A 134,763-nucleotide genomic window follows, 5' to 3' on the forward strand; every position below is an offset into this window, starting at 1 on the left:
ACGTGAAACAGGTGTTTTATAAAAACATAAAATAGGTGTTTCACGATTTTTTTTTTATTTTTTTTTGTTCCATGGACTTGTTTCACGCTCATGAAACTGCAGGTACCTTTCACGCCGTGAAATGGATCTCACTGACTAAATTAAATTTTAAAAAAAATCGCGCGGGGATTTGTTTCACGACATGAACCAAAGGGTTTTACGAACGTAAAATGGGTGTTTCACAGTTTTTTTTTGGAGTCTAGAGAAAAATTAGAGTTTCCTTGTATGAAGAAAATATTTTTTAAATTTTAAATTAGGGAGATATGGAAATTTTTTCAAAAAGGTAAGTGGGAATAAAAAAGTCAATACTTTTATGACACTCTCTTACACCCTTCATAAATGACTCTCAAAATGGACAAGTTGACAAGTCATTGGTATCTTTTCATTCAATGCTCATTAGCCTTAATGAGTTATGGAAAAAGGTATTTAATAATTAATCAAAGATTAATCTTTCTACTAATTTTTTTTAACTAATTAAGAGCTCTAATTAATTACTAATTACTAATTAATTCACACCATTAAGTGCATCATTGGATAGGACATGAAATAGCTAAGTTTTGTGTATCAACTAATGTGTAAATTTCTCTAATTATAGATTAATTAAACTCTTAATTTTAGTCTCTTCTCTTTATGCAAAATTAAACAAAAGAGATGGAAAATCCTCTAATTGATGAAGAAACTGATGTAATTAGATGTTTTGATGCATCTAGAAGCTCTCAAAACACTAATTTTGATCTCTTACATGATCAATTTTGATCCCAAAAAATACATTTTCTAGTTTTTTTGCCTCTTGAACTGGATTAATCACCTTTAGTAACAAAAACCAGTCAATTAAGAAAGATTAGTCAATTTCAAGAGTTTTTAAAAGTTTTTGTGAAAGTTTTCAAATAATTAAGCTACCCCTAATACTTGCTAACACTCTAAAGCCTACAAATCAAACAAAAAACACACAAATCAAGCAAAAATCAATGATTCTAGCTCTATGTTTAACTTTAAAGAGAGCTAAAAATCACTAAAATTTTACATTCTATTGCATTTTTTGATGCAATGAAAGCAAACAAAGCCTAATACACTCTATGTACAAGCCCTAGGAACTTTAAAAACCAAATTAACAACAACAAAAACAATGATTTAAGCTAAAAATTAAGCAAAAAAACATTCTTTTACAAAAACAAGAAAGAGAGCTATTCTTCACCAAATGACACACAAATCACCATCAAAACCACATCTTCTTCATGGGAACCCACTAATCAAGACAATGGGCAATGGGTATGCATAGATTAGAGAGAAAAGTGAGAAAAGCCTAGGGATGGCTCCCCAGCAGTAGTAGCGCCAAAAATGTTATGGCTCACTCAAACCCCTGTCAAAACACATCCAAAAAGAAGATTACCTGGCGAACCACAACTGTCGTGAGGATCTTTCCATTGGCCGAGCTTGTAACCCTTGAGGTCTCCAAGTTCCATAACTCCTTGAGAAGCAGTTCCACCGTGCCTCCCACCACATGAGCGGTCACACCGCCATGTTACACTACGTGTACTCGTCCCTCCTCTCACCTCACTTCACTCACACTCTCTAGCATGGATTTATCAGAGAGAGATTAGCAAGAGGATTAGCAAGAGCAAGACTCTATTGCACAATGGGAGAGTTCTTTGTGTTACGAGAGATATTCACTTATATACATGGCCATAAGTGTTCACATTCACTTAAACTGTGGCCCGCGACCTGGCACTTTAGGCTCATAAGAGGCCTAATGCTATTACAATGTGACTACTCTCATAATATATCCATGAAGTATATCACTTGGTACTTCATCCTAACTTGCTACCACATGCTCTTGAAGTGAAAATTTTCATAAGTATTCCATCGGACCATTAACGGGCACCTATCCAAGTTGTAGATTTGGACACCATTGCTGCATATCTTGAATTTATGACCTTTTTGTGTGTCTATCTTGACTTCTTGATGTAAGATAATGACAATATCTCTTGTTAACCCTTGAAATGGGTTAATATAATTTCATTTGGCTCCCATTGGTATCTACATGATCCTATGTTATTCGGAGCCGGGCTATTCATCTTTGGGAGCATTCTATGCCATATGGTGGATGATTATGTGGCATGACACTCAAATGCACTTGTGAGACACCTTTGTCTTGGCCTACACGATGATTCTTTTGTGCCAAAACCATTCCACATTCTGACCATGAGTGATGGTTACATTCCTTGGACACCACAGATGTCAAATTTACGTTATGGTCACGAGGATGGACTTATAAGTTTTCCCTTCGACCCAAGAGCTACTACATTGACATGATGTACGCCATATCTATTCATTTGACCTAGGAGGATTGACCAATCGTGTCACCGACATTGGCTCTCTATATTTTCCATTCGATCGAGGTGGTTCGAGAGCCATTGCTTTGGAGTCTACATGGTTTAGATTCACATTCCAACTATTCTAGCGTTTTGTTACATTTGTAGCATATATTGGCTATTATAGAATGCACTACAAAAAGGGATCTCCGCTCATGGATAGATTTACTTTCAAGATTTGGTCCCTTATATAGATATGGTCCATGTCCCAATCATAGACCTAACTAGCTTTTCTTATGCACAGTCTTTGTAACCATAAGAGTTTGGATGTGTTGCACGAAGTTCATCAAACGAGTAGCAAAAATTCATGCCAAAAGACTTTATTTTTAGATCCTGCAAAGGTCGTATGGGCTTTGTGGTGGCTCCACTAGCAAGCTTTATAATTAGACTTGTGCTATATGATGTAGGTTGTCTCTATTTTTCCCACCAGTGCTTAGTGAGACGATGATAACACCAACACCTCCATCTAAGATTTTTGTCCCCACTTTTCCCACAATGCGTAGTGACAATGTTAACACCAACACCTCCATCTAAGATTGTTGTCACGTGAGGCCCATTGTATTTATTGGAAGTGCCATGTTCCCATCGTCACTCTCTTCTTCAGTAGGTTATCTAGGTCAATATCATTGTCTTCTTGATAGCAAGTTATAGAATCATTTCCTCCAAAAAGGATAATGATGAAACATTACAGGCAGTGTCCTCACCTAAGCCATCTTTAACTATCACGTGGTGTCCTCGCCCGAGTCATCATTAACTATCACATGGTCATCCCCCTATCCAATCTTCTTCATTCTATGTCCGGTTCCTAGGGGTGACTCACAATTATCCATATATTTTGTTGGGTGGACCCGAGCTTCTCCCTCAACCTTTTGTGGTCGAGAGGTAGAAGCTCTCCAGCTCCATAAGCAACAACAACTCTTCTCCTACTTTGCATCCTTGTAAGAGGGATCTCTTGTACAAACCCATCTCTTACAATCAACAAGTTAATACTTGTCAAGGATTTTTCCTTAGATGGGCCAAACGAGGATGCTCGCACAAGGGAAAATTGTGTAAGTGGTCGATGCCATAGCCCATGCAAAGAGAGAAATTAATTAGGTTTGACTTTGTGAAGCACTAGCCATGGAATTTTTCAATGAACACTCAACCACATGGTGAGGTCCCTTGAAGTGATAGTACTGCAATGGCTCCTTACTCATAAGGTGTTGATATCTCTTCCTCCACGGGGTTATACTACGGCTTCTATATGGGATACATGTTATCACCATCTGTGACATAATGGCTAAGGATTTGAGCTAGTGTGGGCTTTAAGCTTCTAGGGCTCTAGTACATAGTCTCTTGCATTTGCCCCTCCCAATCTCCCTCAAAAATTGTGGTTAGGGTCAATTGGTGCATGGGTGTTACCCGTGGGAACAGTGGGAGCGGTGGTTGAGGTGGTAGCACTTTTGGGAAGAAGGGCTTGTTTGGGACTCTGAAAATGCCTCTTTGGGACACTGCTTGCCCTTGGTAAGGCACATTAGTGATCAACGGCCTTGACAGTGGATTGGAAAAGCCAAAGGTTGCCCTACATTGGCAGGTAAGGTAAGTGGTTTGCCCTGCATTTGCATTTTTTTGTTTTGGGGGGGAGAGGGGTGAGGCAACTCCGTAATGTGCCATATCGTGATACCTAGCTCTCATACAATGATGAGTACACCAAAGACCTTGTCTTGATCTCAAGTTTGGAAATTATTCCGTGCTAGTATGGTTAAGACAATAGACATTGGGCACCAAACCAACTCACATCTAGAGTATAGATGTGCTTGGCTCGTGTTGTCTCTTCCCAACCCAACTCTCCATTGTTGGGCTATATACTACATCGAGCTCTTCTACTAGAAGTGCTGTCAATGGCTTCTTTCCCTTTGAGCTAGCCTTGGATGGAACTATGCCAAAAGAAGCTTCGGATCCTTTAGGGAGCGTTCAAGAGAGAATTCCCATGAAGTTATCATCAAAGTCTTTAGTGCTTCTATAGCACACTAAAAGAATATATGGTTTTGTGCATATAGAGCATTGTGCAATGTGGCATCTCGAAGTCCTTCCATGAACGTCCCAATCAATGTTCTATCGGAGAACTTGGCAGTGAGTGTATATATCACACTCAATTATTAATGTAATCGTGGTTTGATTCTTTCTCAAGCTACCTTATATTATATAGCAAATCCAATAAATTTCAGCGAGTCCCATGTTGGTGACAACCAATTATGAATTCCATCTTTAAGGCGTTGAATTCTACCTTGTCTTTGGGATTTTGTGATCAAAATCACTGCACAACCCCCATCGTTACCCCCCTATTTCCATCTCTATCATAAGCATGTCTCTAGAGTGAATCTTCCAATGGTGGCAAGATGACTGGCGCAACTTAAGGTGGGTAAGCATAGGGTTAAGGGTACGGATACGGAGCTGGGGGCATAGGTTGGAAGCATAGTTGTTACGAGGCACGCCTCTAACAATTCAAGGCGTTCGAGGCATACGAGGTGTTCGACTTCTTGATCGAGGCGTCCACCAAAAAAAAAATGAGTCTCTAGACGGGGGCTTTATGGGCCCAAGGAAGCCCCTCTCACACACTCTCTCTCTCTCTCATACATTCTCTCCCTCCTTTCTTTCTCTCTCTCTCTCTCTCTCTCTCTCTCTCTCACACACACAACTTTCACTATATATCATCATTTGGATACATCATCAAGGGTACAAAGTAAAATGAAATATATACACACACACATATATATATATATATCCAAATGATGAGAATATACTATTTTGGTCTCATAAGTCATTTTGGCCTTCTGCAGATGTTTAATACAGCTTTCTTTCTTTCACACACACTCTCTCTCTCTATCCCTCCCTCCCTCAAGGCTCATACATACACTCTAGTCTCTCTCTCTCTCTCTCTCTCTCTCAACTTTCACTATATATATATATATATATATATATATATATATATATATGCACCTGAGGATCAAGCTAAAACAACCTTGTCACTGAGCATGGTGTATATGCTTATGGAGTTATACCATTCCGTTTAACCAACGTACTAGACACGTTCCAAAGACTTATGAATACTGCTTTTAAGGATGACTTAAGAAAGTTTCTCGAAGATTTCTTGGATAATTTTGTGCATTCAGTCGTCTTGAAAAGAGCACCTAGCATGCCTAAAAAGGGTGTTTGAAAGGTTTCGATTTTATCGCATATCCTTAAACCCTTTTCAATGGATCTTATCAGTTAGACTTGGGTGGTCAGATGCATGCTAATAGAGTGAATGGCCTAAGATTGACACCATATCATATCAAGGTTATGTGACAGCAAAAAACAAAGAGTGAAACACTTTCAACACTTGAAAGTGTTTCACTACATGGTTGGGACAATATGTGAAAGGTACCCAAAGCTCAAAACAAATATAGAATGTGGAAATACATAATGAATAAATGATGATGTGTAGAGAGCCCAAGGTGGCAGAGACAGCGTGGCAGCGTGGAGTATAAGCGCAGGTGCCACCACTAAGGCTTAGGATCCGGGAGGAGAGGAAGGTAATGTTACAAATGAGCTTTGGGATGTTATTGGCAATATATATATATATATATATATAACAAGCACCTCTAACATCTCTAAAAAATAGTCTCTTTCGAGACGCGTACCATACCCTCCTCATACGAAACGCCTCTCTAACACCTCTAACAACCCTGGTTGGAAGTGGTGTATGACCAGTCATATTTTAGTATTGTGGGAGGTATCCATGAATGACGAGGTCCTAAATTGAAGCTCCATGATCGTAGTCATAATCCGGAGTGAAATCCTCCAAATCCTATCCTTGATGACCCTTAACCTTCTGCTCCCGACAAACCAAATACTCCAAAACCACGTGAGCTTAGGCTAGAGCCTGGTGGTCCTCCTTCAAAGCTGAAGGCTAAGCTAAAAGATCCAAACCCTCCATCTCCTAAAGCGGGGATAGTTCTTGTTTCTACAACAAACTTTATCTTACTAAAGTACAATAATCAATATGTCAATAGATTCATTGGGTGACTATTATTATATAAAAAGAACAATGGTCATAACACAAAAGAGTGAGGCTTATAAATTCTAGCAGAAATTTAATAATATTTTTGTTGATTTCAAGAGACTTCAACAAGCAATGATCCAATTTTTCATTTTTGTGAAGCAAAGTTGATTATGTGTTCCTTGACTTTCTATCTCAAGATGCTTCCCTTTAAAAATCAGATGGGTGCCAGATTTTCAAGCTTCATAAGATGGAGAGGATGAGCTTACGCTCATGTAAAGATGTGTCTACCTTCTTGGAGTGTAAACTTTCATGCATGAACCATTGCATTGAACTGCTACCACTTCGGTCCACATGCTCTTGACTCCATGGCTAGCTCACAACCAAGGGGCCGCAAGTTTGAACCCCGACACTTCTTGGGGGAAATGAGGCCGCAAGTTTTTCCTCCAAAAGTGAGGCAAATGCAGACGTTCTAAAGAGAGCAAGGAAAAATAGTTACCAGTTCTTCTCCAAAGGTGAGAGGCAAGTGCAGCCGTGCTAAAGAGAGCAATTACATATGATGGCAACTTAAAACTTCACCCATCAACCTCATGAATCGCTTCAATCGAAGAAAGAGCATCAACACACATAACAAGGTAAACTTGCAGTGTCTCTTACCTACAATCCTTGAGCTTTTGGTCAATTTGGTTGTGAAAAAATGTACAAGTTTATTTGTACCAAGGGAAGTACAATTAAAAGACGAAGCACATAGAAGCATTGAGAAATACAAAAGAAACCTTATTGATGCAAAGATAAGCACATCTAAACCACAAACCCCTTGATGTTTATCCTGTCTTAACTCCATATTTTCGGACATCATTGCCATTCAGAGAAAACTTCCACAGTTGCCAAGCCAAGCCAGCTTGAGATTGAAAGGAAACCAAGAGCTCTTTTGGATTCACGATAACACCAAAAAACTGTGAAAAAAAACTAGTAATTTCTTCTGCATACTATGTTGGGAGTCATGCAGCAGACTCTAACTCAGCAGTGCTTTCAGCTTGGCCACCAAATTGATCATCTGCTCTCAACTGAGCGGATACGTTCTCAATTGCAGCATTCAGTTGTGCGATCTTTTCATTCAAACTTCTTCGAGTTTTCTACACAAAATAATGCAGATGGCAACCTTAAGAAGCCTGTCAACGCATACCATCCACCAGACTACATAATATAAGAACAATACAAACCGCATGATTAAAAAATGGCACAAAACTTACCATGGTCTCATCAGATATACCCCTACCTGACAAATCTGCCCTTTTTACAACCCAGTCTATTACTAAGCTATCCAGAACTGGTAGGGAAGAAGATCAGGAGGGCCTGCAATCAAGCTTATTCATTCACATTTGTGAAACCCACGTATCGATCCTAGCTGTTACTTTTTGCTAGTCCATTTGCCATAGCTTACCCCAACTCAAACCATTATTACAGCCATCCATAGAACTATCGGACCCTCATTGTTGGCCATCTCATGGCCAAGGTATTTGCAACATCAATAGAAGAAAAGTAGAGTGATTGGAAAGGGCAACATCGGATTCAAGCAAGGGGCCAGGCAAGCTTTATGAAAAGCCTACACAACTTGACACTCAAAGAAATCATTAGAAAGCCAAACACAGAGCACATAAGCTTTACTGTTGTTTCATGGTATTGGAGCAACCTTCCCGTAAAAGATCCTCTCTTGAGTTAAGGCAAGAGTGGATGTTTGTGGGTGAGGTGTTTTGAGTTCTGTGCTTTGAAAGGTACATATATATGAGTTTTTTCTGGGCCTCATCTTCGAGTGGCAGTGGTGAGAGTGAAAGAAATATCTTCTTTGTGAGGTATTCTATGTGAGAGAGAGAGGAAGAAAGCGTTTAGTGTGAGGAGAGAGCTTTCTGCAATCTTTGTGAAAGCGTGAGGTTGTGTGTGTGTGTGAGAGAGAGAGAGAGAGAAAGAAAGAGAGAGAGAGAGAGAGAGAGAGAAGAGGGGAGGGGGGGGGGGGTGGGGGGCGGCAATATCAAGTTTTTTGTCTATGTGGAAACCCAACTTACCACAGCCAAAACACACTAGTGGGCACCCTTCAGAAGCAAGGACGGTGGCTTTTGGTGCAAACAAACTCGACTAAGCTTAAGTACCCTGTGTGAATAAGATTCTTGACCAGCCTCATATAACTTCTTTGAGTGACAAGCGGCAAATTGTGAGAAAATTGACTGTGTTTCATTTCATTCAATGCAAGCAAACAACCACAGCTGAGGACATAGCTCACTTATTCATTCGGTTTTGGTACCCCATTGGTGGTTGCCACGGACAATCACATCAGACAGAGATCCTAAGTTCACGTCCCATTTTTTGGAGAGCGTTATTTGACAACTTTGGGACTAAGTTACAGCTGTCTGGGCTGCATTTTTTCAGTGTGAGCCGTAATAAAAGCTGAGAAGAGAGGTCGGTTGGAGGCCATCATTCACTAACCCCAATTTAGCATTGTACAAGGACCTACACTAGGGGCCAGTAATACATCATCAGATTTTGAGTCAATGGAAGGATCCCTAGTCCCAAGAAGTGAGAATCCTAACCAGGACTCACTAGTCAAGCCATCTACCAGTCTTTTTGACCGCGTAGCTGGCAATCTTACAGTATCTGCATTCAAAAAGCCACCACCAGGCCGAGCAGCATGAACCTTCCTTAGCAGCAGAGATTTCTTGAATCTTCACCAACAAGGAGGCAGCAACGACCTCCGTGGGCAGCTAGGATACGTGGGTGCTGATGTGGAGTGAGCACCCAAACATTACGCTCAGACTAGTGCACCCGGCACGACGGCAACTTTTGTTGTTCTTTTTATTAATCTTTAAAAAAAGGTTAAATAACCTTTGAAAGGTTAAAAACCTGTGTAGATAAAGGTTTCAAAATCTTAGTGAATACAACTGTGACAAAGTGGGAGGACGAAAATACATGGTCAAACATCATGTGGCGAGGCCTTACTTTACAAGGATGATGGACGCGCCCTTGCTTTGAGTCTCACTCACATGCGCATCTCTACGACGGCTGTAGTGGCAACTCCAATATGGCCCTGGACTCCAGGGTCACACACTAGCTCGCGTGATAAGAGATCATCAGCAGCATAGCAACTTGGCACATCTGGCGAGCCCATCGACGGCTCGATTACCCCTCCAGCAGATATCATCCATTCCATTTGGGTTGATCTCATACACAGCCTCCAAGGCCATTCTGATCGCTTGACCGGTGACTCGGAGCACATGCAACAATGGCACGAGGGTTTCTTCCGTGCCTAGGGTTTCACTGCCAAGATTATCAACTTCCCTGACCAATAATGCCCAAGGCTTTTCTTGATGGAGCTACGTAGACATAGAGACATTCTTCTCACTGAGGTCTAATGATGTTTCACAGGCCACCTACATTGCAGTTGTCCTCAGCTACACAGTGTCCATGGAAGGAAAAGATCAAAACAAAGTTCATCCAAGGCACCCAAGATCCGAACATTGCGAGACCACCTTGCATCTGGTGTGGAGGCTCGCATTCCATCCTCGTTGCGTCAACACAAAAACCTACAGATGACCAACTTTTGCTTTATCCAGCAATTGCCATTTGTCCAACCATCCCTAATGGTCCAACAAAAGTATGTTGTCAGATGGATCACAATACCTACTTGGACCCACTCCAACACACTCCGGTGGAAGGAAGCATAACCAAAAACGAGTATGCACCAATGATGAGGTGAAGGATGAGGAGCATTGTTTGTTCAGATGCCCACCCTACTATGAGATCCAAGGGAGATGTCAGTCTTTTTGTAACTGATTCTGCCCCCTCTCACGGGTCATGCAATATGAGAAGTAAAGATGTTTAGGCATGTATTTCCTAGAGGATTTCCTTGGGTCACAACCACAGTGGTTTTACGTGCTTAAAGTCATTACTCGTGACCGACTCCACGTCATTACTGCCAACCAACTCCACATAATTGCTCCCCACCAACACCATAATTTTACATTGTACACTAGACTTGTGTGCTTACTTCCTCCCCTCTCTCTCCAAGTTATATTAGATAAAACCCCTTGGAGGAGTCTTGAGTACAATTCTTAGAGCTAGAGAGCGCTCTTATCTTTTTACATATCTCAACAATGAGAGAATAACCGAATTTATAGTTCTTGCCCAGAAGCACTTGAGAAAAGCTCTATAAAACTCACTTATAACCCAAAAGCATCTTTTTAATAATAAAAGCTCTTCTCTCTCTAGTATTTAAAAAGCTTTTAATCTTTTGCTTTCCTAAAGCTAGTCACATCATTCCAAGCTTGTAAGGTGGCCTTTGCTACTATCCTACAATGTGTCAGAGCCACATCACCATTGCCACATCATCAACGCCACGTCACTTTTTTTGTAACTTTTTTTGCATGTGCGTTGCGTTTTTGCATATCAGCAACCTATATGTTGATTCTTCGGTGACATTTCCCCAACTTATTAAACAGTTGTCCTTAATTGATAGGTCTTACTTTTCTCTGCTTTTTCTTGTTGTGATCCTAGCTCTTCTCTCTCTAGCTCTTGAGACAAGGTCCTTCATGCGAAATGTCCTCTTCTCTTGTGCTTGGCTTTGGGAAGCATCTTGCCCTCACGGTTTTCACCCTTCACATAAAGTGACCTTGGATTGTACCTCTCTCGTAGATACTCCCACCCCTTGCACCTCTACAGTAACCCTCAGGCAAGAATTTCCCAATATGATTCTCTTCCTGTCAAGATCAACACATACCCGCTATAAGTTAGAAGACACAAACACATGCACACATGCTCATACTTGAGTTTAACCAGGCATCCTCGACCCTTGGTGAAACCGGCCTCTGATAGAAAACCAGAGTGCGGTAGAAGCAATCACCCGTCCACTTGTAGTCTAGATGTGAAAAGAACACAGATTGGAGCTAGAGTGCCCAAATCTGAAAACACAACGACACCTGTTGGCCCCAAAGCTTGGCGCCCCTTGCGGTATTTCTTTATTCAATTAAAATAATATGAATGGCTGAGTACAACACAAAGACCAACCAAGAGTTTACACCTATAAGTCCAATCTGACGGCCCACAAATCCTTCTCAGCACAGAGGATCTATGCACACAGATCTGTGTCCTCAAGCAACACACTGTGCCTCCCTCTGATCAGCCAAGATCACAAAGCAAGCCAGCCATGGGCATACATCTGGCATAACTCAAGTGCATGATACATCTTCTCAGCTCAAACATACATGTGCTGTCCAAACTCTGTCTCAACCCTTGTCAATCTGCCATACCCCTCCTCTCACAAGGGGCCAGATAATACATATCTGCAACAGACATCAAGCAGTAGAAAGAGAGATAGATGAACAGAAAAAGAGCTTACCAAGTTCAGCTCGTGAAACAGCACTGGAGGAAGCAACAGCACCAATTTGTACTTGCAGGCACTTGTATTCACAACCCTGCTTCACACATGTGCTTGTACTTGCCTGTATCCTCCTCCTGATGTTCACTCTTATGCTGTCCTTGAAAATACAGATCTGAAAATCAGCACTGTACCCGTCTGTACCGCCTCGGGATACGTGCCAGGAGTTGTACTTGCACAAACAGTCGGCTGTCCACTCTTGTACCGGCCTGAATCAGAGTATACAATCTGTCCAGCACCTGTTTGCACCACCTGCAGCAGCCTGCAGCAACTGTACTTGCTGTACCTGGCTGTCCGTACACTGTACGGCAGCCGTACAATGCTGTACTGGCTGTGTACTTGCTGGTACAGCCTGTACAAGGCCTGTGCGCAGGGAATCCTTGCAGCAGCTTCTATGCGCAGCCAGCAACAGAGGAGAAAGAGAGAGAGTACTTGCACAGTTCTGGCCGTACAGTGCTGTACGGCTGATTCCACTCAGAAAAACAGCAACAGCCCTCCACAAATCTGCAGTCGACTTGCTCTTCAGCTTCTCCACGCTTGTGTACATGCGCTTGAGAAAAACTCCACTTTTGCTACACGACTCCCCAAAAAGGGAAGAGAGAGAGAGAGGAGAGAGAAACACTCCTCCCCCAAATTAATCCCTAGGGCCCCAAACTTTAGTAAGTTCCTAGGGCCACTAAGGCCTAGGGGCAAACTTTATTAAACATTAAAGTTTAATGTTTTTAGTTCCCCCCTTCACACCTAGGGATGTCCACACATCTTAAACTCTGTCCGGGCACCGCCCATGTGAATCATAAAATATTCTGACTCTGCAACCACCATGCCCACACTTGTCCTGCTCCATTTTCACAGGGCCATGACACTTGGCGCATTTTGTACAAGAGTCATGGGACTAGCCATCTCATGGAGGCACTATTTATTAGTGGAGGAAATCAGAACTGAGTACATGGATATGAATATTGTTAGTCTACCATAGTCAAACACTGACATGGGTAGTTGGACTATAGTAGGAAGTTAGGAACTGGTGTAAAAACCAAGAAATTGGTGTCAAAACCAAGGAACTGTTTGTGCATTCCTTTGTTCATTTGATTTATGCTTGTGAGCATATCTGTGTGTGTGGATTTAGTGTTGTTTAATCTCAGAGTTGATTCTTTTGGATACAACTTGGACAATAACCTTCAAATTCTAGAATACTCAATTCCTTGCAATGGAATATAAACCTTGAACATTCTCCTTCCTTGGATGTCAAAATACAATAGACAGTGACATTTCCCTCAACTTCTAATCAATTGTCCACAGCTGAAAAGCTTCCTGATATGCCTATAAAACCTATGGATACTCCGCAAAGAAGTTCTCATCCACCCACTTCGTATCCATAGCCGAATAATTCTTGAACTTGACAAAGTACTTTCAAGTAATCTAGCCATGCGATCTCCTTCTTTCCTTATATCCTCATTCACTCGTTCCAAAGGTTCGGGACCCTTACAAGCTCTTAGAAAACTCACATGAAAAGCATTGTGAATCCTCCAATGATCGGGTAATGCTAGTCTAAAAGCCACATCGTTAAATCTTTTCCAATATTTGGAAAGGTCCATAGTACCTATTGGACAACTTAGGATAAACCTTCTCTTGCCCTTCTACTTTCAAAGCCTTGCTTTCTCAAACTTCAACAATACCCAATCACCTTCCTTGTACTCCACCACCCTTCTATGCTTATCCGTAGCCTTTTTTACTTAGCCCTTGACCTCTCTATGGCTGTCCGTACCCGTGCAAAAGCCGTATCCAGATCTCTTACATATTCATCTACTACAAAGATCTCATCCTTAGTCCTTAGAAGTGGTGGTAGTACAACTTTTCCATAAACAATTTCGAACGGTGCCTCTCCTATGGAACTATGCACTGTAGGATTATAGGTAAACTCTACTAGTGGAAGATACTTCTCCCACTTCGTTTTTTGTTTTGCCACATAGCACTTTAACAAATCCAATATGGCTGAATTTGCTATTTCACTATGGCCATCCGTCTGTGGATAATACGAGGAAGAGAATCCAATTTCGTCCCCATATTATCAAACAATGCCCCCCAAAATAAACTGGTGGTCCTAGGATCTCGATCACCAACAATAGACTTGAGCATTCCATGATGTTTGAACACCTGTGCCAAAAAAAATCTTTACCATGTGGTCTGCCTTAATGGTCTTCCTCACTGGAATGAAATGAGCTTGCTTACTGAACCTATCCACATTGGTCCAAATAACATCATTCCCGAACTTTGACTTTGACAAGTCAAAAATGAAGTCCATCGCTATACTTTCCCATGGCCTCTCGGGCATGGGTAGAGGCATAAAAAGTCCTAGAGTCTTTTGATGATTATACTTGACCTTTTGACAAGTCAAGAACTCCGATACATACTTGTCAGTATCCTTTCTCATGCTAGGCCAATAGAAGTAACGTTCCAATGCCTGGTAGTAAAACAAATACCTCTATGCCCTACATAAGGTGGTGCATGTGACTCCTCAATCACTTTTTGCCTTAAGTCCTTAGTTACACATAACTGTGTATCCATCATCAAATATCTCTCTTTCAAGAAATAGTAATTAATTGTCTGACCGTTCTCTAGCTTCCACATAATCCCACCAAAGTCCTCATCATGCACATAGTGATCACTCATGGAATCCAACTCTCTATGATAGACAATGGTCACTGAATGTACCTATGGTCTTCTAGATAGAGCATCTCCAACCACGTTCTTCTTTCCAGGTGTCTGGATAATCTAGAAATGAAACATGGACAAAAAGTTTGCCCACCTCATATGCTTCTCGGAAAGCCTAGTTTGGGTCAAAAAATGTCTCAAATTTTGATGATCCATCTTCACCATGAAATCATTCCCAAGAAAATAATGTTTCCATGAAGTAAGGGCATGAATCACAGCTAGAAGTTCTTTCTCATAAACCTACAAGTGTTTCTCGGCATGCTACAACCTTCAGCTCTCAAAGGCAACCACATGCCCTTCATAGTCACCAAAAACGTTTTGGGGTTTTTGAGGTTTCTGGACAAAACGTTTCGCCTTTCGGCTAAGAAATGCGGAAGTTTCGTAGTTTTTTCTATATAAATACAATAAAATGGTTTAGAACTTGTAGTTTGTAGAATTATTTGTAGGCCTGCCTAGTGCTAGCTAGGCACTTAAAATATGGTAAAAGCTTAGGCAACTGTGGTTACAATTGGGCAATTGGGGAGTAGTGGAATTGTGACTCGTGAGAAATTGGGGATTTATGAGAAATTGGGCAATTGAGAATTTAGGGAATTGGGAATATTGGAAAATTTGTGAGAAATTGGGGGAGAGAGAAGGAGGAGGAGAAGGAGAAGAGGTGACTGTAGATCGCGTGCAAGAGAGAGAGAGAGAGAGAGAGAGAGAGAGAGAGAGAGAGAGAGAGAGAGAGAGAGAGAGAAATGAAATGATATGATATGATATATTAACGTCTTCAAAAGGCCAAAATGACCTATGAGACCAAAAAGGTTACAACAATTGGTGGATCTGATACAATGTCTGTGTAAGAAAAGCTAAAAACAACTAACTGAAACTGAAATAACTATGAGGAAAAGTACGGTACTAGGAGCTCCTAATGGATAACATGTGGGAGGAAAACTCCAGCAACAAAGGTAAGCATCATACACATCACTATCCAAAGAAGTCTCTCATCGGTTGATGGCGGATAGAGAGAGGATGTTTGGGCTGCAGGTCGCGCACGAAAGAGAGAGAGAGAGAGAGCCCAACATTTTTTTAAAAAACACTTAGACAAATTTTTAAAAAAAGACTGCTTTTTTTAGGAAAAAAAAAATCCCCGTTTTTGAAACGTGTTTCGGTCGTTTCGGAGTTTCGGAGTTTCTCAATCCAGAAACGCGTTTCTATGTGACTATGATGCCCTTCTTGTTGCAAAATTGCCTCTATACAATCCCCACTTGCATCACATTCCACCACAAAAGGTTTCACTAGGTCTGGAATGACCAACACCACTCAAGTAGTAGTAAGCTTCTCCTTCAAAAGGTTGAAGGCATGTTTCTCACACTCACCCCGTCTGAACACTACTTTCTTCTTGGTTAGATCATACAATGGAGCGGCAATGGTGGCAAAGTTTCTAATGAACCTCCTGTAATAGGAGCATAACCCCAAGAAACTGTGCACCTCATGAATTCTGGCCAATTCTTGATGGCCTCAACCTTTGCTGGGTCCATCCACACTCCTTCCTTAGCATAGTGGTTACATAGTGCGGTATGGTACCATATGCGCACGAGTACGTAGAGTACACATCATGATAAGTACTTTATGTTCACTTTTTTAAAATAATATATATATAATAAAAATATATATATTATAAACCATTCATAATTTAGCAATACTGGTACACAGCATTGTGCAAAAAACAACTGGAATTCAAACATCTATGCTCTGTGAATGTCAAATGAGCTGCGAGCATACAATATGAAGTCCTATTGAACAAACACCAATAGCCATATGGCTGGCACAAAATAATATGACATCATATATATTTGCTCATAGGCTAGCCGCTAGTAGCTACAAGCTGAATATGTGACTAGTCAGTGGTCACTATTGAAATAAATATTGATATGCTAACTACTAACTAGTAAGAGCGGCCAATCACCACAAGGCCATTGGCTAATAAATCAATTCTCATGTGTCACCACTCACTCATCATCATCGAAGCCTAAAGATGCGGATAATGAGTAGTCTCAATGTGTGAGGAGATTCCCATCAAAATCATATAACGGCTCTCCCGCTCCACCACATCACCTGGTACATTAGTACCTAGTATCTCCTCAACAATGGTAGAGAGTCCAGGTCTCTCCTCTGGAAGAGTCTACATCTAGTGCTCTGGATCGCCCCTACAAGTCACTCTAGAGGCTCTCCCTCTCAAATGTGCACACACCCCGGACCCCGGTGCCTTTAGAGGTGGAAGGATGACTCTACTAGTTCTCTGTGAAGATGGCTGTATATCTCCTCCTCATCACGTACTATGCCGCTCTCCTTGGCAAGCTACTGTTTGAACTTTGAGCCACTCGAGATCCTCAACATCAACCTACATACCATGTATTCGCTAGTAGTTATCCTTGACTAGTCACTTTAAACTTTTTTTAAAGTACGGGTACGGAAAGCATGGTATCGGTATAGTACGTATTGAAAGTACCGAACGGATGAGTACAAGTAGGAAATGCAACTATGTTCCTTAGACACTATATGTCCAAGGTATCGTATCTCTTCTAAGAAAAACTCACTCTTTTTTCCATTGATGAATAACTTGTGCTCTTGCAACTCCTAGAATACCTTAGCTAAATGCTTTTTGTGTTCCTCTTTGGTCTTGGAAAACACAATGATGTCATCAAAGAAAGTGCCTCCATACTTCTGATGTGGTCTAAAGATCCAATCCATCATGCGGTTGAAGGTGGTCGGAGCATTGTGAGTCCAAAAGACGTCACCAAATACTCATACAATCCAAAAGTGGTACGGAAGGCAGTCTTGTGAATATCTTGTGGCTGGATCCGAATCTAATGATAGCCACTCTTCAAGTCAATCAGACTAAAGAATGCCGCGCCTTCCAATCGATGCAATATATCATCAACCCTCAGTATAGGAAACCGATTCTTGATTGTAATCTTGTTCAAGGCTCTGTAATCCACGCACATGCGGAATGAGCCATCCTTCTTCTACACTAGAAGCACTGGAGAACAAAAGGGTGAAGAACTCGGCCCTATTTACCCCTTTGATAGCAAGTCCTATACTTGTGTCATAATCTCTTGTTGTTGTACATGATGCCACTGCACCACCATGAAATATTTGCTCCGCATGCAAGGCCGGTCAGGTTTGATACCCAATTGTTCCACAAGCTCTATGGAAATGAAATTATGCCCCTCTTTGCCATCTAAAGCATATCCCTTCCTTGCGGTAGACCTCAATTTTCTCATTGGTCAAGTTGTGCTTTCCTTTGTAGGAGTTTGGAATACCTCTCGGCTTCATAGGCTGAAACCTATTCTTGGAGTTCTCACGCTTCTCAAGTACCGAAGACTTTTGATCTCCAATATTTGTCTTTTTCTTCAGTTCAAGCTGAATGCATCAAATCTTTAATGGTATCATTCGGGCATACATTCACAAAATCTCGAACGTTGTCATGCAAACTCACCCGATACTTTCTTAACTTAGATTTCTCAAAAATCTCCTTAAAAGGAGTAATCTTGAGATATGCATCCCAAAATTTCTTGTAGTGATCAACTATCTCACTTGTTTCCATCTGCAATCTTTCCCATGCAAGGCGCACGTCATCCTCCCTACGCACCCCCCCTTCTCTCCTCCCTCCTCCTGCCCCCGCCTATGCCTCTCTCCTTCCCCCCCCCTTGGTCCCTCCCCCCACCCCCCCCCTCCTCCTCGCTTTCCTCCTCTGTAGCCTCATCGCTAACCTCGTCTTCCTCCGACCCTTCCGTCTTCATGTAGCAGCGTCTTCGGTCCTTGGGCTTTCTTCATTCAGCAAGTCTTGTACTCTTCCAGTCTTCACCCTCAGGAAGACTCCATGGCAACCGCTCAGTCATCCCTAACCGAGGCCGCCGTAACTTGCTTATCTTTCTTGGCACCAGTCTTGGAGACCACCTTCAGTGGTCCCCCCCCCCCCCCCCCCCCCCCCCCTTCAGGCCGTGCCCTCATGCCCCCTGGGCCGTGCGAGGCACGCTCTCAGGCAGCCGAGCACCACGACCCGACCGCGAACGACTCTGCTGCCGGAGAATGGCAGACCGTTGGCCCACGCCAGGGCCGACAGCTGACTACCAGAGCTGAGTGCCGGCACCACGTGTGCTAGGCTGGTAGAGTATAGGAGGATTCGGTTCTGTCACGGAACCGTTTCAAGCATTTATCACAGCACCCACCCATTGGCGATGAGCCCCCTCCAATCACTGCGAGGGTGCCTCCGGCCCCTTCAGTATGCCCACCGAGACTCCTCTTCCGGTTCTCAGTTTCCACTGAGGCCAACTGGTCCCACTGAATCCCAGTGAACCCCTCCCAGCACCCTCCCTCTCCGATGGATCACTCCCAGCCGCTCCCATCTCCCTCTTCTCCACCTCCCCACCCTCCTCAGCCTACCCCCCCCTTCCTCCTCCACCTCCTCATCCTCCATCCTCGTCTCCGACTCTTTCCAAGGCATCCCCCCCTACCCTACCCTCTTCCTCTGAGCCCGCTCTCCCCCCTCCCACTGCCTCTCCAGACCCCCCTACAGCGCCCGACCCAGAGGGTAGGCAGCCGACGAGCTCCATCCACCGCTTGATTCATCATTTCTCGTAGCCAATAGAGATGACCATCGCTACTTCCCTAGTGAGGGATCTCCCGCTAGAGTCCCTAGGTGCGCCCCCAAGATCTCAGGGCTGCCTGTGGATTACAGTTTCTTCTTATGTCTTCCGGTGGAAGGAACTGATATTTTTTATGAGACAGTGGCTCCCATTCTGATCTGTGTGGTGTTTCATCATTGCAAACCTTCTACGCCAAAGAGTGGCACGATGATCTTCTCCTTTCCCTTGAGTGCAGCCCCGGGGACGAAGGGGGATTTGGAGTCAGTGGCTGCCGTCATCCAGGGGCAGGCAGTAGAGCTCTCACACCATCTTCATGATCTACGCATCACCGACGTGCTCACCCACCTCTAAGCCCTGGCTAGGATAAAGCTGGGAGGCTCAGACCATAGAGATCGGGACGGGGAGGTGGTGACCTCCAGCCTGAAGGTGCTCCTTTTTCTATTCCTTCATATCTCAATTGCAGTACCCCTCCCCCCCATTGCGGATACCTCCATTGTGATCCATGGAGTTCAAAGTATGCCTACTCTCGCGCTCGGATAGACTGGCAAACACATGGAGGATAGGATTTGCACCCACATGGCGTGCCTTTGCCCCAGGACTGATTGTGATTATTCCCCATCAAAACCCCCGCCCAAGACTCTTCGAGTGGAGTTCCGAGAGTTCCGCCTCCCACAGAGATTGATATGCGGATAGCCTCATGGAAGATTCACGGTTTAGGGGGGGGCTCAGTGCTTTCAGAGGAGAGCTTCACAAAGCTACAGTTGGGGCACCCATCGACATTCTTTTCCTCCAGGAGGACCATCTTTTCGAGAGGCGTACCCGCTGCTGGAAAGATATTACCAGGCAGGAGCCGCACTTTTTGGTCTCCCTCTTTCGGCCCCTCGGGGACATAGCGAGGAGTTTGTATTTCTGTTAGCGAACAGCTCTTGCCGGTAGTGACAGGCTCAGGTGTCACTGTCTCTGGGCGAGCGCAGTGGGTTACCATTATGATTGGAGAGGACTGTGTGGTCTTCCTCAATGTTTATGCCCCGAACGCCGCAGCAGGTAGAGCCATCTACTAGAGCATAGTCCGTCAGGCCCTTCCTCAAGCTGACTTTTGTTGCATGGGTGGAGACTTTAACATAACCGAGTCAGCACAGGACAGACTCAGAGGAGGCACGGCTACAGTCTCACGCGCAAAGTACTCTGCATGGGAGGAGTTGATCCTAGCACTCACGGGACAGGACCCTTGGCATCTACCAGAGTTTGGGGACATCCCCGGGAGCCTATGCTTCTCGCGGTCTGATAGGAGGAGCACCAGCCCCAAACTCTCTCGGCTTGACAGATTCTATGTGGATGAGTGGGCTTGTGGCCGCATGGGCATGATTGGCATCTTGGCAGGCACCACTTTTTCTGATCACGGTCCGGTTATTCTGTCCTTAGAGGACACCTGGGGGCAAGACAAGAATGCAAGCACTAGGATTCCGGACAGCCTCATACAAGACCCTGAGATCTGCAGCAGGATAGAGCTGATATGGGCAAGACTAGATTTTATCTCAAGCTCTGCAGCGTGCACCTTGGATGTGGACCTTGATGAGATCAGCAGATTTTTGCAGGAGGTAGCACAGTGCAGATTGGAGGGATTTCGTGAGCACGAGAGAAGCCTGAGGAGGGGTCTTGCTTCTCTCCAGCGGCTTCAAGAGGGTTCCCCGGATAGCCCGTGGATTAAGAGCCAGCTTGCTGCTGCCCGTACGGAAATCAGATCCATCGAGGAGAGGAGGGTGGAGTACAGGTACCATGCCAAAGCTTCCTTTTGGACCCAGGCCAGCAATAGAGTCACGGGGGACTTCTTTGAGATAGCAGATCCCCACAGACGGAGAGATGGTAATCACAAGTTGCACGGCCAAGATGGAGCCATTGTTTCTGACCCCCCCTCCCCCCATGTGCTCCAGTAACTCTCAGCAGGACCCAAACTGCAATCCTGTGTGAGGACTTGAATGGCGAGGCGTTTCTGCCATTAAAATACATAAACTTTGTAAGTACTAAGTATAATAATCATTGATCAATGTATTATGTAAATAACAGACTTCTCTAAGGTCTTTTAGAGTTGTACTCACCAAGTGAGGGCTACTGATCCCATACTTCTCCCACCATGAGACTGGCTGAAGCTCTCTCTGGCATGCATGCAGTTTGTCTACGAAATGCGTGGCTGGCATTCCAATACACTAGCCGCTCATTCTCCAAGCATCTCATGAGCTCCACGTCTCGTCCTGTCCATTTTTTAATGTAATCTTGCCATCCATCTTCCAACTCTTCATTAACATACTACGCCTCACTACACCAGAGAGGGTTCAATATGTGGGCAACCGCGTGGATTGGTCTATGGAACCAATCCCACCGGTCGTTCCAAACCCGTCGAATGTCCTTAACCCTGAAAATTAGCCATGAATGATCAAAGCTCTTAGCTAAAGCCTACGATACAAGTTACAATAAGAAGGCAACTAGTTGGAAGTTCAATACCTCTCATCTGTCAAGCGAGCCTCTCCAATCCAGTTCATGAACTCGTACAAGAGAGAGTGTTGCCCTCCATGTCAGTGATGCGAAGAACACTATAGATTGGTTGAAGAGCGCTCAACAAAGCCTCTGCCTCCTTCCACCAACCTACTCTGCATGCAAAAACAACTGCCTTCGGGTGCTCATGGTCCTCCCAGCTCATCCACTCTCGGCGGCAGACCACTATGCACACAAGTCCCTGTCAGACTCTCACTACCCTCTCAACCACAATGACAAACCTGGTTTGTGAGGGCTTAAGAAGCTCAAGGTCACTATTGGCACGAAACATTGCCAAGACCCTGGGCCTCTTGGTAACAAGCTTCACCAAGCTACGCGCAGTGTCAAAGATGTCAACAACCACCTAATCTTGGCAAGATCTTCAATGAGCAAGTCTAGGCTATGGGATGCACATGGAGTCCGTACAATCTACAGGAACTCATCCTCTAGCATCCGTCCCATAGAGACACAATTGCTACCATTGTCAGTGACCAACTCCACTATGTTTTGTGGGCCTATCTCCATGATAGCCTCACGGAGGTGTGACCATATTAACCCCCCTATCACCACTGTCCCAAGCACAGATGCATCAATGGCACGCAAAAACATAGTGCCCTAGTGCCCTTGCAAGAGGACACTAAAATATTGTACACATTCCTCTTGCGTATATCTAACACTGCTTGTTGCTCTCTTCTGAGCTCTTTAGTGATCAAGGTCTACCGTCTCATAGGAGGGTCCCTCCCACTCACATCCAATACGGCTGATTTTCCTCATGCCCTTTTTCCATCGTGGTGTGCGCACTATGTGAAAAGACAGAGCGCATTGGATGAAAAGCCTAGTGCGTTCCCTAGTTGCATCTTTAATTGTCTGCTTTTGTATGCTTGCTTGAATGCTTGCTCTATTTAGAGAGGCGCGTTGCACCCAAAGGCATTCGTGTTACTATGGGAGTGGAACTATTAGCACCCCTGAATCCTGCTTGGCTCTGTGCATCTTCCTCTAAACCCAACCGTGTTCTCTTTGATGCATCACTTGTATCCTCACTAGCCCCAATATCCTCAGGCACAGGCCCACAATTGCATCTTGCCAATTGCTATCTTTTCCATTCTTGTAGCTCGGCTTTGATGTTTGCACTCTCTGCTCAAAAGAGGGGGCTCCAAGGATTCTCTCCCCCCCTCCGTACTTGGGAGGAGTTGTTGGACTCAGAGTTTGCAGATGACACAGTAGCATACCTATCCGGAGATGTGGGGAGATTCACTAAGGTAATCGAGATCTTTTGTCGCGCATAAGGAGCGCAGATCAACTAGCACAAGTCGTGTGGTTTCTAGGTAGATTCTGCACCCTCCCCGACTTGGCGCTCAGTTGAGGCTTTCCAGTGGATCCCAAGGGGCACTCCAGTCCACTATCTGGGATGCCAGGTGGGCATCAATATCTCTCCAAAGCAGCAACTCGCCCCTCTACTTCTAAGCATTCGAAAGAAGCTTGTATAGTCGCGCTCTACGAGACTCTCCTTAGCTGGTCGAGTAGTGGTGGTGAACCAAGTCTTGCTTGCCACCATGTGGTACATTACTTCTTGTTGGGCCTTCTCCTAAGCATGCATGCATTGGTTAGGTACATTACTTCTTGTTGGGCCTTCTCCTAAGCATGCATTGGTTAGGTACAGCGGTTGATCCAGAACTTCTTGTGGGCCAACAGTGATGGGAGGCTGAAACCAATCCAAACCAATGAAAACAAATCCCGAATCACCCGGGGCACCAACAGACCGCACAATACTAAAACAAAATTTAGGACCCATCGTGAAACGACACCAAAAGAACACAGCACTGAGCCGGAACGGCCGGGCCCCTTGTAGGAACTTCTTTACTCAAAGAATAAATTGTTACCACAAACCAAGGTGCGGGTGCAATCCTGCCCCGGGTTTTCCACCAAGCTTCCTCAACGAACACTTTCTCAGGGAGGGACAGAGAGGACTCTTGTAGGAAGAGACGGAGGCGAGGATTGAGGAAGAGGAGGAGGAGGGGGGGGGAGGGGGAGGGGGGGAGGGAGTGGGGGTGGGGGTGGGGAGGTGGAGAAGAGGGAGATTGGAGCGGCTAGGAGTGATCCATCAACGAGGGAGGGTGCTAGGAGAGGTTCGCTGAGGGTTCAGTGGGGCCAACTAACCTCACTGGAAATTGAGGACCAGAGGAGTCATCTCGGCAAGGTAGCGGCCGCCAAACTAAAGGGGCCGGAGGAACCCTCGTAGTGACTGGAGAGGGATCCGGTGGATGCTGCAATAAATGCTCGAAACGGTTCTCTGACAGAACCATATCTTCCTGTACTCTACCAGCCGGGAGCCCACAGCAGCGGCGCTTAGCTTTGGTAGTCGGTTAATGGCCCTAGCGTGGGCCAATGGTCCGCCACTCTCCGACCGGGCAGAGTCGTCCACAGTCAGGTCCTGCTGCTCGGCTGCCTAAGAACCTACCTCTCTCTCTACCCCCTGGTGAGGATTTGAACGAGGACCGTGGGGGGACCACCGGAGACAATCTCCTGGGCCGGCACCAAGGGCAAGCTCTGGCAAGGTGTCCCATCTACTTGCAAATGAAACGTTGGTCGCGAAGGCCTGAGTACTCCACTCGCTGAATGATGGGGTCTCCCCAAAGGCAAGGAATGGATATGACATGGGGCACTGTCTCTGTAACATGCAGCGGAAGTATTCGTATTGGAGGATCTTGTGACACAAATGCTCACACCGTCTTCTGTATCCTGAGTTTCGCGAGTTTAGCAATCCACTTTAATACTTCAAACTTTAGAGAGAGATGAGAGAGAGAGAGATGAGAACTGTACACCATATGGGGTCCCAAATTACCCACTGAAGGGCCCCCTGTCCCGTTACCGAGATAGTATTTGCTTTATTATCTTTAAAGAGACTAACGGTGTGACTGACGATAAGCCAAATGCAAGACCTCTGAAGACCAAGTGTTGGGCTGAACTGTACAGCTGTAGAAGCACCAAAGATGTCCAATCTCGAGCCTATGCACTCTTCCCAATGGAATGAGAAGGGGACGCAAAGATAAGGCTGACAGAGGGGCTGTTTGGGACTGTTCGAGACTGAATATGAATGCTGTAAATGCTTATGAATACTGCGTTTTACCTTCACCAAGTGGCTAGAGCAAAATGATGATATGATGAATGCTGAAAACTGTATGGATGCAAAAAACGCAAGGTTTACTGATGGCTGAATGCTGAGAACTGCTGCATTTGCTGATGGAGGGCTGAATGCACAAGCGTTGATGCTCCTCTAGCTGTAGGATGACACGCTTCTCCAAAACGCATAGGACTGAAGTGAATGCAAGGCTGAAGACTGATGCGCCTAAATGTTGATTGCTGAATATGATTGAATGAGTGAATGATTGTGCAAGAATTATATGGACACAAGGAGCCAATTGGCTGGCTACTGAGTTGGCCGACTGCTCATGTCCAACATAAATGATGTGAAAAATGCTGAAAATGATAGGAAAATACCATAAAAATCCTAGTAAATATCCTGATAAATAATGGATGATATCTGGGGTTCCTGCAATGGTCTAGATGCTATGCATGATTGATGTGTAATATGCAGGATGCTTTCTAATGCAAACCCTAAGGTTTCTACTAACTGTATATGCATGACTGCATCTCTTTTAGTGGGTTAAGGGACTTAGACTGACCGACTGACTTGCTATGGCTGAGAATGACCTACGTAGCTCGTGCCTCACTTATCCTGGACTGAGGATTACAATGGGTCACGGCGTACGACAAATATCATCCTAAATGGTACTAATATTCTTACAATGTTGCACTGATGATAATGAGCCAGTTTGTCACCATGCACTACAGTGCAGAGTGCATGTGATATTCCCTCCTGCTTAGCTTGGCGGCAGGTTCATGGCTTCCAAGTAGTCTGCCAACAACTGGGGGTACTCTTGAAAGAACTCTTCGTCTAGCCATACGGCTTCGTGGGTACCTCGATCTCGGAATTTCATATAGAACTGACGTATCCGTCGACCGGAACCATGCTTCCAACGATGAAGAAGGATATGCTCGGGCTCGATGACTTCTGCTTCGTCTACCACGTCTGGCTGCTGTTCATCTGAAACATCAAACACTTATGGTCCAACATATGGTTTTAGCCAAGAAACATGGAAAACATCATGCATTGTCCAACTGGTAGGCAACTTTAACTTCATGGAGACATCACTTAACTTCTTAACTATTGGAAAAGGTCCAAAACTACGGAATGAAAGCTTGGGACAATGTTTGCCCACTTGTTTCAATCTTTGTTTCATGATACGCAGATAGACCCTATCCCCTTTCTTGAAGTGGATATCTCGTCTAAACTTACTTGCCTATCTGTGAACTAAATAATGACCAGGCTCAAAATTGAGGACCAAACTGGGTTTAGTACCAAACTCTGCGGAATCGACATACTGATCTTCTATGTTATTTAAGTCTTTTCCAGAGATGTTGAGAATGGTAAGACTCCTAACTGGTCTGGATGCTGGTCTTTCTACTTAGAACGTCTGCTACTGGATTATGCTGACCAGGGATGTACTTGATCATTCCTCCAACCTAGTGGAAGAGATGACCCTATCTAGTGTGCTGATCACTCCACTGGGTACTTGGCATCGTCGGGAGCCACTTAAGTGCTTGATGGTCTGAGATGACTGTGAAAATGCGTCCATAAGGAACGGGTTTCAAATGTTTGAGAACTGACTGCTGTTCTAGCTTGCCTTTGAAAGTCTTGGAAAGATAAGAGGGAAACTTGCTAGGAGGTTCTGCTAACTGTGGGATACTAGGTTGTTGGGTTTTATGCTGTGTATGCACCCAGGGGAGTGCTAGTGATCATCAGTAGGTTACTGGGGCACTTTTTACTTCAGTTAGTGGAGGTTTTTTCCCCCAGTTTAGCTTAGTTTCACTTATAGTGGTTTATAAGTGGTTTGGTCCACCTGGCACAGTTTATGGCCGGACCATGTGAACACACTTTAGGTCACATCTTTTATATGTGGCTATTGTATTTTTATCATTATCAATATATGAGCAAACGTGTTCCTCTCTCTCACACACACGCTTCCTGTTGATGTGCCTTCCAAAACCCTAACCCTAACAACCATTTCCTACATTTTGGTATCAGAGCAACCTCGCCTGCCCTGTAAGTACACCTCGCCATCACTGCCCGTACATGCCCTCGCCATCAGCTGCAGCCACTCCAGCCCACGTATAGTCCTGCACAAACAGCCGTACAGTCCGTACATGCCTGTTGTCTGTCTATATAGGCGCCGGCTGTTCCGTACAGCTATTCCGGCCAGGCTGGTCCGTACAGCGGACAGCAGACGACCAGCACCTGCTGCGTATACCTGCAGCAATACAGTCGCCGCTTCTCATCTGTACACTGCTCCGGACAGCTGTTCCGTACAGCCTACAGCCGACCAGTACCTGCAAAATCGCATGGGTATAAAGTTTAAAGCTTTACATGTTTTGAAATTTGGGCGTTTTTCTCTGAAAATTTTTCTGGCAGATACAGGGAGGTTTTCTTGCAAAGAAACCTCTACAGGCTTTTGCAAGGCTTTGGGTGCAAAAAATTTGGGCATTTTTGGGCATTTTGGCACTATGTGAGCCACTTTTTGTTGTTCTACTCAGTGGTGCATTGTTTTGCACATTCAGAGGATTGAGAGTGCAAGCATATTTGGGTCAATTGTACTCAGTGGAGTACAGTTGCTTTCAAGAAGGTTGTTTTGGGGTTTTTGATACACAAGTACAACATTGTGCACGGGCATAATGGCAAATCAACAGCAAAGTGATGTGTTCACGTATTTGTCTAAGGAAGACAAGCTGGATGGCATGAATTACTCCTTGTGGAGTTTCATGCTGAGAAATCTGCTCGTGGCAAAAGGTCTTTGCGATTTTGTTAGTGGTGATGAACCACGTCCAGGTCCATTGGCTCCAGAGACTCCTCCTCAAGGGGGTGCTCGTGGAAGAGGACAACAAGCACAGGCACCGGTTCAGCCACAGCCTGTTCAAAGAACAAATGCCCAGAAGACATGGGATGCCAAAATGCACAAGCCTTATCACTTATTGCATTGTCAGTACAGAGGTCTATTATACCTCATATTCGTTTAGCTGGCTCTTCACGGAATGCATGGGTGACTTTGGAGCAGATGTATGCTGCTCGTAATGAGGCACGGATCTCATTTTTGAAAAGAGAGCTGGAAAACCAGAAGATGCATGAAGGAGATGATATGTCTAGCCACTTGAACAAGCTGCAGGATTTGAGAGAGCAACTCATCAATGTGGATGAGATTATTCCTCAGACACAGCTTGTATCCACCATCTTAAACTCTTTGCCAAGATCCTACTTGGCTTTTCATACCTCTTTAAACCTTAGCATGAGGAATGCTATTGAGCCCCTAAAGTATCAGGAACTTGTTGCTCTCTTGTTACAGGAAGAGCAAATCAGGAAGAACATGAACATGAACACAAGTGCTGAACAAGCATTTGCGACAGGTCAAAAAAGGGAAAGGCAAGTTCAGCCAAAGAGTTCAAATCAGAATTCAGGTGATGGTGGTTCATCTCAGGATACCAAGAAAGGTGATGGACAGCCCAAGAAGAAGGGCAAATGCCATTACTGTAAGAAGCCAGCACAGAGTGTAGGAAGAGGATTGCCAAAGAGAAGGAGAAGGAGTCTGGGATGTCTATAAAAGATACCTCTAAAGCTCCTCCGGAGACTGCTTCCTTTGTTGAAGACAGGGATTATTGTTTCTACACGTGCAGTTATGATGCCTCTTGGTCTTCACAGGCACTCAGTGTGACTGAGCATGCATGTACTTGGTATTTTGATAGTGATGCTTCAAAGCATATTACATCTCGCAGGGATTTGTTTTGTAATGTATGCCCTGCCCCTGTTGGCAAGTCCATTCAGCGTGCCAATAATGCTTCATATCCAGTTCGTGGCATTGGGGAGATTCAGCTCACAGCCATTGATGGCTCTATTCTTCGCCTTACAGATGCCTTATATGTACCAGGGATAAAGAAGAATCTGTTGTCCATTTCTTCTTTAGCACAATGTGGTATGCAAGTCAACTTTGATGATGACACATGCATGGTCAGAGACAAAGCTAATGCTTTGACCTTAATGCTTACTGGTACATTACGTCATGGACTCTATCAGTTGGATGCATTTCAGCCAGTGGATCAGTCCGCTTATCATGCATTCACTCTTACTCGAGCTATGGTTGATGCGGAGTTATGGCATGCTCGCATGGGCATGTAAATTTTGATAGTCTTATGCTTATGCAGCGACATAACATGTTGACAGACCTACCTCTTATGGAGAAGCCTCCAGATCACATATGTGAAGGATGTATTTTGGAAAAAATGCATCGGTTTTCCTTTCCACGTGATCAGGCTCTACGAGCAACTGCAAAGTTGCAGCTTATACACAGTGATCTTTGTGGTCCCATGCAGATGAAGTTTGCTACATTTATTGATGACTTCTCTCGTATATGCTGGGTCTATCCGTTGACACGGAAATCACAGGTATATGATGCATTTTTGGCCTTTGTAGCACTTGCTGAAACAGAGTCAGGATGCAAGGTTAAGACCCTCCGTTCTGACCGAGGGGGGGATATGTGTCACACATGTTGAATTCCTTTCTTGAGAGTAGAGGTATCAAGCATCAGTATACTACTCCTTATACTCCACAGCAAAATGGGGTTGCAGAAAGGAAGAATCGGTCACTCATGGAGATGGCCAGATGTATGTTAAAGGCAAAGAAGCTACCACATGTCTTTTGGGTGGAAGCTGTTATGTGTGCTTGTCATATTTTGAATCGATGTCCCACAAAGGCATTGGTTTCATTACTCCTTTTGAGGCTTGGCATGGCCGCAAGCCTTCGGTATCACACTTTCGTACTTTTGGGTGTCTTGCATATGCACACATACCCAAAGAGTTGAGGAGGAAGTTGGATGATAAAGCCACAAAATGTATTTTTGTTGGGTACAGCCGTGAGAGGAAGGGCTACCGGTTATATGACCCACTGTCCAAGAAGATATTCACTAGTCGGGATGTGATTTTTGATGAAAAATCAGAATTATCCATGGCTAGTTATGATGCAAATCAGGCTGAAAATGATGTGTTTGAAGGCCTACTACCTATGGAGTTTCATTCCACACTTGGTGATTCAACCCATGAGGGTGCAGGGCAGCCAGCTAATCATGAAGGTGGTGCAGAAATTCAGCAGGAGATTGAGCCAGAAGTTGAGCCACATATGGGACAACAGGCTCCACGTGTCAGACATATACCTAGATGGTATTTGAGGACATTACAGGACAGCCATCTAGATGCTCCTCTTGCTGGCCGTACTCGTAGGGAGACACGGACCAATGAGCATGCACACATCATGGATTTAAATATGGTTATGGCAGCTAGTTTACAAGATGATGATGAGCCTGATTCATTTGTGGATGCACGAGACAATGTGCATTGGAACAAAGCCATGCAGGATGAACTTGATTCTATTAAAAAGAATCAAACATGGGATTTGGTTGATCTGCCCAAAGGCAAGAAAGCCATTGGTACTAAGTGGGTCTATAAGTTGAAAAGACATGCAGATGGAAACATTGACAGGTACAAAGCCCGTCTAGTTGCAAAGGGCTATGCACAAAAGAAGGGCATTGATTATGAGGAGACATTTGCTCCTACATCCCGTATGTCGACACTTAGGAGTGTCATTGCATTGGCTGCACATCGTGGTTGGGTTGTTCATCAGTTGGACATCAAGACTGCTTTCCTACATGGGGACCTCGAGGAGGAAGTTTATGTACATCAGCCCATAGGTTTTGCAGAACATGGTCATGAAGGGAAAGTATGCAGGCTGAAAAAGGCCTTGTATGGTTTGAAACAAGCTCCACGAGCTTGGTATGCAAAGATAGATGCTGCTCACTCAAGGCTTTGTGAACAGTCCATCAGAAGCCACTTTGTATGTAAAGAAAGAAGAGAAAGATCTGCTGGTCATCAGTCTTTATGTAGATGATCTTTTGCTCATGGGATCAAATGATGACAAAATTGCAGCTTTTAAAGAGATACTGCAACAAACATTTGCCATGTCTGATTTGGGGCTCGTACACTACTATTTGGGTATACAGTTTGTGCAGGATAACAGAGGCATTGGGTTGTTGCAATCTCGGTATGTTGCAAACTTCTCGAGAAGTTCAAATTTCAGGATTGCAAGCCTATCAGCAATCCTATGGAGCCTGGGATGAAACTGTCACTACAAGATGACAGTATTTTATTTGATGCCACTATATATGCTCAGGCTGTTGGGTGCCTTATTTACTTGTGTACTACACGGCTAGATATTCAGTATGCCGTATCTCAGTTGAGCAGATTCATGCACAGCCCGCGATTGTCACATTGGCAAGCTGTGAAGCGTGTATTTCGGTATTTGCAGGGTACCTTGTATCTTGGATTGCTTTATCCTGAGGGGGGGTGACATGCAGCTATATGCTTACAGCGATTCAGATTGGGCTGGTGATTTTCATACCAGACATTCCACTAGTGGAAATTGTTTCTTTCTTGGCTCTTTATGTATTTCTTGGCTAAGCAAGAAACAGACCACAGTGACCACTTCGTCTTGTGAGGCAGAGTAAAGAGCAGCCTACACTACTACCGTTGAGTGTGTATGGCTGCGTCGTCTTATGATATGGATATTTCAGTGGAGGAGCCTACACCTATCTATACTGATAGTCAGAGTGCCATTGCCGTGGCCAGGAATCCTGTGTTTCATGCTCACACGAAACACATTGAGATTCACTATCACTTTGTTCGGGAGAGACTCCAGGCAGGTGATATCAGTCTGATTCACTGCCCTACAGATCAGAATGTGGCAGACATCTTCACCAAGGCACTACCACGTCCGAAATTCGAAGCATTCCGCACTGCTTTGAATTTGTTTCCTTTTGGTGGATGATGTTCAGTGATCACATATCACTCCAAGGGGGTTTGTTGGGTTTTATGCTGTGTATGCACCCAGGGGAGTGCTAGTGATCATCAGTAGGTTACTGGGGCACTTTTTACTTCAGTTAGTGGAGGTTTTTTCCCCAGTTTAGCTTAGTTTCACTTATAGTGGTTTATAAGTGGTTTGGTCCACCTGGCACAGTTTATGGCCGGACCATGTGAACACACTTTAGGTCACATCTTTTATATGTGGCTATTACTCCTTTTTATCATTATCAATATATGAGCAAACGTGTTCCTCTCTCTCACACACACGCTTCCTGTTGATGTGCCTTCCAATACCCTAACCCTAACAACCATTTCCTACACCTTAAAAATGTCTGAATGAGAAAGAAGATCTGCCAACCGAGGGACTGAAGAAGATAAGACAGCGGTTATCGATGAGATAGAAGCTTTCTGAGCATAAATCAATGCTCCTTATGCTCCCTTGCGGATAGCTCGTCAGGCCTGGACATGAGAAATCATAGGAATGCCAAGAATGCTCCTATCCCCCCAAGAAAACCTTTAGAGATAACAAAGGTGTCCTGCCCCCAATTGGAAATAGGTTCATACTGACGAAACCACTGGATTCCTAAGATCATGTCACATCCCAAAAGAGGAGAGAATGCAATCTCGCTAAAATGAGGCCTTTTGAACCTGAAAGAAAACTGTTGTGCCCGTTGAGATATGTGGGTGTGGAGACCAGGAGTAAACCCGTCTACCTCCAAATGAAAGGGCACTAAGGTACAGCTCATGTTGGTAGTAGCCAACTGGGGAGAGATGCCGTCCTCAGAACTGCCCATGTCAAAAACGATTATGAACTGTCGGCCCTTGGCAGAGCCATAAGCTCGGATCAGGCTTTTCTGTGTGGTTGTTGCCTCACCCTCCTGCTTAGCATCAAGTACCACGGATGGCATGGGATGCATAGAAGGTAAGATCTGAATCGCATTGGTGGTGGCAGGCGGGTCTGGAGGAGCGGGGGATACTACGGCAACTATGGTAGAAGGCTCTTTGGAGGCTTACTCCATTTGCCTTTTTGGACAATCCTTCTTACCATGGCCAATGGTATGACAGAAAAAACATCGGTTTTTTGACTGATATTGTCTTTGCTTCTCTAGAGGAAGATAGCCTCCAATGATGCCTGCTTTAGCCTTTTCCTCAAGGGTTTTCTTAGGCTTGGATTCCTTACCCCCTGAACTAGAGCTAGGACTGTTGTCTATCTTAGTGTCTTTAGAAGATGAATTACCCTTCCCCAGTTGGGATTTGATACTGTACTGTGATAAATGCTTGGGCGTGCCTCCGTTCATCTTCATTTCTTCATTTTGAGCGAGAGTCAAAGCCCGATCATATGTATCGGGTTCAAAGTTACAACTGTGAACCGAATGTTAGGATCTAATCCACGAATGAATTGCTCCATCTTAGCCTACGTAGATAGCCCTAACTGTTGTGCTAAAGTAATAACCTTGCCGGAAAACTGAAGCACTGGGGATCCGTTCTGTCTGAGTCCATAGAACTCATCTACCAGACCGGTCATGTACTGGGGCGGGAGGAATCTGGTCTTCAGGTCATGGACAAATGTATCCCAATTAAAAGTTGTGACACCTATGGTCTGGTTTGTATAAAGATTAGACCAATGCTGCCACCAAGTGACTGCCTCACCAGTGAGATGGGGAGCCGCTACGTGGACTCTATCCTGAGGATCTGTGATCCTAGCTAATGGAAAAGTCATAGCGAGAAGCTGACGGTCTGTTTCAAAGAAAAATAAGCAAGTTATCGCGGCCTCGGTCGGGGATGACGGAGCGGCTGCTATGGAGTCCTCTTGAGGGTGAAGGCCAGAAGAGGCCGAGACTTGCTGAATAATGATAAATGCCCAAAATCTGAAGATGCTGCCGGAAGAAGACGGAAGGGACGACAATAAAAAACCGGACAAAGATGAGGAAAGCAGAAAGCTTATAGAGGGGGAGAGGGAGGAGGAAAGGGGCGGGAGAGGGGGGGGGATTAGAGAGAGAGAAGAAGGGGGGGAGAGGCACGGGCCAAGGCACGCGCTGAAGGTGGAGGTGCATGGGGAGGCACGGGGGGGGGGGGGGGGGGGGGGGGGGGGGGGGGAGGGGGGGTTGCAGGCAGCCAGGGTGGAGTTAAGAAAAGCTGGCCCAAGCTTTTTAAAGCTTTCAGCTTCTTTTTTTAGCTGGCCCCTTAGCTTTTTTTAAAATCTGGCCTACACCATCTTCCTCCACCAGCCCTGTGCAAACCATCGCACCACCCCTCTCCCCATGGCACACAAACTTCTGCCCGTCCTCCTCCCCACATGCGCAGGTCTGCCCACCCTCCTAGCCGGTGTCTATGCGCCCTTATGCCGCCTTAGCTGACCTGGCCTGTACGTGCAAACAGCTCCACGCTTTTTTTCCTTGCAAGCACAGCCCTGCACAACCGTTTTCTTGGCATACTTTTTTCTAAATGGTGCACATATGCTTCTCCTTGCCGGCCTTCTACACCCCCATGGCTGGCTGCTATAGAGGCCTGTTTCTCCCATCTGCCAGCTGCCATACAGGCCGGCGTATGTCTGGCCTGGTCTTCTACACCCCCATGGCTGGCTGCTATAGAGGGCTGTTTCTCATCTCTGTCCAGCAGCGGTTATCGATGGATGCTATGTTATGTACCTGGTCTTCTACACCCCCATGGCTGCTATGTTATGTACCTGGACACTAATCTACGGATTAGGGATCCAATCCGTAGATTAGTGTCCAGGTACATAGCATAATTCCCGTCTTCAAGCATTTACTCTTAAATAAAATTAGGAAAGCGCTTATTCAAACTGTCAGTGGATGCCGGTTGTGGTTGAGGTGAGCTAGCCAGCTACCTCATGATTTGGTTTAGAACTAACCATGTTTTCAGCTGTGTTTAGGGCAGATTTTGGGAATGACTTTACATGCTACAGCCAGCAGCCACCAATCAACCACCAATCAACCCCCATATCTCAGCATCCGCACATCGATGGGTGAAGGCCCTTCTGAGGGTTATTGGGACTCAATCCTGCGTACCACTCTCAGTCTCTTTCTCCATTCCTTCTCTTGCCTATTTTCAGTTTGTGAATGATCTCTGTATATCAACTAAAAGGTTCCATTAAGCTTCCACATGTAACATTGGGATCAAAGCTTTGCGTTTGATTACCCTTGCAAAACAGATTTTTTTTCTCTCGTGTGGTGGTTTACTTTCACTTGAGGGCAACCTATAAGTAGCAATCCCACACACACACTGGATGGTTTACTTGCGTTCAGGAAGAACCCTAACGCTCCCTCTATGGACGAGAAAGAGGAGAATAGAGAGATTGAGTCTAGTGCATCCAAAGATGTGCCCTCCACATCAACTGCCACAACCACCACCACCCCCACAGCTGCTACTTCTACATCATCACTTTTTTGTGACGACACAGAAGGGGAACAAGCGGAAGGTAGCAGAGGCAGTGGCCAAGGCTTTGGCTGTGCCCAAGCAACCACACCGGTGGTTTCACGCGCACCACCTCCAGCAGCTTCTTTCACAGCCACTACCTAGTGCACAACTTCAACCCGCTGCACAACCCTAACCTATTTCCTCACTGCCCACCCATTTCGCTTCCACAGCCACCATCCCCAGACTCACCATCTATAGCAGCTCCCAGATCTTCCATTGGTGCTCTTCTTTGCAAGGAGCTAGAAGGTAAACAAGAGGGAGACGCTAGTCAAGAGTATGAGCGGAATGAGTTGCTCAAATGCTATGGGTATATCAATTATCAGCATGTTGTCATGCTATTCGACAGCACCAATGCAGAGGATGTGATCACCGAATAGGCCATTCGTCATGCCCGTTTCACACTCATGTTGGGCCATAGGACAGTAGAAGGTTTTTGGCACTGGCATGAGTACTAGAATTAAGTGCAAGGCCTGTGGCACCAAATTGGTCATCCAAAGCACAAAGTTTGTGCATGATTTTATGGTCACTCCTCTTGTAGGAGGAGACATAATTTTATGTATCCAATTGTTTCACAAATTTGAACCCATACCTCTCCATCTGTCGAGATTTCATCTCTCTATCCAATGCTTCAACATTTGCCATAATTCAAGACAGAGGTTACACACGAGCGAGAATCCAAGATCATCGACAAAGCAGAAGTCTTGATTCCCAAGCAGATTGTTCTGCACCCCTTTAAGCATGGCTCCAGCCATCATGCAAAACATGTACCTCACCAAATTCCAAAACCGAGGGATGAATGAAGCAGTTTGGCTGGAGAAAGAGTTAGGCATTGCTGACCGACTAGCTTGAGGCAGTGGGACTCCCGTCATCAAGCTAAACAAGAGGGGATATCATGTGTATCCCACACTTGAATGTTGTGGACATACTACACTAACACAAGTGCAAGGCCCTAAGGCCAGACACCACGCATTTTGTGAGCCCTTGTCCAGGGGCGAGTCGCTTCCTCCCCCATACATCAATGTTGTGCACGTCCCACACACCCATGTAACCCTTTTGTATGATTGTAATACATCGTGTCATCGCCAATGAGGTGAAAGCTCAAGTGGTGAAGGTGTTTGCCTAGGACCAAGAGGTCCGGGATTCAAAACCCCCTTGGTGCTTCCTCGGCAGAATCACTTACAGGCGGATAATTAAGCATCTATGGGCGGGTGCCTACGGGTGGCGAAAAATCAGTAACTATGGGAGGATCTTGGGCCTAAGACCAGTCCCCCCCCAAAAAAAAAAAAAAACATGTCAGCCCAGAAACTTATTAGGCCATTGGTAGGGTGCCTGTCTGAACAAGTTTGCCTTCATTGCTCCAGTCAGCCAGCCTATATAAGCATGTGTTTCAGTCCCTGGCAGGCATCTCTAATTCAGTTCATTACGTCATACAGAAATACAACCAAATACACAGTATGGGTCGGGGACCTTCTAAGGGTTCTTGGGACCCAATCCTCTGTAGTACTCTCTCTCTCTCTGTGGGACTCTAGTTGAGAGAGCTATCCAGTTGGTCAGATCCAGATGCCCGAGGGTTCGCGGATCCTCACATCGGAGACGGTGCCTACACCGGAGGATTCAGAGCATCATTGCGAGGCATCGGGCTCGTCCGACCAGGCATCTCACTATGGCAGATATCCAGGCCATCTGGCAGAGACCCATGCTAGAGCTCCTAGGATGATTACCACTCCAGCCATATACTGTTGTACTCACTGTCACTTTGTACTCCCCCATATTCATGTATTCATGTATCCATGTACTCATGTACCCCATTTTGACTAGTAGCATTAGCTTCCCACTCTCCCTAGTTGCTGCTTCTGGATGCTCCCTACTGATGTATTGTAGGGCTAGATACTTACCTTCAGTTCTTTCTTTTCTTTCCAGACAGTGTATCAGATGTCACATGGTTGTAACTTTGGTCTCATAGGTCACTTTGGCCTTTTGAAGACGTTAATATAACATTTCATTTCTCTCTCTCTCTCTCCCCCCCCCATTCCTTCTCTCTCGCATATTTTCAGTGAATGATCTCTGCATATCAAGTAACAGGTTCCATTAAGCTTCCGCATGCAACACGGGCTCTTGGATCGCCTGCCTCCATTTCACTACAGCCTGGATGCACACCTATTACCTCTTACCCGACAGGGCATGCACCGATCCATCCACACCGATCCCTTCAGACTAGAGACCCACGTCACGTGGCGTAGTTCAGTTTTCAGGTTTAGTTTACCATTCCTTTTTCTTATTTCATCCATGACAAATTTGTTGGAATTAGGGTTAGGGTTGCAACAATGCACACACATAAGATAGAGAAGCTTGAGAGCACACAAACTCACTAGATTAGAATCAACAAATGTGTGCCAGATACAAAAGATAAGTACACACTCCAAAATGAGGAGATAAGAGGGTGTACATACGCACGGGAAAAAAACCTCCTAGTGAGGAAAAAAGTGTCCTGGCAGTCCGAAGTGTGTAGTGTGTTCAAACAGATCACTACCATATAATGCTACAAATCCCCCCCCTAGAGTGATGATGTGAACATGTACAGAGTATGGCCGATCAATCCTGAAAAGGCAGTAAGCCCAAAGCTTTACAAAAAGCTTCGAACTTTTCACGAGGAAGAGCCTTCGTGAATAAATCTGCCATGTTGTCATATGTAGGCACATAGACCAAGCTAATCTCTACTACAGAGAGTCTTTCCCTGACATAGTGGTAATGCACCTCAATGTGCTTAGTGCAAGCATGAAACACTGGGTTTCTCGCAACTGCTAATGCACTCTGGCTATTAGTGAAAATCGCAGTGCTACACGACTGTCCAACATCCAAATCAACCATAAGACGTCGGAGCCCCACACACTCAACTGTAGCTGTAAAAGCTGCCCTGTACTCACCTTCACACCTGGAAGTGGCCACTATAGACTGCTTCTGCTAAGCCATGATATACATGAATCACCAAGGCGAAAGCAAAACCCACTAGTGGACACTCGTGTGTCATAACATGCAACCCAATCTGAATCACTGAAAGCATGCAGCTATGACTCACCCCCCTTTAGACAAAATAATCCAAAATATTGAGTGCCCTGTAAATAGCGAAAAACCCGCTTAACAGTCCGCCAATGCTTGGTACCTGGGCTATGCATAAATCTGCTCAGCTGTGAGACCGCATATTATATATCTGGCCTCGTGTTGCACACATAAAGAAGGGATCCAACAACCTGCTAATACAAACTAGCATCAAAAGAGTCTCCTGCATCTTGAAGACTAAGTCGAGTACCTATCTCCATAGGTGTAGCCACAGGTTTACAGTCTTCAAAATTAAACCTCTTCAGTAGCTTTTGTATATTTAGACTGCAGCAAAACAATGCCATCATTGTGCTACATAAACTGAATCCCCAAATAGTAATGCAAGGACCCCAAATCTGACATCTCAAACGATAACTACAAATCAGCCTTAAAGGCTGAAATCTGATCTATATCGGGTCTCGTGAGCAGCATGTCATCAACGTATAGAACGATTACCAAAAATGTGTCCTTACTCCTCTTCACATAAAGGGTACTCTCTGTTGGACTGTTGCAAAAATCATTTGCAACCAAGTATGCATGAATCTTCTAATACCATGCTCTAGAAGCCTGCTTAAGGCCGTAAAGAGCCTTTTTCAACCTGCATACTTTAGACTCTTCTCCTTCACAGCAAAACCAAGAGGCTGCAGTACATACACCACCTCATGTAAATCACCATTCAAGAATGCAGTCTTAATGTCCGACTGATATACATTCCACCCATGATGTGCTGCCAAAGCAATGAGACACCTAATGGTAGTCATACAAGATGTGGGTACAAAGGTTTCATCATAATCAATGCCCTTTTGCTGGGCATACCCAACAAGTCTGGCCTTGTAGCGATGAATGCTACCATACATCTGCTTTGCGTTTTAACTTGTAAACCCACTTAGTACCAATGGCCTTCTCGCCATGAGGTAGATCTATCAAATACCAAGTGTTATTCTTAAGTATAGAGTTATACTCATCCTGCATAGCATGCATCCAATGATTATCATCCTGTGCTTCCTCAAAAGAAACAGGTTTCTCCTCACATTACATAAAGTAGAAATGAGAACATGATCCACATGAGAATAATCTGCATGATGAGAACCTGCACAAGTTCTGCTAGGTAAAGGAGCTGCCAACTTGCTATCCCTCAATGTCTGCACAAGCCATTTTGGCATACGCATAGAGTCTTCTATGGCTACTCTCTTCTCATCCACTACATCCTCAATAATTGCCTCATCAAAAAGCTGATTTGCAGGCTGATTTTATACCTGCACAAAAGGTTGAATTTCAGCACTTGGTTGAGCATTCAATTGCTCCACACATGGCTGCCCTCCATTAAACAAACGTAGGAGTAAATCAAACATGTCCTGTGAGCATGCATTCTGCTATTTTTTGCATGAAAGCATGGACTGAACTGAGTTTTCAACAAAAACAACATCTCTACTTACCAAAATCTGCTTTAAGGCGAATGGTAGAGTCTATATCCCTTGCTTTCTGAACTGTATTCCACAAATATGCATTTAACTGCCTTATCATCAAGCTTACTGCGTTGTTGCTCAGGCACAAGAGCATAAGCAAGACAACCAAAAACACACAAATAAGCCACAGAAGGCTTCCTCCCATGCCAAGCTTCATAAGGAGTTTTAGACTGCAAGGCCTTGGTAGGGCATTTGTTCAGCACATAGTTTGCACCATAGTAGTTAGGAATCGCATTTCCTACAGGGATAGAAACTTGGAAACATTTTCGAAACGTTTCCTTTTAGGAAACGCGTTTTTTTTTTAGCAAATTTTTTGACATTTTTTTTGCCCCAAATCTAACGTCGAAGTCTGTGCGACTCTTTTGATAAAGTTTTTTATATAGTGTCATGTATGTTTTTTTTTGTGGCATGGAATGATGGATGATTGGATCATGGATCATGAACAGTGGACCATGGTCTATAAATCATGATCATTTGACATTGATGATGGATGATTATACGGTTTTTGTTATTTGTGATTCAAAGACTGTGGGCTTCAAATTGATGTTTCCATGTATTCTATGCATTTAGTGTTATTTTTACATATTTTATCCAATATAAATTTGAAATTTTATACATGCAAACACTTGTAGGTAGGAAACTTTGGGCTGATTTTACAAAACCCGTTTGAAACGTGTTTGAAACTTTTAGGAGACCCGTTTCAAACAACCCCCTAACTACTATGGTTTGCGCACATAGTTGCCTCTAACCAAAAACCATGAGGTAAATCTTGGGCTTTTACCATACATCGTGCCATCTCCATGAGAGACATGTTCTTCCTCTCAGCCACACTATTTTGTTGAGGTGTGTATGGCACTGTACATTGATGCCTTATGCCTTTTTCAGCCATTTCTGCATGAAATTCCTTGGACATATACTCCCTCCCTCGATCTGAACAAAGAGTGCCAACTTTACATTCACATGCATTTTCAGCCATGGATACAAAGTGCCTAAAGCACCTGCCATAATTCAGATGGCCAAATCGTGCATGCTATAATTCCGCATCACTCATAGCACGAGTCGTAGAGACTGCGCAAGCATCATGCTCCAACTTCTCAAGACTCAAATACATCCATCTTGTATAGGCCATGAAATAAGGTACCTAAGACAATGATAGAATAACCATCATTTCTATCTTGAACTGTACATCTGTCATCCACAAATTTCACCATCAATCCTGACAAGGCTAAGGCTGAAACTGACAGCAAGTTCTTCTTAATGCCTGGCACATATAAAACTTTAGAAATAGTAAATGCACCCCATTTGCAACAGTGAGCACAACTCTACCAACTCCTTTGACAAGATATGAGAAACCATTTGCACATGTGACGGTTCCTGCACTTGGGACAGATTCCAAAGATGAGAACAAATTTTTTTGTGAAGTAATGTGCTTACTAGCACCACTGTCAAAGTATCAAGCATCGATTCTGCCACTGACATGCATACATCATGAACAGAAGGATCATAACTGCAATTTACAGTCCATGCCCAATCATCTTGAGCAAAACTTACAGATTCCTTCTTCTCTGCACTTGGTGCAGATGCATCAGCCACCACAGCCATGCTCGATTCTTTCTTTTTTTCCTTCTCTAGCCTTTTCTTGCACTCATTTATGTAGTGCCCTGGTTTCCTACAATAGTGACACTTGCCCTTCTTTTTAGGCTTATCACCTTCTTTCTCTATATCCTTACCTGAGGATTCTAATTTTGACTTATAGCCACCATACGAAGAAGCTTTACCTTTGTCTTTCTGACTAGCAACAAAAGCTTGGTCACTAACTCGCACAACAGATCTATTTTGCCTAGACTGCTCTTCTTGCAAGAGTACTGAAACCACCTCATCAAATGTAAGGGCATTTGGATTTCCCTTCATCATGAGTCTAAGGGTAGAGGCAAAACTCTGATAAGAATCCGGCAATGCATTGAGAGCTGTGGGCACCAATGTACTATCAGGATACATCTCATCCACACTAGCGAGCTGCTCCTTAAAATCTTTGATCTTGGTCAAGAAGTTGTCCATTGAGTCTCCTCGTTCATGTGCTCAAACTCCAACTGTTTGCGCAGATATGCAACACGTGCTTCATTGTGCACCTGGTATAATGCAACAAGTGCATCCCATGCCTGTTTTGAAGTCTTACATGACCGAATATGAGGAATAATGCTTCACTTCACAGAAAGTGCAAGCAAAGCATGTGCCTATGTATCTCTTCCATCCCATCTCGTTTGAGCAGCAGTGGAAGATAGTAGTGGTGCATGTGAAGGAGCCATATCTGTATCAGATTCTACTTCAAATGTACCCACAGCACTTGGTTGCACGGGTAGTAGTGAAACATGACAAGTTTCACTACCACTGACTACATTCCAAAGGCCTTTAGCAACCAGTACATGCCTCATCATATAGGACCACAATGGGTAGTTAGTCCCATCAAGTTTGTCCTCAGTAGACAACATGTTTAAAACATCACTACTGCCAGCCATGACTGTCTACCAAATGCAAAATCTTTCAACAGACTATAAGTACTCAGTATTCACTAAATGCAACCCCGGATGGCTGCCAACTGACTAGATCACCTGCAAAGTGTATGAAAAATAACACAGAGTAGAGAATAGAGTGTTATCGGTGAAAGTATGATGATAGATGTTGTTGAAGACGCTATAGATGCTACTGCACACCAAATCTTTGCCGCTACACAACCCAAACACCCAAAATCGAGCAAAACCAATCCAAAATGACGCCTCTCCAGAACATCTGCAGAAACCTTGCGGTGCCCAAAACGCACCCGAATCATGCCGCGGATCCCGAAAATTTTTGTATACTTCGTATACAACACGCTACAGTATATATCTTCTTCTCCTAAGAGGGTATCTCAATCAGAGAAAAAAAAACAAGGTCCTGAGGAGGAAGGCAGACTGCTGGACCAAGTGTCAAGGAAGCTAGCTCTGATACCAATTGTTGGAAGTAGGGTTAGGGTTAAAACAATGCACACACAAGATAGAGAAGCTTGAGAGAACACAAACTCACTAGATTAGATCAACAAATGTGTGCCAGATACAAAAGATAAGTACACACCCCACAATGAGTAGATAAGAGGGTGTACATACGCACGAGGGAAAAAACCTCCTAGTGAGAGAAAAAGTGCCCCAACGGTCCTAAGTGTGTAGTGTGTTCACACACATCACTACCATATAATGCTACAGAGTTTTCAGACACTATGTACACATCATTTTGATCTCATAGACCTTTTGGGTCTTTTGAAATAGCCACAATGAATCTACAGGAGCTGGAGGCATACATCAAGACAATGGAGGACAACACCAAGAAGTTATTGGGCGAACAAAAGAAGGTGCTGGACATGGTCCTAAACCAACATGAAGAACAATTGGAAGGCCTCCGCAAGGAGATACAGGAAAAGAAGAACAAGATTGAAGAATTGGCAGCACAGGTGAACCACCAAGAAGAGGTGATTCAGATGTTGAAAGAGACCCAGCTGCAACAACAAGAAATGCCAGAGGCTGCCCCAATGATAGGGAAACTCCGGGCAAAAATGGAAGCCCTAAAGGCTACGGTCAAGGACCATACAGTGGAGGAAGGGGAACTGAATATTCAGAAGGGTATAAGGACTGACTTGGAGTAGTTGAAAGTTGCGAGTGATAAGCTACGGGAAGAACTGCAGACCACTAAGAAAGATTGGGTGGAGGTGGTGAAGAAGCACAAACCCCCACAAAGCATCATACATGAGACTCCCGAAGAGGAGAAACACAGGAAGGATAGGGCCCTCCATGTGCGAGTGCAGGGGCTACAGGCGGGGCTTCCCCCAAGGAGGATGCCATGACGCTTTTCCAAATGCTAGGAGTGGACGGGATCGCCTCCCCCTTTGCAAATACATGGAGGGCAGGCAAGGATATGACACGAGAGCGGCCCCTCGTCATTAGATTCCCTGATGCCACCAGCAAACAGGCCTTCTTAGACAGGCGGGCTGCCCTCAAGGGCACACAAGCGTGTCACTTTGGTCTCATAGGCCCATTGGGTCTTTAGTAGACGCTTAATATATCTTCTCTCTCTCTCTCTCTCTCTCTCTCTCTCTCTCTCTCTCTCTGTGCCTGCATTTCGCTTCTCTCTTCCCCACCGCCTTCTCTCTCTTCGCCCCCTTTCCCCACCCGTTCTCTTCGCTTCTCTCTCTCTGCCTACATTTCGCCCCCTTTCCCCACCCTTTCTCTTTGCTTCTCTCTCTCTGCCTGCATTTCGCCCCTTTCTCTTCGCTTCTCTCTTCCCCACCGCCTTCTCTCTCTTCGCCCCCTTTCCCCACCCTTTCTCTTCGCTTCTCTCTCTCTGCCTGCATTTCGCCCCTTTCTTTTCGCTTCTCTCTTCCCCACCGCCTTCTCTCTCTTCGCCCCCTTTCCCCACCCTTTCTCTTCGCTTCTCTCTCTCTGCCTGCATTTGGCCCCCTTTCCCTTCGCCACCCATCCTTGCTCAGGCCCCCAAGGCAGCAACATAACTCTCCCCTGCACCTGTATAGCTGAGCATCTTGTAGGTCGCATTCTCTGAGTCTCCCCCAAAGGGGAGAGGGTACCCTTGAGGGGGGACTCGTTCCACCAACAACCCTCTCCTTTATCAGCAGCAACACATGGAAAGTAAGAAGTCTTTTGCCTCAGTCACCGCTTCACGATTACCGCCCATTCCTCCACCCGTGAGCAAGCCGACACCATGGGAAGTCTACCTCATGCAAGAACTGAAGAAACTCCAGGGAGAATTAGCACCACTGAAACACGAGACTATCAAGAAAGATGAACAAATCAACGAACTGAAAGTGCAAGTGCAAGCCATGAAGACGAAGCAAGAGGAAGCACGAGAAGGACCCATACCTACAACACTACAAACAGAAACGACAAACCATGTTTCAAAGGTAAATTCAATTAACTCACAAGATTTTGTTGAAGAAGTCATATCAGCGGTCAAAGAGAAGGAACGAATGGAAAGTAACAAAAAGGTAATCAGAGTCGGTGGTCTTCCTCAAGGCTGGGATAGGGCAGACATAGCTCAAGAGCTTCGAGAAGACTACATATTAGATACAGATGTACTTACAGCACAACTGAGCAAAGTAGTCCCCTTCGTGGACTTAGGAGACCCTATCTCTATTATAGTAAAGGGTACACAGGCAAAAGTCTCCTATATGGACAACAATGAGAAAATAGCAGTGATGAAGCAAACAAGGTCTCTCCAAGGAACAAAGGTATGGATAGCTGATGAACTCACCCCGCTACAACTCAAGAACAAATCGACAGAGCTGAATAAAGTTAAAGAAGCAAGAAAGAATGGCAAATGGGCAATATACAGAGGAGGACAAGCAATCATTAAAGAATTCTGTACCCCACCCCCCTCAAGAGCAAATACATCCATGGATGAAATATAGCTATTTTTATTTTGAACCTCAATTTCGAACTAGATGCAATAGAACCCATTGTAACTTAAACTCTTAAGAGTCTTAAGAGTTCATTTTGAGTTTTTTTTTTTCCAGTTTTATGCCTCTTTGGCATCGATACCCAGAGTGGAATGTAAATGGATGTACCTGTCTGTCCCATAGGTCGGATTCGGCCTCCCGTGGACGTTAATATAACTTTCTTTCTTTCTTTCTCCCTCACACACACACATTGTCAGTTTTCTCTCTCAATGCAATAGCTATGGGGGCATACATAGCACAAGTCATGGAGACTCGGGACCATCTTTTGGACCTATACACACATGGCACCCTCTACTACCAGATGTAATGGACCATCAGGCCACTCACACTCGCGCACACACTTTACTACACACTACATATATAGTGAAATGTATTGTTATTTGTTTACTTTGTGGACCCAACACCGTATTCGGCTTTTACGGATGTATATATAATCATTATCATCATCTCACTCAAACACAGATGCTTGTATGAAAGGACAATGTGTGTCCTGCACATCAAAACAAAAGCCTGCCTCTTTGACAGGAAATGCCACGAGTAAGAAGCTCTTGTAAGACTAACCTCGAGTCCTTCATCATCATCCAAACCCTTAGGCAGCTTCTTTGAGGGTTCATCGAGTTCTCTGTCAACAGCAGAAAGAAGCTTGTTTACCTGTTTCACAAAGTTCAAAGCATTTGTACTTTCAATGGGCAAGTCATCTCTCTCTCTCTCTCTCTCTCTCTCTCTCTCTCTCTCTCTCTCGTAGACGTTCATATTACTTTCTTTCTCTGTCCTTTGGGAAGCCCCTTTGTGGTTGTTAGAAGTCACCTCCTGTCTTTACTGAGACACCAGGGCCTCTGTTGTGGTTGTGCCCGCCCTTGTAGGTGCTTTTCTCATTTTTCCTCACTCTCCGTATTTTTCCTCACTCCCCATATTTTTCCCATTTATCTGTGGCTTGGGGGGCAATCATGAGCTGGCAGGCGCATTCTTTCTTTGGTCAACTGTACCCGACTTCAGTACAGTGCTGGCCGACTGGTCTTGTAGCTGGTCGTGGAGAATCTGCACCTGTCGGCTGCCTCTGGAGCAGGCCGACTGCTGCCTAGGGTCCATATATAATGGACCCCCACTCCCCTTGCTATTTTCATCTTGTATCATATTCGGGATCTTGTGTATATATAGTAGAGTTACACGCCTCTCTCCATTGCTGTTTTTTCTGCACTTGCTCTTGTGTTTCCAGATTTTGTCATCATCTCCGCTGCGTATTCTGACATGGTATCAGGGCCCTAGGCTCTTGATAGTTCTTGGGATTTGTGTGAGCAAGAGGGGGACCGTTGCGTTGCTGATTGGTGGACTGTTCAGGACTGTTTGGGAAGAGGAGAGGCAAGAGAACGGCGGGCTGATTTGCTGGACAGCCACTTGCAGGTGTAAGTTCTTCTTTGTTCCCACCCACCTACCCTTTTTCAGATTACATCCCCGCAATGGCAGATTTGTTAGAGATTGCCGAGAGGCATGTGAAGATCCCTACACTCCCCACGTTCCCGGTGGACCGTCAGTTGGACGAGAACAACTACGGCATTTGGAAGGTTATGATGGAATGTGTTCTGGAGTCATACGACCTTGCTGATTTCATCGTTGTTGGGGTTCCACGGCCAGAAGTAGAGGAAAGGGAGTTACCGTCAACCCAAAAGGACCGGGAGGTATAGGCACAATTGTGGGATCGTGTCAACGCCAAGGTCCGCTCATTTATCTTCCTCAACTGCACACCGCAGGTAATCAATCATGTCAAGCATATGACGCTGGCCAGAGGTATATGGCAGCATTTGGCTTCTCTTTTCAAGAGGGTATCGCCCATGAAGAGGATTTCCTTGGAAGCACAGATGCGGGTTATGAGCCCTGCAAAGTCGTCGACGATGTGGGAGCATATTAACAAGCTGCAGCCCTTCAGCAGGAAGTCCTTCAGGCTGGGAAGGAGATATCATCAGAAGATATGGCCATCACTTTGCTGTCCCACTTGCCTTCTCAATATTCCGCTTTCTACTCTTCTTTGATTACTAGTGGCAAACCCTCCTCACAGCGGAGGTTCGGAGGCCTTAACTGGCCAACGGTCAAAAGGCCGGAATAACAACAAGGGCAAAGGGAAGGCTTCGTCGGAGAAGTCTTCTGAGAAGAAGCTTGACACGGATCGAGAGAAACTGAACGCCAAGCGGTCCTGCAATGATTGTAGCGAGAAAGGCCACTATTGGTGAAAGTGTCCTAAGCGGACTGGGAAGAGTGCTGATTCTTCAGCCTCAACTGCAAAGACTCCATCATTTGTGCACTTAGAGATGATGGACTCAAATGCTTCATCATCTTCGAGCGAGGAGGCAATTGGCTTCACCGCAAAGGATACCCGGGAGTGGATTCTTGACAATGGTGCTTCCAGGCACATGACTCCTTCCCGAGACTTCTTTTTGGATCTGAAACGGTAGTCACGTCGCATCTTCATTGGCGACAACTCCACCATTCCGATACACAGTGAGGGCCGGATAGAGATTATTCCCGACGGCAAGGGAGGTAAGCATTCCTCTCATGTTCTTTACGTCCCTGCTCTTGGTTTTCATCTTCTGTCAGTGCATGAAGTATGCAAGACTGGCTTTCAGGTGGAATTTGAGAAGCATTCAGTTGCTCTATGCGACCGTGAGATTGGCCAGGTTGTTTGGGAAGGCGGTGTGGAGAATGGTATCTACAAGCTCTCCGCACTCTCCTCATTGACAGGTTCTCAGGTCGGAGATCTGTGGCACTTTCGGTTTGGCCACTTAAATGTGGATGCACTGCGGCGAGCTTTCCGGGACCAGATGGTGGTTGGCTTGCCAGATGTTGGCAGTAGGCAAGGACGTTGCAGTTCTTGCATACGTGGTAAGCAGCACAGGTAATCCTTTCCAAAGCAAGCTTCCAGGCGGGCTTCAAAACCATTGGAGTTGATTCACACTGATTGTGTGGACCTCAGCAAACACCATCATTGGGAGGTTCTCTATATTTCATGCTGCTTGTTGATGACTGTTCCAAATTCACATGGGTCTAATTTCTTTCACAAAAGGACCAAGCTTTTTCACGGTTCAAGGATTGGCATGTGATGGTGGAGAAAGAGTCTGGACTGCAGGTAAAGACTCTTAGGACTGACAAAGGAGGTGAATTCTCTTCGAATGCTTTCGTCAGATTTCATGCAGATCATGGCATCAAGCGGGAACTGGCCAATACAGGATCGCCTTCCGAGAATGGAGTTGTCGAACGCAAAAACAAGACTGTGGTGGAGATGGCGAGGACGATGCTGGAGCATCGTGATCTTCCTCGTCCACTTTGGGGAGAGGCTGTCGCGACGGTTGTCCATACCCTCAACCGGTCTCCAACGACTTCAATACCTCACATGATTCCTTTTGAGGCATACTTTGGCTGGAAACCTGATGTCTCCCACTTCCGTGTGTTTGGGAGCGATGCGTATGTACATATTCCGAAGAAGCAGAGGGAGAAGCTTGACTCCAAGTCCCGTAAGCTTATTTTTGTGGGGTATAATTCTCTTTCCAAGAGATACAGATTGTATGATCCAGAGAGGAATGAGATTATTGTCAGCCGGGATGTGGTTTTTGATGAGCATGTTCCAGTATCCGCTGTCGAGGAGCCACCACTTCTTGGAGACCCAGAGGAGTCTGATGATGATTCCAGTCCATTGTTCCAGCTGAACAACCCAAGTCAGTACAAGAGGTTGAGCCCGCCCCGCTGGAGTAGAGCCCCCACAGCAGCAGGAGGCTCCGCGGTCTGTTCGAGTACCCAGGTGGTTGATAGACACCCTTCGGGAGTCAGGTGTCACGGAGCTTCCCTCCGAATGGACCATAGAGGACGGCCCTCGAAGATGGCACAGAGTCCGAGACAAAAGTCATTCAGCGAAGCTTCTTCAGGTAAACTATGCTTTGATGTCTCGTATTATGCGGGACAAGGAGCCCACTTCCTTCAAGGAAGCCCTTTCACAAGACACTTGGAGGAAAGCCATGCAGGTGGAACTTGATGCCATCGAGAAAAACAACACATGGGAGTTGGTACCGAGGCCGTCGAAACAGTCAGTCAATTGGTGTCAAATGGGTCTTTAAGACCAAATATGCATCAAATGGGTCGGAGGACAAACACAAAGCCAAGCTTGTGGCTAAGGATTATGCTCAGCCGGCGCCAGGCATCGACTATGAGGATACCTTTGCACCGACAGCAAGGATGACCACAATTCGGACCGTTCTTGCCCTTACTTCTTCTCAGAGGTGGCCTGTGTATCAAATGGATGTAAAATCTGCGTTCCTTAATGGTGACCTACAGGAGGAGGTGTCTGTCGCAGTATCGGAAGCTGGTTGGTTCATTGATCTGGTTGCTGAACACCAGATTGGCCTTGAGCTTCTCCGTGGGGCTGTTGAGCTCTTTTATGCAGACGCCATTGAAGTCTCATTGGGACGCAGGATTGCAGATCTTGTGGTATCTGCATAGTACGAAGGATCTAGGACTCTTCTACACAGGAGGGGATGGAGTCAGACTCCAAGGTTGGAGTGACTCAGATTGGGGAGGAGATCCAGATACAAGGAGATCTACTTCAAGTTACAATTTTACCCTCAGCTCAGGAGCAGTTTCTTGGAGCAGTAAGAGACAGCCAACTATTGCCCTATCTTCGATAGAGGCAGAGTACCGGGCTGCTTGTGGTGCTGCTTGCGAGGTTGTGTGGCTGCGGAGGCTGCTAGGCGAGATTGAGTTTCCACAAAAGGAGCCCACAGTCATCGAGTGTGATAACCAGAGTTGTATAGCTATTGCTCGGAACCCCGTCTTCCATGCCCGGACCAAGCACATAGAGATACAGTATCACTTTGTACGTGAGAAGATCTTGGCTGGTGACATCTTGCTACTCTATTGTTCGACGGAGGACAATGTGGTGGACCTCTTCACAAAGTCTCTACCTCAGGCTATGCTCAGGCGGCATTCCAGCTCACTGGGGTTGGTTTCACAACCAGGAGCTGAGAGGGGGTGTTAGAAGTCATCTCCTCTCTTTGCTAAGACACCAGGGCCTCTCTTGTGGGTGTGCCCGCCCTTGTAGGTGCTTTTCTCATTTTTCCTCACTCCCCGTATTTTTCCCATTTATCTGTGGCTTGGGGGGCAGTCGTGAGCTGGCAGGCGCATTCTTTCTTTGGTCGACTGTACCCGACTTCAGTACAGTGCTGGCCGACTTATGTTTGCTGGCCGACTGGTCTTGTAGCTGGTCGTGGAGAATCTGCACCTGTCAGCTGCCTCTGGAGCAGGCCGACTGCTGCCTTGGGTCCATATATAATGGACCCCCACTCCCCTTGCTATTTTCATCTTTGTATCATATTCGGGATCTTGTGTATATATAGTAGAGTTACACGCCTCTCTCCATTGCTGTTTTTTCTGCACTTTCTCTTGTGTTTCCAGATTTTGTCATCATCTCCGCTGCGTATTCTGACAGTGGTCTCCCTATATCGTTTAAGACTGCTCTCGTGACACGGGGCAAAGAAGCTTGTGATAGAGGTCTGGGAGGTAGAGGTGTGGGGGGCATGATGTCCATGTCTCTGTGATGCATGCGTCAAGCTGTCTGTGTCGGCAAAGGTCCATGAGGTATAGTTCAAGACATCTCTGATCAATGAAATCTCCTTCTGATCTCATAATATACGGGGCATCTGCAAAAGTGGTCTTCACAAGCCCTTCACTCCAAGTACTCTGTGAAATCTTCATAAGATGGACTTTGCATTTGAAGGGACTTTTTACGGTCTCGGCTTTTATACTCTTGCAATAAACAAAAGCATATATTCACCCAAAGAAAAAATCTACTCAATCACACAGGCCTTACTTGCGGTGCAAATAAGTAGCCAAGTGCACCAAAAACTACTCCTCCAAGTACAAAACCAGCAACAAAATCACCAGCACCACCTCTTTTCCCATCACTGAAAACCATAACTAAAGAGTGAGCTCGAAAGCATTTAGAGAACAACGAGCAAAATCCTCCAAAATATGAATTTATCAAAAAGTGTAAAATACTTTACTTATATTCTGCATGAACATCTATTCTCTGCTTTTGACTTGTGCCTTGTTTTTTGAGCAACTTGTTTTTATTTTTTGCCAGCGGCGGGTATGGATTTTTCACAATTGTCCACCTTGCTTGCTTATATGGCAAGGAATTGCGCGTGCAAGTGCCTGTAAGGGTAAAAAGTTAGTACTTGTAAGAAAGAAAGCACTTGTACACCTAGCTTAATGACCATTTGGATTAAGAGTGAACATGCCAATTTGTTCTTGTGAGAAGATAAAATGCCATAAAAGACAACTTAAGCAGAAGTAGAATTACTAGTTTTATCCCCTGTACTTCATAACATGGTTGGCCCACTTAGAATAAAGCTTAATTCTCATCCAGTCCTTTTTTTCCCATGAAAAACACTTCTGTGAAGTATACTAGAAACAATGCAAGAGCCAAGGCTCAAGGAATCAATACACCATGCATAGCATGAATAAACCACATAGGTAGCAGAAAAAACCAAGGTAAGCGAGAGCAAGACTCACAAGAGTAAGGGCAATCTTTCCGTTCATTGATGAAGTTCTTCCTCTTGACAATTGTAGATCTGGAGAAACCATGTGTCCTCCAACAAATGGCCATAAGTGTATCCACAATACAGTCCATATGCAAGAAAGGGTTTAAGAAGGTAGGATCTAAGTTCTGTCCATTGTATAGCTCTCCAGATGTACCAAGTTGTGATGCTGGCCATTGTCTCCCAACTAGTATCGATAGAAACATGGAATGGCCAGAGAACAGAAGCTAGAATTGCATCAGTACAGAAAAACTCAATAGACTGACCATGAATCTTGATGGCTAGAGAAGACTCACAGCTCTCATAGAAAACCAGTGGTCCCAGACTGAGTTAGCCATGCAACAGATCCCCAAGTGATAAAACCAATGGAGGGGAACAATCTACCAAGCAAGAAAGAAATGGCAGCCAAACAATCTTGGCCTGTCTGGAATACTGTAAACAATGATGAATGGACTGTGACAACAAGAGCAGTGTGGACATGGCTCACTCCAAATACATGTCTCTACTGGTTCAGTGCAATCCTTCCACGAAGAAAGCCAACAGAAAAACAAAATCTTTCTATTCATAAAAGATTTTCATAATCTCCTCCAGAAACACTTATGCATATCTCATGTCACCTAGAATCTACATATACTAAAAGGAAGAAATGCTAGTGACTATAAATGTCTTATAGTGCATCCTCCATATAACCAAAATCTCCAAGCTCCAAATAACATGTGCTCTAAATTTGGGTCATGCAACCAACAATTCCGAACCTGGGCAACAATCTTGATAGGCTCAATCTCTGCATCCTGGATAATATCCTCACCCTGGCACCTCCACATCCTACATCCAGACTAAACCGGAAAAAATCAAATTGTCCCCTCCTCTCTACCAATCACTTGAAGAGGAATACCTGTACCAAACAGGAACCTGAACCATTTGACTAGTTCAATGGGTCTAATATGTCTTGTAGACCACACCAAGGGAATAGATGTGTCAATCTGTACAATCCTTCTGCTAAGCGAGTGCATGACCCAACTCCTCTGGTCCTCACCAAGGCTTTTGAAAGCCTTCCACAATCCAGACTACAGTCCCACCTGCACCACTGGATATATCCTGAGGCTCCATCAGGTTTTCCAACATCATTTCTAATTGCCCCATTCTGCACAATGGGTTGTCTATCAAGCTTGGCTCCAATTAAACGAAACCTCTGCCTCAAGGAACCCCTCTAACTGCCACTAATATAATTGCAAACATAAGATGCAAGCCAGGCAAATTAATATCAGCAGAAGTGAAAATGCATCTACTATTGTGCCTCATTCTCCCCTAGGAAGAGTACAAGAAAAGGAATAAATCCTTCCATGGCTCAATTCCTAATAAACAACCTCTGACTTATGTTTGCAAAGCTTTGTACTAAAAGTCCAAATCAATAATTTTAAGACCCCCCTCATTAGTTGGAAGAATCAACATCTCCAAAAGCAACGCTAGCTCTAGTATTTGCACCAAAGAAAATTCTTGGCCAGTCTCCTGAGGTGTCCTATGCAATCCACAAGAATAACACCAACAAGACGTAACAAATTAGACAGTGGCCATTAACACATGGTGCGCTACCAGCACCCTGGAGGCGAAATCCAATCTCGCAGAGAAGCTTCCAACAATTGCTCTATGAAATTGGGGCAAACAACTGAGCAAAGGAAATATCAATAGCCATTGACAATCCAAGTACCTGAGAGGAAAGATAGTTGATACACCAAGCAACTACAAACCGAGCACCAAACAAGTTTCCTGAGAGAGATTTATTTTTATGCTTTCACTCAGCATACTTCACAACATCTCCTACAAATATTGGACATATTTGAAAGAAGGAAATGGTGTGCTATTTCACATTGGAAAAAGTCAAAGCATCGAGCAATCTTTGCAATCTCTCTATGAGAAATTATTCTCTTTAAAAATTTTGATTATTCTTTTAGCTCAAGTTTTTGCTAGTTGACTCGTGACATTCTACACAAATGAAATAATATAATGTTTTTCAAGAAATTTTCTAGTCTTTACTAGATTATGTTATGTTTTCTTAACTTCGATATGTAATGATAAACCATAAGTCCTTGATAATTAATATACTTAACTATAAGATTCACTTCTTACATCAAGAGAAAAACAAAAAAAAAAGCTAATGTTTTATCTTTTGAAAAGTTACTCATGATTCAAACAATTTAATATGTGATATATCTTGAATTAAAATATTTATAATTCACGATGTGTAGTACATTCAAAGTCCTAATAATAATATAGCTTCATCTATGTTTCAAAATCATGAAGATTACTAGTATTTACAAAATTATGTAATGTTTTCTTAACTTGAATATCCATAAGTCCTTAATAATTAATATAATTGATTCTATAAACTCAATTCTTAGACAAAGAGAAAAATAAAAAATAACTAATGTTTATCATTTTAAAAGCTACTTACTATTTCAATAAATCTGATTTTTATGTTTAATTAAATATTTACATTTTACAATGTGGTAGTAATTTCTTGATTTGTCTATTTGAGTACAAATTTTACCAAATTGCGACACCGTTTCCAAATATAATCACAAGAGGCCAAAAATTAAAGGTTCAACTTTTGCATGCAGTGTCGGAATTGGGTGAAATTTATTTTTTTTCCCACAAAAAAGATCCTTCTATTAGTTACCGAGAAAACAACCAAAATGGCCAAGTACAAACTCGTCCTCAAATGGGAAACGAGAGTCAAGATGTACACAAGGGGAGGATGCTCTTCTCCTCCGACTGGCCGCTCTAGGAGGAGGGGAAACAACCACACAAATGTTCTATAATGCCAAGTGGCTCGCCACCACTATCTGTAAGAAAGGGACCGTTCTGCCAGATCCTCAAGAAGGCATCCCAGCACTTCCACATGCGGTCTGAGCCACCCTGAAGCTGGCCTCACTAGCCACGGAGGGTATGAATAATATTGAGCCAAATGCTCCGTATAGTCTCCGCAAGCAGGGTAAGTTGCCCTCAATGGCTTCCCTGCATTGAGCTCTCCATATATGCCACATAGCTATACTGCTGCAAATCTCCCATCTCTGGCTAGAACCTGCATCCGACGACCGATAGGAGGAGTTAGAACTGGCACTGTAGCAATACCAAGGTGAGAGACTAGTCCCCCACCTTCCTCCTCATATGGCATGATGATTGCAGCCTCAGTGGCCGTGCCCCACGTAACAATACGGGCAGGGCCCGATCCATAGTGAAAATGCGTAGGATCCACTACCAAAACTATTGCGCCTTCGAGCGATTCCAAAGGCAATGACATTGAGCCTCCTAGGGATGGCCAAATCTCTGACATAATGCTGGTCTACCCCCAATGGCCAACCAAGTGCCAACTGTTGGAGAATGCACACGCGAAAGCATAAACTGAACAAGAGAGAGAGTAGAGAGAGCTTGTGGACAAGATCACCTTTTATAATAGCAAGAAGCTTTACAATGGCAATTAGCCAGCAAGATAGTGTTGAACTTGAGCAAGGGAATGAACTGTTAAAGTGAGATATGGGAGGCCTCCTTATATAGTGCATATGTGACCTGGCCGACTGCTCCTAGAACAAGCCAACTGGTCCACGACCTACTACACAAGAAGAATTACATAAAATATCCAAAAATAGGGTTTGCCCAAATACACTGAGATGCACCAAATTCTAACACCCCCTCTGCAACTCATACTGTGCAAGAGTCTGAAGAAGATAAGCTAATGAAGATGCAACCATGGACCCTCCAGCATCGCGACTCAGAGAGAGCACCCGCCAACCTGTTTCCTTGAAACAAAATGCCACCACGAACAGCAAGGAACTTTACTTGGCTACAAATTCCCACACAAGTGTGCAGTGAACTCCAAGAGTAGATGATGAGCTGTTGGACAAACCGCGCCCATAATCCCTAACAATGGATAGAAAACACATCACGTCCCAAAAGCCTCAAACAATGAACTTGGAACAGATCTAGTTCATATTATCTTCTATACCAAAGATAACCATGTCCTACCAGATGTCTGATTAGTGCATATGTGACTTGGCCGACTGCTCCTAGAAGAGGCCGACTAGTCCACGACCTACTACACAAGAAGAATTACATAAAATACCCAAAAATAGGGTTTGCCCAAATACAATGAGATGCACCAAATTCTAACACCAACTGCCAAGCTCCTATGTGCCAGCTACCACATGAAAAGAGTGATTTTCCACGACTGAAAACTATCCCACAACCGCTTCCAAAAATCTAAGAGAAATCATGGAAGAGTTGGTGACTCTGTCTAGTGAGAGTTTCATGAACTCGTGGAAGGGTTCGCGACCCTAGTGAGTGACTTCGGGTTGGTGACCCTGTGAATTCATGCAAGAGTTGGTGACTCTAGTGAGTTAATATCTTGACTCATGGAAGGGTTGGTGACCCTGGTGGGTGAAGCCTCGTAGAAGGGGAAACCCTGGCGAGCATGTATGGTTTCATGGAAGGGTCGTTGCCCTGGTGAACCATATGGCTTGGGCATGTGTATGGATCATAGGGGTGGTGCCCTTATGCAGTCCCCAAAGGCATGGCAAGATGTTTTGTGGCTATGTATTCAGCTTACTTTCTTTTTGCAGGCACTTAAAGCTACTTATGGATTTATGGATATTTGGGACATAGTTGGCTCTTCTGCCTATGTCTGGTTAATATCATAGTTGTTGACTCGGCTTATGTATTTATGGATATTTGGGACATAGCTGGCTCTTGTGCCCGTATCTAACTTAGATTGTGGATCTGGATTTATGGCTTTAATGCCGGAATTATGGAATATTTCGGAGTGGCAGTGCATTTGCTATAACCGAAGGATATCTCAGTGGTATCAGGTTTATTCAACTGCGGACAACTGCTTTATAAGACGGAGGGGATGTCACCATTTGGTCCCTTCATCGGTCTTCATCATTAGTGTTTCACACACTGGTGAAACCAAGGTGTGAATGGAAATTTTCCACAGAAGAAAGTTGGAGCATTTGCTGGCAAAGTTTGGCTTGAAAGATGGCTATGTAGCATGAGCACCATGGGATTTTTTTCAATAAAGTGACTTATAATGTTTATAAGTCGGGGTGTTCACACATCATTAATGACATGCTAGACTTATTATTATTTTGGGCGTGGATCCCTGGACAAAAAGAGGCGCCTAGCACAAACTTGGGCAACAAGCTAGGAAAAAAACATAAAGTGGATATTTTTGGGCCAAGTTCTATCGGAATATGTAGCGGATATGAGACAAACAACTGAGAACACAACGTAGCAAGACACCATGATGAAGATGAGCAAACGCAAGAGAACCACCAGCCTAAAAATGCAGGACTGTGTAAAGAAGAGCAAACGCAGAAGAGAGAGAGAGAGAGAGAGAGAGAGAGAGAGAAGCTTTATGAACTCTGCTCTATATACAAGATCTGGTACAATACCCAATGACTATGGAGTGTGGGAGGCAAGCCCTCTATATATATGGCCCTGGGCTACTGGTCGTCCAGCCCAAAACAGGCCAACAGCAGCCCCATCTGCTCACGACCACAAAATACCACAGTCAGCCAGAGAAACTCAGTCGGCCAGCACTGTACAGTACGTCGGGAGGCAGATGACCAGTCAGCCAGCAGAAAGGAGCAAGTCGGGTAGCACAGCAACCCCATGTCCACACAAAAATAGGGGAAAATGGAGAAACACCTAATGGGCGGGCACACCCACAACAGAGGCCCTAGTGTGTAATGTACAGATAGGAGATGACTCCTGTTATGGGAAAATGTGGGGGAAAAAAAGGGGTGCTACTTTTTATGGGTTCACATATCTGGACAAGTTAAAAAAATTCTCAAAGGGTGTCTCTTTGGGATACTCCAACACACACACTAGGGTAGATCTTGCCTAAAGCTTTTCTCTTTCCATCACCAAAACTTTTGCCAGTGGACAAGGGTTGACCGTATTTACACACTAGACAACACACACTCTTGAAACCTGCGGGACGGTGTTTCTCATTACTTTTCTTGTATCCTCATGGAGACCCCGCCTGGATGAACTTCCTCGATGATCCGAATCATCATGATGAGCACCAGGGGGGGGGGGGGGCCATCAGGACACAAGTATACCCGAGCTTGAGGAGACTGAGGTGATAGGAAGCGGGAGAAAAAAGCATACTTTGATACTGAGATGGCAAAACTTTGCGAGGTGATGGTTCTCTTGCAGCAGGTAGTTTTGAACCCGTATGCTTCCATCATACATAGTTAGGTGGCCTCTTCTTTCACACCAGAGCTTTATGCAGGTGGAAAGAGGTAGCATCCCCTAGAGTTTGCGAATTCTTGGATGAATTGATGGAATACCGACTTGGGATTCCACTTTCCCATATAATGGGAAGATACAGATGGTAGGAGGGTTCCCCAAGGGGAAGGCCCTGATGAGGGTTCCTCAAGGGGAAGACCCTGACCAGGTGGAGGGGATAAGCCGATTATGGGCTGAATTTCCGAGGCTCAGTTCCGAGCTGAATTTCTTAAGTCACAACATGAGTTCAATGTGGTGACCAGACTTGCTGATTTGAGTGTGGTACCTATTTCTTTCTATAGAGAAATTTAGAGAGTTGCAGTCTCCTGCGACGCACATGGACGCAACTACTGTATGTGGATTCTCTATCCGTGGGCTTTCCCAAGATCATATTTCCAGGTCAGAAGGAATCATGGCGACATACTCGAGGATGCCATCCAGTTTGCTAGGTAGGATATATGGAGAGACAATGGGGGGCCCAGAAATTGAAAAACATCTCTCAACAACATCAGACCACCTGTACCTCTGAGCAGGCTTCCCAGCGGAAATGTGAGTTCCAGATTGGGAAAGTATCTTTAATCCCTGGTCTAGGAGTTGCATGCATCACATGTAGAATAAGTTTGAGCAGTATGTGGCGCTGTACACATGTGACTGTTTTTTTTCAAAAACAAGCATGTCTGATCAATAAGAATCAAACCCAGAAATTCTAAATACCCATACAGAGTTGAATCCAGAGTATTCAGATGTCTTCAGTATCTAGCAGCAGGTAATCGATGTTTCGTACTTAGAATCCAGACAGTGCAGGCAAACAGTGCTTCATACATATCACCAACTTCTAGATGTAGCTTAGTGTATGTACAAGTGCCTGTATGTGCATGAATGCATATGTAAGTATATGTCCATGTGAAAGAAGCAGAGGAAATACAGTCTAATAACACCAACGTAATTGGAATGAGGTGTTTACTATGTTAAGAGGATAAATACATCATGATTGACCTAGCAAGGACTGTTTGATTCGACAGAGATGTGGGCACATTATGTGATCAAGATTGATTGTCATCATAATTCAGAAATGTTGACATGCATGTGTGATCATATATATATGAATGCATACATACATGTATACATAAACATATGCACATACGGATATAAATCTGTAAATTAAGAATTTTTCATTTTTGTATATTTGGTGCTCTGATTACAAATATCGTCAATTCTCGTTAAAATTTGCAAGATTAACCATTATTCTCTGCGTGAAAGCAGATAAATAGGAGAGGGGTAGTACCTGGCAGGGTGGAAGAGCAGAGCGAGGAAGCTTGGCAGGAGGCCGGTGATGATGCTGCCATTGTAATGGTGCTGGTCAGATGATGTGACTGAGTTAACACACTAAGAACATGCAATACAAAGTAATGGATACAAACAGGACAATAACTTGGCCGCTACTTACAAAGCATTTGTTAAATTTTGTTTCTTGTTTTGTGGACTTATTCACACCTTTCTTTATGCCATAGAGTGTGTCCGACTACACGAAATCGCGATGAGGACAAAAGGTCTAGGAGGTCTTGGATATTTTTTTTACTGGTGATCATGATGATCTACAGACAATTGAAATTTGTGGGTAGTGCCCATCACTTATAGACAGAGAGGATTGCACACTTATGACGTGATGTAGCTCCCCAGGCCCTCCATGTTATCCATCAAGTTTTCTCTGCATGCATTTATGTGTGCATGTACATGCACACATGTGTGTAACATAGCAAAGGTAGGCTTGTGTGGAAAACCCTTTATTTGTTTTCTTTTTCTCACTCAAGGACGAGTCCAATTGTTATCTTCGATCATAGTTCTTGCAGAAGGTCCTCTTCTCCTCTGTAGGGAGAAAACTCTGCCCCTCTCACATTTTATTTTGCCCCTTGGGTCTTGTATGAAGTTTTTAAATCTAGCTACTGCTAATCTCCGACCAATTAGGCATACATTTTTGCAATTACATACCAACATGCCAAGGAAATAGATTATCTTGAATGTAGGGGGACTCCATTCAATTATTGGCTTAGGTTCTGGCTAACTCTCCTCAAAAGTTGACCATGTTGAAAAATTACCGTGGTGTTATGGCACCACATCAAAGGAGTGAGCAAGGAGTTCAAAACCGATACCATGGCTTACACTAGTCAAATGGAACTAGCTACTACATGGACATTGTTTGCAAGCCTAACCTTGGATGAAGATGACAATGATGAAGGTTCGACAAAAAAATGAGGAGGGGCGCGAGCAGTCTCGTTCTCTCCAATCATGGTCGCACCATTGTAACTACTCAAAGACACTTAAGTCTTATATTATGAGGCAACAGTAGATGGCACCCTACATCCAATTTTTATTTCCATCCTTATTAAATGCCAAATGGCACCTCATCCAATAGTTGAAACTACACAACCACCAACATCAAGGGGAGCCACATGGAAGGGAACATATAACTCAAATAACCCTAGGAACTAGCCCGAGATAACAAGAAGTGAATCAAGCTCAAACCACCTTACATGCAAAGCCAAACCCTTCACAAGAGGTGTTGAGTGGGCTAACATTGCTAGAATTTCTGATGAGGGTCTTAGGACCATGACAATGTCCTTGAGGATAATGTCCGTTACTTTTTGGTTAGATGAAATTGCTCAGACCAAACTTTGCACTCATTAATGAACTCACTTTTTGATGTTGCTTAATGCCAAAAACAAATAGACCATAGCCAATGCTAGCCGTCCATGCGTGTGCGTGTGCGTCCACCCATGTGCACATGCTTGCACATGGGTGGACGCACACAATTGTTACCCCAATTCTTGGGTTAACAAGAGCTACCACCATTATCTTACATTAAGGATTCACGATAGATACACCAAAGGGTCATACATTCAAGATATAAAGCAATAATGTCCAAAGCTACAACTTGGACGGGTGCCGGTAATGGTGCGACAGAGTATTTATGGCAATTCCTACTTCAAGAGCGTGTGGTAGCAAGTTAGGATGAAGTCCTAAGTGATATACTTCATGGATATATTATGAGAGTAGGCATTGTAATAGCATTAGGCCTCTTATAAGCCTAAAGTGCCTGGTCGGCCGCAGTTTAAGTGAGTGTGAACACTTATGGTGGCGATGTATACAAGTGAATATCTCTCATAATACAACATACTCTCCCATTGTACAATTGAGTCTTGCTCTTGCTAATCCTCTTGCTAATCTCTCTCCTTAATGCATGCAAGTGACTGTGTGTGAGTGAAGTGAGGTGAGAGGAGGAATGAGTATCCATAGTGCAATGTGGCGGTGTGACAACGCTCGTGGGGGAGGCACGGTGGAATTGTTTCTCAAGGAGTCGTTAAGCTTGGAGACTTCAAGGGTTACAAGCTCGGCCATTGGAAAGATCCTCACACGACAGTTACGATTCACCAGGTAATCTCTTTTTGGATATGTTTCAAGGAGGGTTAGGGTGAGCCTTAACAACAATCACACATATACGTGTAAAATTGTGACATTTTATCTCCAATAGTTTAACACTCTCTTCTTGTGCTGTTAATTGACGCATCCTCACACTATTACTAGCCAAAAGTATAGGTCTATCCCTTAGTTTCATTTTGAAGGTTGGCAAGAAAGTGAGTTTAGCTTTGTGATAAGATTCACAAAGACCCTAGCTAAATCAAGGTTAAACTTCTTTTAGAATCAATATGGGGGAGTGCCACTTTGCTTCATTTTTTTGTGATTTCATTCTATTGTATGTGGATTCTACCATATGCTCAATGTGTAGTTGTATTGGGAAATCATGAACTACATCATATAAGTGCTTTTGTTTGTGTTTGTTTTGATTTGGTAGAGATTTTGTGCTATTGGGAAATCATGAACTACATCATATAAGTGCTTTTGTTTGTGTTTGTTTTGATTTGGTAGAGATTTTGTGCTATTTAGCTTGCATATTCTTTTCATCTTTGTGCCATTAGTAGTGATTTTAGCTTGCATATTCTTTTCATCTTTGTGCCATTAGCAGTGATTTTACTTTCCAAAATGGGAGTCTACTTTGATTGATTTTTAGAAAGCTTCCTTGTGAAGGTCCCATACCTCCTTTTTGAATAGTGTTAACATTCAAAGTGAAGGGCTGTGTAAGTTTAAAAAAAATCAAAACCCTAATGGTATTCTAGAGATATGCTTTTAGAATTCATGCATCTTCATTATGAGGTTTAGATTGAAAGTCTAATTAATTGGGATTTGACAAAACATGCATAGTAGTGGAGTTTTAATAAATAGATTTCCCACAACTTATGTATGGCTATGACATTGATGAAGCAATATAATATTCTTGCAAAAAGGGTCTACATGGAGGCTAATGATAGTAATAAATGAAAGAATCAGCTTTTTGATCAGAAAGCTTTGTGGTTGTTAATGCTACTATACTATGGCCTAATGTATTGGCCACAAATCTCACCATGGACTCTTGAGTCTTGGGAGGCCTGCCTTTAATTCAGGTGGTGATGGTGGCAAGCTGCAATGAGCAAGGGTATTGTTCATAGCAAACTCCATGGGGAAACCTTTGGCAACTCCATAGATTTTCATTAGTTCTTGTAAGTGATGAGGATTGAATTGCATAGAGGATGCTAGAGTGTAAGGAAGAAACCTAGCATTTCCTTCATCATAACTTCTATATCTGATGTGTTGGATAAGTGGACAATTTTCCCTTGTGCAAGAGAGATGGGAGTGAAGAAAATGTTAGAATAAAGTAGAGCTTGACTAGTGGTGATAACAGAACCTACAAAAGTTTTGCCCCTATAATTATAGGTCAAATACTAAATTACAAGCGCTAGCGCCTAATCCTGAGCCAATGATTCTAATAGTGGCTTTGTTTGAGAAATAAATTTGTGCATCTTCAACCCTTGAACTCCAAAATTGAAGGTTTCCTTGTTTCAAAATATGTCTATTAATATAAAAATCCACAAAAAGTTGGTTAAAAAATTATAACCATGGCTATAAAGGTCTTGGACTAGAACCCAAGCACTAGTAAAGAGTAATAATAAAAATTAAACTTTTAAAAAAACTACTATTAGCTAGCAGGCTCTAGCTCCTCCTGTAGTTACACCCTAGGGTTTAAACCTTGGCACTTGTAATAATTAATTAAAGAAAATGAAAAGTAAAATGAATATAAATATACACATTTAGATGATTTGGCATCTAGAATAATTTATTGAACTTTTCATGGAAATGAAAATGAATATTAATATAGAACTAGAAGATTATTATTACTATTATGCAATAAAAAGGGGGAAATATGAATATGAATATAAATTAGGTTCAAATATATACATACACAGATTAGCATTTGGCTTTAAAATGAGAAAAAGAGAGGTATATTCCATCACCACGTGGACCAATAAGACTAGGTCATTGCCAAGTCATTTTCTCGCGTTTTATCACAAGAGTGAGATTTTTCAGAATATTTTATCTTGGGAGTGACTTCAATTAATTATGTGTGATGCATGGTTCATGTGTGAAGCATAGTAGTGAATGATTTCCATTTGTTAGAATTAATTTTTGTGAGTGATTCCAAAGTAATTGTGATCTAACATTGTGGACTATGTTGAGTATAGATCATGAGTTCGGGACAACCAAGGTAGACATTGGACGAGATCAACTAGCCAAGCACATGTGTTCTTGGATTAAGAACACATGTGCTTGGCTAGTTGATCTCGTCCAATGTCTACCTTGGTTGTCCCGAACTCATGATCTATACTCAACATAGTCCACAATGTTAGCTCACAATTACTTTGGAATCACTCACAAAAATTAATTCTAACAAATGGAAATCATTCACTATCATGCGTCACACATGAACCATGCATCACACATAATTAATTGGATTCACTCCCATGATAAAATATTCTGAAAAATCTCACTCCCATGATAGTTGTTGTGGTAATTATTATATTTTTTTGTTTTCATGAATCTAGCTCAACAGCAGCCACGTGACACCTCGAGGGCTGCAGGTCGATTAAGTGTGCAATAAAAGCTTGAAATTCCATCGTACCTCAGCCAACTGGCAATTAGTTATGGTCTTAGCTGGAGTTTTGTGTGATTAGCACATGATTTATAAGCTCTAAACTTTTAATTGGTTCTAGGACAAGAGAATTAGGTCCTCTACCATTGACATTTGATTAAAGATTGCTTACTATTATCATCATTAGCACAAGTATCGAGCATTATTGACCTTTGCATTTAAGATAAATATTAGCTAGGCTAGTACTTGGAGAGAACACCTTCAACATTGCCAACCTTTGCTTTTGCCTTTTCCCAAAAAGTATGTGATCTCCCATGAGATGTATTGGTTGACTATAGCAATTGTTATGTCTCCCATTCTTGTGTATGATTCACATGGAGATGCAAATATATACTTTCCCACATGGTATATATGACAAGGGTCCTCTTTTCCAGCGCTTGCAAAGGCCTCTTAAATCCAAAGTAAAAGACCCACCCCCTTAGGGTGGCCCTCCCAGAACAATAATTCACCCTTCTTTTACACCACTACTTCACTTTACCTTCAAGGGTTTCTATTGAACAAAAGACCATCTTAATGTTGTCCCCACCTCTCAAGTACATTGAAAACCTCTTATGTTTGAATCTTGGTGCAATTTTCCATACTTCCAATGGGATTTAGATGTGAAGGAAATGAAGCTGGTGGAAAAATGTGTCAGGAAATAAAATCTTATGTTTGAATGGAACTCTATCATCAATGGCATGTGCTAAATGGATGTTGAAGCATGTGTAGACAATAACTGAGAGCAGCACTAACCTTATTTATGAAGTTCCTTTCATGGCGCAACTCATGTTCTTCATTATATTATTTAGTTTTAAGCTTAGATAATGTCAACCACTCATCCACATGATTCTACTTCTAGCTCATGTAGATTCTATTAAGGAAAAGTTGGCAATAAAAATGGTGTAATGCAATTATGTAACCATTATCAAACAATGATTAAAATGGACACTATTAAGTTCTTTGTAGTCTTTTAACTTTCTTGTGCAAGAAATAAAATTATTACTAGTCTTTTGGCATACAACAAAATCCTAGAATCAAAGGTCTCGCATCCTCTTAATTTTCTACTATGTTATTTCATAAACTTTCGATTACTTTTTACTTTGATAGTACATAGACGAGCTATTATACTTTTTTTTTTCTTAGGTGTGGTAACAAGTTTACTATGTGATAGGTAGGCCCGTCTTAGGATTGGTAGAGAAGTGTATTTTGAATATTAAAAATCTCTTGCTCTCAATCATTCCTTTTCTTAAAGAATTGAAGTGTTATCACAATGTTTTGATTTGTTTTTGCTTTTGTTTTCTTTCTTTTTTGAGAGAGAGAGAGAGAGAGAGAGAGAGAGAGAGAGAGAGAGAGAGAGAGAAAATAAAGAAACAAAGAAGTGTTAATGTTTTGACTTGTTATTCTATGTTTGAGAGAGAGAGAGAGAGAGAGAGAGAGAAAGAAACATCTACAAAAGACCCGAAGGGCCTATGACACCATGAACAGTGCAATGACACCATGGGTATATACCATGCCATGGAAAAATGAAAAAAGGACATGAAAATTGAAAACTGAAACATGACTTTAAAATCCTCCTAATGTCGTATGTGGCAGCAAAGAACTATGCTAGAGACGGGGCCCGACTCTCTCAATACTACCTTTCCCTCTTTCTCCTTACACCTATGTGTGTGTGTGTGTGTGTGTGTGTGTGTGTGTGTGTGTGGGAGGGGGTGCGCACACGCATGTTATTGTGTGTGTGATCTTCCTAAACTTACTAGCTGTTTTATCTAAAGGTGGTGTTTGTTTATATGCACATGCTTCATTGTTGAATGAGTTTCCTATGCCATACTTAGCCTCAATAAATAATAATATAGTCAATAAAATTTATCTATCTTAGTCCCCTATGTCATACTTAGCCTCAATAAATAATAATATAATCAATCAAATTTATCTATCTATCTACCTATATGTCTTATACTAAGTAGTACACTTTGAGTTAATTTTTTAAATGCAAATAACATGAAATTGCTTGTGCATCCATGAATAATCCCAAATATAATGTGTTTTTTTGTTTAAAAATATTTTTTTATAAAACCATTGCTCTATATATTTTGCATGAGAAATGAAATTCTTCATTGTTTTTGCTTTGTGCCAAGCCAAAAAGAGCTTGGTAAAATATGTCTAGACTAAGGTGATGAAACTAAAGCCTACTAGAGCTTAGTAAGTCCACACGTCTAAAGTGATAGATACTTACTTGAGGGGGAAGTATTGGAAGAAGAAAATAAGAATCCATCATCATTAGAGAGAGAAAAGGTTCACAGAATCAAACGTTATTTATAAAATAATCAAGGTTTTATCCTAGTTACATTCACCACAATGTAGATGCCAAGGGAAGCCCCACCTTTTCCCCTATATTCAAGGAGATGATTATACAGAGAATAGGTGACATTTGAACAATTCTCTAGCTACACTTGAATTTCTTCAACCCTAGTGGCTTGTACTTGAAGCCTATTTAAGGCCACCAATCTATGAATGAATACTCTTACTGCTTAGTGTGTTTACCATGCTTAACCACCATGTCTAATGTTAGGGCTCTACTTAAAATACCATAAATTACTTTACTTTATTTTAGTTTTCAAGTTTAGCAATTCCTTTTTGTAAGTCCTTTTGCAAAATACCTTAGTCGCGGACTTTCATTATATCTTGGGGACATTCCGATGAAGGAATGCGGTTATAACCACTTGTAACTGATGCGGGCTTTTAATCAACTGCATTATTGTGTTTTGGATATGATGATTAAGGAGTTCCGTCTGCGTTCTGTAATGGCACTCGGACTCATTTCTATCATCCACATGTGTATTTTGATTGATTAAGGAGTTTCGTCTGCGTTCTGTAATGGCACTCGGACTCATTTCTATCATCCACATGTGTATTTTGATTTCAGTCTTACTTCTATGAATCCGAATTAGGTTTAGTAAAAGTCTGATTTGAGTCAAGATTATACACTGGTGATCCTGCGGGTTTCTACTTTGAAAAGGGTAGATTAGGAACAAACCTAGCATTTTTTGGGGATAAGAGGATTTTTCTATATGGATGGGTTGCTATATGATTTCCGAAACTGGGTAACAGATGAGGAGGAAGTAAATGCTTATGCAGAAATATTCTTCAACCAGAATTTCTCTGACCTTCCTAGAGATATTATCTTCATCATCAGGAAGAAGGTCTGGATTCATGAGGTTCGGGATTTGATAGGCAGAAGGAGAATCATATCTAGGGATTTGATAGGTCGAAGGAGAATCATGTCTAGGAGTTTGCAGTATGTCCTGAATGCTCATTATGAGTATTTGTTTTTATCAAGGCATTCTTGAAGCTTGGTGTGATGCACGGAATGCATGAGTGAAGAAAGCAAAAGGGCTTCTAGGGTTTATTTCACAAGATCACGGTCCAGAGGTGGACAACAAGAAAATGATTCAGAGGACAATGATTCAAGTCACTTAGGAGGACAGTCCGCAAGAACACCAGAGGACTGGGCAAGGGGTGTTGCTCAATTGGTGGGTGTCGCTGCGGTACGACCATTGATTTCAAGAAAGCGGTTACAGTTTGATCCTCTTCTGGTAAAAGGAAAACCTAAACCTAAGGTAATTCCAATAGCACTCGGAATGGCACATCGAGGGGCAATCGTTGATCTCAAAGTCAAGTTCGAAAAGTTCAAGGGGCCGGAAAAGAAGGACCCCGATTGTCATGTTGCTGAATTTGAAGCAGCTTGGCAGGCTAGCGGATTGGCTGGAGTATATGGTGATGCTGACAAGATGCATCAGTTCGAGGCTACTTTTGGAGGAAAAGCTATTGAATGGTTTAGCCATTTTGCCCCAAATCACTTTGCAACATACAATGATTTGAAGGAGAGAAAGATGCAAGACAAAGGAACTCAGGAATTGGATAACTTAGTATCCCAAAAGATAAAAGAAATGGGCATTTCATCATCTGATAAACCTCACTGTCATATTTGTGAGAGGGATGGTCATCTAACATCAAACTGTTGGTATAATCCATGGTATAGAGGTCCAATTCTAGATCGGATTCAGAAGCAAAGACAGGAGACTCAAGCAGCAGTGGTGCAAGTTGCCCCAGAAGTCCAACAGAGAGGAAATCAAAATTGGTATCCTCCAACTCAGGATTACAGAAATCAATGGAGACCTCCAAATAGACAATGGAATAGAGGAAGAGGAAGAGTTCCTTGGCGGAATGAATGGAGGAATAATTGGAATGAGTATGATAATCAAAATCAGGCTCCACACCAACAGCCTAGACAGGAAGAGAATCCTGCTCCACAGGTTAACCTTGTGTTAACAGAAATTCAGCCTGTGGTGGTGAGTCCGCCATCAGATATCCCAGAGAGTGAAGGAAGGAAGTATTTACAAGAGAAATCAGTGTCAGCAATGCAAATGGCATGTGACTGTTCCAATTGTGCAGAGAAAGAAGATAATGTTGAGGTGATGGCAGTAACCAGATCTCAGATGCTGAAGTCTCCATTGGATTGGGAGGAACAAAAGGATGTCCGAGAGCAGTCATCGGAACAGTTGAAGAAGATGCAGAAGAAGAAACAAGTAGCTTGGGAAGATGAAAAGAAGAAGGATGAGGTTGGTTCAATTTCACTCTTTGAAGAATTAATGCATACTCCTTTAAATATCACTTTGGATCAATTGCTCAACATAGTGCCAATATTTAAAGACAAAGTGACTGCAAGGAAGAGGCCAGAAGCATTAGAGGTAGAAGTATGCAACATGTCACCTGGAGATGTGGATTGGAGAGTTCCTACCATAAATCTTAAGTTTCAGGGGAAGGACTTTACTAAGGTTTTATTAGATGGAGGCTCCGGAGTGAACATCTTACCTGAAGGGGAGTTTCTAAAATTGAAGCAGATGGAGTTGCAACCAGCTCCTTTCCAAGTGCGGATGGCGGATCAGAGGAGGGTCCAGCCTATCGAGATGTTACGACACCAAGAGGTACTGATTTCTGGTTTGTCATTCCTAGTAAATTTTGTGGTCTTAAAATTGGAAGACACACGAGGAGCTTACCCAATGTTATTGGGGAGACCTTGGTTCCGCACAGCAAAACTTAAGCAAGATTGGGAGAAGGATGAAATTGCTCTTAAGAAAGGCTCCAAAACAGTGAAGGTTAGCATGACTGATAAAGCAGTTTTAGCAAAGGAAATTAAACCTCTATATGCTCAAGCAATAAACTTGGCATCGGAAGTCACAGATGATGAGGAAGAGGATTATCTTAAAGCAAATCCGACAATAGTGCCTGTTTTTTAAGTGGATGTCATTGACATTATGGATAGGTACTGGTTCCCAGCAGGGAAATCTAATCTTCAGTGTGCTCAAGTGGAGTTGGAGGGCCCAAAAGGGTCCGACCTGAAGGAAATCTCAAGGGAGGAAACAACTTCTCAGATTTTGGATGTTCAGAGCAAGGACTCCGAAAAGGATGCTAGAGAAGCTATCAAGTAGACAGAGGCATTGTATGAACATACTCTGGGAAAGAGTTCTAGAGTAAAAGAAGATGAATTGCAAGATTTAGATCTGGGTACAGTGGACAATCCAAGGATTGTCAAGGTTAGAGTGCACCTGGATTCCGATTTTAAGGAGCAATTGAAGAAGTTGCTGCAGGAATTTATTGATGTGTTTGCTTGGGACTACACTGATATGAAAGGGATGGATCCACAGATTTATCAGCATCAGATTAATCTTAAAGAGGATGCTGTACCAGTGGTGCAACAGCGTTACCGCATGAATCCGAATTATGCCCGACAAGTGAAGGAGGAATTGGATAAGCTCCTAAAAGCAGGGTTTATTAAGCCAGTGGATCAGGCAGCATGGCTTTCCCCCATTGTAGTAGTTTCGAAAAAATCAGGAAAGCTGAGGGTTTGTGTGGATTATAGGAAGCTGAATGCAGCTACAATAACCGATCCATTTCCCCTGCCACTTGTAGACACATTGCTTGATGATGTTGCTGGCCATGAAATGTATAGTTTTCTGGACGGATTCTCAGGGTATAATCAGATTAGCATGGCAGAAGAAGACATGGAGAAAACTGCATTCATAACAGAGTGGGGAGCATTTGTGTATACAGTGATGAGTTTTGGGTTAAAGAATGGCCCCCCGTCTTTTTCAAAAGCAGCATTCAGAACATTTGAGCCATATCTTACAGATTTCATGAGGATTTTCATGGATGATTTCTCAGTGTTTGGGGAACAGTCATTGCATTTGGAGCATTTGAGGAAATGTTTGCAAAGATGCAGGCTGTTTAGAATGTCCCTGAATCCGTTCAAATGCGCAATAGCAGTCCGCAAAGGAAAGCTGTTAGGACATATTATTTCAGCAGAAGGAATGTTGGTCGATTCCGACAAGATCTGAGCAGTTCAAGAAGCTCAACCTCCAAAGAATCTGAAAGAGTTAATGAGGTTTTTGGGTTAGATTAAATGGCATGGTAGAGACTTGCGTTATCTGGCGGATATTTGTGCCCCATTGTCTCATCTCACCAAGAAAGACATTCCATATGTCTGGGGAGAGGCACAGAAGAATGCATTTGAAATTCTAAAGAAAATATTGGTGGTAGCACCAATTTGCAGTCACCAGATTGGCTTTTACCTTTTCATGTGTTTGTAGATGCGTCGGATGTTGCAATCGGAGCTGTTTTAATGCAGGAGAAGCAGAAAGGATGGTATTGGCCTATCTATCGGCAGAAAGGATGGTATCGGCCTATCTATTATGCAAGTAAACTGTTGTCACCAGCAGCTCAGAAGAATTACACAGTGACTGAGAGAGAAGCTTTGGGCATGGTCTATGCATTAAGAAAGTTCAGACACTATTTATTGAGCAACAAAGTGGTTTTCCATGTTGACCACCAAGCTTTGCTGTATTTGGTGAAGAAGCCCTAGTTGACAGGAAGGCTGGCACGTTGGATGCTCTTGTTGCAAGAATTTGATTTTACTATTATTCATACTCCAGGCAAGTTACATGCAATTGCAGACTATTTAAGTCGGATTGAGCATGGTGAAGCAGCAGTTGGAGTTTCAAATCAGTTACCAGATGCCATTCTCTATGCTGTTAGGACTTTTCAAGCTGAAAACTGGTATGATGAGATGCTGAATTTTTTGCTGGATGGAATGCTGCCAACACAGATGACAACGGATCAGAAAAAGAAGTTTGCTTTGAAGAGTAGACCTTTTCTAGTCATTGCAGGATGTTTGTACAGAAGAGGTGTTGATCAGATTATACGCAGGTGTGTGCCTGATGAAGAGCAGGAAGCTGTATTGAAGGAGGCTCACAGTGGCAATGCTGGTGGACATTTCTCAGGAGAGATTACAAGCCGAAAAATCCGCAAGCTGGTTTATGGTGGCCTCTTGTACTTAAAGATGCTCATAAGTTCTCCAGAGAGTGTCTACAGTGTCAAAAAGTGGGACAGCCAGGATCATCGGATAGAATGCAAGATCATCCAATAATGCCTTTGGAACCATTTCAGAAATGGGGGCTTGACTTTGTAGGACCAATTAAGCCAACAGCTAGCAGAACAGGTGCCAGGTATATACGAGTGGCTACTACTGATTATGCCACAAAATGGGTAGAGGCATTGGCTTTGAGAGATAACAGTGTAGCAAGGTTCCTATACAAGAACATAATGACTAGGTTTGGATGTCCTGTGGAGTTGGTCTCTGATCAGGGGACACATTTTTAAAATTCAGTAATTCAGGAGCTGACCAGGACTCACATGATGGTACACAAGAAATCATCCCCGTATCATCCGCAGGCAAATGTGCTAAAGAATCAAACTAAAACTAAAGATTGTAACATGAGGGCCGTAGAATGTAGGGAATTTTGAACTAGCAAGAAGAAGAAAATTTACGCTAGAGACTAATTAGATTCTGGATGAGAGTTTAACCCGCTAGTAGTGGGCTCCTTTAGAGCCTTACCATTATCTTAATTCAAAAAAATTAATAAGAGGTGAAAAAGATTTATGGGTAATCGAAGGTATTAAAAATACTCTATCTTGGCAAGTTTGAAAAGCGTAGTCTAGACCAGGGTTCGGGGAGGAAAAGACGATTCATTGGAGCAGCTCGCTCAACTTTTGAAAAATTAGCCTCACCTTGAGACGAGAAGAAAAAAATGTCTCCTCAAGATTTTGCTCAGGATTTTGAAGAAGATAGTAGCAGATCACTATAAGGATTGGGATGATAAATTAGATTAAGCTCTGTGGTCCTTTCGGACTGCCTTTAAAGTGTCCACTGGCATGACACCATTCCGATTGGTGTATGGGATAGAAGCGGTTGTTCCCATGGAGTTTGTGGTTTTGACACTGAGGATTTCTTCAGAATATAGATTGTCACCGGAGGAGTCATTAAAGCACAGGCAGGAGCAGCTGTTACAGTTGGATGAAGATAGGTTACTTAGTGCTCTTACAGTGGAGGTGATACAAAAGAGGAGACAAGCATGGATGGCAAGGCAGATCAAGTTTAACATTTTTCAGAAGGGTGATTCGGTTATGATGTATAACTCAAAGCTGGGATCACATCCTGGTAAGCTCAAACTTAGATATTTGGGTCCTTACAAAATTACAGAGGATTTAGGGCAAGGCACGTTCCAACTGACAGACTATTTTGGAACGGAGGTGTTGAAACTAGTTAATGGATTCAGGCTCAAGAAATTTTATGGAGCTATCCCAAGCCGGAAGGGCATTCAAGGATCCGAGGTGTCGGAGTGTTTTGTGCTAACGTGGCGGTCGAAATTTTAGATTTCAACATGATGGCTTTGATTTGTGTGAAACGTCTAAATCACATCAAAATGAGGATTGGGGGTTTTCGAGTTGCGGGAATGGAATATCCACTTGAATCTCTTGAGATGGTAGACGTGACAGAGTTTCAAATTAGCAAGTGTCCTACTTCTAAGCGGGCCATGCAGCATGCAGCCTTAGAAAAGCTGGACCGCTTGAACGAGCTTAGGAGAAGCTTAGCGCTGCTAGACATGCCCCAAACCCACAGTAATTCTGTCCCGACGGCAATGAAGAAAGGGAAAGGACATCTTAAGAAAAGGGGGGACGAGATAGTTCAGACAGGGCTAGTTGAGGGTCAAAACAGTCCTGTGGAGATTGAGGATGATGATGATGAGGAGGAGGCTTGTCTGGACCTGACTAATGGTGAGACAGAAGCTTGGCTGAGGCAGATAAAGCTGTGGGAATTTGCAAATCTTCCATGGTCGGAGTGGGAGAAGAATCCGCATGCAAAGGAGCAGTTCGACTACCTGAAATCTACAGGCGGGTTTGTCACACAACAGATGCAGGTAACACTAGACTATGTAGCAGCAGCATTTCATTTACCTTATACAAAGGATTCTAGTGTCCTTAAAGTGACCGACCAGATGATGAGGGTGGAGTTTGGTTCTCCCGAAGGTACAAAGGGGTATTTCATGGTTAGGAATGCATCTCCACAGAGGCAAGTGCAGTGTACATGGTTTTTATCCAAGGTGTGCCTGTTGGTGAAAAGTTTGTATATGAGTAAGAAATCCTATGTAGTGCTGCACAGTGCAGAAAAAGGATTGAGTATTGATTGGGGTTCTCTTCTCCATGAGAAATTGCAGTTCTATGTAGGGCTTTGGGATAAAAGGAGGCAAGTTTCGGTGGACCGTTTAGCCCCATACATGGCCGGGTTATTTACATATAGGGATTGGCTTCGTTCTGATCCTACTCATGCAGAGCCGAAGGCGTCGATGAAGGAGCCTGTTGATGGTGGAAACCTCAAGAGAAAGCTGCAATACATGACAGGGTCAAGTATGAAGGCAACTGTTGAAGCGGATCTGCTTGTTGCTGCCGGATATTCAAAGCAGGAGGTGTTAGAGGCAGTAGCTAAAAAGAAGCCTTCTTTAGTGGTGTTTGATGGAGATAAAGTAGGGGGTAGCAAGCCTAAATCAGCTATCGTCAGACATAAGTTAAAGATGCCAAAACGAAAGGGCACTGGCGGATTGGCACTACAGGCTTTAGGGAGTTCTGTACCGTCTACTCCTGTATCACCAACAGTTCAGATGATCATATCCACAGGGTTGGATGTAGCCATGAGGCCTGAAGAGGCCATCACAAAGTTATACTCAGTACTGCATTATATAAGACAGCAAGCTAAGCAGGGAGAGAGACAACAGGCTGCTATGGAGGCTTTGGAAAAGCAGGTAGTTGATAATGAAGCAGCAGGATTGGATGACATGCGCAAGGAAATAGAGGACTTGAAGGAGCAAAATGTTCAGCTCAGGAAGCAACATAAGGAGGAGTTGTTGGGTGTGCGGAATTCCACAGCATTGTTTAGACAGTGGACAGAGGTGTTTAAGCAAGAATGCAGGTCTGAGTGGACTCAGACAATGGACAAAGTGGCAGCAGTTCAAGCAGAGAACGAGTTTTTACAGTCTCGGATTGCTGCATTATCAGAGTTAGAAGGGGAAATCTTGGAAGAGAATCAGGTTCAAGGAGTGATAATAGCAACAGAAGATGTTGAAGTGATGAAGAAAGCAGTGAGGACAGAGCATGCATCAAAATTGTAGGAAGGTTTGCTGTTGAAAATGGAGGAATGGATTTCAAAGCCGTATCAGGAGGTCAGGGCTATGTTTACTTCTGAAGTGGATGAGGAATATGTCATGCGGATTAAAGAGCTCGAGGCAAAGAATATGAAGCTGTCTAATCAATTGTTACAGCAGACATTGCAGGAGGTTAAGGATGCAGTTCCAGTGGAATCTGGTGTGTTTGCAATGGATATGCACATAGGAGGACAAGAGGAATTGTCGCCTGTGGTTGCAGCAGGAGGTGATATGGCTAAGGGTCAGAATTTGATGGTTAGTACATCTGAGGAGGTGATATGGCTAAGGGTCAGAATTTGATGGTCAAAATTTGATGGTTAGTACATCTGAGGAGACGGAAAATCAGTTTGAATTGGTGAAGACATCAAGACCTTTGGCTGATGATGCAGAGATTTCGGGAAACAAATACAGCAACAGAGGATAAGGAGGACGGTGGTTTTTCTGCTTGATCGTATGTTCGGTACCTTGGATTTGGTTCCAGGCACTACCGTTTGCTATCCAAGTAGGAAGCTGCTATCCTAAATCAATAGAGAATTTTTGGTCAGATCAAGGGATTATGGGAAACGGGTCCGCCTGGTCAGGCTCAGGCCACCGGGTTGTGCCAGTGTTAGGGCTCTACTTAAAATACCATAAATTACTTTACTTTATTTTAGTTTTCAAGTTTAGCAATTCCTTTTTGTAAGTCCTTTTGCAAAATACCTTAGTCGGACTTTCATTATATCTTGGGAACATTCCGATGAAGGAATGCGGTTATAACCACTTGTAACTGATGCGGGCTTTTAATCAGCTGCACTATTGTGTTTTGGATATGATGATTAAGGAGTTCCGTCTGCGTTCTGTAATGGCACTCGGACTCATTTCTGTCATCCACGTGTATTCTGATTTCAGTCTTACTTCTATGAATCCGAATTAGGTTTAGTAAAAGTCTGATTTGAGTCAAGATTATACATCTAATCACCATTTCTATCCACCCTAAGCTCTCCTAAATCACAACCCAATAGAATTTTGCTCTTAGGAAGCACTTCTATGCCCAAAGAATTTTAATACTTCTATGTCTATGGAAGTCTTAACTTCTTTGCTCGTAGAGGTGAATTCAACACATACCAAGCATTTTAAGCCCATTTTGGGCCAATCAAAAACTGCCACATATATAAGATTACACGTAGAAGTCTTACTTTGTTAACTAGAGGTCACTAACTTATACGTCGCTGAAGAATCACTTCCATGGTAATCTTCCAAAAATCTAAAATTTGTACTTTTTTGATGTGGAAATTAATTTTGGAAAAACATCCACACGTGTCCATAAAAAAAGTCTTCACACTTCTACATCCATTATGTTTGTTCTACCAAACCAATGTACAAGCACTTCTATGTTCGTAGAAATTTTCACAGTTCTACACTTGTTGACTTCTAGGGACTTCTATGCCTACAGAGACTTCTAGGGACTTTTATGCCTATAGAAATCAATGATCTTTGGAAAGTTAAAAAATTGATCCAAACAACCAAATTTGACCTCAGATAGTGATCTTCCACCACTTCATGCACTTTTGATGAGAGGTTTCACTCTACAAGGAACATGCTATTAATGACATTTAGACATCACATAAATTGAGGTGTTTTTCACAGTTTAAAATTCCCCATAGGATGTTGGTGACGTTTTCAAGTCGCATCAATAATAGATCTAACAAACAAGCGTGTTCAAAAGCATTTGAGAACCCAAAAGAAAAAGTAATTAATTTCTTGTAGATACCATGTTTGCTATAGGCCAAACATTGTTAAGAAATAAAAAACCTATGTAATGAAACCTCAGCAAAATCTCTCTTGTTAGTTGCTTCTTTCAAGATTGACAGAAACTAAACAGAATTATCTCCATGTAAGAAAAACACTTTTAAAAAATAAACACACTTCAGAACAAGTCTTATATGAAAAAGGGACGCAACAATTGGAATCTTATATAAAGAAGAGATAGTTGAGTCTTTTGAAGTAAGACCGTTCTTCTACTATTTATATGCAAGTACTTAGCAATGTCCACTGCTTTAGATAGTGATGCCTTGGGACTTCATGCAAATTGAGGACTTAACAAGGCGAGTGTCCTTACATGAAGTCAATAAGAGGTTAGAATTATTATAATGAGAAGAGCCTTGCAAGGTAGGCATTAATTAGTGTCCCTTTTCCTCAGTCAAAGGCTCATAGTTAAAGGTGTGACTAAATGCATATGCAAGTCCCTTCCAAGGTTATCCATCCTTTGGAAAGTGATGCATTACAGAGCTTCCCACATCGTGTACACTCATGATAGCCTGCGAGACCTGGGATTATGCCCCAGAACAGATGGTATGATGACAAGTGCAGAGCCCTATACTCACGGCTCCGCATACAGAGAGCCTTGGGAGCCATCACAGAGCAGGAGTCGAGGAGAGAGATGAGGAGACTTACTCGCCGCAAAAGGCAGGCCTTCGCAGAGATACAGGAGCTAGAGATCTTTCATTTCTTCATGAGTAGAGATAGCCATGTCTCATGGCGGCACTTCAGAGAGCCCCGGACCCCGACACCTATTGCAGACCCACAGACATGGCACACATGCAGAGGGCCTATACCATGCCCCACAGCAGCCACCTATACCTCAGCCACAAGAGCCTCGACCTACCACAGCTAGCTTCTTTACCCACTCGATGGTACAGGAAGCTATCCGCCGCCTACAGCATGGACGGGCCGCCGACCATATGGGCCTGCACGGTGAGCATCTCATATATATAGTAGATTCTTTAGCTCCTTTTCTTGCACACCTGTTTAACAGGGCACTAGCAGAGGGTTTGCCTGCGGAGTGGACGATGCACACCATTGTGCCGATTCACAAAACAGGGGATATGCTAGATCCGGGCAACTACAGGACGATTATGGTTGGCCACGTGCTGGCCAAACTCTATGGTGCAGTGCTGGAGCAAGAGCTTAGCTTATATGCTGAGCGAGCAAGTTTACGCTCATCAGGGTAGGCAGGCTTCAGGAAAGCTCTCTCTACCACTGACCATGTATTCACTTTGAGATGTATGATTGATCATGCCAGAGTGAGGAAGAGAAAGCTCTATTGCTGCTTTGTGGATTTCCGCAAGGCATTTGACACAGTACCACGAGAGAGGCTCTTTCAGCGCCTGCAGTCTCTTGGCATACCAGCAGATATGACATGGGGCATCTATGCATTATATGAGCGGGTTTTTGGGCGAGTCAGATGTCCAGGAGGTATGTCCGAAACTATTGCTAGCACCATTGGTGTGAAGCAAGGATGCCCACTTTCCCCCACGCTATTTGGGTTATACATTGATGAGGTGGCTGACTTCATTACACGGGGAGGCGGAGATGGAGTTGATTTAGCAGGTACCTCAGTACATATTATGCTCTATGCTGATGATATTGTATTAGTGTCTGAGTCTCCAGGTGGTCTACAGCAGCATCTACATGCACTCGATGATTTCTGCACACAGAGGGGTCTTACTGTGAACCTTGGGAAAACCAAGGTTATGGTCTTTCATACATCGAGACAGGGCAGGAGTCAGCTGACATTCACTCGCAGGATGCCAGGTGGAGGTGGTGACATCATACGTGTACCTAGGGGTTACCTTCTCTGCAGCAGCCACACGCTTCACTATGGGTTCAGCAGCCAGAGCTAGATTGACACGGGGATATACAGCATTGGCTATGCTAGAGAGACAGTGCCACCAGGCGCATTTTCAGGAGCCCCGGACGAAGGGGTGGCTATTTGACACGTTAGTCACACCGGCATTGATGTATGGAGCAGCGGTATGGGTGCCAGGCCTTGCTACCCATTGGTGGACACAGATAGAGAGACCACAGGCCCTCATGATGGCACGCATGATACGCAGCAAACCGTCAGTACCTCATGACATTATCCGAGCAGAGTTTGCTGCACCTCCTATGATGGTAGAGGCCATATTTCAGACTATATGCCTGCTAGACAGATTCAGAGAGATGCCACCACAGGACAGATTGTCATACAGACTTTTGAGGCATCTAGACAGCTCGCTGAGGCAGGAGACAGAGGATCATGGTATGCACAGGTCACACATTGGTTCTCACAGCATGGCCTAGACATGGATCATCTACCACCATTCTAGTATGACAGGGATGCACCACATATTCGTCTCTCTCATAGTGAGAGGAACAGAGTATTGAGACAGGATCTATGGCAGCTCTATACACGAGAGACATGGATATCGCCTACACAGCCTCTTCCACCGAAGATGCTATACTACAGAGATCACTTCATGAGTATCACTGATGATGGATTTATAGAGAGGCCTAGATACATGGAGGGCATTTTACCACACGGCTCCCGAGTGGCTATTGGTCAGCTCAGAGTTTCATCACACCGATTGGAGACTGAGACTGGCAGAGCAGCACGGATCCCCCGAGAGGAGAGGGTATGCAGATTGTGCAGAGAGGAGGTGCAGAGTGAGGAGCATTATGTATGCAGATGCAAAGCATATACAGCCATCAGAGAGAGATATCCCATTTTATTCAGAGAGCCACATTCCCTACGCCAGATCTTTGAGGCAACAGACCAGCGCATACTGGGGAGATACATTCTAGACATACAACGCATACTGGGGAGATACATTCTAGACATACAGCGCCACAGAGAGACATTATTACAGGCTCAGACAGCTCCAGAGGGGGGGGCGACAGACACAGATTACTACATTTTTTCAGAGATCCATCCCCCTCCCAGCCCCTACACGGCAGGGAATTACTCTCCAGAGAGCAGAGACACTTAGAGCCCGCAGGAGACAGAGGACACCTGGCTTTCGGACACCACGCCTATACCAGAGAGAGATGACAGAGATCAGAGCTCAGTCTTACAGAGAGGGTGCGGAGCGACTGGCTCGCTTCAGAGCACACCCAGGCATGTTCTTCAAGGAGCTGTGGACACCCCCTTCACTGATGTATACCATTTTATACCCCCCAGTATGGTACAAGATGGAGCTAGCTAGGTTGCATATCATGATTGTATACTCCATGCATATAGCTTTGCATTCTCCTAGTAGTAGAGCTCCATCCCCTGCACACCCAGATTCAGCTTTTTTTGTTCAGTACTTTTTCATTTTGTTGGGATGACATAGGATACCCCATGCAGGTACTCCGATTTGTCTCATAGGCCGAGTTCGGTCTTTTGGAAGACATTAATAAAATCTTTCTTTCTTTCTTTCTTTCTCTCTCTCTCTCTCTCTCTATCTATCTATTTGTCTGTGCACTTGTTAATTATATTGAGATAATTCTTATTAACATGTTTTAAAATGCAAGTAAACCACCCAAATCACGCTAGCAATCACTAAGCCAAGGCTTCATCGGCTACTCATCTCCATCTGCCCTAGTCACCAGCAAATGCTAGCTCTACAAGCAATTGGCCATATAAGACCAAGCCATTGCTGCCTACTTTGCTACCACTCTTCCCTCTCTCTTGGAGATATGGGCCGTTTCTCAGTTTTATTGCTTAAATTCATAATTATGTTATGTGATCCAACAGGGATTGCGTAGAGAGCTCAAATCTTTGAGGTGAACTTGCACCCTACAGTAATCTATTGAAATCCTAGCTCATGGCCTTCAAAGGTATGGTAGTGAAGGACGATGTCAAAGACGAGATTTTGTACGCCGAGCCTAGCTGGTCTAGCTGCGCCTCCAACTGTCCAAGTTTGGGCAAACCCATAGCCTTCCACTCACCCCTGCGTTCGCTTAGCAAGGCTTGACTATATTGAACCCCCATGGTGGTGCATTGCATGATAGATATACACATAAAACCTAGTGCTCAACGCCAGTGAGGTGATAGCTCAAGTGGTGAAGGTGTTTGCCTGGGACCAAGAGGTCCTGGGTTCAAAACCCCCCTTGGTGCTTCCTCAACAGCATCGCCCTACGAGTGGATACGGGCAGTGAAGTTCGGTAACTCTGGGAGGATCTTGGGCCAAAGGCCAACTGGAAAAAAAAAACCTAGTGCTCAACTTAGAGCATAGATTCAGTGACCACCTTTCATATGATTGATTCTCCTGTAGCTCGCCAGTATTTTAATGCACTCTATTTCTCATAAGTTGCCTGAGTCACAGTCTGTTGACATCCCCTCTAGCGCTTTCTTCAGCTGGAATGTGACTCACAATCTTGCCTTTAGTTGTTTATAAGCTTCTTCCCATTGTAGGGACCGCCTCACCCAAAGCTCTCACCAGTCTTGGTCTCCTCCAAGAAAAAAGCCTATAAATTTAGCCCTATTGCACAGCACAAGCCAATCTTACTCTCTTGCCAAAAACAAGCCTCTTACCCTCATATGCAGACAACCTATCCTGCTCTTCTTTCAAGGGTCATGTTCGGACTCCTCCATATGCTTCATCAAAATAGCCTTGCTCCGTTTCTTCAACCAAGGACTCTTATTAGTCCAAAATAAAATCCTTAGCCTATCTGGCTCTTCTTTCAAGGATCATGTCTGGGCTCGTCTCCTCCATATGCTTCATCAAAGTAGCCTTGCTCCATTTCTTCAACCAAGGACTCTTATTAGTCCATAGTAAAATCCTTAGCCTAAGTTAATTATTGGCGAAATTGCAAATCCGTAGTCTAAGTTAATTACGCATAAATGTCAAATATTGAAACAAATTCCAATTGTGGCTTTCTCTTCCCAATGAGTCTAGCTCTAAGAATGTAAAGTACTTGTGCCTATATGCTAGGGTGTATAAGCACACACAAGTAGCCCTAAATCCTACTGTTTGTATTAGTACCATAAAGACGTTTACAACAGAATTTCAAGTACAGAATGTTAGCAAAGATGTGATTCCTGAACTCAGCGCAACCTGCTGCTGTCAGATGCCAGTGCTCCGCTCAACACTGCTCAGGATTGTTTTCTCTAACGAACAAGTGTTCAGAGATTCACTCTTGCCAATATGTGCTCCAGAGAGAATGAGATGGGGGCTGAACAAAAGAACTACTCTCCTGTAAACTCCTGTCATAGAAGAAAGAACTACCCTCCTATAAACTCCTGTAAAGTCTCCACAGATACAAAACAGCTCCCAAAACTAATCCTCAAATAAAGTAGCTGGAGATGGTGGGCCCCCTCTAACTATAGAAAACTCCTTTGGGAAGTAAAACGCAGCCAAAAGACTGTTGTCCAGCAAAAGAATGGCACTCCACCGCCAAAGACAAGGAACATGAAGAAACCGGGTAACTGTGAAGGCCAGGAACAAAACGCAAGTATAGATGCTCCAAAATCAGCAAAACGCTGACTGAGATCAGAAATTTAGTGTCCTCCTCAAGTACCAAACTGCCACCAAAGCCACAATCCACACAAAACCCCCTCTGCATGTGATATGTGTCCACTGGAGAAGAAAACGCAGCCAACTAGAGGGCTGCAAAACTGAAAATTCAGGCCAACCAAGTTCCACATCTCATATGACGAAAAACGTTGAAGAGAAAGTACCTTCGGGTCCAACTGAAGAAGCCCAAGGTAGAGCTACCAGCAAGATCAGTCCATAAAAACACAGCAACCAAAGAGCTGCAAAACTGAAAACGCAAAGGTGAAACGGGGCAGTAGATACAGGATCTGGAAACACAGATGTGTAAGGTACCACCAAGCCTCAGATCAGCCAATCAGCATCACAAAACAACCTGTAGGAGAAAAACGCAGCACATATACTGCTGCTGTCCTGTACAAAACAGGCCGACAGCGCTACAAGGATAGATGCTGATGAATACTGACAACAAAACTACTACAAAACACCTGTAGAAAAAAAAACGCAGCACACAAAGTGCTGTTGCCCTGAAACATAGTCGACAAGAGAAGAGGGAATCTCAAGGGTCAAAACCAGAGGAGGATGACCTCAATCTGCAGTGGAGAAGCGCTTGGAAGAGGCAGACTATCCGGCAACAAAATCGAGAGAAAAAACGCAGGAGGGAAAGGAGGGAGCATCCAACACTACATGTCACCGGCGCTCTGATACCATGATAGAATGCATGGCAGAAGATGGAAAGTGGAAACACAGGGGAGAGAGAGAGAGAGAGAGAGAGAGAGAGAGACACACACACAGGAAACACAGGTGTATACCTGCTCTCAATATCACCAAACAAGAATACGAGTCCCGAGCAAGAGGGGAAGAAGGCCTCGTATGTAAGGGACAGCAGCAAACAATGCAATGCAATGAATATGAGGGGAGACAAGCTATATATATGCCCATGTAGAGGCAGCCGACTAGATCTCCACGACTAGGATAAATGTCCAAGATTACATAGAATGGGAAAAAATATGGGAAAAGATGTGAGGGGTGACCAGTCCCTCTACCTAACATGGTCAGCCCTAAGGCTAAAATAGGACACCACAAGGAAGCCAGTAGCAAGGGGATGATGATGTCTAACAACTAACCCTAGTTTCTTGCAAGTTACAGATCAAAGGTATCAAAGTAAATGATTCTTTTGAACATACTACAAACTTCACAGTGAAGAACTCAGGAGTCCAGAACAGGGCCTAGCAGAAGGGCGGGGGCATCCATTGAAATAGACCACGGATTGCGATTCAAAATATGCTACTCTGACTCTGACTCTGACTCCATGCTCTCCATAGCCCACCAGTGCAGTAACCTCGAGAGCTAGTATGGCAACTTCTTGCATGTTGGTTTGATGGTATGGTCAAACACCATAGTGCTCTCAATTTATGGCAAAGACTATGCTGCTCTGAGATCACCTCATTGTGTAGTATGTGCGCAGTTCACTTTGTATAGGATCAGAAGAGGAGCTATGTGGCCTACTTGGATTTCATTGAACAATTTGGGACCCTTTGCACATACCAGCACTTTCCATCCCTTTGTATGGGATCAGACGAGGAGCTATGTAGCCTACTTGGATTTCATTGATCGATTTGGGAACCTTTGCACATACCAACACTTCTAGGAGGAGTGGTATGCGTGCAAGTATGGGTTTGACCCATATCATTCCACAGAGAATGATGTTCATGCTACAACTATAGATGATTATATGGGTGGTGATGATCATAGTGATCATTCATGCGATACATTTTGTGAGTTATAGCATGACAAGATTGGATCCTTGAAGGACGTGTATCGGGCATGCTTCCACTTTCGTCACTATCACAGTCGTGTTCGCATGGACCTCACCCACGACATCAACTAGCTATTATGTCATTGATTCTCATTTACTTAGACCGACTCATTCATTGTATTATGATAGGGATGATGAGAATGATGATATATTGTACACACACATGATGATATTGATGTATCGCACACACATACACATGATGATAGTGATACACGTGCACATGATGCCATTGACAGATATGCACATGATGATGATATACGTGATAGTGATAGCGAGAGTGATGTGTGAGTTAGATCATGTGGGCATGATCTCGAGGACAGAGATGGCAGCGAGCATCGACACTTCCATACTTGTCATTTTTCCTACGAATCATGAGAATATTCTATATCTAGATGAATCTAGGAGCATGCCCAAATTCACCTTTTAGGAACGTGCATGTTATATACTCATGGTAGTCAACCCACAAGACTATATAACTATCAACATGATCGTGGTGACATTTTAGAGGATTGTGTGCATTTGATTAGTGATGCATCCATTAGTGCATTTGGGATGGGTGTATCCATTAGCACACCTGAGGATAGTAATACTCCACATACGAGTGACAGAGACTTATGAGCATCGACCCGAGTTTCTAGTGTTAGATGCATCACGCTATTCTTCTAGGATTTCTCTTTGTGGAGATATCGTTGTTGATAGGACCACTACTCCTAGTATTCATAGCATTCCAGGCAATGTTCATGTGGATAGAGTTCATGTATTTGAACAGCCAGGGATAGTGCATGAGAGTAGTGATGATTTTTCTCAAATTAGACCTGTAGAAGAGGTAGGTTTGTGCATATAGATCTAGAGAGCTTTGTATTTGATTTGGGCATTTTCCTAGATCCAGTGATTAAAGAGATTGACCTATCTTTGGATATAGGTTATACCTGGATTCCATTCATGGATACATACCATGATCATGATAATGATTTTAGAGATTGTGAGGATGACATAGTCAATGATTTGATGGATGATAATCATTTCCATAGTAGATCGTATGGCATAGATCTTGAGAGATTTGCATTTGATCTAGACATCTCCTTAGATCCTATACTATTGGAAATAGATTTATCACGGGATTTAGGTCACATAGGGACATCATTGATGGAGATAAACCATGTTTATGAGGATGACCTTGGAGGCCTTGGGAATGTCATAGAGGATGATCTAGGAGATGATACCATATTTTTCTTTCATGTGAGAATAAATCTTCATTTTTTAGTGATGACTATGATGATGTTGATGATTATGTTGAGACTTTGGATTATCATACACACATAGAGGGTCTTTCACATGAGGATATAGTTCATGGGTCGGATCACACTCATGCACATATAGATGCAATGGATCCTGCCTTTGACTTTTCAAGTAGAGCCATGGGGATTGATGATGGCATAGATTTTCATTTGATTCTACATGAGGCCGACCGCGAGATGAGTTCATTTGGCTCCCATGGATGTCTACATGATCCTACGATCTTCGGAGCTAGGATATTCATCTTTGGGTGCACTTGAGATGTATGGTGGATAATTATGTGACACGACACTCAGATGCACCTACAACACACCTTTGTCTTGATCTACATGATGATTCTTTCGTGCCAAGACTATTTTTCATTATGACCATTTGTGATGGTTACATTCAATGACTCCACGAATGTCAGATTTACATTATGGGCATGAGGATAGACTTACGAGTTTTCCTTATGACCCAGGAGCTACTACATCGACATTGGAGGTCCGTGTGATGTGCACCATATCTATCCGTTTGACCCAGGAGGGTTGACCAGCCACGTCATCGACATTGGCTCTTCACATTTTCCATTCGATCCAAGTGGTTCGAGGGCCATTGCTCTAGAGTCTACATGGCTTGGGTTTATCTTTTATCCAGGCAGATGCAATTGTATAGATTACTTCATCTTAAGGTGACATTCGTATCTTTTTCATTTGACCTTGGAGGATACCCAACTAGCCTCATCATTGACAAGAGTCCTTTATCTTTTCCATTTGACCCTAAGGGTCATGAGAGTCATGTATTGGTATTGGTGCTCTGCGATGGTGACACTTGGTCATGTATTTGGTTCCTTGTATATACCCTTTGTATTTGTTTTGTGCACCACCGCCCTTCAATTTCGAGGACGAAATCATTGTAAGAGGGGATGGTTTGTACTGAAGTAGATTTGGTTGGACATGCACATGGAGGATGGGGCCTAGGCACTTGGGCTTAGGGTCATTTACATGTGTACTTTTGGGAACCTTCGGCTATATTAGGCATAGGGCTCATGGACATTGTACCTTTTTTATCATATTTCATTTAAGACATCTATGTCTTCTTGGTGCTCATGCCAAAGCTTTCACGTCCTTCTTGGTTGTTGCCCTAGGATGGTGACCTGTACCCATGTTGTCACTCCATGCTTTAAGTAGCCAACCCTATTTTCTTGCATTCAACCTTGGGGGAACTCTCCACAATCATGCCTTTGTCTACAAGCTCTATGGTTATCAATATTGCATCTCACTCTTGGATCTCTCTCTCAAACTCTGTCAACTTGCCTTCCCAATGCTCCATTTATATTCCTAATACTCATCCCTTGACTTCAGTGCAACTCAAGGATCTCTCTCTCAAACTCTGTCAGCTTGCCTTCCCAATGCTCCAAATATATTTCCTAATACTCATCCCTTGACCTCAAGGCAACTCAAGGATCCACCTTTGAAACGCATGTATCCATAGTTGTTTGTTGGAAAAAGTCTTGGGATCATCTCTCAGACTAAATGTTAATTGTCCTACTAGACCTAGCCTTCTCATGCACATGCAAACTAATGCTATGTAACTAACGTATCATTGTGCAAAGACTAGCTACAAAAAACCCTAATGCAAACTATAGATGCAATACTAACTGCTAATGCACACCCTAATGCACAAATTTGACTGCAAAACCTTAGCACTGTAAGAATACACAACAACGAAAACTAGATCAACACAATACAAAGCACTAAATTGCATAAAGATGTGGAGAGTAAACAATATTACTCCTTGCAAAAACTCGATTACAAACAGATGGTGTCCGCCCACCCATGTGCTTCAGGAAAGAAATTTTGATGGCGATCTAGACAGACTCTAGATGGAGGATGTCTTGCTTACAAGAGTGCTTGAACTCAATGATGAACTAAGACTGCAAAACTAGTCTATATATAGTACCCAAGGTCAGTAGGTCGCCCACATCGACCAACCCACGACTTGGCCCTAAATGACCAACCGACCACATCATCATACTAGGACCATATTAGACTACAACTCTATCCTATAGGAACCTTGCGCAACTCCCACGGCCATCTCTAAGACCGTCTGGACCCTCAAACGGGCCTTGCAACCCGAGAACAATGTATCCTCAGTTTGCTGCCCAACACTCACTAGGGCAATCACATAGCCCACGCAAGCATGCATCCTACTTGGCAAAGCACGAAGTCTACATAAGCCCATCTGGCCACACTTGGCCACCATCCAATTTCTACACTGGGAACTACCGGGTGCTCACCACAACAACTACTACTCATAAAGGGGGCCTTACAAAATAGAGCACATCCGTCACCCGTAGAAACATCAGGAGGGTGGAGGATTGAGTAAATCCCTACAAAACCTAAAGCACACCTTCAGATGAAACACACGAGATGACCTAATGCATACTAGCAGATGGGCTGACTTGAATACTCTCATGTTCTGCCTTCACACAAACCTAGTGTAACATGTGGACGTTTATAGACAATGATTATATTTTCATAAATACTTTCAGCCCTCATTTCTTGACGATAAATAGTGCAATGTAGAGAAGATAAGAGTGCACAGAGAGAGAGAGAGAGAGAGAGAGAGAGAGAGAGAGAGAACAGACAAATACACAATATTGAGTCCCAATACCCTCTTAAGGGCCCCCACCATTAATGGTCACTGGTGTATTTGCTTTATTAAATGAGTAGAATGACAGAATTCTGGTTGTAAATAGCTCGGACTGAACTGACTTGGACAGCTTCCCTTGGCTGAGATAACCTTCAGCCTCGAGTTTGCCCCTTTGATCTACACTTGGACTGAACTGACTTGGGCAGCTCTCCTTGGCTGAGATAACCTTCAGCCTGGAGTTTTTGCCCTTTTGATCTACACTTTCCACCTTGCTTGGCCCCTTCTTGGCTTGTCTATACTATATAGCCCTTGGACTTATAGCACTTGCAGATGTATGAGATGATTTCACCCAATTGCTGCCCATTGCTTATATAAGCCCTCATATGCTAGTCGGTCTGTTCAGAAGGCTGTCAGCCTGTTTTATCAGCCCATGAATAGAATAATCAGCATTACATGCTGAGCACTTGTTCCATATGAGCCATCTGATGCTGAGCCCTCCTGCTGGCCGACAGGGCTTCATGGGGTCTCCCAATGCTGTCCCGAGTGCCTTAGGGGTAGCCTAAGGCGTAGGTGTCTCCTTCCATGGCTGTCCCCAAGACAGACTCCTACAGAGCCCATCTCTTGACCTAATCTTAGTGCCCGGCATCCGGCTCAAAGCCTAATAAATGCTCAGTACACCTCTACATCATTCCAAAGGGTGACAAACATGTGGGACATGCACACCTGACCATGACCCTCCCCCAGACAAGGGCTCACAACGGGCCAGTTACCACTCTCTGACTTGCACTTGTTGTACAGATATTGCCATGTGGCATCCAAGTGCGGGATGCACATGATAACCCATTCTCCTTAACTTGACGGAAGCTACATAGCCTCCAAATAGTCCGTCAATAATGCCGGATAATCTTCAAAGAAGTTCTTGTAAAGCCAAACTGCTTCATGCATCCCCGTGAGGAATTGATGCTCTTTACGGCCGGAGGCATGCTTGACGCAGTGCAAAAGGATCTATTCTGGAACCATCACTTCGGCTTCATCGATGATATCAAATTCTGTTTCATCTTGGACATTTGTGGAAGGAGACCGACATAGTGCTTCAATCAAGCAACATGGAAAACATCATGCATGGTGCAACTGGAAGGTAAGTTCAACTTCATGGACACCTCGTTGATCTTCTTCAGAATGAAAAAAGGTCCGAAACAACAACTTTTGGCCCACCTATTTCAATCTTTGTTTCATGATCCTAAGATAAACCCAATCCCCTTCCAAGAATCACGTCCTTTCTGCCTTGTTGGCCTGTCGAGAAAAGGCCCCCTGAGCTTTGGCCAACCTGTCTCTCATAGACTCCAAAATCTCCTAGAGAGTCTCTGTCAGACATTGAAGAAGATGTCCTGAACGATCTTCAAAACGTTGCCTCGTAGGGAGTCCTGCCAATAGGTAACGAAAAAGAGTCATTCAGAACAACTTGAACCAAAGGCAAAAAACTATTCCCACTTACCTTGTTGATCATGGACATAACTCGTCGTCCATGCAATCTAATACAATGGTCCTAGGGATGCCACCAATTGGGTACCAATGCCAAATAAAAAACTTTGCAACATCTTCAGTAGTCACATTAGCCCTACAAGAAATGAGCATAACAAACTTGCTAAAGCGATCAACAACTATCAAACACTGTGTGTTACGCTTATTGCTTGAACTGAGAGGCAGATTTATCACAAAACCCATAGAGATATCATGTAAAGGGCCATCGAGAATGGGCAATGGTTATAAAAAACCGGCCTTCTTCCCATGCGATGCTTTCATGGACACATTCCGAAATATCCAAAAAGTGTGCCACTCCCATTCAATGTCGGGGTGAAATTTGTGAAATCACTAAATCCCTAAGATTATGTCTGCTCCTACAAGAGGAGCAACCATGAAATCTCACACAAATTATGTACCATGGATAACTAACTTAGCACTACGAGCCTCAAACTTGATACTCATGGTCATTCCTCTGCTAAATTCCTCAACATGTTTATCTACCAAAGTTAGTAGAAAACAGACCCGCGAGTGGCCTGTTTCGTTATCACATCCTCCGAGCTACCGCCACTGTCAAACAAGACGATGACTCTCTGCCCACTTATGTAGCCAAAGGTCTTCAGCAACTCATTGCACTCATACTCCGAGTCTTGGGTGCCCTTCTACTTATCTTCGAGCTCCCGGCTAACAATTGTGCAACTATGGAATTTAAAGAACTAGCGGAATCTTGGGTGGTCTGGGTGGGAGCCTGGCACACCCACTAAATCGATTGAGGCTGGTGGTGTGGTCTTGACGGGGTTTCTTAGGGCACGCCCTATGTGTGAAATGGCATTTTATTTAGCCCTAAAAAGGGGATTTTTTCTGTATTTATTAGGTTCATTTATGTTTTTTTGGGTCTTGCTCCTAGCCGACTGCCCTTTTGCTGGGCTGACCAGCAGCCCCCCTTTACTATATATAGCATAGCCTCTTCATTCAGCATCTTGTACCACTTCATAGACCATATCTAGTACCACACCTGCTGGTTGTTGCTTTTGTGCCAGGGCTTGCACTACATCTGCTTCATCATCATCGCCTGTCAGCTCCAGCACATCAACGTTTTATATCAGTTTATGGGACAGCAGCCCTCTCTGCTACACAGAGCACACCAGCGTTTAATCTTCAGTTCATGGGACAGAAGCCCTCTCTGCTACACAGAGCACACCAGCATTTAATCTTCAGTTCATGGGACAGCAACCCTCTCCACTACACAGAGCACACCAGCGTTTTATCTTCAGTTCATGGGACAGCATCCCTCTCTACTACATAGAGCACACCAGCGTTTTACCTTCAGTTCACAACCAAAATCTGCCTCCACTCAGAAAAGATTCGCAGGGAAATCCGACAGACAGGACATGTATAGTGTTGCCGCAGCCATACATCGATGCAAGCAACGTGAAACTTGGAAGGCATGGCCACATCTTGGTAGAATTCGCAAAACTTCTTTCTCCTTGTAGTCACTGAGGCAAATTGTGCACCTTTTCAAACCACAATCAAATATGTCCAAATAATGGGTTAAAAGGAGAACAACTGCTACTACCAAATGTGCTACACTACAGCACCTCGTTTTATCATCACTTTATATCTAGGGATAGCAGCCCACTCTCTGCTACAGTACAGCATCGTTTTTCTTTTACAGTTTACCTTGGGACAGCAGCCCTCTCTACTCACCATCTCACATCATCGGGACGGCAGCCCCGCTTATCTTCACCATCGACACCGCTCGAGATGGCAGCCCTCTCTACTCCTCACCACCACTCAGGTATTGCAGCACCCCCGTCACCAGAGCTTGCAACACTACCCCACTCGGGACGGCAACCTTCTTTGCTCTTCATCACCCCTCAGGTACCGCAGCACCCTTGTCAGCACAGCCTCCTTCCACTGCCTACTACCACCTGCGAGTGCCTCTCCATCCACCGATGAGAGCCTTTGACACCGACCACCTCACGGAGTGCCTTAGCCTCACATCGACGCAAGCCTTCGTCACCGACCGTGCTTCAGCTCCGACATCGTCTTTGCTTCTGCACTGGTCTTCTACTCAGAGTTTACTCACATAAGAGGACCTCTTGTACCTATTTTCATTCACAATTATATATACACTCATTTCATACTGTGTTGTTTTGCTCTGATCTCTCATACATCTGGTGCAACACGCAGAAGCTCTGGGGGTCTTCTTTCAGCCCTAAACACCACTGAGAACATGCTGATGCAAAAGCTCTGGGGGTCTTCTTTCAGCCCTAAACACCACTGAGAACATGCTGATGCAAAAACACAGATAGAAGAGAGAGTAGAGGGGGAGAGATATGCTGGAAATTCAGTATATTCATATGGTACAAAAAGGTACCTAATTCTACAGCCATACGCTGCCTTACATAAAAGGTGGAATACACCAAAATCTATCCTACTCTAAGGACCCAACTCAAAGGGGAGTTGAATGACTAACTCAATGAGCGCCTAAGCCTTTTATAGGCCCTTTGGACAATAGAAGAGCTGGCCGACTACTGGTCGGCCAGCCGACTGGGCTTGATTCTCCATAAATGCTGGTCGGGCAGCCGATTAGGCCTGATCTCCATAAACGCTGCAGCAGTCGGCTGGCCGACTGGGCTTGATTCTCCATAAATGCTAGTCGGGCAGCCGATTAGGCCTGATTAGGATACAGCCGACTCCCTTGTCATGCAGGCAACAGCACCCCTTCCTTGTCTTCCATGCTTTGCTCTAAGTCCATCAATGCCATATCTGCACTTTGTGCTCAAAATCCTAGCTCTAATCTGTTTTTCTGGTTGCCCCCTTCAAGATTAGTTCCAGGAAATGTCCATGGGCAAGCATGCACATGACATCTGGACCGTTGCCCGAGAACCTATATGGCTCACAGGACTGCCATCCCCTCTCGCTTTCTGGAACACCACCAACAAACCTCCTAGGAGCTCTTCCCATTCCTGTGTTCCTTGCCTTGGGCTTCGTATCCGTGTACTTTCCTGTACCTTGGACCTATACACCATCATATGGGACTGAATCAGTGTTTAGCTTTGCTGAGCCTGATGCTCTGATACCAATGTAACACGCGAAAGCTCTGGGGGTCTTCTTTCAACCCTAAACACCACTGAACATGCTGATGCAAAAACGCAGACAAAAGGGAGAGTAGAGAGAGAGAAAGATAGCTGGAAATTCAGTATATTTCATATGGTACAAAAAGGTACCTAATTCTACAGCCCTAGGCTGCCTTGCATAAAAGGTGTAAATCACCAAAACAGTCCTAAACTTGGACCCATTCCTTAAGGGAATGAATGAGTTCATCAATGAGCACATATGCCTTTTATAGGCCTTCTTGAACACTTGGAATGCTGGCCGACTGCTGGTCGGCCAGCCGACTGTGCATTAAATGGCACTGTCCGACTGTGCATTAAATGCTTAAGCGCTGTTCTCCATGCAACCGACAGGGCATCCATCATTAAACGCAGAAGCGCCTGAATCTGGTATAGCCGACTCCACTGTGTGTAGCCTACAGCACCCCTTCCATCTCTTCCATGCCCTGCTCCAAGTCCAACACTGCCACTTCTGCACTTTGTGCTCCAAATCCTAGTTCTAGTTATCTTTTACTGGCTGCCCCTTCTGAACTAGCATCTAGATACGTCGATGGGCAAACATGCACATGACATCTGGTCCTTTCGTCCATTTGCCCTCACATGGTATTAGAGCTATCATGAGCAAAGGGATTGAAGATCTCGAGAGCACACTGCTAGGATCGTCTACCCGCACTCCCGGAGGACCAATTTTTCTCACCAGAAGTTGATTCTCCACCACACAGGGAATGGGACTTCTTACTCAAAGGAGAGCCCCGTTCAAGATCTTAATTTCGGAGACAATCAACCCACCCGCACTCCCGAGGATCAATTTTTCTCACCGGAAGTTGATTCTCCAAACTCTAATCTGGACCACATAGGGAATGGGACTTCGAGAGCCCCATTCAAGATCTTACTTTGGGAGATGATCAACCCATCTACATCAACTCACCTTCACTACCTTTGCCATCACGATCTCTCTCTTTGACTTTATCAGACTTTGCTTCAAGAGGGGGATACATTCCTTTTGCCAGTGTGTCATTGTGGGACGTCATCTTCTCTCATGGTTCCCTTTTTTGGCCTAAGAGGGGGTGTGTGAAAATGGCATTTTATCCAGCCCTAAAAACAAAAATTTTTCTGGATTTATTAGGTTTAATTTATGTTTTTTTAGGTCTTGTTGCTAGCCGACTACCCTTTTGCTAGGCTGACCAACAGCCCCCCTTACTATATATAGCATAGCCTCTTCATTCAACATCTTGTACCACTTCATCCTAGGCTAAGTACTCTGCTCCTAAAACTATGGTTGTGCCACCTCCGAGCCTGTCCTCTGCTGCCTCAATCATGTTAAAGTCACCGCCCAAGCACCAGAAGTTAGCCTGAGGGAGGGCCTGCCGTACTGAGCTCCTAGACCATATCTAGTATCTTGTTCAAATGAGTCGAGGAAGTCGTCAATACTGCCCTTGCGTCGAGAGATGCAAGGACACTCGTGTTCCCGATGTCTTCTTGATTCCTCATGTGCCGCCGCGCGAGCTGCTGCATGTGTCCGAAGCTAAAAATCTCGTACCTGCAATTCATGTAAAGCACAGGACTACTGCGTTAACACCACGATGGAGTTAGCTAAGGTAGATATCTAGGAAGGGATCTGGGTGACAACTGGCCGCAAAGAGGGGAGGAGGGGTGGGTTTAGAGGAATCTGGAGGAGGTAACCGCTTCTCCAGGGCCAAAATCATGGTTTTTTGCTCAAGCAATTGTTCCCCCTATTGCCTAATGAGAAGCATAAAATTATGGATCATTACTTGCATATCCCCACTAGAAACATGGCTTCATGACGCTGTTCGTTGTACAAGTGATAGTCTCTTTCTAGCTCTAGTATTCTCTCTCATCGTCAAAGTTTGCCTAGTGGGAGTGGTCAAGTTTTTCCCTGACCGCAAAATAAACCATCCACTATGTGTATGGGAGACCTTTCCGATCGCTTCCGAGGCTAAAAACCTATCGTCCTTCGAGGGATAAGAGTCACACAGGAATGGGGTAGCCACTCGAAGTTACACCAGAATGGGGAGTGCTACCGGTATCTATAAACCAACCACACAAGCCCCCAAAAAAAACAAAAAACCAAAAAAAAAAAACCTTTTTACTTGGCTGAATTTCTTCACCAAAAGACACAGCTCTGATACCACTATAGCATGTGGAAGCTTACAAATGAGAATTATACTTTGATAAATACTTTCAGCCCTTGGTTCTTGACGATAAATAGCACATGTAGAGAAGATAAGAGTGGAGAGAGAGAAAGAGAGAGAGAGAGAGAGAGAGAGAGAGAGAGAGAGAGAGACAAGACAAATAGAGTATTGGGTCCCAAATACCCTCTGAAGGGCCCCCACCACGTATGGTGTATTTGCTTTATTGAATGAGTAGAATGACAGAATTCTGGCTGTAAATAGCCCAAAATGAATTGACTTGGACAGCTTCCCTTGGCTGAGATAACCTTCAACCTGGAGTCTGTCCCTTTGATCTACACTTTCCACCTTGCTTGGCCCCTTCTTGGCTTGTCTATAGCCCTTGGACCTCAGCACTTGCCAATGTATAAGATGATTTCCCCCAATTACTGCCCATCCCTTATATAAGCCCTCATATGCTGGTCAATCTGTTCATAAGGCTGTGAAAATGTTTTATGCAAGTGCCTAAGGGGTGGCCTAAGGCCTAGGTGTCTCTTGGACAACCCTTCCGTCACTATCCTTCAGACACTCTTACAAAGTCCATCTCCTAACCTAACCTTGGTGGCCGTGCATCCGGCTCGAAGCCTAATACATGTCCGGTACACATCTACATCATTCCAAAGGGTGACAAACGTGCAGGACATGCACACCTGACCATGACCCTCTGCAGTGGATCCCTAGCTGACTTGTCCCAGACAGGGGCTCACAGAGGGCCAGTTAACACTCTCTGACTTGCACTTGCTGTACAGATATGGCCACGTGGCATCCAAGTGCAGGATGCACATGACACCTAGATTCTCTAATACTAATGTTACATGGCTATGTAAGTTGATCATGCTTAACACCTAGCATATAAAGAAACTTCACGCTAATCAATTCTGCAAATACACAATAGAGAAGACTGGAGAGACCTAAACTATTGTATACTGCCAAAAAACGATAATATATACAATGAAATCTCGTATCTTAACTTTGGATATGAATTGTGCATGCTGTTCAAGACTAGCTACATGCATATAAAATGTGACCTGTTGAATCTGGATGATGAAGATATGAGTAGCCCTGTCTCCTACCAAAGGAATCAGGCATTGCAGACTCTTGCTCCTCTTCTACTCATCAGCCTTTGAATGGTTCCTCTTCTGCTAGTTTGCCTTTGAATTACCTATAAATACTGATGTGCTGGTCATATGCTAGTCGGCCAGCACTTTTCCAACCCAAAAATGTCATCCAAAAGGTCATTAAACATGTTCACAGTTGTGTCGAAGAGAGGCCGTTGCATATCCTCACTTGCCAAAACAAGTCAACACTTGTCTACAATGGTTCAACTGCTTAAATCTGGTCAAAATTCATTAGTCACGCTTGGTCACCATTGTGAGGGATCCTGTATGACCATCTCTATCAACCCATGCTGAAAGAGAAACTCCAACAACACATGCCAACTCTCTAATGCTGATAATAATGAACCAGAGGCTCATTTTATGAGCCCGATTAAAAGATCGTGTAGATGGGATCCACAAATTCAAGACCACAAAGGAAAGTACACAAACAACTCAGGACCTCAACTGCATGGCTCTCATACCCAGCTCAAAACTCGTTCAACCAAAAGTTCCTAATCCTATGTCAATAGCTTCACAGAATACTAGTGGTAGTTGCTCTTGGCTTTCAAAAGGATGTGCATGGTGCAAGCTATAACCCATTCAAACCCACTATACACTACATAATGTCAGAATTTAGCCCTTGGATGAGTACTATCGAAACTAGATTGACAGTTCATTAATACACACCGGCAAAGATAGCCAGACGCAACTACCTTATTTTGACAATTCACCATGACCATCCAACAATGCGCCAGAATAGAATAATAAAGCCAATTTTTTTATTTCCAGCAACCCAACACTCATACAAACTTGGCATCTAGACACACGATACAAAAGTAGCGTGAAAAGATGACTTACAAAGCATCAGCTCTGCAGGACTATCTAAGTCCAGCACAGCTGAGAGCATCTATATACATCAACCCGTTGAATGGTGAAGTTGTGCTGGCACTGCAAAGCTCTGGTTGAAAGAGAATAACAATTGAGACTGATTCTTCAGTAGGCTCTATCTAGCCAGACCTTTTGACACCCTCATCTGACCATACATTATCCCATGCACCTCCAGCTTCCTTGGGCTCCTCGATGCAAAAGCTAGCTGGTTTCTCGTGATTTGGCAAGGTCAAACCTTGTGCCTTAGGCTGAGGCTTTGGCCTGGTCCGTATCCCAAGCAAACGCAGCACAAACCTTGCAAGCTCCCCATACAGCATTCCAGTTCGATCAAACAGCTGGCATTAAGAGCAAGACTGTCAGCTCAATCCAAACAAAACCATCATCTATACTCAAAGCGCGTCCACAATTGAAAAAACACTACCTATATCTGACTGCTAAAGTTACTGATTGATGATGATAACAATGGTAGAATTTTATAAACACACCTGAAGCAAGGCTGTTATGAAGAAGTGAAAAGCTTGAGTGTTTTGATCAACAAGAATAGAAATGCGACCAAAGAAAGTGACCACTCCATACATCTACAATCATGCATATCAAAGAGTAAGGTCCAAAATCTTGCTCTAATTTTTATTTTTATTTTTTTTAAGGTAACTAGAGCACATACCACTTTAAGCATGGATTGCCAAAAGGAGGGCGGGCCTACTGGAGGACTTCCTCCAAAAGGGTTGTTTGGATCGCCCTCCAATGAACCTGGACCGCCCATGCCCATGCCCATGCCCATGCCCGTACCCGTACCCATACCCATACCCATACCATAACCACCTCCGTACATACCCCCACCATAACCACCACCATATGAGTTCCCAAGCCCATATCCTCCATACATCCCACCACCGTAAGCCCCTCCTGATCCATATCCTCCTCTGTAAAGGTTTCCATAGTTGCCGCCATAATTAGAATTCATTCCGTAAGAGTTTGTTCCAACACCACCAGAATACTGACTGTAGTTTGCCATGGAATTATAACCTGCATTTCCAAATAGAATCGCTTGCATCTTTAGCGGAAAAGATATTTGCTTTAAGCTTTATATTCAGGATTATACACAAAGGACATGCCCATGGGGGGTCCAGGGACCCATCACAACTGCTCATGGGTCAATCTTGTCGAGGCTTGCTGGAAAGGCAAGAGTGCCCCATCCAAAGCCCCCATCTTCCATGGGCGGCCCAGTAACTGCTTTTCACCGTTCTAACAACAAATACTTATATTTCCTTGTTAACAAAATTGCAATGCATATTCTTTGCTCTTGCTTTGCGATACCAACCTATAGAAACCACATACCTCCATAGTTATTGGGGGTGTTACTCTCCCAAGGCCGGGGAGGCATCTGTCTGCCACTGATTGTTCTATTGAGAGGTGCAACATTTGTGTTCAGGGTTTTGTCTCCGGGCTGGGCGACACCTGCAGATTCTACAACTGCAGTAGTATTACTGCCTCCGGAAGCTGGCCTGAAAGGCGAAGGGCCTGAAGTGCTGGGGGCTCTCTCCCAGGGTTTCGGAGGTGCAGAACCACCTGCGTCATTATTGTCAAATTTTGTAACAAGAAAAACCAAACCCTTACATATTTAAAGACATCAGATACGGGATGCCTTGTGCACATGGAGAAAAATCCCTACATAGCAGAACAGAAAAAAAAACCTAGCGCGCGCAGAACTATGATTTCCATATGACCTGACTGTGAAAAATTAAGAAACCCTAACTCTGCACAGAACAGAAGAGGAGAAAGACCCTGATTCCCACCTCGTCATCTAGACGTGGAAAGCATGGCGCGACGGAAACCCTGGCCTGCAGAGTCCCGTTTCGCAGACAGATATGCCGCAACCATAAAGCAGAGAATTGCAATGGCAGATCAAGCGAAAAAAAGCACAGAAGGGGAGCAGTACCTGGTGTGGCCATCGCGATGGAGATCAGAACACCAACATACAAACAGAGACGCAACGAGGTGATGAAGAAAACGAACGAAGAATGTAAAAAAAAAAGACGCGATGAAAGCAAGTTTTGTGTGCTTTGCTGCTTGCAGACGGCATCCAAGACATTAGCTTTAGCTTTTAATTATTATTTTTTCGTGCGTGCATATATATCTTCACTCTAAGCATATTAATTATTCGTGGGTGCATATTTTTTTGTCGGTTACAACACTACGGTTTCAAACCTTAGAGATAAACTTATTTTTCGGAAAATATTAAGACGACCTTACCAATGTAAAGTTCATGTGGAATGGATAATGAGATAACTCATTTTCGTGAAATCAGCAAAGAACAAAGCCTTTATTATATATGCAAAAGGCAACAAGGCAGTGACTTTGCAAAAAAATGAACCAAAACATGAACCCAGAAGGAACCTAAGGAAGCAAGCGTCTTCCTCTTTAAGACCGACATACTTACAAACTTCTGGTGAGAGAGGAACGAACTCATCACCATCCACTATTGATTTTTAAAATTTTTGAATTCTTTCCCATACAGACAAGTACGATTTGCTGTAGTTTTGCTGTGGTTGGTCTCCTCCATCTCGTCATCAATGAGGATGGAATTTCCTCGACTCCCTGGCTCTTTGTCATCGTTGTCATTCAGTTCCTCTTCTTCATCATTATTTTCAATGTCATTATCTTTTTCTTTTGCGGGAGGTTCTGCGTGAATTGGATTAAAATATCTCACTGCAGGTGCGTCTGAGAAGAATATTTCTTCAATGTCCAAGTAGTGGTGGGTAAGGTGTGGAAGCTTCATTACTTTCCACATGGCAGTTGACCTTCGTATGCTCATACTGGAACCGGTTTTGGGTATGATCCATGATGCCGACGCGGGTAATCTTTCACTGTTCTCATCATCTTCAGCAACGTGCTCTGCAGTAAAGAACCAATTTTGTTGGCTATGTAATTCTCCATATAGACATAGGCTCTCTCAAAAGGATTCACTTGGGAGAAGCACACTTTGTTCTTCAAGTCTGCTTGCCCAAAGCATACAGTTGTCTTCCTCATGTTATCTCCTCAGTAGAGATATTGTGTGAGAAGAATTTAAAATGCGGTTTATACAAATCTTTCACTCAATATCCAACCATCCCCTCTAATGTGTGCATTTTGATCCCGTCTAAGCCCTCTGCACATCACAATACCTCCTTGTGGTTTGATAAAGTCCCATCTCTTAATAGTCTTGCCTATACTGATTATTAGAGATGGAGCCATCAAACTAACCACCATTTGAAAATGCAAGTGATTTAGCCTGCCACCTTTTTCTAATGCAAAAAGACCTTTCAGACATTCCATTCTTATGAATTCCTCTAGAGGTTCCCAACATGAGAGTTTAATGTCACCATTGACAGAGGCAGAGTACCGGGCTGCTTGTGATGCTGCTTGTGAGTGGTGAGGTTGCAGAGGTTGCATGTTGAAGATTGCAGAGAACAGGAAAGACAAAAGGCACACGGGAGGATACACGAACAACAGAAGACAAACCATGATTAAATAGTGTAGCAACCCATAACTTGCCATAAATGTCCACAACACAGGATCATGAAAACGGAAGATGTGCAGAAGCTGAATATACATGCATGCGCTTCCCGAAGAAACCACAAGCGATGATGACAATTGACATGCCAACGAAGCAACGAACGCCAACCAATGAACAGAGAACAAGGCAAAACCGTCAACCATGACCATGCGGGCAACATCCCATTCCAAAACGAAGCTACTTTTGTTGCAGAAGGATCGCATCAACTTAAGGCCCAGTCCATTCAAAGGGAAGACGAGCAAAGAAAGAGAAAAGTATGCAAAACATGAGCAAAGAGATAAACTGGCATGCGTAGACACGTGTCCCCAATGGCTCCAATATTATGGTGGTCGTGGGTGAGCGCATGTTATTAATAAATTAAAAAACAAGCAAAAAATTTATTGTGGGCGCATATTTATTTGCTTTCTATAATTTATTTTTTAACTTCCACTTAGTATATTTTATATAAATATATTAATATAATTATTGCTTTCCTTTGAAAAAGACGACATCATTTCCAAATAATAATAAAAAAGTAAAAATTAGATTTTTCTCACACCATGGATGCTTACAATGATCAACCATCCTTTAGGATAAGCCAATTAGCCGAGACTTTCTTTTGCGAGGAAGTTCGTTTCTTTAATTGAATCCCTTTTTTGTGGGGGGCAGCTTTTTACAAACAAACCTAAATTTGGCTTACTAGCCCCACATCTGAGTGTTCACAAAAAAAATTTTGTAGCAAATCAAAAAACCTTCAATTTTGAAAGTCATTGGTACTTTCTAGAATTTTTTAATAATTTTTCTTAAAATATAATATATATTTCCATTTTTAAAATGGTATTTTGTTTTCACTTTTGTTATAAATATACGATGATTATAGTTTGCTTTCGTAATTCTCACCATATGAACTTTACCACAATGATGGAAATTAAAAAGGTAAATGAAAAATTAAAGACCAAAAAGCTTACATTTAAGGATGTAGCATTATATGGTAGTGATGTGTGTGAACACACTTAGGACCGCCGGGGCACTTTTCTAGGAGGTTTTTTCCCCCGTGCATATATACACCCTCTTATCTACTCATTTTGGGGTGTACTTATCTTTTGTATCTGGCACACATTTGTTCATTCTAATCTAGTGAGTTTGTGTGCTCTCAAGCTTCTCTATCTTGTGTGTGTGCATTGTTGCAACCCTAACCCTAATTCCAACAATTGGTATCAGAGCTAGCTTCCTTGACACTTGATCTAGTACTCTGCCTCCCTCCTCACGACCCTATTTTTTTGTCTCCGATTGAGATACCCTCTCAGGAGAAGAAGGTGTATACTGTAGTGTGTTATATACAAAGTATATAGAAATTTTCGAGGTCCGCGGTGCATTTTGGGCACCGCAAGGTTTCTGTAGACGTTCTGGAGAGGCATCCTTTTGGATTTGTTCTGCTGGATTTTTGGTGTTTGGGCTGTGTAGCGAAAAAGATTTGGTGTGCAGCAGCATCTACAGTGTCTTCAACAACATCGACCATCATACTTTTGCCAGTAACACTCTATACTCTACTTTGTGTTATTTTTCATACACATTACAGGTGATTCAGCCAATTGGCAACCATCCAATGTTGCATTCAATGAATACTGAGTACTTGCAGTGTGTTGAAAGATTTTGCATTTGCTAGAAAATCATGGCTGGCAGTAGTGATATATTCAACATGTTGTCTGCTGAGGACAAACTTGATGGGACTAACTACTCATTGTGGACCTATATGCTGAGGCATGTATTGGTTGCTAAAGGCCTTTGGAATGTGGTCAGTGGTAATGAAACTCGTATTGTTTCACTACTACCAGTGCAACGAGGTACTGCAGATACATTTAAAGTGGAATCTGATACACATATATTGCTCTTCCACATACACCACCAGTACCTCCCACTGCTGCTCAAACGAGATGGGATGGAAGAGATGCACAGGCACATGCATTGCTTGTACTTTCTGTGAAGCGAAGCATTATTCTTCAAATTCGGTCATGTAAGACTTCAAAATAGGCATGGGATGCACTTGCCTGCATTATACCAGGTGCGCAATAAGCACGTGTTGCATATCTATACAAACAGTTGGAGCATGAGCACATGAATGAGGGAGACTCAATGGACAACTTCTTGACCAAGATCAAAGATTTTAAGGAGCAACTTGCTAGTGTGGATGAGATACATCTTGATAGTACATTGGTGCCCATAGTTCTCAATGCATTGCTGGATTCTTATCAATTCTTATCAAAGTTTTGCCTCTACCCTTAGACTCATGATGAAGGGAAATCTAAATGCCCTTACATTTGATGAGCTAGTTTCAGTACTCTTGCAAGAAGAGCAGTCTAGGCAAAACAGATCTAATATGCAAGTTGGTGACCAAGCTTTTGTTGCCAATCAGAAAGGAAAAGGTAAAGCTTCTTCGCATGGTGGCTATAAGCCAAAATCAGAATCCCTCAGGTAAGGATGTAGAGAAAGAAGGTGATAAGCCTAAAAAGAAGGGCAAGTGTCACTATTGTAGGAAACCAGGGCACTATATACATGAGTACAAGAAAAGGCTAGAGAAGGAGAAAAAGACAGAATCGGGCATGGCTGGCTGATGCATCTACACCCAGTGCACAGAAGAAGGAATTTGCAAGTTTTGCTCAAGATGATTGGGCATGGACTGTACATTGCAGTTATGACCCTTCTATTCATGATGTATGCATGTCAGTGGGAGAATCAGATGCTTGGTACTTTGACAATGGTGCTAGTAAGCACATTACTTTACAAATAGGTTTGTTCTCATCTATGGAATCTGTCCCAAGTGCAGGAACCGTCACATGTGCAAATGGTTCCGCTTATCCTATAAAAGGAGTTTGTAGAGTTGTGCTCACTGCTGCAAATGGGGGCGCATTTACTCCTTCGAAAGTTTTATATGTGCCAGGTATTAAGAAGAACTTGTTGTCAGTTTCAGCCTTCACCTTGTCATGCTTGATGGTGAGATTTGTGGATGACAAATATATAGTTCAGGATAGAAATGATGGTTATTCTATTATTACCTCAGGTACCTTGTTTCATGGCCTATACAAGATGGATGTATTTGAGAAGTTGTAGCATGATGCTTGCTCAGTCTCGACGACTCGTGCTATGAGTGATGTAGAATTATGGCATGTACGATTTGGCCATCTAAATTATGGTAGTTTGTTACGCCTTCAAAGATATGATATGGTGTTTGAGTTGCCAACTCTTGAGACCCCTACTAGACATGTATGTGAGAGGTGTATTCTTGGTAAAATGTATTGGACATCATTTCCAAAGGATGAATCTATGAGAGCTGTTAAGAAATTACAGCTTATACATAGTGATGTATGTGGTCCTGTGAGGACACCATCTATTGGGGGATATCTCTACTTTTTCACTTTTATTGATGATTACTCCAAATATAGCTAGGTGTATCCATTAAAGCAGAAGTCATAGGTTTTTATGTGCTTTAGTGTTAAAACCCTAAGATCTCTCTAGATAATTGTTATGCATAAACATGCATAAATCAGGCATAAACTCATCCACCTAACCACCCCCGAGCCCAAGGGATGCACACATGAATTATAATGCAGTACATCATACCTTTACCTTGATGTCTCATACCATCAAGAGACTGTATAACTCCAATCTAACATGTAGCTATAGTGTGAAATGGTAGGTTATGATCCTCTACACAAGAGAATATAACATAACCTAGCCTCAAGATAACATTAAGAGACTATAGCCTAAGCCTCCCTTGAGTGTGCCCCATGCCCCTATTATATAGGAGGACCCTCAAGTGACTCCTGACTCTTCATCTCCCATGTGTGACCCTTGGATGCCTAACCCTAACCTTAACCCTTAAGGTTAGTCTCTTAACCCATGCTCCACTAGAGCTTGTTCCCATGCTCCCATGCTCACAAGCCTAATGTGGGTTAGCCTCCTAGTATATGCACACATAATGTGCATATAACATACTTCCCCTCTCTCAAAACATTGCACTCTTGCAATGAAAAGAAGGAGAACTGCGCTGAACAATCTCAACGGGCTCCCAAGTCGAATCATCTATTTCCCTATCTTTCCACCTAATTTTAACCTCAAGGATTAGTCAACTACAAAGTTTTCTTTCCCTGAATTCAAGTACCTTATCAGGTTCATGTGGAACATAGGATAATTCTTCGACTTCAACTAGTTCTTTAGGAGTAACTATGTTATCCTCACCTCCCAGTTTCCCTTTCAATCTATTGATATGAAAGACTGGATGAACTCTAACATGTGGAGGTAGTTTAAGTTCATACGCAACCGTGCCAGTCCAATGTATAAATCAAAATGGACTACAATATCTAGGAGATAAATTCGAGCATTTTCCTTTTGACAAAGTTTGAAAATCTTTAGGAACTTTTAAATAAACCAACGCTCCTGGTTCAAAAGACTAAATTGAGCGTCCTCTATCAGCATAGAATCGTGCCCTATCTTGAGCACTCCTGATAGAATCCCGAGCTTCGGTCCAGCATTTTCTGCATATCACGCAAGAAATCCCTCGATGCATTAAGCTCGATGTCCTTAAGACCGACATCAATAGGTGCCTTGGGTTGATACCCATACATAAGCATAAACGGACTAAAACCAATAGCCATATGTTTAAAACTGTTATAGGCAAATTCCATAATTGGAAGATATTTTACCCAATTTGATGCTTTTCCAGAGACATATGCATGAAGCATATCCTCTACAATCTGATTCATACGCTCTGTTTGCCCATCAGAATGCGAATGATCGTAGGAATTCATACTCAAAGTCATTTCCTCGTTGTAAACCATTCGGAATAAAGTAGGAAAACATAGCATTATAACAGCAAGAACCAGGTATCCATCGACAACCCGACGTACCCACATCTGCTGATGGAATTATCGGCGTCCCGAGTTACCCATATCAACAACATAGAGAGAGAAAGTGCTTGGGACACGATAAGATGGACAGTATAACCCATTTCTATTCCCATGGTATAGATCGCACGAGAGGAATGTTCAGCTTCTTGAAATGGGCTCTGATAAATAGACATCGTCCTGGATTACATTGGATATGCCACTTTCATATTCTGCTAGACATCCCACTCTTGTACTGTCCGTATACGACCGTACACTAGTCGACCAGATTGTCAGTCTTGACTGTTGGTTGAACAAAGCGGTGGGAACCTCGACCTTGCCTGCGAGGTCATATTCTGTAAGCTTTGGATCATATGTGGAATACAGTTATTCTCAAAGCCTGTTGTCGGGGTCGGGTCCCCCGCCACCTGGGCAGTCATCAACGTCTCGATGAGTCACATATGTCCATCTGTAAACCATCAGGTTGATTGTATAAATCACCTAAAGTACGAAACTAGAGAAAGAAATGCCAACAAAGGAAAAATCTAAATTTTCTTAATCCGAACACAACAAGATAAACTCATTGAACTCTAAAGAAAGAGATTTCAACAAGTGAAAATGCCAACGAGATTACACTCATCAATACATGCAGGCTATAGATAAAAGAAGTTTATCTAGAGAATGCCCACACAATAACTTTAACTGAATTTAGAAAATGAGATTGTCTTTAAATATTGAGGTCAACATGCTAAGTGATGTAAGCAAAGCAACAATCTTGAGCCCAAATTATCCCATAAGATAATATATGTAAGGGATCTCTAGAATCCCATACCACCATGATACCACCCATACATACCTTACCAATTTGAAACTCCCTAATATGCAGTCTAGGAAATATGAATAAAATCCTATATAAAAGGAATAAGATGGCTTTATCCCAGACTTTCACATACTAAAACATGTCTCTATAATCCTGAGACCACATCAAGGAATAACTCTTTCTAAGTACATCATTAGAAAAGAATTTTGAATTATTGGCGCCTTTCTAATGATAACTACCCAACAATAAACACACTAAAGCTAGGGTAAAAAAATAACTCACCTAGATACATAAGCAACTAGGTATCCAAGTTGGAATATGTATAAGAGTACACGAAATATACTCCAAAATTATGTGCAAAAAACGAAGGCAAATGCTACCTTCAAAGCACATGAAATTATCCAAATGATCAAAAGATCCTTATAAAACCATGGATAAAATCATAGAAGCTTCTCAAATCCATGAAAACCATAGTTGATCATAACAATCAATGTATGTCATCTAATGGTCATTAATCATGCCAAAAGAAGCATTAAAATTGGTGGCCAACTCATCAATTTGGAGTATATGAACGTGGTGTCGTTCAAGCAAAACTCCAAAGTAAGCAAGTGAAACACGTGTGTAACACTCATTAAAAGACCCTAGATACAAGTGATCTAGGCAAAACATGATGAGTCCATATAAAACTTGGAAACATCCAATAAAATCCACCAAAACAAACCAATCAACTAACCCATAATAGAATTTATCTTAGGCTTAAGAAATTAAGCATAGAACACACTTAAACAAGTGTAAAATAAATTATCATGGAAAAGTGTCAAAGGTGAAACACACTTTGAACGCAAATTCTAGCCATCATTGAAGAAAGTATGCAACATGTCCAAAAAGAATGGCTAAACAATGGTAAAAAATCATGAAAACATCATTCAGAATTAATTCAAACAAAAATATCTACTAATACGAGGTATAATCGTATTAATAATATGCGAATAACCCACATCTATCTAATGTCAACATGAGAAAACATACTTCAACATTAAATAACCCTCGAAAATATTAAATTCTTGAGAAAAAGAATTATCATGATTTTTTCCTAAATTTTTCTAATTTTATAGGGTCTCAAAATACGATAATTTTGAATTTCACCAAACCTATATTTTTCTTTAAAAAAAAGCAATTAGATTTGCCAAAATACCATTGATATTTTAAAAATACCAATTTCTAAGATTTCTAAAAATAATTTCTAGAATATTTCTAATTTTTTATGAGAATCCCATCGTTCACGAAATTTCCGATTCCGCCCGACAATTCTCAAATCCAATGAAAATTTATAATTCTAATGGATTTTTTAAATTTTTGGGTCAAAAAATATATTTTTAAAGGAATTTAAATGGTCACGGGCACCCGAATGGACACACCACATGCCAAACACCAACCCCACATTTTCCTGAAATTTGAAATAACCTTTGTCTATTTTTCCAATAATTGAGAGATTTTTTTGAAATTTTTAATTAACCTCGAACACATTTAGAATACGAACGGTCAAAAAATTTCAGAATTCCAACGTTTTTTTTGGAATACGGAAAGCCAACAGTTTTGGGAAAATGAAAAGATAAAAAAATCGGAATGTGAAAAGTCAAAAGTTTCCGGAATCCGAAAGGTCAAAAGATTTTCCGGAATTTGAAAAGCCAAAAGGTTTCCCGGGAATGCAGAAAGCCAAAAGGTTTCAAGAAGAAAAAATCAGAAAATTTCAGAGATTTTTTTTCTCAAAATTTCATATTTTCTCCTTTGTTTTTTAAGCTTTTTCACAAGCTTTGAAAAGTTTTTTTAGAATTTAAAAAACCCTTTTTTAATATATTTTAAAAATCTAAAAATAAAAACCTTTTAACTTTAAAAACCTTTAAAAAATGATTTTTGGGGAGCGGCGATTTCCGCCCAGCGCACAGCCCCCCCGCCCCCCGGTGTTGCGATGTGAGATAGATGGAGAGGGAGGAGCCCTCTCCTCTCTCCTCTCTTCCACTCACCTCTTTCTCTATTCTTCTCACTCCCAACTTCTCTATTAAGGAGTTTGCTTAAGGTTTTAATTAATATTTCCTAATCATAAATATCATTTAATTATGATTAAAGATTAATAAAAGAATGCTTGTAAAAGGGTGTTCACACACGCGAGGAAAGAAATAGGAGAAAAATTTTGATTTGAGAGACGAAGAGGGTCCCACACACATGGGAGAGCATTTCATGCTTCAACATGCTGCCCCTAGTGCATTTCGGCAGAAAATCGACAGAAAATGGATAGAATATCCGCGGAAAACCCGCAAAAATGCATTAAAGAAATATATTTTTAACCATAAAAATGCTCAAAAAATTCTTTAAAATTAGAAAAAATTCCTAAAAATTATAGAAATTCAGGGAATCCATTCTACCAAAAATATCGGCAATAAAATATGTGGTATTTTGGTAAATTTCCATTAATGCTTATTTTAAACCATTAAAAATAGGAAAAAATAGCATTAAACTTATGGAATTCCCCCGCAATGTGGATTCATCCATTGTCACCGAGGCGAAAAGGAAGAGAAGGTTTCAATCGGGATTGCAACCCGTGTACAAAGTGGGATTACAAATGTATCCTGGTCATACCTTACACCAATTAATCGCAACCGCCCCACTGCCGCGAGCAATTGGAACTCAAATTGGAACTCAAATTGAGTGGATCCAATAAGGCTAAACCCTCATTTCAAGGCAAAAAGAGGGCTGTCCAAAACCTGCAAAATGATAGACAGCCACCTAAAAGGGACCAAAACCAAGCCAAATCAGGTCCAAAAGCTGAAAATAACTTTGCTAAAAAGCGCCCTTATAAGCCGGCAAACTTTGGTCTTAGTGCTGAGAAGAAGGAGAAATATATGTGTGAAGGCAAATGCTTTACTTGTGGCAGCACTGAGCACATGGCAAGAGCATGCCCAAATAAGAAGAACAAAGCTGAAAATGCTAATGTATCGAAGCCCAAGGTACATATGGTTCCCGATGTGCAAGGGGATACAATGCATGAGGGCAAAGATAGGGTTGTATGCAAAGCTTGGGGATAGCTCAAAGATCAGTCCGCTTTGTTCATGTTTGATGATTGTGCATCTGAAAATTTCATATCCACTCAGATGGCAGCTGCTTTGGGTATTGAAATGGAGGACATGGGTCCTCAAATTGAAGCAGGGGCTGCCTTTGTTGGTAGAGAAGTGCAGGTCATGCCTATTTTTGGCAAGTTGCGCATACACATTCAAGGCTATGTGGATCATGAGGATTTTCTTGTGGCGCCTTTGAATGGCTGTGATGTATTGCTTGGAAAGCCTTGGTATACACGTATTGATCCGTGCAAGGCTTACAAGACTAACATGATCACCTTTATACATAAAGGCCGAGAACATGTAATTGATGCTGGTGAAGAGGGTGATACCCAATATCAAGGTATCTTAATGGTATCAAAATGTGTGTGGAAAATTAGCTACTTGTAGCCCAATCTATGAAGGTGCCAATAAAATTTGGGTTCCTCGACAATCAAAGCCTCTTCCTCAATGCAGCACTCAGAGGCCAAGGAAAAAGAAAAGTACTCCACAACACCATCCACAAAAGCCTATGCAAGCTCCTCAAAGAACTCCATCAAGTCAGCAAAAGCATGGATACCAAAAAGATTATTGTAAGCACAAGGGTACTACCAACGTAATACCAAAACTTAGATTTCCAAGCGCATCACAAAGCCCCCTAAGCTTGCACAAAGAAGGAAACCTCAACACCAAGCGCATTAGCCACCAAATAGTAGTAACACACGTTCCAACCGCCATATTGATGATCCACATGCAAATCATCATGCAAATCAACAAAATAACATTTTTATTTTGTAAATATTAAAATTTACTTTAAAAAATGCCAAAAATTATAATTAAAAAAATAACAACAATTAACTAGAGATTACTCTAATACCACTGTGAAAACCCTAAGATCTCTCTAGATAATTGTTATGCATAAACATGCATAAATCAGGCATAAACTCATCCACCCGACCACCCCCGAGCCCGAGGGATGTACACATGAAATATAATGAAGTACATCATACCTTTATCTTGATGTCCCATACCATCAAGAGGTATAACTCCAATCCAGCAACATGTAGCTATAGTGTGAAATGGTAGGTGAGTAGTTATGATCCTCTACACAAGAGAACATAACATAACCTAGCCTCAAGATAACATCCAGAAACCATAGCCTAAGCCTCCCTTGAGTGTGCCCCATGCCCCTATTATATAGGAGGGTCCTCAAGTGACTCTCGATACAGGGCAGCTTTTACAGCTACAGTTGATTGTGTGTGGCTCAGACCTCTTATGGTGGCTGATTTGGGTGTTGGACAATCGTGTGGCACTATGATTTTCACTGACAGCTAGAGCGCATTAGCAGTTGCGAGAAACCCAGTGTTTCATGCTCGCACTAAGATCATTGAGGTGCATTACCACTTTGTCAGGGAAAGACTCTCTGTGCAGTAGAGATCAGCTTGATCTATGTGCCTACACATGACAACATGGCAGATTTATTCACGAAGGCTCTTCCTCATGAAAAGTTCAAAGCTTTTCGTAAAGCTTTGGGCTTACTGCCTTTTCAGGATTGATTGGCCATACTACTCTATACATGTTCACATTATCACTCCAGGGGGGATTTGTAGCATTATATGGTATTGATGTGAACACACTTAGGACCACCGGGGTACTTTTTCCTTTAGTAGGAGGTTTTTTCCCCCGTGCGTATGTACACCCTCTTATCTACTCATTTTGGGGTGTGTACTTATCTTTTGTATCTAGCACACATTTGTTCATTCTAATCTAGTAAGTTTGTGTGCTCTCAAGCTTCTCTATCGTGTGTGTGTGTGCATTGTTGCAACCCTAACCCTAATTCCAACAAAGGAGACAGAATTGATACGTGATGATTAAGAATTAAAATCCAACAAAAAACAATTTGAAGTAAGTCAACCAATCTTACATATGGAGTTTTTAAGATCCAAGTAAAAATACTTTAAGGTAAGTCAACCAATCTTACACAGAGTTTTAAATTTGCTTACCATAAATCTCTTAATCTCACCCCACAGATTAGCTACCACAACAAAAAGTAGAAGGGAGAGGGGGCATGCTTACCACAACAAAAACTAGGAGAAGGAGAGGGGGATCCTTATATGCTTACCACAACAAAAAGTAGACAGGATAGGGGGTATCCTTATCTAATGGTACAACAATTCAAGGAGACGTTTTTGCCACCTAGCATTAGCCCCATATGTTGGAATTAGGGTTAGTATTGCAACAATGCACACACACAAGATAGAGAATCTTGCGAGCACACAAACAAGGAATATTCCTTCATAGCCAAAAAACCTGTAATCTCACGAGTTTAGCTTTCTCACGAATTACAATCTCACAACTTATGAACCTGCACTTTCACAATTTAAGCCTCATCACGGATTAAGCCATCTCATACATTAAACTTTCCCAACGATCTTCAATAGCCATTATATATTTGTTAAGCTTATTGCTTTACTATTCCTTTGGCTAAATTTATGTCGCAGCTGCATGAGTACTTATCCATACTCATGCATAGGAGAACATTTGCACCAAAGCCTCACCATCAATAACTTCTAGGTACATCTTTGGATGGGGGGGCCATGGTGGGCAAAAGCCTGGTCAATGGTATAACCCATCGCCTGGACATTTCCTTCAAATTACAAACCTCTCCAAACAACGTTACCATCTTCATAAATCAATGATCATCTTCCTTAGTGAAGATATTTATATTAGCCTCGTAAGTTGACATAATTCTTTCAATCCTCGCCATGTGGCTACTTCCGTATAGAGCAATTCTCTATGACTCAAGTCTTGTACTCCATGTATCTCTGTTTCATAAGATCAATAAATATACATAAAAACATAAAAAGCACATGGGAAAAGAAGACAGGAATAGGTCCTACTCAATGACAATTGACAAGAATCTTGCCATGCAAAGGGACATCATCGAAGGCCAATTTCTTCAAATGATGAATGTCGCTTCAATGAGTTAAATGAGGAACTGAGAATCACCATCTCGTTCTAATGATTAAGTCTAAGTTCCTTCAGATCCTTCCCTCTCTTCTCTCCTATTATTAACATCTCTTAGTGTCCCCACTAACAAAACTCACATGCAACCTTGTTGATGATTGCCAAAAGCAAATTGAGGCCCCCCCTCCAAAAAAAAGGGCTCACACAAATATAAAAATGTAATCATTTGTAAAAAAAGCCCACCCCCCCCACCTCGTTAGAAATTCCCTCTTTATTCACTAACTAGCTTTTCTTATTCCTTCCGGAGGAACAAAGACCATTGAACGTCACTCAACATCAAAGCCATTGACAAAGCTTGTTCATTCTCCCCACACCAAGGTCTTTCAATGCCATCACGAGGATGCGATTGCCATCAAGAAGGGGGGGATGTTAACCATTTTCTAGGGTTAACAAGAGCTACCGCCATTATCTTATATCAAGGAGTCATGATAGATACACCATAGGGTCATACATTCAAGATATGAAGCAATAGTGTCCAAAGCTACAACTTGGATGGACGCTCGTAATGGTGTAACAGAGTATTATGGTGATTCCCACTTCAAGATCGTGTGGTAGCAAGTTAGGATAAAGACCTAAGTGATGTACTTCATGGATATATTATGAGAGTAGTCATTGTAATACCATTAGGCCTCTTATGAGCCTAAAGTGCTTGGCCGGCCATAGTTTAAGTGAGTGTGAACACTTATGGCTATATATATAAGTGAACATCTCTCATAATACAACATACTCTCCCATTGTGCAATTGAGTCTTGCTCTTATGAATGTGTATTACTGAGCATTAAAAATGACTTATCCATAGCCTAATGACTGTATTGGGGATCCATGTTTTGGTAACCATGAACACTTTTTCACAAGGCTTGAAACAAGGTTGTAAGACTGTATGGAATCCATGTTTTGGTAACCAAGGTTTGTAAGACAAGATGGAATCCATGTTCATTTTATAGTTTGCATCCTTTCTCAAACATATGAGAGATTTCATGTATGGAATCCAAAGTGACTCTTTAGGACAAGATTGCTTTGCTAAATCCCCCACCATGATAAAAGCACTTAACAGCAAAAAAAGAATTCAAAGAAAATGAAGAACCCACACTAATCTTCATTGTCAAAGACCTCACACCCAAACAAGAGAAGGACCCAATACCTTTATTAATGGAGTTCCAAGATGTCTTCACTTAGAGCTACACTAATATGAAGGTCCTTTACTTAATGAATCCTAAGTATGGATAGATGGTGAAATATAAGTGAAAGAGATGAGCTTCAAAAGGTCATAAGTATGGGATTCGTCAATGAGATCGAGCATACTAAATGGGTATCATTGATTTTGATGATTTTCCAAAAAGAACAAAAACTCAAAGTGTGTGTTAATCTGAAAAAGGTTAATGTCACTACTATTATCCATGATCACTAACCTTTAACATACACCGAGAATATATTAGAGAGATTCAAAAGGAAGCCTTCAACTTCTTGGATAGCTTATTAGGCTATAAACAAGAGTCATAAATGATGTAGTTGATAGTACAAGATAAATTTGGTACGGCTTATATATATAATCATCAAGTTAAGCCATTTGTTTATAAATAATTTCCCAACCCTTTTTTAGAGATTAATGTGCATTACCTATAAGGGCTTCCTATAGATGTACCTTGAGGTATTCATGGATGACCTCTCTACTCATTCTAAGTGGAAAGAGCATTTAGCTTATCCTTATCTTAGAAAATTCTTTGAGAGGTGCATACTATATTACATCTTGCTAAACCTACTTAAATCTTTATTCTAGGTTAAGCATGGAGTGATCTTGGGACACGTCGTCTTTCCACTATTTAATCTATCTAACCAACATAAAAAATCATTTGATAAAGAGTAAGGTGTATTTAGCCATTTGGCCTAACTGATTCCCCCGTTTCTTTCTAGAGATTAATGTCTATATAAGGACTTTCTACAAAAGTTCCTTAATGTATTCATGGATGCCCTATGCATCAATCCCAATAAGAAAGAACATAGCTTGTCTTAAAAATTCCAAACTATACCACATCTTGCTAAACTTGCTTAAATACAAATTATATGTTAAGCATAGAGTGATTTTTGGACATCTTGTCTCCAAGAATAGAAAAAGTAGATGGATTCTAGAATTTGCACCACCTATAAACTCTAAATATGTGCAAATATTCATGGTCTATACGATTTATATTCCTATATATACCGTATATGCCTAACCATTATTTAGGGTGTTGCCTTTAAATGAATGGAATCGTTCAAATGGGCATATGTGACAAGTTGAAGAAAGTTTTCATATCCACATTGATGCATCAACATTTGTTGGAAGCATAACCAAAGGAGAACCACACAGATTTCTTGTGAGAAGACACGAAAGAGGAAGTAGGATCTTCACAATACAACTTATTGAATTGCAAAAATAAGTGACGAGTAAACATTAGAGTAAGGAGCCTTGATGGCAATCTAGATAGACTTTAAACAAAGGACTCCTTCCTTATAAGATCGCTCTTGAACATAATGAACACAATGATGATGTCTTGCTTACATGACCACTTGGACACAAAAGGGCCAAACTAGTCTATATATAGTGCCCATGCTCAGTATAAACATAGTTCATCCATGTTGGTGTGCAAGGCCCAGTAATTGACCCACATAATTGGGATGAAGCAAGGATAAAGGAAAAATCAAAGAATTAGGAGGAGGATCAACGTGTCTATGGCACCAAGTATCCAAGATGGGGTAGGAAGCAAAGGGCATGGCTCAAAATTCTTAGGAAGTTCCTTAGCAAACAAACGTGGTAGAAGTAAGTCTGAAGGCCAAATAACCACAAAAGGAAACCAATATGGTGTACACATCTAGTTTTTCCATGTATGAAAGAACCAGAAAACACCCAAGGTGCAAGGTAGTGCTATAAAGTGTTGGAAGCTAGTAAAGTTATAGAGGAAGAAAAGACATAAGGTGTAGTGTAGTGTGCCAGAAAGTGCTAGAAGCATCTGGATCAAGCCATAGAGTTGGTAAAGTCGTGTTTAAATCAACAAAGAATATTGTTGAGTCCATAAGAAAGAGGAAAGAGAAGAAAAAATGAAGCTATTTAGAACTTGCACGCAAGAGTTTCTAAAAGCCTATGGGAAATAAGTTGTCAAAGCTAGGTCTCTCTCTCTTTTAGGTTTGATACTTGAGAACTTGCACACACTAAAACCTAAGGTAAGAACCCTTTCATAAGAAGAAGGTTAAACTTAGATACTTGGGTGTGGGAATATTGGACCCTAAGACTTTCATAGAGAAGAACCCTTTCATAAGAAGAAGGTTAAACTTAGATACTTGGGTGTGGGAATATTGGACCCTAAGACTTTCATAGAGAAGAACCCTTTCATAAGAAGAAGGTTAAATTTAGATACTTGGGTGTGGGAATATTAGACCCCAAGACTTTCATAAGAAGAAGGTCTAACTTAGAATTGGATGTGGGATTATAGATAAATCCAACAAACAAGTCCTTATACTTCTAAAGTAGAAGGTTTAGAGAGAGACCACATCCCTCTTGTCGTTAATTTCAACAATGGTAATTCAAGTTTTTAGCATGTGGAAAATCATTCCCAATAAAGACCATCTTAAAGATTTCACCTATGTTAAGATTTCACCTATGTTAAGATTTTAGCGAAGATGAAATGCTCAGAGATCAAACCCTAACTATATGCATAACATGTTAGATAATATCCTCACACAAGAAAAGTTGGAGCAAGTAGCCCATTATATGTCAAAAGGAGGATCCCCAACCCACATGGTTTACTAGTTAAACTTTATACAAAGCTATAGTGGGGGGCCCTCTACTCCTAAGACTAGCTCAATTTTCTTTCATGAAGGGATCTTTAGATGCATGCTCTTGTTGATGTTGATGCCATCAATCCATAAAGGTGGTGATTAATCTTTTATGAACAACTGCAGACCTTTGACCATGTTAGATGAAGCATATAAGATTAATGCCATCAATCCATAAAGGTGGTGATTAATGCCATCAATCCATAAAGGTGGTGATTAATGCCATCAATCCATAAAGGTGGTGATTAATCTTTTATGAACAACTGCAGACCTGATGAATGCCATCAATCCATAAAGGTGGTGATTAATCTTTTATGAACAACTGCAGACCTTTGACCATGTTAGATGAAGCATATAAGATTAATGCCAAGGCCTTGGTCCTTAGACTTCCCCTCCTGATAGATGCTTTCATCAAACTTGACTAGAAAGGGTTGATCAAAAGTAGATATATTGTTAAATCCATTATTAGGATCCGCTTGAGTGGGTCCTTGAGTCGAGTTGAGATATCATCTTCATTAAAATAGGCTTATGACAAGGTTCACTTCCATTACACACTCCCTTAAAGATGCTCATTTTGAACTTCATTCCAGTGGTTAGCTTTCTCTTTATGGTATAGCATTATATGGTAGTCATGTGTGTGAACACACTTAGGACCGCCAGGGCACTTCTTCCCTCACTATAGGAGGTTTTTTTCCCCGTGCCTATGTACACCCTCTTATCTACTCATTTTGGAGTGTACTTATCTTTTGTATCTGGCACACATTTGTTGATTCTAATCGAGTGAGTTTGTGTGCTCTCAAGCTTCTCTATCTTGTGTGTGTGCATTGTTGCAACCCTAACCCTAATTCCAACAATTGATATCATAGCTAGCTTCTTTGACACTTGATCTAGTAGTCATGACCCTATTTTTCTGTCTCCGATTGAGATACCCTCTCAGGAGAAGAAGGTATATACTATAGAGTGTTATATACAAAGTATACAGTACACGAAGTATACATATTTTTCGGGGTCCGTGGCACGATTCGGGTGCATTTCGACCGTGTTTTAGGCACCGCAAGGTTTCTGTAGACGTTCTAGAGGCGTCATTTTGGATTGGTTCTTGTCGATTTTGGGTGTTTGGGCTCTGCATCGGTAAAATTTTTGTGTGCAGCAGCATCTATAGTGTCTTCAACAACATCGACCATCATACTTTCGCTAGTAACACCTTATTCTCTACTATGTGTTATTTTTCATACACTGTGCAGGTGATCAGTTAGTTGGCAGCCATCCGGGGGTTGCATTCAATGAATACTGAGTACTTATAGTGTGTTCAAAGACTTTGCATTTGATAGACATTCATTGATAGACACTCATGGCTGGCAGTAGTTATGTATTCAACATGTTGTCTGCTATAGGACAAACTTGATGGGACTAACTACCCATTGTGGTCCTATATGATGAGGCATGTACTCGTTGTTAAAGGCCTTTGGAATGTGGCCAGTGGTAGTGAAACTCGTCTTGTTTCACTACTACGAGTGCAATTAAGTGCTGTAGGTACATCTGAAGTAGAATTTGATACAGATGTGGCTCCTCCACATGCACCACCAGTACCTCCCATTGCTGCTCAAACGAGATGGGATGGAAGAGATGCACAGGCACATGCATTGCTTGCACTTTCTGTGAGGCGAAGCATTATTCCTCATATTCGGTCATGTAAGACTTCAAAACAAGCATGGGATGCACTTGCTGCATTATACTAGGTGCACAATGAAGCACATGTTTCATATCTGCACAAACAGTTGGAATCTGAACACATGAATGAGGGAGACTCAATGGACAACTTCTTAACCAAGATCAAAGATTTTAAGGAGCAGCTTGCTAGTGTGGATGATATATATCCTGAAAGTACATTGGTGCCCATAGTTCTCAATGCATTACCGGGGATTCTTATCAGAGTTTTTCCTCTACCCTTAGACTCATGGTGAAGGGAAATCCAAATGCCCTTACATTTGATGAGCTGGTTTCAGTACTCTTGCAAGAAGAGCAGTCTATGCAAAACAGATATTTTATGCATGTTGGTGACCAAGCTTTTGTTGCCAGTTAGAAAGGCAAAGGTAAAGCTTCTTCGCATGGTGGCTATAAGCCAACATTAGAATCCTCAGGTAGGATGTAGAGAAAGAAGGTGATAAGCCTAAAAAGAAGGGCAAGTGTCACTATTGCAGGAAACCATGGCACTACATAAATAAGTGCAAGAAAAGACTAGAGAAGGAGAAAAAGAAAGAATTGGGCATGGTTGTGGTGGCTGATGCATCTGCACCAAGTGCAGAGAAGAAGGAATCTACAAGTTTTGCTCAAGATAATCTATTGGCATGGATTGTACATTGCAATGATGACCCTTTTGTTTATGATGTATGCATGTTAGTGGTAGAATCAGATGCTCAGTACTTTGACAATGGTGCTAGTAAGCACATTACTTCACATTCTCATTTCTAGAATCTGTCCCAATTGCAGGAACCGTCACATGTGCAAATGGTTCCTCATATCCTGTAATTGGTAGAGGTGTGCTCACTGTTGCAAATGGGGGCACATTTACTCTTTCTAAAGTTTTATATATGCCAGGTATTAAGAGTTTTAGCCTTAGCCTTGTTAGGCTTGATGGGTGGTGAAATTTGTGGATGACAGATATACAATTCATGATAGAAATGATGGTTATTCTATCATTGCCTCAAGTACCTTGTTTCATGACCTACACAAGATGGATGTATTTAAGACGTTACAACATGATGCTTACTCAATCTCTACGACTCGTGCTATGAGTGATGGAGAATTATGGCATGCCAAGATGTTGTATTGGCCCGCTGTATATACGAAAGCTGGCAAATCGAAGTCTTTTTCAGGTGACGACCATCTGAATTATGGCAGTTTGTTACGCCTTGAAAGGCATGATATGGTATTTGAGTTGTTAACTCTTGAGACCCCTGCTAGACATGTATGTGAGGGGTGTATTCTTGGTAAAATGCATCGGGCATCATTTCAAAAGGATGGATCTGTGAGAGCTGTTAAGAAATTACAACTTATACATGGCATTGTTATGCTGCAATCTAAATATATATAGAAGCTATTGAAGAGCTTTAATCTTGAAAACTGTAAATCTATGGCTACACCTATGGAGACAGGTGCTCGACTTAGTCTTAAAGATGCAGGAGGCCCTTTTGATGCTTTTTTGTATCAACAGGCAGTTGGATTTCTTCTTTATGTGTGCAATTCAAGGCCAGATATACATTATGTGGTCTCACAGTTGAGCAGATTTATGCTGCATAGCCAAGGTACGAAGAAATGGTAGGCTGTTAAGCGATTTTTTTGCTATTTACAGGGTACTTAGTATTTTGGATTATTTTATTCAAAGGGGGGGAGTCACAACTGCATGCTTTCAGTTATTTAGATTAGGGTGGATGCTATAACACATGACTGTTTTCGCTAGTGGGTTTTACTTTTGCCTTGGTGATTGATGTATATCATGGCTCAACAAGGAGCAGCCTACAATGGCCACTTCCAGCTGTGAAGCTAAGTACAGGGTAGCTTACAGCTACAGTTGAGTGTGTGTGGCTCAGACGTCTTCTGGCTGATTTGGGTGTTGGAAGTCTAGCACTACGATTTTCATTAACAGCCAGAGCGCATTACTAGTTGCGAGGAGCCCAGTGTTTCATGCTCACACTAAGCATATTGAGGTACATTATCACTATGTTAGGGAAAGACTCTCTACAGTAGAGATCAGCTTGGTGTATGTGCCTACACACTACACATGACAACATGGCAAATTTATTCACTAAGGCTCTTCCTCGTGAAAAGTTTGAAGCTTTTTGTAAAGTTTTGGACTTACTGCCTTTTCAGCATTGATCGACCGTACCTTGTACATGTGCACATCATCACTCCTCCAGGGGGGATTTGTAGCATTATATGGTAGTGATGTGTGTGAACACACTTAGGACCGCTGGATCACTTTTTCCCTCACTACTAGGAGGTTTTTTCCCCCATGAGTATGTACACCCTCCTATCTACTCATTTTGGGGTGTGTACTTATCTTTTGTATCTGGCACACATTTGTTGATTCTAATCTAGTGGCCTAATCCCGTGAGATTGTAGGTTTTTTTGGCCGTGAAGGGATATTCTATGAGATGGCCTAAACCCGTGAAAGTTAATCTCGTGAAATGGTGTTTACGTGAAAGTGCAGGCCGTGAACTGGAATTTCGTGAGGGAATTCCATGAGATGGAATTCCGTGAAGTTGCAGGTTTTGACCTCGATGGTTTTTTTATTTTAAATGATTTTATGGGTCAGCTAGGTCATGGCTTACGAGCACTTATTTCTCACATCCAGAGGGATGACAAAGAGCATTGTTAGTTTGTCCTTGATGCGCTCATAAGTCTCCGTTTACAGACGTGGGTATTGCTTCTTGAATTTGTTGTCGAGGCAGTAGGGAAGACTGTTGATTGTTTGCTTGAACACACAAGCTCTTCTGTTGGTGCTGAATGCACGAGAGTGGTTGAGTGATTTACTTGTTGTTGCTTGGGCCTCCATTCTTGTTGAATCTTAGGTGAAGCTATGGAGGTTAAAGTCGGTGGGTGGTGAGACTTTTTTCACATTGTTCAATTTTGGCAACCATATGATGGGATTACTATCATAGTATCCATGTTGTTGAAGCACATGCACATGCACCCATCTTTGATGAACATTATAAATTGGTGGTCGATGTGCTTGGTGCTGAGGCTTTCTTCTTTGTGTAAGCTTAGGTGATTTTGTGATTGCGCTTGGGGACCCAAGCTTTGGTATTTCCTTGGTAGCACCCTTGTGCCTGCAGTAGTGTTTTTGGTACCCACACTTGTTGACTTGGTGGAGTTCTTTGAGGAACTCGCATAGGCTTTTATGGATTATGTTGTGGAGTACTTTTCTTTTTCCTTGGCCTCTGAGTGGTGCATTGGGGAAGAGGCTTTGACTATCGAGGCACCCAAATTTGATTGGCAGCTTCATAGTAGCCTTGAGCTACAAGTAGCTACTTTTCCACCCACATTTTGATACCATTAGGATACCTTGATTGTGGTTGTCTTGGTGGAGTTTTCTTTTAGGCTGATGTGGAAGGTTTAGGGGCTTCCTTGACTTTAATTGGCACTGAGGCTATAGGTTTGAGACTCATGGGAATTTTTGATGATGATGAGGCTATAGTCTCTTGTGGAGTGGATGTCGACGATGAGGCTTTCAAGCATGTGGTTGTCTCTTTTGGTGAGGTTTGTCAATGAAGATGCATAGGCTCCTGGGCTTTTTCTTTGAGTTTCTTATTAGAGATAGAAGGTTGAGCTGTGGGAACTTCTCTAGGAAGAGCTGTTGATTGCAAGGTTTTGGCATCAAACTTCGTAGATGAGGATGGGGTTAAAGGAGTAGATGCTCTAACGAAGTCGGTTGTAGATGCAGATGGTAGGTTATTGTGTAGAGGGCTTCTGTGGATGAGGCTTGTAACTTTTTGTGTTCAGCATCATAGAAATCCATTAAGGTGGGATCCTCTTCCTTGCAGTATGGTATTGTCAACTTTTTGTCGTTGACCATCATGATGACTCTATTGCTAGCAAAGCACAGTGGTGCTTGGGCGCAGCAATAGTCCATTGATGCCCCAAGATCAAATCTGCTTCCAACACATACTCAACCATAAAAAACTTGCAAGTAAGGGGGTTAGTTTCATTATACATTATTGTATGTTCAAACATGGCATGTTCAATCTTAGGTAAAGTTTATTCTTTCTGGATAGGCTGTGAGTGTTGGTTGACCTAACAAATCCCATAGCTCGAGGGTCATGAGATTGTGTTCTCGTGTTGGATAAAGCTGTGCTTGAGTTGTGGTGATTTTATGGGAAATTTCCAATCCAACCAGAATCTTAGGGATCTTTTCAGTAAGATATATTGGAAGTTCTAGCTCCTCCAAGGTCTCTTCCTCCCGTAATAGCAATTGTACATTGCCTGCAATATTGTTTAAGGTGATTGTTTGCATGGATTCATCTATTGAATACAACGATTCACCTATCCAAGTTCCACCAAGGATGACATCATACTTAAGGGAATCTAGGGTAACATGGAATGTAAATTCCATATATCGCTATTGATTGTTTGAGTAGTGTAGTTAAAGTAACCTGGAACTTCAATGTTTTGTCCATTGGCTCCTCTTGCAAGACTATTGTCTATTGGGATGAGTTTAGGTTGTCCCAATGACACCCAAGTGTCTATTATCATGATGTTATGACTAGCATGAGGGCTAATCAATGCGCGTTTGCGCTTAACATCATTGCCTATAGGGAAATCCAACCATAACATGATAGAATCTTCCAAAGGAACCATGGATGTTTTAGTTTTTGTTTTGTTTAGATCCTGTTTCTGTTTCATATTCCTATTCAGTTTCATCCGTTGTTTGGCTCTCAACTTTTCCAAGAGTATCCAATGCGTACACTGGCACACTTGGCCCTCTGACAGTTCTTAATGAGGTTTGTTTGGAAACTTACGAATCCTTACAGTCCTATTTTATGGAGTTCTTTATGTCTTAGTATAACTCATGTTGAGCCCTTAAAGGTGCAAGTGCTGATGTGATGCTGGCTTCATCATGAGAGAAGAGCATTCCTTCAAATGAGGTTCTGAGAGACTTTTTAATCTTGTAAGGGAATTATCGAATTCCTCACATGCTTTCTCAAGTGTATAGTTCGTGCAGTCTGTCTCAAATGACTCTTCTGTAGAGAGTATGTCTTTCTCTTGAAAGGAGAAGCGGTACTCCTTTGGAGCTTTGTTTTTTGGTTGCTTTTTTAGGATTGGCATTATGAGGCTCAATCACAATCGGGGATCCTGTAAGACTTTCAACCAAGCTAAGCATGCTTTCATGAGCTTGCTTTTTGCGTTCCACATTATCATGTTATCATTATTATCCATTTGGGGTGGTTGGGTCTAGTTTCTTGATTGGTTTATGTGGTACACTGAGTGAAGAGTCAGAACTTGTTTTATCCTTACTTGGTGACGTACTAGAACTTGTTTCATTTCTTGACTTTCTTTGGATTGTCAATTTTTCATCATGTTTTCCCATGCGATGAGATCAAATTTTCTTTTGGGCTTTTGTACCTTGTGTCGCACATATGGGTTTTGAGGTTTCTCTCGTGGTCTTTGAGGTGGATGCTTCTGCATCATGTATAGCTTTTGGCTCTTTTGGGATTATGTCCCCTTTTGGGTTTATGTCCTCTACTACAGGCTACTTTTCCCTGTCTTTTAATTCGACCTTGGTTTCGATTATCTTTCTTGGGTTTAGAAGGTTTTGTTTTCTCTTTTGGGTTCTGCTTTAAAGCATGTTCATCTACCCATGTTAAGGTATTGTCTTTTGTATTCTTTTTGTCTGTTTCTTGTGCCTTGGCTTGTAAACGTGTAAGCACATTCAAGGACACCATGGACAATTGCCCGTTTTATACACTTAAGATGTTAAGAGTTGTATTTTGTGAAGAAGAGTTGCATTGACGCAACTCGTCTTGGGAAATCTTAGAACATGTGTTCAATGTCACATCGTTCACACATGGGTCACAAGGGGTCCGTGACTATGGGCATGGAAGTATTCCAAACTGTGCAGTTTGCCACCTTGTGAGGTCCACGATAATAGAAACACTGAAGTGTTCGATTAACTGCTTCCTGAGAGCAGTTTCTACCCTTTGGACGGTTGCTATTTGGTGCACAAGAGATGGAGGTTTTGAGTCAATTGTGGATGAAGTTGGACACTTTTTAGTATCGTGGTCAAAGGTCTTACAATATATGCAGTATAGAAGAACATGTACCTTGTATGCACAATGGGGATTGGGATGGTCGTAGGTGATTACACTTCAGTTCTTGTGTGATCCCTGGCAATCCCTCTATCGTGGCCATGTCGGAGTTCCTAAATACTTTTTAAAAAAAAAAACGCGCGGTTCTCGAGGGCGTGAAACCTTAGGCTGTGAAGTTGCAAAAAATGGTTCACGTCGTGAACCGGACTTCACGGAACTATTAAATTTGTTTTTTTTTGCGCGGTTCCCGAGGGCATGAACCCTTTGGCCATGAAATTGTAGAAAATAGTTCACGCTGTAAACCGGACTTCACGAAAATATTAAATTATATATATATATATATATATATATATATATATATATATATATATATATATATATATATATATTGCACGATCCCTGAGGTATGAACCCTTAGGCCATGAAGTTGCAGAAAACCGTTTACACCGTGAACCGGACTTCACACGGAACTACTAAATTCGATATTTTTTTTGGCGCGGTTCTCGAGGGCGTGAAACCTTATGCCGTAAAGTTGCAAAAAATGGTGAGCTAGACTTCATGGAACTATTAAATTTGATTTTTTTTGTGTTGGCATGGTTCCCGAGGAGGGCGTAAAACCTTAGGCCGTGAAGTTGCAAAAAATGGTTCACGTTGTGAATTGGACTTCACGGAACTATTAAATTTTTTTTTTCTGCACGCGATTCCCGAGGGCGTGAACCCTTACGCCGTGAAGTTGCAGAAAATGGTTTACGCTGTGAACCGGACTTCACAAAAATATTAAATTTGATTTTTTTTAACGCTTAATTATGGTCTCCTCTATAAGGTAAAATTAACCAAAGATCAAATTTTTTTTTAATTAATGAAAAAATGATGTAATTAAGTGTTTTGATGCATCTGCACGCTCTCAAAACACTTAAAAACACCAATTTTGACTACTCATATGATCAATTTAGACCCCAATTAACACATTTTCTAAAAATTTTTGCCTCTTGAGCAAGATTAATCACCCTGAATAACAAAAACCAGTCCATTAAGAGAAATTAGTCAAATTCAAGGGTCTTTTGATGGTTTTAAGAATTTTTTTGAAAGATTAACTTCTAATGCTTGCTAACTTTAATCCAAACAATTTCAACAACAAACACACAATTGAACTAAAATTAATGATCTTAGTTTCATGTTTAACACTGAATAGAGCTAACATTCACTAAAAATTGTATTCTATTGCATTGTTTGATGCAATGGATGCAAACTAAGCCTAATACAAACTATGTGCAAGCCCTAAGAACATGGAAAACCACAATAACAACAACAAATTAAGCAAAAGGCATTCTTTTCAAAAACAAAAAAGAGAGCTATTCTACATCAAATCTCATACAAATCACCATCAAATCCATAGCTTTTTCATGGAAAACCATTAATAAAGATAATGGGCACTAGGTTATGCGTAGATTAGAGGAAAAATGATGGAAAAAGCTAAGGAATGGCTCCCCGACAACAACGGTATCAAAAATGTTTTGGCTTATCCTAACCCTCCTTGTCCAAAAAGAGATTACCTAGTGAACCGCAACTGTCGTGAGGATCTTTCTGATGGCCGAGCTCGTAACCCTTGAGGTCTCTAAGCTCTACAACTCCGTGAGAAGCAATTCCACCGCGCCTCCCGCACGAGCATTGTCACACCATCGTGTTGCACTCTACGGGTGCTCTTCCCTCCTCTCACCTCACTTCACTCACACACACTCACTAGCATGCATTAAGGAGATAGATTAACAAGAGCAAGACTCAATTGCACAATGGGAGAGTATCTTGTATTATGAGAGATATTCACTTATATACAAGGACATAAGTATTTACACTCACTTAAATTGTGGCCGGCTGGGCACTTTAGGCTTATAAGAGACCTAATGCTATTACAATGACTACTCTCATAATATATCCATGAAGTACATCACTTAGGACTTCATCCTAACTTGCTACCACATGTTTTTGAAGGGAGAATCGCCATAATACTCCGTCACACCATTATGGGCGCCCAGTTGTAGCTTTGGATACTATTGCTTCATATCTTGAATGTATGACCCTTTGGTGTATCTATCGTGACTCCTTGATGAAAGATAATGAATGGCGGTAGCTCTTGTTAACCCTAGAATTGAGTTAACACCTACCTTTTGTGAGAGAGAACCATTACGAATGGGATCACTCTAAGATAGATAGAAATGGATAAAGCTAATCATACTTGCATAACAAAAGTAGAGAAAAGTGATTGAGCTAATGACAAGATAAGAGGTTAGATTAACAATAATGACAAGATAAGAGGTTAGATTCAAGGGAATTATCGAATTACTCACATGCTTTCTCAAGCCTATAGTTCGTACAGTCTATTTCAAATGACTCTTTTGTAGAGAGTATGTCTTCCTCTTAAAAGGGAAAATAGTACTCCTCTAGGCTTTGTATCTTGGTTGCTGTTTTAGTCTTGGCATTATGAGGTTCAATCACAACCGGTGACCCTGTGAGACATTCAACCAAGTTAAGAATGCTCTCATGAGCTTGCTTTTTGCATTCTGCATATGTCGTGATTATCATTATCCATTTGGGGTGGTTGTGTGAGTTCTAGTTTCTTGATTGGTCTATGTGGTGCACCGAGCGAAGAGTAAGAACTTGTTCCATCCTCACTTAGTGATGTACTAGAACTTGTTTCATTCTCTAACTTTCTTTGGTTTTTCATTATGTTTATCCATGCGACGAGATCGAAGTTTCTTTTGGGTTTTTGTATTCTGTCGCATATATGGGTGTTGAGGTTTGTGTGGTGATCTTTGATGTGGATGCTTTTGCATCATGTATTACTTTTGGCTCTTTCGTGTTTTATGTCTCTTTTTGGGTTTATGTCCTTTATAGACTCCTTTTCCTTGTCTTTTAATTCACCCGTGTTTTTGCAGTCTTTTGTCCCTTGTTTTTCTTGGTTTTAGAAGGTTTTGTTTTCTCTTTTGGGTTCTGTTTTGAAGCACGTTGTTCTACCCATGTTGAGGTATTGTCTTTTACATTCTTTTTGATTGTTTGGCATGTCTTGGCTTGTAAGTGTGTAAGCACATTCAAGGGCACCGTGGCCAATTCCCCAGTTTGTACACTTAAGATGTTAAGAGTTGTATTTTGTGAGACAAGTGGCATTGATGCAACTCATCTTGGGCAATCTTGGAACATGTGATCAATGCCACATTGTTCAAACATTGGTTGCAAGGTGTCAGTGACTATGGGCACGCATGGAAGTATTCCAAACTGTGCAGTCTACCACTTGTGAGGTCCACGACAATAGAAACACTGAAGTGTTCGATTAACTTCTCCCTAAGCAATTTCTACCCTTTGGATTGTTTCTGTTTGGTGCATGGGAGATGGAGGTTTTGAGTCCATTGTGGATGAAGCGGGACACTTTTTAGTATCATGGTCAAAGGTTTTACAATATATGCAGTATAGAAGAATAGGTGCCTTGTATACACAATGAGGATTGGGATGGTCGTAGTGATTGCATTCAACACAAGGCATTTTGCTCCTTACTTTAAGAGGCATTAAGGATGTCTGGTTTTGAAGGTTTTCATCCTCTCCTCTTAGAGATGTTGACTGTAAGGTTTTAAGCAAGACTGTATAAAATTCTAGAAATGTCAATTCCGAGATCGATCTTTCTTTTACATTGCTTCACTTGGTTTAGATGAGGAACATCTCGTAGCATGATCATCTTCTAGCATGTTGTCATCTAAACGTATTGCTTCTTTACAACATTGATCGAATGTTTCCGGATTGGTTACAATGATCAAGTTGTGTGAGCTGTTATTCTTTAAGCCCATCATGAAACATCTCTTCAATTGAACATCGTTTAATTTTTCCCATGACTCACAATGTGAGTCCAAGAGTTTTATCCTAAGGATAAAATCTCTAATGGATTCATTTGGTTGACGCTCAATTGAATAGAGTTCTATTGCTACACTCCACCGATCACCTTGTCTGAAAAGCCATGTATAAGGGCTAATTTCAAGGTTTTGAAGTTGGTCTTGATTGCCAGCATCAATGTGATGAACCATCGACCAGCTTTTCCCTCTAAGAATAAGTTCAATGCATGTACCTTAGTGGGGCAGTTGGGATTTCCAAAGGCTTCACATCTCTGTTCAAACATTTGAATGAATTGAAGAGGTTCTATTGTTTCGTCATATTTGCCCATAATTTTGGAAATTTGTACAGCCATATTTCTATATGAATCATTGAGGCCGTATGTGAGTGCTCTTATTGGAAGAGACTCAGTGAGTCCTTGGGTCACCCCCCTTCCTAGACTAGTTAGTATGTCCAAGATGGCATCCAGGAAAAGGTTGGTACTTATGGGACTTGCGGGAATGTTAGGCAAGGGACCAAAGCTTGGTGGGATCGAAGTCATAGGGGGTATAAAGCCCGATGACATGCTTGTTATAGGCATGGACAATGGCATGGGGAGGTGAATTTGCGACATAGATCTCAATGGCCTGAAGATGTCGGCCATTGGGTTTAGTCCTTTCTGTGATCCCTGGAAATCCCTCCATTGTGGCCATATCAGAGTGCTTAAATGCTCCTTAATGAGCAAACACAAAAAAATTTAAACGCATGAAACTTTAGGTTTTCACGCCGTGAATCGGACTTCATGGGATATTAAATTTGATTTTTTATTTGTATTATTTAATATTTTATTTATTTTTTAGAGCGAACCTTTTCACAAGCTAAGCCTTTCACGTCCCAAACCTTTTCACGGCCAAGCCGTTGGGTCAAGCCGTTCATGTCCCAAGCCGTATGGGCCAAGCCGTTCACGGGTCAAGCCTTTCACGGCCTGCACTTTCACACCGGACCTTTTCACGGCCTAGCTTTTCACGCCTCCTTCTTCTTCTTCTTTTTTTTGGAGTCTAGTGGGAAATACGAATTTTCTTTTTTGGGAGAGAATATTTCTGAATTTAAAATGAAAAGGATATGGGCATTTTTCCAAAAAGGTAAGTGGGAATCAAAGAAGTCAACCTTTTAATGACACACCTTACACCCTTCATAAATGACCTCCAAAATGGATAATTTTGACAACTCATGAGCATCTACTCATTGAATGCTCATTAGTCTTAATGAGTTATGTAAAAAAGTGATTAAAGATTAATATAAGATTAATCTTTTCCTCTTTTATACTAATCAAGGACTCTAATTAACTATTAATCCCTAATTAATTCACACAATTGAGCATATCATTGGATAGAGCAAGGGAATGCTAATTTTTATGCATCAATAATTGTGTAAATTAAATTAAATCAGAAAATTAATTAGAGTCTTAATTATAGTCTCCTCTTTTAAGGTAAAATTAAGCAAAGAGAGTCAAATTTCTCTAATTAATCAAAAAAATTGATGTGATTAGGTGTTTTGATGCATCTAGATGCTCTCAAAACACTCAAAAATCTTAATTTCGACTACTCATATGATCAACTTAGATCCCAATTAATACATTTTCTAAATTTTTAGCCTCTTGAACGAGATTAATCACCCTTAATGACAAAAACCAGTCCATTAAAAGAAATTAGTCAAATTCAAGGATTTTTTGATGGTTTTAAGAAATTTTGTGAAAGATTAAGCTACTCCTAATGCTTGCTAACACTCTAATCCAAACAATTTCAACAAAAAAACACACAATTAAACTAGAATTAATGATCTTAGATCTATGTTTAAACTAAAGAGAGCTAACATTCCTTAAGAAATGCATTCTCTTACATTGTTTGATATGCAATGGATGCAAACTAAGCCTAATACAAACTATGTGCAAGCCCTAAGAACATGAAAAACCATAAAAACAACAACATAAACACAAATTAATCTAAGAATTAAGCAAAAAGCATTCTTTTCAAAAACAAAAAAGAAAGCTATTCTACAACAAATCTCACACAAATCACCATTAAATCCACATCTTTTTCATGGCAAACCATTAATCAAGATGATGGGCAATGGTTTATGTGTAGATTAGAGGCAAAATGATAGAAAAAGCCAAGGGATGGATCCCCGACAGTGGTACCAAAAATGTTATGGCTCACCCTAACCCTCCTTGAAACACATCCAAAAAGAGATTACCTAGTGAACCGCAATTGTTGTGAGGATCTTTCCAATGGCCGAGCAAGTAACCCTTGAGTTCTCTAAGCTCTACAACTCCTTGAGAAGCAATTCCACTGCGTTTCCCGCGAGCGTTGCCACACCATTATGGGCACTCGTCCAAGTTGTATCTTTGGACACTATTGCTTCATATCTTGAATGTATGTTCCTTTGGTGTATCTACAACGACTCCTTAATGTAAGATGATGGTGGTAGCTCTTGTTAATCCTAGAATTGGATTAACACTCTTGAAACTCCAATTGTGTCCAGCTTCTCTTCAATGGCATATACAAAGGATCTACTCTTTGTGTTGGTGGTGCACACATATTTATGCTATATTATGGAATTGTAAGGTAATCTTTCCTCCAATCTAGTTGTATACCAAAATCTTCTAGTTTGGGGTTAGCATCATCTATGACAATTGTTGTATAACCCCCTTTTGTGGGGACTGGATTAGCCTTCCTCCACCTGCGGGGGGTGGAAGCAGTAACAAATCATAAATGTAATAATTCTTATTTCTAGGAGATTTGCCAAGTGTGGGTTTGCTATCTTTGTATGCCGTGCTACGTTAGACCATAATGTGCCCTCTTCAGCCAAAGGCAATAGCTCTTCTAATTTTGTTCTTGGTGCTCGGAGAGGGTACGGTACATAATACGGCTGCTTTGTTGGTGTGACATCTGAGTAAGCTCCGGGTAGAATCCGCCAAGTAGGTTCAAAGGGTGTTATTTGCATTAACACCTCGAACATGAGCTTTGGTTTGAGTACAGGATTCCGCTCAATTGTATCTTGTGGTAGAGTGTGACTAACCTCTTGAGTTGGGCGTGGTGGAGACAGGTTAGGTGCCAGAAACTCCTCGGGGGTGAGAGCCTTAGTGGGAAATTCTAAGGGTTGAGAAGGATGAGTAGAAAATATATAGTCGGCTTGAGATTTGTCACTAGGTGGAGCACTTGGATATGGATTAAGGAATTTATTTTGCGACATTTGAATATACAAGGTAAGTAGGATTAAGGGATGAACTGGATGCTTCTTCTTGACCTTATCCCCTCCTGAACTAGGGGGAGGGTGGCTGGGTTTGTGGAGCTTCATAAAGTCTTGTAGCTCAGTGATATCCTTCGAAGATATGTTAGGATACTCAATATGTGTTTTATCAAAATTCTAAAGTACGGTGGTTAACATGGCTTCTAGATGTTTGTGGATATTTTTTGAGAATACCAAAAGGATGATATAATGTGGACTCACATAGATTTAAACGTTGGTGAGTATTATATACCTCTAACCACCCATGGCTTATGATCCATTGATAACTTTGAGCTATAACCTCGTAGTTGGCCGGGGTTTCAGGAATATCATCTAGAACAAACAAGTCTAATTTATCGATGTTGTTGTCCAGGATGTCGGAGTTTTGTAGCACCCAACACCAACTACTAAGGTTGAACACAATGGGGTGTAAAGGATTGAAGTAAATATCTTTAGGATCAGTTAGTACTAAGTCCCCCTAAAAAATTCCCATGATGATGGTAGGATCAGCATCACGTCCTGTATTTTGTTTAATAAGTGTTGGTTCTCCTAGGCTCAGGTCATCAGACAGGTTGATATCATGTTGAAGTAAATAGAGGGTTAGTGTGGACAAAAAGAGAGTCAGAGTTTGAGGAGGGGCCCGAGGAGTTACTGGCAAAATGAACCTATCTTCGAGGAGTAGTCGCATCTCGTCAATTGGTTCTTGTTGTTGGTTATGTTCTTGGATGGCCAGTTGGCGTTCCAACTCTTGTATGCACAAGTCCTTGGTGGTGAGAAGGTTGGAAATAGTGGTTTCTCTTACCATCCTTGCAACATCCAGCTCTTCAAAACGCCTTGTTGCCTCCTCTTGTGCTCTTCTAGTTGCAACCTTCCTTCCCTGAGCCTTTGTAATCTTGTGAAGTCTTTCTACGGCCAAATTTTGACTTTCTTGGAGTTGCTGTGTTATTTGCATCATAGCTTCTTGGTGTGTAGCCATCATTTTCTACATTTCGGATTTATTGGTGCTGATGGTCTCATTGAGTGCTTTAATTTTTTCTACATTTACTTTGTTGCTTTATTCCCTTTCTTGTTGTATTTGGTGCACTCTTTGTTCTGCTTCCTGTAGAGTTAAGGATAGTGAATGTAGTTGTCCTTATAGCTCTTCTTCCTTGGCGCTTAGGAGGTGTGCTTTAGCTCCTGTAGAGTTAAGGATAGTGAATGTAGTTGTCCTTATAGCTCTTCTTCCTTGGCGCTTAGGAGGTGTGCTTTAGCTCCTGTATCTGTTGAGCCTAGATAGCCACTTGTTCCTTATTATGTGTGACTTGCTTTTGAATCTACTCCTTGGCTTGTTCCAATTGCGCTTTCAAATCTGTATTCTCCTTGATTTTTTGCACAATGGTTTGACTCAGAACAAGATTGTTGTTTTCGAGTTCCTGGTATCTGGCTTCCATCTCCCCGGCTGCCTTTAAGCTTTTTAGGATAACATCCTTGCGGGTTGCTTCTACTGCTCTTAAATGCTCTTGCAATGTCTGAACTCGATTAGTAGCCTCTTGGACCTGCTTCCATAACGTTACATTTCAGTTGTGAAGCATATGGGTTGTAAGGAGATGGCGTCGCCATACACATTGCTCTTTTTCCCAAAGGGAAGCACTTGTTGTTGTGGCCCCTTCCAGTCTAGTGTGTGGCAAGAGCAAGAGTTCTTCTAGTCCTTCCACAGTCTCTTGAAAGAATCTGTCAGAATCAAAATTATGGAGGAAGGATGTCTTTGGTATCTCCTCCTCATCCTCCCAGACATTACCTTTTACTGGGACTTGGTGTATCTTTAGCCCTTGGTTGTTTTCTTGTATCCAGTGGCTCTTCTGTGAGTCATATTGGGAGTGATGTGGCTTCTTCGTGTCCTTAGGGCTCTGCTTCTGTGGCAACGCTTCCGGTTCATAGTCTTTTTGCAGCCCAACAGAAGCAGGTGTATCTGAAATTGTTGAATTTGAGGGAAAAAAGATTCTTGAATATTAGTTGTGCTAGACTTTGAGGGGGAGTCAGATGATGTACTTCTATCCTCTCTTAAGGTGCTGCCAAGCTGAGACTTGCTTCTTGCTACCCTAGTACTTCTTGGTATGATGCAATTTCTTGGGCTAGCTTGGCCTCGATCCTTTGTGTCTCTTCACAGCGACATCCGGTATAATGCCTCTCATCTTTTTCTCAGTCTTTTTCTTTCTCCCTTTCTTGATCTCCTTCATGATCTCTTTAGTTTCCATCAATATGGCCTTTCCTTCCTGCATTTCTTCAGCAGAGTAAGTGGTGGTTATTCTGTCTGTAGTGCTAGTTGCATCCTTTCTTCTGGTTTCGGATATGGAAGAGGCCTCTGAGCTACGTGATTTAGCACCTGTGTCATCAAGTAAGGGTTGTAGATCTTTGATTGGTGGGCCTTTAGATAATTTTCCATTTCTCTGTGTAAGTAATAAGCTAGTCATCTTCTTTTTCCTCATGTACCTTGGCTATCCTGTTTAGGGGTAACCTGTTGTATGTCTACTGGCTTTACTTGCATGATGAGTGACATTGCCTTCTTGCAGGCCTTTTCTGTTACTTCATCTTTGATGTTATCAGATTCGGCTCCATTAGAGTTGTACGAACTCTTCTTTAGCATTGCATCCAAGGGCATCTTTTCGTAATTATGTGTGTATTTTAATTGCTGGTGGTAATTACAGAGTTTCACGTATCAAGTCTTCCATGATGATCAAAACCTGCTCTGTGGTGCCATCCGCTTTAGCTACTATTCCCCTCTTGGTGGCCTTGTCATATGTCTTGATGTATTTCGCACACAGCTCTGCATCAATGTTTCGAGGGAGACACTGTGCCATCCACCCTAGGCCCACTTTCTCCAACTTTTCCTTGACTTCAGCATCTTCCAGAATTTGTAAGCACTCAGGACTGTTGTATTATAGAGCTACCTTTCCATGCGCACTGTGGAGTTCTTTGCTGATGATTGTGCCATGGAATGCCGAGGCATACTGACCAAGGTAGCTCAGCTTTGGGCCCCATGTGGGTCTTCTCTTTTTGCTCACTGGGGATCCCGTAGTTGCACTAGCTTATGTCACCGCCACCGGGGTCTCCGGCGGCGGCTTCCGGGATGTAGCTGAGGTTGACATTTGTACAATGAGAAGAAGGTCAGTCTATAGACTGGTGAGGGCATGTGCCATGAATTGTTGTTTTGTCTCTTTTTTTTGGGGGAAGTGCCAAGGTTAATTTTGATGGAAAGTGTGTCAATGGTGTGAGTAATTGAGAGGGTGCAAGTGCTGTGACACGACCGGGTCCAAAACTAGTGAGTTGGTTAAACACCATGAAAGTGCAGGTGTTTAGGCCGTAAAGGGTTATTCCGTGAAACAGTTTAAACCCGTGATGAAAGTGCAGGTCGTGAACTATTATCCTATGAAATGGTTTAAACCTGTGAAAGTGCAGGCCGTGAAATGGCTTGGAGCCATGAAATTGCAGGCCATGAAAGGGAATCTCGTGAAATGGCTTAGAGCCATGAAAGGTAATCTCGTGAAATGGCTTGGAGCTGTGAAAGGGAATCCCGTGAAATGGCTTGGAGCCATGAAAAGGAATCTCGTGAAATAGCTTCGAGCCATGAAAGTGCAGGTCGTGAAAGGTTAGCTCGTGAAATGGTCTAAACCCATGAACTGTTATCTCATGAAATGGTTTAAACCCGTGAAAGTGCAGGGCTGTGAAATGGCTTGGAGCCATGAAAGGGAATCCCGTGAAATGGATTGGAGCCGTGAAGTTGCAGGTTGTGGTTTCGTGAAGGTGCAGGTTTTGTACTTTGTTTATGAATAGTGAAGTTGATTTGTGAATGCATAATGTGATTTATTCATAGAGCACGGGGTCTGTGAATTGATAATAATGAATGTGATTGACAGCAAGGGAGAAATCAACCATTTCCACTCATGAAATTTATGCTTAAGAAGAAAAGAAATGAAAACACGAAAAGAAAACGCAAAAGCAAGGTACAACCTCCCACCTCAAACCCGTATATGTCGATTTTGCACACAATGAAGGAAAACAGAAATCGATGAGAGCCAAGCTCG

At 42.5% G+C, this 134,763-nt stretch overlaps 2 protein-coding genes across 2 annotated transcripts; both read right to left on the bottom strand.

The window, feature by feature from the left end:
* Positions 1-7,196: 7,196 nt before the first annotated feature.
* On the bottom strand, positions 7,197-59,542 carry LOC147603618 (uncharacterized). The gene is made up of 5 exons (XM_086796008.1): positions 59,392-59,542; positions 51,282-51,432; positions 51,089-51,182; positions 45,802-45,891; positions 7,197-7,568 (listed from the first exon to the last, which is right to left on the bottom strand). Exons 1-5 carry the CDS (start codon positions 59,450-59,452, stop codon positions 7,434-7,436), a joined length of 531 nt encoding a protein of 176 aa, XP_086652134.1. The 5' UTR covers positions 59,453-59,542; the 3' UTR covers positions 7,197-7,433.
* A 36,920-nt stretch (positions 59,543-96,462) lies between these two features.
* Positions 96,463-98,684, bottom strand: LOC147603619 (peroxisomal membrane protein 13-like). The gene is made up of 5 exons (XM_086796222.1): positions 98,533-98,684; positions 97,932-98,162; positions 97,258-97,619; positions 97,079-97,171; positions 96,463-96,928 (listed from the first exon to the last, which is right to left on the bottom strand). The coding sequence occupies exons 1-5, from the start codon at positions 98,543-98,545 to the stop codon at positions 96,713-96,715; spliced, it is 915 nt and encodes a 304-aa protein (XP_086652348.1). The 5' UTR covers positions 98,546-98,684; the 3' UTR covers positions 96,463-96,712.
* Between the last annotated feature and the right edge of the window lie 36,079 nt (positions 98,685-134,763).

This window comes from Cibotium barometz, chromosome 63 (genome assembly GCF_041138505.1).
Source record: "Cibotium barometz isolate CiBa-2024 chromosome 63, ASM4113850v1, whole genome shotgun sequence".
NCBI lineage: Eukaryota > Viridiplantae > Streptophyta > Polypodiopsida > Cyatheales > Cibotiaceae > Cibotium > Cibotium barometz.

Excerpts from the sequence above, each read along its gene's own strand:
- LOC147603619 (XM_086796222.1), bottom strand. Across the intron at positions 97,172-97,257 it reads GGCAATCCATGCTTAAAGTG|ATGTATGGAGTGGTCACTTT; the intron begins GTATGTGCTCTA and ends GCATGATTGTAG. Across the intron at positions 96,929-97,078 it reads TCATAACAGCCTTGCTTCAG|CTGTTTGATCGAACTGGAAT; the intron begins GTGTGTTTATAA and ends TCTTAATGCCAG.
- LOC147603618 (XM_086796008.1), bottom strand. The coding sequence starts at position 59,452 with ATGGCAGCATCATCACCGGCCTCCTGCCAAGCTTCCTCGCTCTGCTCT. Across the intron at positions 51,183-51,281 it reads GATGTTCATGCAGAATATAA|TGATGGGAAAAGAGGTGGTG; the intron begins GTAAAGTATTTT and ends TATGGTTTTCAG. Across the intron at positions 7,569-45,801 it reads ATGATGATGAAGGACTCGAG|AAAACTCGAAGAAGTTTGAA; the intron begins GTTAGTCTTACA and ends TATTTTGTGTAG.